General features: G+C 38.6%; 2 protein-coding genes across 6 annotated transcripts; one reads left to right on the forward strand and one right to left on the reverse strand.

Annotated features, from left to right (window-relative positions):
* Positions 1 to 9616: 9616 nt before the first annotated feature.
* Positions 9617 to 26733, reverse strand: EIF2S3 (eukaryotic translation initiation factor 2 subunit gamma). The gene is made up of 12 exons (XM_072615256.1): positions 26417 to 26733; positions 25837 to 25900; positions 23366 to 23493; positions 23147 to 23268; positions 21707 to 21801; positions 20392 to 20550; positions 19004 to 19138; positions 16398 to 16492; positions 15868 to 16012; positions 14485 to 14654; positions 13776 to 13948; positions 9617 to 10143 (listed from the first exon to the last, which is right to left on the reverse strand). The coding sequence occupies exons 1-12, from the start codon at positions 26483 to 26485 to the stop codon at positions 10080 to 10082; spliced, it is 1419 nt and encodes a 472-aa protein (XP_072471357.1). The 5' UTR covers positions 26486 to 26733; the 3' UTR covers positions 9617 to 10079.
* A 14870-nt stretch (positions 26734 to 41603) lies between these two features.
* On the forward strand, positions 41604 to 103335 carry KLHL15 (kelch like family member 15). 5 transcript variants are annotated; one of them, XM_072615254.1, is made up of 3 exons: positions 41604 to 41690; positions 65572 to 66283; positions 97438 to 103335. In XM_072615254.1, exons 2-3 carry the CDS (start codon positions 65579 to 65581, stop codon positions 98545 to 98547), a joined length of 1815 nt encoding a protein of 604 aa, XP_072471355.1. In that variant the 5' UTR covers positions 41604 to 41690; positions 65572 to 65578; the 3' UTR covers positions 98548 to 103335. The 5 variants fall into 5 exon arrangements, with proteins under 5 accessions (XP_072471355.1, XP_072471356.1, XP_072471353.1 ...); XM_072615255.1 differs by lacking the exon at positions 41604 to 41690 and adding an exon at positions 42072 to 42159; XM_072615252.1 differs by lacking the exon at positions 41604 to 41690 and adding an exon at positions 42275 to 42379.
* The last annotated feature ends 1575 nt before the right edge of the window (positions 103336 to 104910 follow it).

Raw genomic sequence — 104910 nt, forward strand, 5'->3', positions numbered from 1 at the left:
GAAAACAAATAAATTAATAAAAAACAACCACAAAAATAAGAAAAATAAAGTGAAAAAAGTAAGATTCAATTTGTATTCAATTCACCAGTTATCTTTCTGGGGGTGGATGATATTTTTTCATTATGGATCTTTCGGAACTGTTTTGAATCATTGCCTTTATCTGAATAGCTAAGCTTTATTTTAGTATGAGTATAAGCCTGGAGTATGAACCTAGAGTCTTTGATGAGCTCTCAGCAATGGATCACATATGCAAAAACGAAAGGTAAAACACTACTCTTAAGTCTTTTATCTTCCAAAAATACAGAACCAAATGAGTTAGGAAATGACAAAAAAGGTCAAAGTTAACGTTTTTGTTCTGTATCTCTAAAGAGTAGGAGTGCAAAGTGATGGTGTAAAGAATTGCTTAAGCAGTAGTAATGAGGCAGGAAAGTATGGATTGTATTCAGTAGATGATGAATTGTTTGGTTTGGCTGAAGTACAGCGCAAATGGAAGGAAATATTGTGAAACAGGGTGGAAATGTAGGCTGCAGTCTTACTGAATGGCTGGCTAAAGGATCTGGCCTCTATTCAATGGGTCATGAAGAGTTTATTAACTTTGAATGTTGACTGTTGAATGAATAAGTGAATAGGCTGTGGGCTAGTAAGATTAATTTGTCTGTAGTGTACAGATTGCGTTGGACAGTAAAAAAAGATCAGAGGCAGATGCTTTTAAGATGCTTTTGCTAAAATTCAGATGAGAATTTATGAACTTCTGAACAAGGTTGATGACAATGGGATGGAAAGCAGAGCACGGATATTTCTGAGGTGGAATCAGTATGATGTGGTAACTGATCAGATATAGATCAGGAAGAGAGAAGAAGCAGGAAACTAAGAAATCTTGTATTCAGAGAAGGAAGATACTTTAGTGGTCATTTAGTCCAAGACCCTCACTTTACAGAACAGAAAACTGATCCCTTGAACGATCCCTAGAAAGGTGAAGTGATTTGTTCAACATCGTACAGGTAGTACCAGAGGCAAGATCTGAACCTATGACTTCTGATTTCAAATACAATGTTCCTCCTCTCCCTCCCCTCTCTTCTCTCTTCTCCTCTCCATCCTTGCTTGGGGTGCTCTACCCAGGGGAAGGTATACTTCCAAGGCCAAAAGCTGCCTTTTTTCCTTTGGGTTTAATGGCTACATTTCCTGCCCAAAGACCAAGCCTTAAATCCATTTACTCTGGAGCTCATAGATTGAACAGGTCCCTGCCCACCTAGCACAGAGTGAATGTAAATACTCAATGATAACTGTTTTTCTTTTCCCCAGGAACCCTGAGGGTCTTCCCCTACCAGTTTGATTTCTTTTTTTTTTTTTTTATTAAAGAGGCCATCCCCTGAGTAACTACTAAAAGAAGCCTATTCATTGAATGGGTGCATCTCACTCAAGTGAGAATCTAATAAGACCTTAGCCTAAAATGGCCAGGGTGTCCTATTGCACCCTGGGCCATCTCCAATCCTCCTGATGAATATCTGGCCACTGGGCCCAGATGGCTCTGGACAAGAGAGTGAGGCTGGTGACCTTGCACAGCCCTCCCTCATTCAAATCAGTCAACTGCAAGACATGTCATCCTGATGTCATGGTGCTCTTTGAGAAAGAAGGACAAACACAACAAAAAAAAAACAGCGTTCTTTCCACTAACCCAGGCTCAGTTAAAGACAATGCTAAAGTTTCAAGGTGGTGACAAGAAGAATAGTGGGGCCTGATGAGGTAGAAAGTAGTACTCAAGCAGATGGAGCAGGCAGGATGCAAGATGTGACCAGGCAGAAAAGTGATCAAAAAGGCTATGCATTGAAGCCCCCCACATGGACTTAGCTGTGTGCTTTCACCAAGCATCCTCAATCACCTGACATTGCTGAACAACTCTTTCCTTCCCTTTTCCTATTCCCTTTGCTTATCTGTATGGAATACTAGACATCCAGAAGCAGTCCTCTCCTTGCCTCTTTCCTGTTCTCCTTGTTCATGGTATGACAAAAGGCAGCTCTGGATTGCCTGATATTCCAGGCATTCCAGAGCTGTGCTTGCCCCTCCTACCCTATCCTGTCAAACTATATAGACCAGACACCCCAATAATGGCTCCAGCTCCTTTAGGGCAGCAGGGCCCCCCACCTATGCTCTGTCTCTTCCACACAGAAACAGGGCCCATTTGGGAGCATCACCCGAACAAATGTCTTTCTTTAATTTGGAGAACTGTCTGAGTGAATTTCTTTCAAGATACTAGAATCTGCATGTTTATCATTTCTGGTGGCATGCAAACATTCTTGGGGTACACCCTGAACTCCATCAGTGCCATTCAGAAAAATAAGGAAGGTAGGGCAAAGAGTTGATTTTGATGGAAAAACTCTTTTCCCCATTTTACAGGTGAAGAAACTGAGATTCAGAGAAGTGAGGGAACTTGCTAAAGGCCACACAGCTATTAAGTGGCAGTCAAGACTCAAACCCACGCCTTCAGTCTCCAGGCGTTTCTCATGAAAGGTTTTCATTTTTTTCTCCCCACTTCATCCTCTCTATCCCAAAGAGCTGGCTCCTGCCCATGTTTCTCTGGGTTGACCTCCACTGATCGCAGTACATCTTGAATATGTTGAGTTGAAAGTACAGGTAGATTATACGACTGGAGATACTCTCAGCAGACAGTTGAAAATTCCTACTGGAGCTTGAGTGGAACTAGACACAGATTTTGGAATGCCCACATAGAGTTCATAGCTGGAGCTGTGGTTGTATGGGACATCACTATGGGAGATAGTACAAAAAGAAGAGGGCCAGAGATAGAACCTTGGAAAATACCAATATTTATGGAGAAAGAAAAAGAAGAGAAGACATTGAAGGATAAAGAGAGGTAGGTGGAAAAGAGGAGAGAGCTGTATGACAACAATAATTCATATTTATTTACTTTAGTGCTTTTAAGATTTACAAAGTAATACAGCATCAAGGTCAGCAATGCCACATTCTACAGAGAATCTGAGAGGGATAAGAATGGGGCATGGGAAATGTTGTTAAATTTGATGCCTGGAGTCAAAAAGATCTGAGTTCAAATCAAACCTCAATCACTTAACCTCTGTTTGCTTTAATCCACTGGAGATAGAAATGGAGAACACTCCAGTATTTTTCCCAAGAAAAACCTACGGACAGTAATGGCATATATTGTCCATGGGGTCATGAAGAGTTGGACATGACTGAACAACTGAAAATCAACAACAAAGTGCGCCAATGAGGTGGTGCAGTGGATATGAATGCTGGTCCTGGAGTCAGGTAAACTCATCTTCCTGGGCTCAGACATTTCATGTCACTCAGGGTGACCCTGGGCACAAGGGTCACACAACCCTATTTGTCTCAGTTTCCTCACCCATAAAATGAAGTAGAGATATGGCAAACCACTCCAGCATCTTTGCAAAGAAAATGGAGTCACAAAGAGTTGAACACAACTGAAACAACCAAACAACAAAGATATCAATAGAATTAGAGAAAATACCAGGTGGATCCACCATGAGGGACTTCTGGAAGGACATATGAGATCTCGCTCTGCATCAACAGAGGTCATGCTCAATTCACTTAGATCATTAATTCATTAGAATACATAACTAGTATTTATGAGCTCATATCATCAGGATTGTGCCAAGATGAATTAAATCCTGTCGTATCAAAAAAAAAATGAGCAGAGTTCATTGCTAAGATGCTGTCTGTGATCTTTAAAAGTCTACAGAGAACAAGAAGAGTCCTGTACAACTGAAGAAGGGCAAATGTTCTCCTGACTTTCAAAAAGGGAAAGAGAATGGAGTCTGCAAGCTATAGGTCAATTAGGTGGACTTCAATGTCAAATGGCAAAATTGTAGGATGTGGTATTACAGGTTAGCTAATAAACATCTAGAAAAGAAAGCAATCACAAAGAACTAGCAAAGTTTCTTCAAAAAGAAGCCATGTCATGCTTCAAATTGGTCTGATCATTCTGTAAAGCAATTTAGAATTATGCCAAAAAGTTAAGAGGTCTATACTCTGATCCAGAGATCCCACTACTGGGCATATATCTTAAGATCAGAACCAGAAAGGCCCCATATACACCAACATACTCACAGTAGCACTTTTTTGTGATACCAAAATACCTGGAAATAAAGGTGTTTCTCAACTGATAGAAACAAATTATGGAAAATGAATGAAATGATATTGCCTCAAGTAAAATTCAACAAAGGCAGACTGAGACAAGTTTTCTCCAAGCAAGATAGCATTTTATTAACAGGGCACTACCTGACAACAGAGTGAGTCTAATAACTACCTCAGTTAGCCAAAAGACCAAGAATTGATGATGCAATTCCTTTTTTTAAGCATTTAGGGTTAGGGTTAGGGTTCATCTGAAAAAGATCTGGACTGCAAGATCAACATGACCCAACAGTGTAATATGACGGTCGAAAAAGGCTGCATTGAGAAGGGCAGTGTTCAGCAAAGGGTCATAGTCTCATCGTGCTCTCCCTTGCTTCCAACTTCATTCAACTAAAACTGCCCTCTCCAAAGTTACTACTGATCTCTTGGTTGCCAAATCTAATGGTCTTTTCTCAATTCTCATTTTTCTTGACCTCTCGGTAACTTTTGACACGTTCACTTCTGCCTAGATTTTCTCCCCTCTGTGGTTTGTGATACTGATCTCTCTTGGTTCTTTCATCTAAACAGATTCTTCTTTGTTGGCCCTCATTCATGCCACAACCTCTAACTGTGGGTATCTCCAATACTCTGTACTGGATCCATTATTCTTTTTGCTCCATATTATCAACTGAAGATCTCATGAGATCTCAGAGTTTAATTACTATCTCTATGCAAATAATCTCCAGATCTACATACCAAGCCTTAGTTTCTCTCATGATGTCACAAATCTCCAGGTACCTCTTTGACATCTCAAACTGGATTTCCCATAGGAACCTCAAATTCGGCATATTTAAAACAGAACTCATTGTTTTTTCTCCAAAACCTTCCCTTTCCCAGCTTCTTTATTACTTTCTAGGGCACCACCATTCTCAGTTACTGAGCTGAATGGGAGTTTCAGCATCAAGCCCTTGCCCTACACATCTAATTTGTGGCTAGCTCCTGTTGTTTTTACCTTCTTCTCACATCTCTCTCCACTCAAACAGCCACAATCTTAGTTTAGGCTTAACTTGGAGTTACACTCATTTTGTTTGCCTTCAGAGGGCAGAGCGGGGTAGAAGGGATCGAGTAAGAAGTCAGATTTAGGTCAGATGAAAGGACAACCTTCTTAAAAATTAGATCTACGTAAGAGTAGATGTTTGGGGGGGATGTATAGGTTGCAGTAGCTAGCTTCTGAGATAACTTCCACTCTTGCAATGAAGTAATTCAGAGGGTGTCAGGGCCAACACAACATTACCAGTTGTGGTGCATCTTGAACTTTTGTACCTAAAAAAACTGTATCTTCCTTCACTCTGTGGAACATCAGTGAATCAATATTGCATGCTATAGAATACATACAAATATTCTCATTTATCCTAACTGGCTCACAGATTTAGAGCTAGAAGGGACCTAATATTTTCTCCAATCCTTTTATTTCAGAGATGAGAAAACGGAGACCCAGTGAAACAAAGTAACACACCTAAATCATACAGGTGGGATTTCAACTCATTTTTTTTTTTAATTTAGTCCTTCTCTCATATGAAATTAGAGTTGATATACACAATCCCAAATGGGAGAAAAAAAATCAAAAAACTTCCTAAGGCATTTGATTCTTCGTAAAGGAACACAAGGCCATTCTTCTAGCACCTGCCAAATAATTAGCATGCACCCACTAAACAGCTATTGTTCTTTGCCTTTTAAGTACTAAAAACTAGTCAAGAACATGTTTTCCATCTGGCTGGATTATCCCCTAGTGCCCAGCAAACATCACAGATGAGACCTTGCAGTCTCTCTCGTTAGCTAATTTTGGACAGATCAGAGAACCATCCAGTTATCATCTTCTCATCTCCCTCAACTGATTAAAGATTCCAAATTAGAGGGAGCAGACTATATAGCTTGCTCCCAACCAATGACCATGCTGGAATCCCTGAAAAGGAGGAAGTTGTTCTAATGTGTCAGAAATGGAACTTCTCTTATAAAAGATGGACAAAACTTAGGAGCTTCCTTGGATCTGCCACACCAGATTTGGAGGTCCACAATATCCTATTCCTGGATTCAGTGAATCATATTCTTCAACAATAAATCTCCTTTGGACACACAGGTCTAGTGTGTGGTTTTATTTTTAACATTAAAAATTTTTTTTGAGTTCTGAATTCCCCCTCAGTGAAAAGCAAGAAATGTGATGTCAATTATACATGTGAAATCATTCAAAACACATTTACAAATTAGTCATTTAGTAAAATAAAAATGCAAGTAAATAGAGTGAAAAATTAAGCTTCAATCTGCACTCAGATTCCATTAGTTCTCTTTCTAGAGCCGGATAACATTTGTCATAATTCCTTTGGAATTGTCTTCGATCATTACATTGATCAGAAAAGCTATGATATTCACAGTTGACCATCACACAATATTGCTCTTATTTGTACAACATTCTCCTGGTTCAGCTCATTTCACTTTGCATCACTTCACTTAAGTCTACCCAGTTTTTGCCAAAACCATCCTGCTCATCATTTCTTATGACACAATAGTATTTCATCATGTGTCTGTTTCCTTTTCCCTTTTCTAATGTGTCGATACTTGAGTTGCCACATACTTACTGGCAAGGCATTTACTGACAATGAAGGAACTAAAATGGATAGAAATCAGTCTCACGTTTTTTAAACGTGAGGAGTCCTTATTCCAACCACTGCTGTAAGTGGTTCTGTTTTAGAAGATTATATGAAAGGTCAAGCATATTGTATTATTCTGTTATTTAGAGTTCGTTAACCCACTTTTTATATACATTCCATAGAATTTAAATTACTGATTTAAAACGACTGCTAATTGTCAAATCCAAGTCTTTTTTTATCCATTTTGCTTTAATACTTGCTAAAGATCACAGATGTAAAGGTGCTTCTTTTTAATTCAGAATTTTGTACTTTCCCTTTAACATTCGCAACTTACACTGTCACATCCCCCCAAAATTACCTTACTGAGAATGAAAAACAAAAACCTGAACCAATCCCTTTTTTGCTTTGTCTAGGAAGGCCTGCATACCACATTCTGTAGCATCACATTCATGTGGCACTTAACAATGAAATGCTTTGGGGCCTATTTTTTTTTTTTGAACCAGGCAATTATTTACCTTTTGCAGTTTAATTTTTTTACACTTATGAGTGACTGATCACATGTTGGGACTCTCAAGTATTTATTAAAAAAAAGGGATAATTTAGAGGCAGCATGCAGTAGGGAAACGCAGGATTTAGAAGTCAAACTAAAAACCTGAGTTTGAGTTCCATCTCTTCTACTTGCTAACTGGTATGACCTTGGGTGAAGTCATTTTTTCTCAGCCTCAATTTTCTCCTTTATTAAGTGGGGATTATTCTTAGTAGAATTTCCTTAATAAAAGGATTTATTCAGTGAAGTTTGGATTCAGTCAATGGGTCGCACTTGAAGACCTAGAGGGCCACTTGTGGCCTCAAGGTGGCAGGTCATGATTCTTACACTACGCTTCTCAGGGTCATAGTGGTGAGCAGCAAATGAAAAAAAAAATACATGTGAAAACTTTGTAGCTATAAAGCACCATACAATCAATAGCTGCTATCACAGCCTAGACAACTCAATAATAACCTAAGCAGCAGGAGAGCAGGGGGCCTGCAGGCAAATTTTCTAAAGCAGTTAAGCAAAAAGCCTGAACAGGACAATGGATTGCATTTATACAGTGCTTTTTGTTTATAAGGCACATTCTTCCCAACAATCCATCAAGCAGACAGAATTATTTCCATTTTGCAGATGAGGAAATTGTGGCTTGGAAAGGTTAATGAGTTTCAGCAAGGGTCATATAATTATTAAGTAGCAAAAATGGAATTCAAACCCACATCTGGCCTGAATCTTAGTGCAGCACTTTCCCCAGTACACAACGCCGGTGAAATGCAAAACGGATATTTTTATGAGGTCCGATAAAACTATTCTTCATGCCAGACAGCAAAAATATTTTCAGCCGAACACAGGGTATCCCAAAGGTCTTCATGCAGCTTTAAGCCACTACAGCTTGGCAGCTGCATGGATTTGGGGACACCCTGTATAAGAGTGCTTTACCTGCCCCTGGTAAAGTGATGACATCACAGACATCACACAAGCAAATCCTTCAAGGATTAAGGGTTCCTGATGTTGAATGGACCCCTATTTACAAGGTTCTGCTAATTCAACAATGGATATTAAAAAAAAGTATTAGTAGATGCTTCATAAAATATTGCAGCATTCAGAATAATGCAAAAAAGATGGAATAAATCTTTAATACTTTTAAATCTAGTGATCCCACTGCTAGGTTTATACCCAAGTTGCTTAATGATTGGGGTGAACGGCAGTTGGGGGAAAAAGAAGTCATCTGTGCAGCTCAGGGGTCTGGGGAGAGAAAAGGGGAGGTACGCTGGATCTGACTTCAAAACACCTCCTACCAATATGCTGGATTTGGAATAATTCAGGTTTGAATCCCACTCTGTTACTTTGGTGAATTTGGACAAGGGACTTGACTGTGCAGCTTGTTTCCTTATCTAATTTCTAAGTGAGAGAAAAGTTCCTTTTCTATCTCCCCTAATTGACCTTTCCAATTTCTACCAGTTAGTTACTTGCTCCTACTTCTGTCCCAGAGATCCAAGGGGAGCCAATTTTATTTTTCTTCCACATAATAATCTTTCTAAAGGAGAAATTCTTTATCATTCCTCACTTCTGAAGTCCTGTTTTCCTGCCATACTTTTGGTGAGGTGACTGAGAGAATTAAGTGGTTACATAATATGAGGCTAGTTAAGGGTTGAGTTAAGTGGCATTTGTAACTAGATAACCTGTGTCTCTCCTCCTCCATAAGATGTCAACATTTTGGGGGGAAACATAGAGAACTTCTCATGGTGTAACTCCTTCCACTGATTTATCTTTTAAGAGAGAACTGGGGAACTGAGAGGGTAGTGACTTATGTTACAGGTGGGAATTATACCTAGCTCTTCCTGTCTCCAAAGCCAATTGACTATTCATTACTCCACAGGGATTCTCAAACATATTGAGTTAACTTCATACAGACTGTAGAAAAGAGCCAGAGAAAATTATTATAAGGGTTATACTGAAAAAGAAAACTGATTAGGAATACTGGAATTTTTGCTACAAAGAGCTAATATTTTACTTATATCACAGTTCCTTTCCAAGGGAAGACTCTGCTAGATACTCTCATGGTAATTAGGAGAGTAGAGGAAAAAATCTTTACCTGCTGACCAATACAGTGACCCACTGGGGGTAAATGGGAAAAGCCCTAGAAAGCACTGTATTCTAGTTCATATATAGAATACACTTAAAATACATTCTGGACTAGAATAGATGTTTCCATTAATTATAATGGAGATTCTATTTATTTAAAAATGGGAATTTGCTTTAAAGTCAATTTATCTCTAAAATATCTATTCCATATATGTGTCAACAAAAACAACAAAAATCATGGGGCAAAAAAGAATATGGTCTTCAAAAAGAGTTTTATTTCTTTAAGTATTTTACTGTTGAAACAATTTTTGAGGCCTGGGGCTATTCAAAGGAACAATGAAAAAATAAGAAAAATTTTATTTCAAACAGGTTTTGTTAAATGTACTACAGTGAAGATGTCTTGACTGTTGTAAACATATCTTAATTTCAAACCTGCACTGATGTATAAATTAGACATGTGGTATGAGAATGATTAATTTCTGCTAAAATGTGGAACAAATCCACCATTATGCCAATTTTTACATTTATTGCAGACACTGACTAGTATTTTAATACCAGAGGTTAAATTTTCATCACAAGAAATGAGAAAACTATCCAGCGTTCCCGAAATGTAACAAGCTGTGAAATTAATTCCCCATTATTGCTCTGAAAATATACCCCTAGATTTCAGTGGAATCTCTTTCCTCAGCCAAAGGCAGGCATTCAGTGAGAGTTCTTCAGTCGTCATCTACAGTTGGCTTGATTGTCACTCCTCTCCTTATCTGACCCCAGCCAATTAAACTGCAAAACGAAAATACAGCATTAAATAACTGATGATGAATCCATTTCTACAACACAATCAACATAAACAGGAGGCCACCTCAGTATCCATGCACATCATAACTCATTTCTATAAATGAACAGCCTCTGCAAACAGCATTTGGGCCCAAAGATAATTTGGCAGGACAAAAATAATTTCCTCAAGAACATTAACTCTATGTCCACAATGAGTTACTAAGTAAAGTGGGGCTAGGTTGTAATAACAACAACTGAATTTTTATATAGCCCTTTAAAATTTGCAAAGTGCTTGAAATATCAATGAAGCATTTGCTATGGACCAGGCACTATATTAAGCACTGCGATTATCAAAGAGAAAAACAAAAGAAGCAAAAACACAAAATCCCCAAGTTTATAGCCCCAAGAAGTTTGCATCTTAATGAGGTGGGCGGTTGTTATCTGTATAAATCAGTACGCGTAGGACACAAAGGAGACAGAAGACAGTCTTAGAAAAAGGAAGGCTCTACTACTGTGGGTGCTGGAAAAAGGCCTCCTGCAGAAGGTGTCACATATTAGATAATGCACAGATGAAAAACACAGATCATGGTCTCCTCTTTAATCTCTGGCTAGTCTTGAGTGTTGCCAAGTGAAAAGCCCTGGTCTTGGAATCAAAAGACCTTCAAGTTAAGCCTCAACTTTCACAACTACAAAATAGGGATAGTAATTCTTACATTATCTACCACGTAGGGTTGCTACGATGAAAGCATTTACACCATATAAATGTGAACTGTTACTGATGTCAAGAGAGGATAGGAGATAGTGAGAAAAATGTACTGTAGTTTTAAATTTTATTTTGTTATTATGAACTTGATAAGACTACAAAGAGGATCATTATGTGGAATCACAAAATTATTAGAGACATTTAAAAAACATTTAACTTCAACACGCTGGTTTCAAAGCTATCCTGTCTGTAGTTCCCTTTAAATTTCCTTCCGTTCTCTTCTGCGCATTACTCTTTAAAATGCTGCACTGATTCTCTTTTCTCTCTTGGGACGGGTGGGGGAGAGGAAGGGAGAATCACTATCACTAAACCGCTTCTTGATTGAAAAAAAAGCCATCCCTTGTAACAAATAAATAAAAGCAAGCCAACAAACTCCACACATTAGCCATGTCATACAGTGTTATGAAATCTGTCTGGTGAGAAAACACCCACATTTTTCCCAGGCTCAAATTTTACTTTATTATAAAAAAAAAAGGAATTATATACTCTCATAAACTAGGTATAATCAAAGAAAAGGATAAAATTATAGTGATTTCAGGCCACACCCCAAAAGGATTATTTTCCTCCAATTTAAAAAAAAAAAAATTCTGGCTCATTTTTGAAGTTAAATTCGACTCCACATTTGAGTTTCTACTATACCCTAAGGGATACATAGAGAGATATTTTAATATAAAATATGGCCCTTGCTTTGGAGAAAATATTTACAACAGAGTCCAAATGAAAGCTGGAAGATGAAGACAAACTGATGGGGACTAGAGTGAGGGAAATCAAAATGTAAATAAACTAGGCCTTAGAAAACTTTAACAATTCCTTTCATAAAGATGATTCCCCATTCGGTATCTCTAGCCCCACCTGACCTTTCTTCCCAAAGTACAGACTGGGGAGCTAGGTGGCATAATGGATAAACAGCACTGGGCCTAGAGTCAGGAAAACTCATCTTCCTGACTTTAAATTTGGCCTTATTAAATAACCTAATAACTTTGTGACCCTGGGCAAGTCTCTTTAACTCTTAGTTCCCCATCTGTCAAATGAGCTAGAGAAGAAAATGGCCAACCACTCCAGTGTCTTTGCCAAGAGAACTCCAAATTGAAGCACAAAGAGCTGGCCACCACTGAAAAACTAAACACAAACAGATTGGGGACCTTGAACTACCTACAGAATACCGTGTTTCTTCAAGTTTCGATGTCCAAAACCTAGCTTATCTTTTCCCCTAAAATCTACTTTTCCTGATTTTTATTACTTCTCTAAGTATAGAGTTACAAAGCTTCCCACATTTAAAAACTGAGCATTTGACTTGTTCCTGTTGTTCTCAGGTTAGCAAGTTTTATTAATTCTGCCTGAAATATTGCTAGCATTCACGTCTGCCTTTCCATTTCTGCTGCCACCACTGGGCACATTTATTACCACCTACACTAAACAATGAGAGGTTTCCCTGCCTCTAAACCCTTCTTAACACTGCTCCCAGATTGATCTTTCTTATGCATTGACCTGGTTAGCCTTCCCAGGCTCTAAACCTTCAGTTTCTTATTGCATAAGGCAAATTCAAACTCTTCTTTGGCATTCTAAGCCACCTGTGACCCAGTGCTGCCCCATCTTTCTAGTGCTACTTCACACTACCCCGCTCCATGTGCTCTACACCCTGGTCAGACTAGAGTCCCTGCCCCTTCGATGGAAAACAAGGGGGTCAGACTAAATACTCTTTTTTTAGAGGTCTCTTCAGGCTCTAAATCTGTATCACTTTATGTATGTCCTGGACCTTTTTGCCTTTTGTGTTTTCACTCAGGCTGTTCCTATTCTCCAGTCAATCATTTCCATTTGCTGAATTTCAGCTCATTCTTTAAAACTAGTAAAATATCACCTCCTTCTGGAAATTTTCTTTGTTCCTAACTAAATTTATCTCAGACCTCTATGTGTTCCTACACAACTTGCCTCAGTTAATTTCATCTTTAAAACAAGTGGGCTGGCCTTGAAATACTCTTCTGACTCTAAATCTAAAATCTTATAATCTTCTCTTTTCATATATTATTTGTTTATATACAATATCTTCCCAATAGATTACAAAGTATCATGAGGGTAAGGGCTGTGTTAGCTAAGCCTTGTATCTCACTCGGAACCTAAAAGTGCTATACACGGAAAAGACGCATACTACTGAACTGAATTAGGCTTTAAGAGGATGGTCCCTCCATATAAGATAGCATGACAAAATGAGTCACGAGTCACAATTCAGGGGAACGCAGAAGACCAGCAACGATGACCTAGGCCACAATAAGAACAATGCTTGGAAATTGACTACATAAAGGAAATGGAAATAAAGATGACTCTTCTGGGTAAAGGGGAGGGCAAAAGAAAATAGGGGTAAGGACACCCCACATGCCCCTCAGGGCCATTGAGACATCTTTTCTCCTTTTTTTAATGGGGAGAAAAGAATAAAAGGAAGGCCAGAAAAGTATGGAGCTCTGGAAGTTACAGGCTCGTCTTACATGTTTAGAAAGAAAAGCAATCCTTTACAAAATAAGAGATGTGTAAGTTTCATGTACCATCCTTTTTTCTGACCTAGTATACAAATGCAAAGACCCATTCTATTCAGTGTTTGTTAAATTCAGAATAAAAATGAAACCAGAAATTAAAAAAACAAATAGATGACTTGAGGTCGTGAAGATGCATGGCCAAAAAATTATGGTGCTCCAGACAAAAAGTTAAGAAACTAGCTTGGGAAAGATCTGGCTTTGGGAATTTAATGTAATGATGCTATACCCAACAGATAGTATGATACAAAGGTTAAAGTCTGAGTAAGTTCAAATGTAGAGATGATAAAGAAAGAAAGAACAAGTTCCACCAAGAATTACCCCATGCACTTATCCTCACAGTGACTTACCGCCAATGTTTCTCAACTCTTCGACTAAGGGCAATCTTTTCTCCTATTTCTGTGCACACAGGATTAGTAAGAACAATCTTGCCTAAATCAGCCTTTACTGCACTGACCCTTCCTCCAGTAGACAAGGAGCCTATATTCACCATGAGCACTTCGTTCTTGGATAGTTTTTGCACCTGGAGTAAGGAAAGAATCAAAGATGGGCAGAGCACTAAGAAAATGCTTCTTGAAGTAGGCTATTATTTATTATTACAGACTAAATCCAGTTACAATGAATTTTGAGAAATCACTTAAATTGCTTTATTGTCCTGGAGCTTTCAAAGCAGTTGCTTGAAATAAATGGTAATCGCAGCTTGGAAAGTTTTGGCACATACTCAGTCTTACGACCTAATTTCTTCTGGCACCACAAGGAAGAATACACTTAATAAAACATCATTAAACAATTTGTTTTATAATGGCCTCTAGTTTTATAATTTACTAAAGGAATGCCAAAATATATAACAAAAAATTGATGATTTAAAAGGACAGTACTCCCTAAAACTGCCTACAGATTTAAGTTTTCCACAAATTCATTTTTCTGTACTGATAGAGGCAAACAGAACGGTACACTTACATTCAAGTGTAGGGGGTACAGGAAGACACTTGTAAGTTGTATAGGTTAGTTTTACCTCTAAAAATATAACCATAAGCCTCAAATCTTTGCAATATTTACCTTTGCTGCTTTCTTGTCTCCTTCAGTACGTACACCTAAAAGTCGTCTAAGCAGGAAATAGGAAATCTCCAACTCTGTGAAGATTTCAGGCAGTGCTCCAACTGCACCAAGAACCTGTCCCACCATTCTGTCAGCTCGGCACAAAGTTGGATCAATTTTTGTTCCAACACCTAAGGTAAAAAGGATAATTTTTAATGCTTATATCTTATGTCTTAAAATAACTGCAAAATATTATAGATTGTAACAATCTGCAAAAATCATTGCATCACAATCTGCATTACTATAAAAGTTTTCTTCAAAAAGGTTGTGTTTTTAGATAGGAAATTGGCACATATACCAATTCTACAGATAAAAAAAGTTAAAATAACCTGCAAAAATTTTATAAATTAAATCAAAGGAAGAGTTGGGAACAAGATCCAAATTTGACTAGAGTTTTAAACAGGAAAAAAATTGCAACACTAACCTAAATTACTTGGAAATTCACATCTTTCTGATAAGCATTAATTAGCAGAGTGTAACTTCAGTTGCAATGCCCTATACCTTCAGGAGATACCTCATTATTGTCCATTAAAAAAAGGCAACCAAAAGATACTTTGTAATGTGCCCTTGTAAATATCAGACACAATGTAGCTGGAGAAAAATAGTCTTGTATGCATTATCTGCGTTTATAAGGAAAATGGAGTTCAAATCCACAGCTAAAAATCCCACATTAACCAAAAGAGACCCTTTCTCCCTCACTAAATTAAAGAACTACCATGAAAAACAACAATTAAAAAACAAAGTAATTCCAAACAATGTTTGGAATTATTAAATTTGGTAGGTTCAATCGATGGGTCCTATTTCCCCTGGAAAGACAGATGAGTTGGACTTACTGACTTCTAAGGACTTATCCAGGTCTAAATCTAGGCTCAGCACTATTTTTGCATTCTTCCACCAGTATCAGCGGCACCACAGCAGTCAAAAAATAAACCAGGAATGGTAATATCAATCCCTGAACACTCAGATGATGTCATATCTTCTCTTGTAATCCTCACATCTGCCACACTAGTCCAAATACAAGATGACATGAACCAGGTGACACATTTAGGCACTTGGCATATATAAGCTATATATGCAGATTTTTAAAAAGGAAAAAATGAATGTAGTTAAAGGCCATACCACACTGCTAAATCTACTGTTGCAAATACAAAATTTACTACCCTAAAAAAAAAAACAATCAAGTGAATCAATGTTTTGATAGCCCCTGAAGAGTCCAAAAGTACTAATATAATTTGAAAAATCAAGATTTTACAATTTACAGTTTCCTTCTTCCATAAAAGATATTCTATTTCTGCTTTGTTTTACAAGGAATCTAATAATTTTCAAACACAATAAAATCCTTACCAATAAGGCCTCCAGGAGCAGCATACTGAAGATCATTATGTTCTGCAAAAAGTGAGACGATTTTGGAAAAGATTGGCTTACACTTGAGTTTGCCTTCACTATCTTTAGAGACAATGCCAGGTCGGACCTCCAACTCCTGACCCACCTAGAAATGAGGAAGAATACGTGAGAAGCATATAACAACATGGAGATCTTCACTATTTTGAAGAGTTTGCGACAACTCAGGATTTTTAAAAAACTGATGAGTTGGAAATAAAAACTTTCAAAATCACAACCAATCAAAGTATTAAAAGCACCAAACACTGAATCAGACGTTGTGGGATCATTAGAGCATAAATAATAGAGTCCCTATCCAAAATGAGCTTACAATTTAGACAAGGAAGATAAAGCAATTGGTATGTAAAGAGCATATAAGAAACAGCTTATGGTATTAAGACACCAAGTTCATTTTTCAAATTTATAGCTTTTGGCAGATGAAGGGAAGAGTGGGACAGTTTTAATGAATTGAGGTGTTTTTTTTTAAAGATTACCTTTAACACTCCTTTGAGAATACTACCACCAGCCACACCACCTTTAAGGTCATCAACTTCACAACCAGGCTTGTTGACATCAAAAGACCGAATAACTAAAAAGGGACAGAAAGTTCCACAAAGTCAGATTAACTTTTCCAAAATTATGGAGACCTGATGTGTAATGTTATTACACATCATTAAATATGTTTCATAGTTGTTAAATAATAGAATCCAAGAAAAAGAGATGTTACACATTTCTGATTATGTATTGGCACTAAAAAATTTAAAATCATGGGGAAAGTGATATGAAAGTCTTTCTTAATGCTTCGTTTAGAAGTTCTAAAACATTACTCCTGGGCTAGACACACCTCCAATTCCGAACAGATATTTTTCAGAACACGGTCATATAGTAATACTTGACAACAAATCCTAAGCGTGATCTCCTTTTTTATACCACTCCACCCTGCTTTGAGGAATGCAACTCTAGCAGTCTTTAAACTGGATTTTCTAACTCCTTTATTAAAAGTTCATATTGCCTTGCACATATTAATTTATCTCCACAATACCTACTCAGAACAGCTATATTTCTAGGCTTATCTATGAGAAGCTATCACCACTGAAATCCTATTTGGATGTTTGATCAGAGAGTGATGACTATGGGTTTCCAAAATTAGCAAGGGATAATTAGTCTTACTCAAATGGAAATACTTCAAAAGTATGGTCCTGAAGATGGAGACTATATTTCTGGATTTCTGGTTAATCTGAGGATTAGCCTCAATAAATGCAGCCTTACTTCATTTCTAAAACATGTAGAGAATTGAGTCAAACTTACAAGGATACAAGTCATTCCCCAATTGATAAATGGTCAAAGAATATGAATAGGCAGTTTTCAGAGGAAGAAATCAAAGCTATCTATAGTCATATGAAAAAATGCTCTAAATCACTACTGATTAGAGAGATGCAAATCAAAACAACTCTGAGGTACCACATCACACCTATCAGATTGGCTAATATGACAAAAGAGTTAGATGCTAAATGTTGGAGAAAGTGTAGGAGAGTTGGAACACTAATTCATTGTTGGTGGAGCTGTGAGCTGATCCAACCATTCTGGAGAGCAATTTGGAACTATGCCCAAAGGGCTGCAAAATGTGCATACCCTTTGACCCAGCAATAGCACTTGCAGGTCCGTATCTCAAAGAGATCATAAAAAAGGGAAAGGTACCTGTATGTACAAAAATATAGTGAATTTTTTGTGGTGCTCAAGAATTGGAAACTGAGGGGATGTCCATCAATTGGGGAATGACTGAACAAGTTATGGTATATGAATGCAATGGAATACTACTGTGCCACAAGAAATGATGAGCAGGCAGATTTCAGAAAGACTTGTATGAACTGATGCTGAGCAAAATGAACAGAACCAAGAGAACACTGTGCACAGTAACAGTCACGCTGTATGATGACTAACTTTCACAGACTTGGCTCTTCTCAGCAATACAAGGATCTAAGACAATTCCAAGACTCATGACGGAAATGCTGCCACATCCAGAGAAAGAACTATGTTGGGGGTGTAAGCTCAGTTCCATGTGGACAGTCTCGGGCAGATAAAGGTGAGAGCTTCTAAACCTTAGAGTTCTCATGAGGCCCCCCAGGAACAGCAGGGAATTGAGGAGTGAGATCTCATGTATTTCCGCCTCTTCCCGTGAGAACGTGATGGGAGAGAGCATCCCCGCCCTCGAGACTGGCCCGGATCTGGGCACACCTATTGTTATCTAACAGGCACGGTATTCAGGTGCAAACTATGCGGCAGGAGAGCTTAAGTAGGGTCAGGAAAGCCTGAAGGCGCTCTTAGCGCGGGAGGGGCCCTTACAGGACAGAAGGGGCCTCTTCCTCCTTTTCCTCTCTTCGCTCTTCCCTCTCCCCTCTCTCCCCACTTCCACTTCTGCTTTCATTCCCTCACTGTAAGATCTTTGCCTCCTTGGGAGATTTCTCTCTCCCTCCTAAGGAAGAGCTCCCCCTGCACATGTAACCGAGACCCTGAATAAAGCCTAACCCTTGTTCGACTCCGGAAAGTCTCTTCTCTCATACGTTTATCTGGTTTGGCCAGCCGAAGACCTACGATAGGTAAGGTAAGACTCGGGTAGCCCTCAGGCCTCTAGGCCTGGCAGAACTAGAGTCTGAATGAGATGGAAGTAGAATATCTTGTGGTTGTTTTCTTTCCTCTCTTGTGGTTCCTCCCATTGGTGCTAATTCTTCTTTACCACATGTCTGAAGTGAAAATATGTTCAATATGAATGTGTATGTAGAGCCTATATAAAACTGCGCACTGTCGTAGGAAAGGAGGAGGGAAAAGAGGGAGGAAAACAAAATTTAAAACTCAAAAGCTTATGTAAGTGAATGTTGAAAACCAAAAATAAACTAAATAAATAAATCTGGTCTCATTCAAGAATGAGTTCAACTAATCAATTTGAGGGGACCATAGCAACCAGCATATACAGAAGACTGCAATTTTATCAGTGGAGGATATTCACACAGACAACAGCATAGATCCCTGGAATTGAAGCATGTGAGATAAATGTAGAAAAGAGGTACCAAATGAAACGCACAGTATCAACTCATCAACTTACCGATAAGCCTGGGTTCTGAAGTAAAGTCGCGTGGGGGTACTGGGATTTTCTTTACTATGTATTCACAAACAACTTCAATATTATATTTCAGCTGAGCAGAAATCGGAATAATAGGAGCTCCCTCTGCAACTGTACCTGTTGAACCCAAAATTGAGAGCTTCAAAATTTAGTTTGAAGGAAACCACACTATTAGACACTTGTTTCACATGACATCTAAGAGCACTAAAGAGATAATTCAGCAGGCTTACGCAAATTTTGGCTGAGGGTGAGGATAATTTTGCTTAGAAAAGTTAGAAATTTCTTCCATGGAAAATTACAAAAATATTTAATATTTCTCAAAGTGGATAAAACACCTACTAGGGAAGCTATGCCATGGCTGGTTAAGGTTCTAATCCATGTAATTAATTCTGCAATGAATGTTAAAACAAAATTATAGACTCTTTACTAATCAAAAGACCGCCTCCACGTATGTGTTGAACCTGTAATATATGTATGTCAAACAGGTCTTTCAGGTACTATGCATGGATGAAAAAAGTAATTTTATAGGAATGACACATTTGATTTCTTATGACCCAACTGGGCTTATAGCAAGTAATTCATTGCAGTTTTCTATGAAGCTAAACAAATTAGGGAAAACTAAAATGCTTAAAATCAGCTGTATTAAAAGTTTTTCTCCATCTATAAACTAAGAATTAGATAAAGATTAGAATGACAGGACCATAGATTTAAATACAGAAAGAAATTTTAGAAAACCACTTTTACAGATGAGCAAACTTAAGCGTAGGGCAGCTAGGTGGCACCGTGTATAGAGCTTGGAGTCAGGACGACTCATCTTCCTGAGTTCAAATCTGGGCTCAAGTACTTACTAGCTGGTTAACTATGTTTGCCTCAGTATTGCCTCATCTATAAAATGAGCTGCAGAAGGAAACAGCAAACCACTCTAGTACTTTTGCCACAAATACCCCAAACAGGGTCATAAAGAGTTGGATATGACTGAAAAACAACTGCAAACAAACTCAGACCTCGTGATCTTAGGTGACTTGCAGAGAGTCACACAGGTCTAAGATTCAAACCCATGTCTTCACACTCCAATTTTGTTTTTTCCACTGCACCACACACTCTGCCACATTAGTCCGACCCTCGTTCCATGAGTACCGGATACTTAGTACTTTCACACAGCAAATTCAAAAAATACACTTGGTGTCACAGCTTAAGTCAGATGACAAAAGGGTTAGATACAAATATAAGAGTTGGAACTTACAACTTTATTCAGGTTTAGCTATCTTTATAAAAAAACTAATATTCTGTAGGAAATATATACATATTAATATGGGACCCTTAAGTATATAGTACTAGATACTGACTTAGTACTTATTATAGCTACTTACCTTGTACAAATGCAAGAATCTGTTCGTATTGTTCCTTGGCCTGACTTTCTTTTACCAAATCAATCTTATTCTGTAGAATCAGAATGTGTTTCAATTTCATGATTTCTATGGCAGCTAAGTGCTCAGAAGTCTGAGGCTGAGGACAAGACTCATTACCAGCTACATAAAGAAGGAAAATAAAAAAATTGGCAATAATTCACAGGTTGGTAAGCATTTAGACTACACAAACTCAAAGCCCAATTTAAAAATTATTAAATCCATGGCCATTTCTCATTTTGCTGGCAATGAGGTAAAACAAAACAAAAATCACTTTACTCAAAACATTCCAAGTACTTCTCAATAGAAATTATTCTAGATAAAGTATCTGAGTACTCCTCTAATCTTTCCTTTTTTACATATAAATGATAAGCCCCTTCCCCTCATTCATTTAACATTTTGTGCTGAACTACGTCAAAAGGGAAAAATCATGTGAGAAATCACTCAGTTGCTTAAGTAGAGAGTCTTGATTTTTACTTTTGAGTAAAAATTCTCTAAACTCTAGAACTGTTATTACGAGGCAAGGGTGACATTTCTAATCTGTCTTATTTATCTCCTCTTTACTACTCCAATCTTTCTGGGTTGTGATGATCAGTAGCCTTGAACTATTCACAATTTTTGCTCAGTTTCCTTTATGACCAAAAGTCACAGAATTTTTCTGTGGACAGGTAATAGTGCACACAATACTCCAACACTGGCTTCTTTGGCATGACCACAGCAAACTTGAATTTTTAGCACTATATACAGATAATTTGCAATGAAGCAAAGATAGCCAGAGTTTATATTAGAAATTCCAAATAACTTATATGAGATGTTTCAAAGTAACTTTTTCTAGAAGTACTTCTGCAAACTTAAAGTCAACTCAGATATTTAAGCTAAATTCTTTTCTTGACAAGTTATGCTTTCTGTCCTATTATTTTAAGGACACAACTCAGATACTCCCTCTCTGCCCCAGTTATTGGTATTCTATTTTATGCTCCTGCCTTTATTCTGTACATACTTATTTGCAACTATACTGTTACCTGCAGTGGAATATAATATCCTTCAGGACAAGGTCAATTTTGTTTGTTATTTGTATTCCCAGCATCTAGTGCAGTGTCCTGTACATATCAGAAACCAATAAGAACTGTTACTGTGCCAAGAGATGTACAGTTAAACGACATCATTGCTCTCCTTGATCTCAAACCTCAGCAAGAGCTTAGAGAAATATCCCTAATAGTCGATGTTTATCTTGATATTCTATAATGGACATCACATATTTAATTTTTATGCTGTTTACCTATTAACAGTAGAGCTGCATCCATGACCGCTGCACCGTTCAGCATGGTAGCCATCAAAATATCGTGGCCGGGACAATCCACAAAAGAGACATGTCTAGTAATTGGGGGAAAAGTGAATATCAAACACAACCAGTTTAGACTTAGAACATGCAACATGTAATAAGTCACAATTTTTCCAAGGTTAAATCACTTATGAAATAACTTAAAACAGATTTTGAAGGACTCCAAAACACAAACAGAACAAAAGCAGAGAATGCTTTCTACAAAGCATGGGATAAGTATTATTCTGTTAAGCTATGTATTTCTATTAAAAAACAAACTTTTTAACAGAATTACCAAAGACTCTCGACAGCATTTCAAGCACTGAGAAATTTGTCTTTGTCGTATATAGTCAATATACTTGAATAACAATAATCAATTACCACTCATAATTTTTAGTTTTGCAAAACACTTCCTTCACAACAATCTTGGTGAAGAAGGCACTGCAAGTATTATCCTGATCTTACAAATGAGGAAACCAAAGGTTAAGAAGATTAAACAATCTGCCCGAAGTCTCACAACCAGTAACCAGTAGAGTGAAGGCTGGCACTCAGGTTATTACTCCAAGACCAGAGCTCTTCCTTCCCAATGTGCCACTTTAAGCCCTAAGATATAACATACTGAAAACTAAACAGTGTAACAAAACCCGTTTCCTGATCCGTACAACGATGGGCTAACACAGATGATCTGTTCTCTAATCCTCTCTTCCAACTCTGATCTTGTCTGTCCCTTAATTTTACTGTCTATGTTTCTGCAAGTACAATTCTCTATAAACAATTACAAACAAACACAAAATCCCACAAAACCTCCTCAGGCTGACTCTCACAAGTGGCTGCTCACAAGACCAAATCTCTAAAGAACCACTTTTATGCTACTAAACGGTGAACAACCATCCAGAAAGCTTTTCATGCCTAATCTAAACAAGGCAAAACATTGTAAAATAGGTTATTGCCTCTTTCTGAGACACTCAAAAATTAAGCTGGCTCAAGCCTACTTTTCAGCTCCACCTGTACTTCTTATATAAAAACTGAAAAATATCAAGTCTTTCAGAATAGAGGCAAGAAAAGGTTGGTGAAAAGAGGGTATTAAAAACCCCTTTTACTTTTTTTGATGCCAACTTTTATTAACAGTAACTTTACGATTTATGGGGGATAGAATAGGAAATCAGTAAGACAATAAGCCAACACTTTAAAAATTACCACTAACACACATGTATTAGATAACTACTCTAATCTGCTAGTGTCCAGAGCAAGTTTTACAAGTTCTGTGTTCCCAATATTTTCAGGAACAGTATATGATCTCATGTGGCTGTTATATATCACTATCTAACATTTCAGCTTTTCAAAATTACATAAAAGACAACAAAGCATGAAATGTAAAGAGAAAAACAGACTGATCACCTGACTAATTTGAAGTTTCCTTTGGTTCCTGGAATGTCTGTAGGAAATTCATCAGGTGTGCTGCTTCCACAAGATCTGTAACATTCTGGCCGAGAACAACTTGGGTCATCAAGTTTGTAAATCTAAAATTTCAATGAAAAAGGTCTCAAAAGTTAGACATTTACACATCTTGAAAATTTAAGGTAAATTTTTTTCTTTTCCCAATATTAATCAACTAACTTTGGCATTAGCATAACCCAACTTGATGGTAATATTTCTTTCCAGCTCATTTTTGAATCGGACAGTGTGAACTCCAGAAATAGCTTTTACTACTGTTGACTTTCCATGTGCTACATGGCCAATTGTACCTACAATCAAAAACAAAAGATCAAATATGAATCCGTTAAACAAAACTGTTTTATTAGAGATTAGTCAAGTCTGAAGTGTTACTCTTTGTCCTACTGCACTACAGTCAAAATTTTACTCCAAACGTTTTGTTTTAGAATAATAAACACAATACATGAGTAAATTGTGGTCCCAATGAAATGACTACTGAAAATTATCTGCCTCCCCCCAATTAAAGAACAATACGTGAAAGACACACTTTTCAAGAGATTTGCCACAGAAACGACTAAGTACGTTTAAAATTATGCTGTCCTGGGGGGGAGGGGACAAAAGGGGAGAAAATTTGGAACCCAAAATTTTGTTAAAATGAATGTTAAATAAATAAATAAATGAATGAATGAATGAAAGAAAGAAAGAAGGCCCATAACACACCTGAATGCCACTGAATGAGATTAAAAAATATAATTGGGAAATACTTAACCAAATCAATGCGATAAAACAATATGTAATACAATTAAAATACAATAAAATGTAGACATTGCATTTAAAAAAAAAATTATGCTGTCCTTAAGCACATCTGGAACACTTTTTACACCTCCTTGTAAATCAGCATTCACAGTACTTGTAGAGTTTAGAAAAGTTATTTAATGTCTCTCAATCTTAATTTTCCTTATCTGTAAAATGAGGGTATTGGACTAGATGATCTCTAAGATTTACTTCAGCACTAAAACTGTCCCTTCAAACAATATTAGTGAATACTACTCAATAATAAACAACACTAAGTACATACAACATGCTTTTAAAAAATAACACCAAAAATGTGAATATATGTAAAAAGCCCCAACAGAAATGAAAGCCTGTAAAATAAATTGTACTCTACAAGGTGACTCTGTACTTATAGTTATGATGCCATTTCAAAAGAATTACTAGCTGAGCATGTTAGTTATTACTTTCTTAAAGAACTTACATTGAAGACGTACTACCATGTAACTTTTCCTATTCAACCTAATTCAACATTGTCACAGACAATTTTACAAGTAAGAAAACTGCGCTCCAGACAGAAGTGAACTACTCCAAGTCACAAAGTTAGTCAATCACAGATCCCTGATGAGAACCTAGGTTGCTCAACTCCAAGTTAAGTGTTCTTCACATCACGTCATCTTTTGTGTTACTTCGGAACAGAAAAAGTTGTTAAGAGGGAAGGGAAGAAGAAAGGTGGTTCTTCTGCAGACTAAAAATATAATGCTCAGTTGAAGACAGACTGCAGACCAAGAAAGTCATCGTCAAAGAATCCTTTTTCAGTCTCACAATGAGTTATCAAAAGCTTGAACTTCATCTCTGATAATATGTTAATAAATATATCTGAATTAACCTTTTACTAAATTTACTTGGATAAAAAAGCTAGTGCAGTTTAAAAGCACTGTTTTTCTCTAATGCTCAAGTTCATTTAACCCATGTGGAAAAGTTTGTTAAGTACAATCCTTAGGACAACAGAGACGATTCTAAGGAACTACTAGTTAGCACGCCTGTCTTGGTATAAACCCTTTATTCTCTCCATTTCTTTTTAAATAAAAGGATGCCATCTATAATACTGCCTCTCAAGGGGTGGTCACGCAGATGAAACGAGACACATGAAGCACCTCCTCTCTATATACTGCTATCAGAAGCCTCCAGTGTTCACGCAGTAAATACACTATTTAGCACTGAACAGTAAGGTAGCTGTCTAATGTAGGAGGTTTCGCAGCTCAGGCTTACCTTCCTTCACTCTTCCACCTTCATGAACTCCCTTCCTGCCCTTCACAAACAACACTGTCTCCCGCTGCTGCCTGGCACGGGCTCTCCTGCCTCTGCCTCTTATCTCTGGTTTCCTTCCAAACTGAACTCCAAGGGCTTTTCTGACTGTCCCACCTCCTACTGCATTCCCCACAAAACCGTCCTTTCTTTGTCCTTTCTTTGTCCTTATGCGTGGGCACGCTGCCTCCGGGGCAGGAACCATCTCGGTCTCTGGTGCCAGCCCAGCGCCTTGCGCCTACAAGACGCTGAATAGAGGCTCGCTGGCCGGCTGGCTAGCACCCACGGCCACGCTGCGACCACGCACTGAGACGACTGTCGCAGCTTCTCTCTCCCAGCACCGCACACGGCAGAGCGCGGCTCCCCGGTCCAGGAACGCCTTCCAGTACTCACGAGCGGTCCGGGCCTCCACGGAGGAGCTTGGCCAGGACGCGGTGCCCAGACCGACCGCCGCAGCGCGGCACGCACAACACAGACTAGACACGGCAAAGCTGTTAAAGGTCTCTGCGCCCGCACGAGGCGCCGGACCGGCCGGGAAGGGCACACACCCGGCGGTGGGGGACGAGCCCTCTTACCTATGTTGATGGTGGCCTGTCTGCTGATCACCTCGTGGGAGAGCGGGGTCAGCTTGGTGACGTCCTGCGGGGAAGCGCGTTAGGGTTCGGTCACTGCACAGGCCAGCCGCCGCTGCCCCCTCCTCCTCCCGGGCCCCCTCAGCTTCGGACGCGCACCCCTCCGGATTATCTCCGAGGGGTCTCGTTTACGGAGCTGTTTGCGCCCCCCAGATCGAAGGCCCTGTCCCTCTGTCTGTCTGTCCGCCCCGGGCTCGGCCAGGCCTGGCCCCCGTCACGCCCCCTCCCTCCCCAAGGCTCCGGACACAACCTGCCGGCTACAAGGCTCCCAAGGGCTCCCCCGCCCCCGCCCGGCCAGCGGCTCCGGAGCCGCCTCGGCAGCCGCCCCCGCCCGGGGTCCCCCTCCCCGACTCCCCGCCCGCTTGGCGCAAGCGCAGGCCGGACACCCGGCTCCCGGGTTGCCCCTGCCCGAGCCGGCGCCGGCCTGCCCCGCGGCCCCGCCCGCCTCCACACGCACACACCCTCGCTGGGTCTCCCCCAGAGCCAGAACCGTGCGGGCGCTCGGCCGAGAAAGCGGACTCACCAAGGTGGTCAGATCCTGGCGAGACAGATGGGGCTGCCCCAGAGTCACTCCCGGCTCGTCGCCCGCCATCTTGCTCCAAAAGGAAGTTAGTTGCCCCCGGAGCCGCCTGATTCCGCTTAAGCCCCTTTATAGGGAGAGCTGGAAAGCCCTCAAGACCGGACGAAGAGAAAGCCATCGCCGTTCACGGCTTCTCCGGCTTCTATTTCGGCACTCGTGGGCTGCTTACTAAGGAGAGAACGGTGAATAGCAAACTCTGGCTGCCCGAGGACCCCTGGGATATTTGAGCAGGCAAGTCCTTGGGCAGCCCTAGCGAAAGCCCCAGAGAGGCGGAAGGTGATGCAACTGGCGCGCGTGTCTGCCAGGGAGAAAGCAACTTCCGCTTCCGGCGTAAAGTGCCGGATCCGGTTCCGGAGGAGGGGAATTGTAGTAGAGGAGGCACCGCCCGCCCCGCGCGCCGCGCGTGGGCCGCTCTGCTCACTTCCTGAAGCTCTCTCCTTTCCGCCCTTTTGTCAGCGGGGTCGGTCCGAGGCGCAGCCTCCCGGCCCCCTCCCATCCCCTCCGTGCCCCGGTGCTGGCCAGGGCTGGGCCGCGGCCCTGCCCGCCTCGCCCCTCGGCTTCCTCGGCCGCGAAGCTGTGCGAGCCGGAGGACGAAGCTAAAGAAAACGCCCCCCCCGCCCCCCAGGAGAAAAAGAGAGGCCAGATCCTCTTAAGGAAAGCTAAGGAAACGGCTGCACCGAAAATGTCTGTCTGTCCTTGCAGTCCCTTTGGTCGATGTCTTGGAGGCCCGTTGGCAGCCGGAATAGCGGGCTCCGTCTGGGGAGTAAATGAAATAAGGCCGGGAGATGGGGGGGGGGGGGAGGTGTTCTACCGAGCATTTCATGAGGGGAGGCCCAGTGGCTGGAGGGCCTTTCCTTTGTGAACCCCAAGTCCAATAGGTGGTGTTATCCTCGTTGTGTACCCCGGGTTACCCACCTTTCCCTTCGAACCGAAGAAGTACTGAGAGAAGCACACCTGCGGACACGGGTCTGCCCCCCCGCAGCTTAGGGTCCGTTCAAGGAAGCATACAGGACAGTAACCAAACAGAACCGAGTCCACTTGGCGGACTGAAGGAGGACTCCTTGAAGAAGCTGGGTTGTGAAAAGTAAGTAGGGTTCCCTTAGGCATAGAGGGGTTGAAAAGTTCCTGCAGGTCCCTGGGCCGAAGGGAAGTCGTCATGCTGCGAAGCTGTCAGTCCGCGATTACGGGGCAAGGCGAGTGGGCCCTTTGGCTGAATGGAAGGAAGGAGGAGACCTTTCCTTAAATCATGTGCCGCGCCTCAGTCTTGATTCTCCTGGTTCACCGAAGATGTTAACAATTACTGTGAAAAAGCAGATACCAAAAACTCCCTTGTCTGATCAAAAGTTGTGATAGAAGAAGACCCCTGAAGACTGTCGCTTTGGACGTTAAGTGGAGTACTCCAGAATCATCAGAATCACTTTTCTGTCTCTCAGGCCTGTGACCCATCCCTTCCTCCTTGATAGTCTATTCTTTCCTTGGCTTTCTTAACACTGTCCTGTCCTCTTTCTCCTACCTGTCTAACCGTTTCTCAATCTCCTTCATGTCCTGCTGGCGAGGCCTGATTCCTCTCTAGGACTTTGTTCTGGCTCTCTTTTCTCTACAATGCTTTTTTAGTGACGTCATTAACCCCAGTAGGATAATTTGTAAACCCTGTGCAACTCAAATCTATATATCTAGCCCTCATTTCTCAGCTAACAGAGCTAGAGTGGCATAACCAACTGCCTATTGGGCCTCTCTGAATATCTCATAGGCATGTTGAACAGATAACGTCCAAAACCTGATCATCTTTTGCCCTAAATTTACCCTACCTCCTAATTTTATTTCTGGTAAAGCCTCTACCATTCTTCCAGTCACCCAAATTCAGAGCCTTTAGAATCATAATTTACCTTTTTTCTTTCTCCTTCAAACCACATCAATCCAATCAATTGCCAAATCTTCCTGGAGTCTTGCATTTGTTCCCTTTTCTCCATTTACCTTGTTTAGGCGTATATCACCTCTCATCCACACTATACATGAATGAAAGCATTTAGTAAACACTTCCTATGGGCAGCTAGGTGGCTCAGTGGATAGAGTGCAAGGCCTGAAGTTAGGAAGACTTATCTTCCTGACTTTAAATCTGGCCTCTGATACTTACTAGCTGTGTGACCCTGGACAAGTCACTTAACCCTGTTTGGCCCCATTTTCTTATCGTAAAATGAGCTGCAGAAGGAAATGGCAGACTACTCCAGGGTCTTTGCCAAGAAAATCCCAAATGGGGTCACGGAGTCAGACTAGACTGAAAATGACTGAAGAACAACAAAATTCAGCAAACTCCCGTGGCTTCCTATCACTTCCAGGATCAAATGTAAAATCCTTTGTTTGGCATTCAAAGCCTTTACTTTCCTAGACTTTTTCCACCATGTACTTTGTGATCCAGTAGCACCAGCTTCCTTGCTCAAACAAGACACCTCCTCTCCTGATTCATGCATTTTCACTGGCCGTCCAAATGCTTGCAATATTCTTTTTCATCTGTCACCTGGTCTCCCTGGCTCTCTTTATGTTCTGATTACCTTCTATCACTCTGTATCTCTTCTTATCTTTCTTAATACTGGTGCCTTCTGTCCACTGATTATCTTCAATTTCGTTTACATTTTTTGCACCTAGTTGTTTGCATGTTGTCTTCCCCATTAGACTGAATTCTTTGAAAGCAGAGAACATTTTTTTTCCCATTTGTTTTGGTTGGGTTTGTTTTTTGCCTTTTTTTTTTTTTTTTTTGGTATCCCCAGAGCTTAGCAAAGTACCTGACACATAGGAAGCAATTAATAAATGCTTGTTGACTGACTCATAACAAGGTCCTATCAGGATATGAGACTGACTCAATGTCAGCAAAGAGCCCTCCTCCCCCACCCAAGTAATAATGCTAGGTAGAGGTTCTTCTGAGGGGTCAGAACAGTCCTGAAATATAAAGAACCATAAAAGCTGAAGAACTCTAGAAAGGGCCTGAGAACATAGAAGGGAAGGGGAGTTCCCCCTGACTGGAGACAACCAGTAAGCTGAGTTATATCTAGATGAGAGAGAGGTATCATGAAGAGTAGGTAGTGATCAATTATTAATCAACAAACATTACTAAGTGCTTACTATGCGCCAGGCATTGCTGGTTCCGGAGTTATAAAGACAAAAATTGAAGTCAACCCCAATCCCAAAGGACATACATCCTTATTGGATATGGAAACAATGTGGGAGTAAGCACTTGTCTTTTAGAGAGGTCCTCTGCTAGAACCAGACCAGCAACATTGAAATTGTCACCCTTGGAGTCAGTAGTTTGAGATCACATGTATTTAAGGGTCACAGTAAGTAAACTGGATTTTTCTGCAGTCTCCTCTCTATGCCATGTGTGCTGTTACGAAGCTGCTTCAAGTAGATTGTAGCTAGATTGCTTGGAAGTATAGAGTTGGAGAGTCTAATACAGAGTTTTTCCAGGATTCTGATTAAGGTCTCTGAGCTAATAAACAGAGAAACAGTGTCTAAAAGTAACCTAGACCTTTCATGTTACTAGGTATCCTCTCAAAACAGTTACACAACTGTTAACAAAGAGGATTCATTTGAATGACACTTTCTTTTCAAAAAAATCATTACCACAAACTGAAATAACAGAAATTATAGAGATGTGGTCTGGAATATTCAAGCAATAAACCCATTTAAAATGTATTCGCATATTTTATTTTTATATCGCCATAGTTCCTTCTTCCCCTGTTTCAGTCATCCCTTATTTATAGCAAAGGGATAAAAAGAAAGAAAAAAAGTTCAGCAAGGCTAATCAAGCTTATTTAGTGCTCCATCCTCACCACCCCCTGCAAAGAGATGTAGCCACCTGCATTATCATAACTTTTCTTGTAAATCAAGTAGGATTATTGTAATTATTCAATTTTCAGCTTTGATTTCCTGTTATTCCTTTCATTTGCATTGTCGTAGTCCCTGGGAACCTTGTTTTCCTGGTTCTGCTTATTTTGCTTTGCAGCCATTCCTAGAAGTCTTCCCCTGCCTTCATGTAATAATCATTGTTTCTTATAGTGCAGTAATGTTCCATTTGTCCCTTTATCACAAGTTGTTTAACCATTTCCTAATTGATGATTATTGATTTTGTTTCCACTTCTTTGCTGTAAACAAAAATGCTGCTATAAATATTGTGGTACCTATTGGACTTTCTACGTTGATCTCCTTGGAAGTGTAGGTCTTACAAGTCCAATCTTTGGTGTAAAAAGTCAGTCAACAAGTACATTAATTATTTCCACTGCATTTCCAAAAGGTGGATCCTTTTCTCTTTTCTGCCCTTCTAGATAAAATTAGCAGCATTCTCTGACTCTTTTGCCACTCCTGCCCTATTGTCCTGCCTCTAAGAAAAGTCACTTGTCTGTAGATTGTACTAGCAGTGTCCCCTGAGCTGAAACCCAGCTCATCACCAAGTACCTTTCATACTTTATGGAGATACTGCAAATACCTTCTCAGAAGGCTGCTACTTTTAACTCGCTTTATGCTCAAGAAGACATTTCTTTTTTTTTTAATTATTGTTTTAAGAAGATTTACTGATTAATTATTACTGTATTTCACTTCATTTACAACCTTGCTACTGTTTCTAGATTCAGCTCTGGCTCCGTTCTTTATCCCAGTTCCAAAAATTAAAACACAGTGCTGAAGTCTGCATTGCTTCATCTAGACAATCTGGGCAGTTTTTAGGTTTCTTCATGTCTTTAAATAAACATGGAGCCCTTTGGAGCTGCCATTCCCCCTTTACTACCACTTCTATTTTCACATATTTTACACATAAAATTTTTGTTATTGTTGTCCTTTATTTTTTCCAGAAATACCTGTTGAGGTGTTGGATTTTTTTTTTAAGTTCTAGTTTGTTGGTTTTTAAGAGATTGTGCCTTTATAGAACTGTAAGTAACATACTATGGTTCTAATATTTCACTGTTACTTTTCAGTGGTTCTTTGGAAACATAAAGAACAATTATCTCATGTTATAATTTTTTAGGGAATTTGCATCTAGATACATGTAAAATTAAAAGCAATAAATTTACCTTACTTCAGTATGTTCTCTTTTACATCTTTGTACTATAGGTTTGAAGTTTCCTTTATGTACCTTGTCCAAAGGAAAAATAAATATCTAGTTCTTTTTTGGCATTCTTAAAATTAGGGGGTTTAAAATAAGGGGTTTATTTTTTTAATTAGTCTAGCTAGAAGTTATCTAAGAAAAGCAAAACCTGTACTGGACAAAACTAGAAATATTGATTACTTTTATTTCCATATATATGTTGGTGGCATGGCAAATTATTTTTTTGAGCAGTTACATTTTTTTTACTTTTCCATTATCTCTTTATTCCAATTCAAAGGGACTTCAAAGGCTTCCTAGAGCCTTTGATTTTCATAATGTAACAAGAATTGATGGGGTGCTTGGGTGCATGTAATTGGGCCCCAATTCTAAAATCACATTTCTCTTTAAAAATCACATTTCTCCCTAGCCTCAAAATACTGTCTCAGGCAGTTTCTCCCCAGCCCAAGGACACAGCCAGCCCCAGCAGCAATCGTTATCTCCCTTCCTGCTCTGTTAGTCAGCTGCACCTACAGAACTCATTAGTCTGAACCAGCTGTTGACTGAACTGGCTGTGTACTGGGTCTTAACAATATTACTACTCACTGACCAATCACATGTATTCTAGACTTAGAGATACCTATACTTCCTTACATTAATCTAGTCTAACAAGACATTGACAAGAGAAGCCTGGTTTGTCCTGGTCAGCCCTGATGGTTGATTGATTTAGTGACTTTTCAGGCCTAAAACCACACCTCCAGGTAGCTCCCCCTTGGGCTATTTCCCCGATGAATTTTGGGTAAAATACCTGTGCAGTAGACACCAAAAGTGCATGTTCCTTTAAGAACTGACCACTCCTTAACCACTCCCTAATCCCACCCCAAAACACCTAGTTAGCATATTTGGCGCAAGTAATACTATAGAATATCCTATATAAACTTTCCCTGTACCCCTTTAAGGTTGCAGGTTCCCTAAGAACTCTTGCCTGCTGAAAAGAGTAATAAATCTTTACCTTGACTTCATTAGTGCTTGAGTTCATGAATTCTTCTCCAGACGACCTGCCCCTGGTACCCTGGTCTTTGTGGGGGGTCTCACAACCCCCCCTTTCCAGCCCTTATCAGAATGATATATAATAATATTAAGACTTCAGTTTTAAAAGTGAGAGTTAGCTCAGTACCTACATTCATTGTTTAAGGGTTATACATGAATGACTACATTTATTCTTTAACACCAGGGGATATTTGAAGACCTCTTATACTTTAGTGAGGAAAAAAAAGGGAAAGCTATTTGACATGAGCTCTCTTTTCTCTCTTTCTCATCACTCCTTACCATTATCTGATCTTCTCTTCTAGTCTCTGATGAAGTGACCCTACCTCTCAACAAGGTCAACACATTTGTATGTATTCTTGATCCTACATCCCCTTCCATCTTCTTTAGCTGATTGTCTCTATGATCATCAGCACCCTCTCTAATCTTGAGTCTCTCCCTCAAATGAGCCTCTTTGCCCCATTCTTATAGAAAGCTCTTACTTTATCCCTCCACCCCCTCAAGTCTCTCCTCCCTTTTTCAAACAGACTTCTAGGAAGCATTGCCTATGTTTCCTGCTTCCCTTTTCTTTCTTCTCATCAAATTCCCTGTCAGTTACAATCTGGCCCCTGACCTTATCTAAAACTGCTCCCTTCATAGTTAGCTAGTGGTTTCTTAACTGCCAAATCAGTGGCCTTTTCTCAAGCCTAATCCTTCAGCTCTGTTTGATACTGTTGATCACCCTTTCCTCTTGATACTCCCCCCATCCTTTTTTTTAGAGACACTTTAATGTTGGTTCTCCTCTTCCCTACTCCTTTACAGTTTCATTTGCTGGTTTATCATCCATATCATGTCTCCATTTGGGACACACTGAGGGCTCTAACTTAGACTTCTTTTTCTCTCTTTATGCTATCTCACTTGGTTACCTCATCAGTTCTCATGGAATTGATTCATCTCTGTGCCAATAACTTTTTGTTCTATATATTCACCTCTACTCTTTCTTCTCAGCTGTAATCTGGTATCACTAACTGCCTAGTAGACATTCGTTTTCAAAGGTAGTTCAGTCAATGATGTTTTGTAGGCATCTTGAACTCAGCATGTCTAAGACAGAACTCATTCTCATTTGCCCCAAACCAATTCCTCTTCTAAACTTAGCCATTTCTGTCAAGGGTCCTGCCAATCTTCTAGTCACCTAGATTAATTAGCAACTTTGATGTTATCCTTGACTCTTTACTTGACTCATCCCACAAAGTTATCAGATCTACCTTCATGACAGTTCTCGTTTAAGTCCCCTTCTCTACTCACACAGCCATCACCCCAGTTTAGGCCTTTGTCATATCTCATGTGTACTACTACAAGACCCTTCTAATTGGTTTCCCTATTTCAAGTCTCTCCCTTCTTCAATATACCCTCCACATAGTTGTGGTTATAGTACTAAAGCATAGCTCTAATCATGTCACTCCCTCCTCAGTAAAGTCCAGTGGCTCTCTGTCACTTCTAAGGTCAGTATAAATTCCTCTTTTTGTCATTTAAAGCTCTTATAATCTGGCCTAAGCCTCCCTTTCCAGCCTTATTACACATCACTTTCTTTTGTATTCTTTTTAGTCCAGCTAAAATGACCTCACTATTCCCCAAATACAACCCTGCATCTTCTATACCTGCGCTTTTCCTCTTGTTGATCCCCATGCCTGGAATGTACTACTTCTTCCCCTCTATTTCTTGGAAGTCCCCAAGACGGGGCTCGAGTGACACCTTATATATGAAGACTTTCTTGATCTTTCTCCCTAAATACTAATGCCTTATGACCCCTCCAAATTATTGTCTATTTTGTATATACCTGCATGTGTACATGTTGTCTTCCTGAATAGAATGTAAACTCTTTGAGGCCAGAGACTGTGTCACTTGAGTCTTTGTATCCCCAACATCTAGCCCAGTGCCTGGCACATAATGAATATTGTATAAATTCTTGTGGATTAATATTTTATGTCTTTTTTATCATATATATACATTTAGTGTTTTGAGGATTGCTTAGGAGACTCCTAATCAAATGAATTTTATTTGTTTATTAAAATTACAGGATATAAGGGGCAGGTAATAAAGACAATGAGGTATAAGGGTATGAAATTTTAAGTATTTCATTTGTATATGAAGGATTAGGAAATGCATTTGAGGATTGGCTGGAAGCTTTTTCTATGTCCATTCAATGATGTGGGAGAATAGAAGAGGCTAAAAGTTTACAATGGGGAAACCAGGAGCTTTAGAAACAATGGGGATAAGAACTAGCTAAGGAGGAATAATTTAGCTCTTGAGGACTTGATTGTGCCTCTTGCAGAATATAATAATAGGAAAGAAGGTATTCTTAGGAATGGTGTCTTACTGTGGAAGCTGATAATGTTTAATATAAAATTTTGGAATAATCTCTTTGTTCTCTCTGAAGCAAACTCAGAGAATGCCTCTTCCTATGTCAGCAAAAGCCAGCCAAAGCTGACTCTGCATTCCTTGGAGACCTTTAACCTATGACATATCTTGAATAATGGGTCTTTCCTTTGTATCTTATTATCTATAGACACATACTATGTTATGACATATCTTGAATAATGGTAAAGAAAATATAGACATCTCAGGTCATAATTTCTATTGAACATTGTTTGCCCTTTCCTGCATCAGTTATCTGTTTAGGACAGGAAGCCTGCCACTTGCTAGTGGTGGGATTTCCTTACCACCTGGGACATATGTTTACCCAGCTTGGAATCTCAAGACTTGACTGACATTGCTTTGTTAATTGTCCTGTCTTTATGATTTGTTCAACTAGGAGAGTTCCTTTCTCATGGCAAAATGTATATAAGCCAGAAGATTTCTGCACTGGGTAGCCAGAACATTTCTGGCTCCATAATGCATTATGTAACTGTTTTCTTTATGGGGAATTGATCAATTAATTAATTAAATCATAAAATGTATGCATTTAGCCATGTTGCCTTTTCTTTCAAAGTTTTAAGGTCAACAAAGCATATAGTTATAGGCAACATGTTTGTACAGAGTCTAGGAGAGGAATCCAAAGATTCCTGAATTCTGAATTCCAACCCTTTTTTCAAGAGGAGAGAGAACCTTGTGCTTGGGCTAGGGTGTTGCTGTCTGAAAGATAAGGGCCTTAATGTGGATGTCCCAAACCACTAGAGATTTGCTGCTGGTCCTAGAGCAGCACCTAGATCTTTCTGAAGGGCCCAAGCCAAGGATTACAGTTGATCCAGAAGCTGGAAGCAGCTGAAACAGCAGTGTACCTTCATTCTACCCCAGCCACCCATAAGGACCAATCATCAACAAACATTTATTAAGTGTCTACCATGTTCCAGGCACTGTTCTGGGTGCCAGAGATACAAGTACAAAGAATGAAACATTCCCTACTTGCAGATTATCATACCCTGATCTCATCAATCACCAAGAATTTTACCTCCATAATCCATAATTCTGAAGTTCTTATCTATGACCATAAGCTCCTTCCAGCTCTCTCTCCTGATGTTTCAATCCTACTAAACTTAGTTTGTTGTTGGCTCCCAATGTAGGCATTGTCATCTGCCACTACTATTCTCTTGACCTTTGTCTTGCCATTGGACTCTGAAGACTATGAAGGAGAGAGTGAGATTGGTGACTTTGCACAGCTCTGCCTCACTGAAATCCAATTCACATGCAAACCAAGACATTAACTTCCTGCTGACTTTAGTCCCCTTTGAGAATGAAGGATTAACAATAGTTTTTTCCAATAGAACATAAGCACCTTCAAGGCAGGGGAAATTTTACTCTTGTTTTTGAATACCCAGTGCCTGATACATAGTTGTTGAGTTGTTTCAGTTGTATCTGTCTCTTTGTGACTCCATTTGGGGTTTTCTTGGCAAAGATACTTAACAAGTTTGCCATTTCCTTCTGCAACTCATTTTACAGATGTGGAACTGAGGCAAACAGGGTTAAGTGACTTGCTCAGTGTCCCACAGCTACTAAGTGTCAGAGGCCAGATTTGAACTCAGGAAGATGAGTCTTCCTGGTTCCAGGTTCCAAGCCCAATGCTCTATCCATTATGCCACCTAGTTGCCCTTATATAAGTATATAGTAGGTGTTTAATAAATGTTTGTTGATTGATTCATCTAAGTTCGAATTATTGAGGTTTTCTTGAGAGGCAGGATGGTATTTCGAAAGAACATTATCTAGGTTCACATCATAGCACTAGCACTTACTAGTTGTGTGACCCTGAGTAAGTCATTTTACCTCTTCAGTTGTCTTACTTGCAAAATGGGGTTGGTTAATAATATTTTCAGTTTTTACTTACAGGGTTGTGAGGAAAACCAAGTTGTAAATGTTAAAGCTCTATAGAAAGGGGAACCCATTATTACTGCTGTTCGTTGATAGCAGCAGGGTTAGCAGAATAAAGAATGTCAGTTACTTTATAAATGTTAGCTATCATTATCATGATATTAAATAATATCATTTGAAAATAAACCCATTGTATTTTTAAGTTTTTAACTCTAACCACCAGGGGGGGTTCTTGTTCCTCATTTTTTACTGGGTGAGGCGAATGACATCATGATGTTGGGGTCAAGGTACATCTCTTCCCAGTGGTGTTGTTCATCCTTCATTCTAGTTCTGGAAGAGGACCGATGACATCGTGAGGGTGGTATCTTGACTTCCATGGGAATTGGATTTAAGTGAGGCAGAGTTGCACAAATATGTGTCAACCTTGCTCTCTCTTCCAGAGTGATTGAAACTCAGTTGCGAGACAGAAATCAAGATGACCAGGAATGGCTCAGGATGCAGTGGATGACCTTGCTGTCTTTGATGCCTGGCCAAACTCTAAAAACTCCATAGCACCTACTTCTGCCAATTTCATGTCCCACTGGAACAAATTGTTCTCATCTGCCTATTCTGATGGAAGTTTTCACATACTTACAGCAGACATCCCCCTCTGTTACCCTTAACTTGGTTTAGCCTATCTGCCAAGACAATTTTACCAGGGTCTGACCACCAAGCATGTTTCTTGCAGCTACAAGTAAGAAGTCGGTAACAGGGGGATACCAAAGGTATATGAGCAGCCCTGGAAAAGGCTCAGCAAGTCCTCACACCAGAAGTACTAGTTCTCTCTGAATGCCCTATACACGCCTACCAGGGAATATCATCTCCAAATGCCTGACCTTATTTGTTGGTAAGTTAAATGCTAACAGTCCCATGCTCACTTCAACAGTTGAGTACTCCCAGCAATGCCAGAGGGTGGTGTGGGGGTAATGCCAAGTTCTCTGCAGTTCTCAGAGCATTAGTTACTTCTGTATCTTAGCTCAGGAATGTGTTGGAACTAGCTCAAACAGGCTAGGGCAAACTGATGATTAAATTTTCATTGTGGGCATTATGCCTTGGAAATAGGCAAATGTTACATCTCAGGACTTTAATTATTGTTTTGTTGATTGTCTAGAGTCTCTAGACTTAAGAAAATGATGGAGAAAATGTTAATAATGCAGATTAAACTTTAAAATGCATCACATGTACATTTCCTCCCAGAGATCCAGTTGTTGAACATTTTTGGGCATAATCCTGCCCTATACCTTTTTTTGATTATAGACATGTACAGGTAGTACAGATTTTTTAGATTCATCCATTTAGACTCTTATGACTCATGGTGCTCCTTCCCCTCAGAAAACTCTAGGCTGATCCTTTCAGTGATATTTTTATGGACTTCTAACACACACACAGAGCATAATAGAGTCAGTCACGCAAGGAAGTATATGTTCTTTTCGTATATGGAAAAAAAGAAATACTAAATACATGAAGAACAACCACTGTGAAGGCTGAAGGCTCATAGCTCATCTCAAGTCTAGCTAACCCAAAGCAGTGCTGTTTGTAGGTATGTCCTCAAATTCAGGAATTCAAGGAATGCAGTTCAGATCCTTAAATTTAGACTGTACTCAAAGAAAACTCAGGCATTTAAGAGACTTAGTTTAGAGACTTAGATTTAGACCTCCTTAATTCTACTGTAGGAGTATGTGTTGGGGTGTGTGTCATATTTGGATCATCCACTCAAGAAGTCCCCACAGCTAAGCACTGAAGGACTCAGCTGAATCCTCCCATTCTCACTCACTATGATGCTGGCTAGAGCAGGACTCTAAATGGTTTTTGCTGTACTGACACTAGCAGCTTCCAGGGAAAGGCTTGGCACAGCAAATGGTTGACCAACATTACATAGTTTATTTCTAAGCAATCTGGTAAGAAGACAAACAAAATGCCTTTCCCTCAGCTCCATCTTCTAAAGTCCCCTCTCTGTTCTTGCTTCTCAAATTTGCACATAGTGTGGTGGTTGTCCTTTGTTCTCAGAGAGGACCACATGATAAAATGAAGTTTCATTATGTACGACCGTGGCTGATCAGACCAATTCAAGCTCGGAATGCTCTGCCACAGATTGGGCACAGAAAGTCTGTGTGAACATTTGGGGTGGTTATTCCAAATTTGTGCATCCTACATTTCCTTTGTGCTGTTTCAATTCTGCTTTGCTCATAGAGCACAGCACCTTTTTCTGATGTGGGCATGCCATGCTGAGTGGTCCTGTCTCCCATGTCGCACAATCAAATCCAAAGTTCGAGACCTTGAGAGAGTCTTTATATCACTTCTTCTGACCACTATGTGATCACCTTCAAGACAATCTATTCCCTTTACCTTTATAGAGATGGACAATGGAGGCATCTTTGAACTCCTGGGGGGATAACTTCCTCTTGCCATATAACTTGGAATATTTCAGTCAGCTTTTGTGTGAGCAATGGTCATGTGCTTTGCCAAATAAAAGGAGCCTAATGGCCCTCCAAACCTCTTCTTCAGTTGGAAGTATAGGTAAGGAGGGATTGACTTCAACCTGAGGTAAACAGTCAGTGACCTCAGCATTAATTGATGATGATCTGGTGAGAATACTACAGAAGTGTTCAGCCCTTGTCTCTAGGATCATGTCCTTTTCACTAATCAATGTGGCTCCATCAGCACTGAGTAGTTGTGATGCACCATAGGTTTTTGGTCTGATATTTTTTGCTGATAGTAACAATCCAAAGAGATTTTATGATTTTATGATTCCCTGAAAGCTATTTATGAAAGCACACACAGTCTGTGACCTAAATCACTTCCATCTCATATCTATTTCTCTATTGTCTCAGACGCCCAGAGAAAGCTTTGTGGGCATACACACTTTCAAGGGGTCAGAGCTCCTCAGTTAAAACACCTAACGTAGTTGTGCAGTTGTTTTACAGGAGGTAGAGTATCTTTTTTGAGCAACAGCAAGGTTGCTGGTATCACTGGATCACCGTGGAGAGTAAGATGTAAAAAGCCTGGGAAAGTAAAGGCTTTGAATGCCAAAGAAAGGATTTTATATTTGATCCTGGAAGTGATAGGGAGCCATGGGAATTTACTGAATTTTGTTATGCATGTTTCAGTCTTCTTTGGTTATGTCTGACTGTGACCCCATTTGGCATTTTCTTGGTAAAGATCCTGGATTGCCTTGCCATTTCCTTCTGCAACTCATTTTACAGAGGAGGAAATGGAGGCAAACAGCGTTAAGTGACTTGCCCAGGGTCACATAGCTAGTTTGAGGCCATTATTTGAACTCAAATCTTCCTGACTCCAGGCTGTGTTCTGTTCACACGCCTAATACAGAAGTGTTAACCAGAAAAGTCCCAGTAACAAATGAAAGCACTGAGCAGAGGTATTTCCTTATTTCTAAAATGAAGGTGTTAGACTACATACTGTGACCTTAAAATTTAGATTCTATGTGCTTCACAGGTAGTTCCTTCCTCATACTTTTAAAAGTCTCTGGGTTTTTTCAGTGTGATATGGCTATCCCTTCCTTATTTATTTTCATGTGGTCTGTTTCTGCAAAATGTATACGTATGTTCTTTTGGTCTGCTGAAAATTGTTGTTTGCTATCTTCCTAGAGAAAAGTCTTATGAGGGTCTTTCAAAATTTTTCATATGATTTCATTTTACCTGGATGTTTGTTTATACTCTAAACTTATCTGAGAAGTGAAAAACCAAAAACTATAATGGCATTTATCCTCTCTATTTGATAATAATAAATCTCTTAATTTAATGTGCTTTTGGAGTAGGAATGCTGACCTCCCAAGTATTTTCTCCCTGTCCTTTCCTTCACTTTTTCTAGAAGAAAACTAATATTAGTAGATTTATAAAACAGTTTATAAATGGTACTTTTATATTTCAGGAAAAAAAACGGAGGCCAAGAAAAATCGACGTTTTTTAACAGCTCTAATTAGAATCTGGGTGTTGGTATGTAAATAAATATTGAATGTGACTTGCCTACTCAAGATAATCTGAAATTTTCTTCTATTTTCTTTCGGCGCAGATAGAAATAGAGCAGTGTTTTTAGATTGCTCAATGGTGCCCGTGTGCCATTTTCTATAAATTACCCCCCACTGGGAGAGGTACAGCGCTGAGCAGGTAACTGCGGTGCTCGAAGCCGAGTGGAAATGTGACGCAACACTTCAGCGCAAGTTGCCTGATAAAAATGACGTCATTTAGTGCAGGGGGAATCACTCTCAGAACACAACTGCGCCCATCCTCCCACCGCCTTCCCCACACCCTCCCGTCCGGTGATGCCCGTTGCTGTAGCCTCTTCGGTACCCGGGGGGGCTGCCCAGGGTGGAAGGACAAACATCTCTGCCCCCTGGCACAGGAGCCAAGGGTCCTGCGCATACGCGCAGAGCGTGGTAGCATCCCAAAGAAACAAACGCTTGCCAGTTTTAAAGCCATCGCGGAAGCCCTTAAGGACGCTGCCCGGGCTGGGACGCCCCCGGTGCCCCCCGGAGAGGGGTGCCCCCCGGAGAGGGGTGCGCCCCGGGGCTCGGGTGGCGGTCATTCCTTTACGACAGGCCCATTTGCCATAAGGGGCAATCGCAGGCGGGGACTCGATGACGGGATGAGAGCGTGGGCCGGCGCCACCCCAGGCCCTTCCGCTCAGGGTCCGGTGACTCCCGAGCCTGGTCAGCTTCGGGCTTCGGGCCGCAGGTGGCGGCGGCGGCGGCGGCGGAAGTGACGCACGCGCGGTGCCCGGCGTTAGAAAGAAAGATGGCGGCGCTGGCGCTGGACCAGGGGGAAGGTAAACACCGGTCAAGGCTGCTGTTGTTGCTCCGGGGAAACTAGTCTTTCTTCCTTCCGACCTCTTCCGCAGCCTCGCGGCCTTTCCAGGAACGAAGGAGGGCCGGGGGCTGGGGGATGCCTCCCCCGCTTCCTCCCGCTGTTCCCCACCCCCTTCCCTTCCTCCCTCCGCCCGCCGCGGGTTTCTCCCTGGGAGTGTGTGTCTCCGCCGCGGAGCCTGAAAGGCCCGGCTGAGGGGCGGGCGGGCGGGCGGTCCGGGGGAGGAGGCCCCGCGGCGGCGCCGGGGCCGGGGCCAGGGCCGGCCCGCGGGCACGGGGAGGAGCGGCCTCGGCCTCCCGGCGTGGCTAAGCTCCGGAGCCGGGGGAAGCCGGAGCCGAGGGAGGCCGGGCCCGGGGGAGGCCGGGCCCGGAGCCGAGGGAGGCCGGGCCGGGCGCCCGCCTCCCTCCCCCCCAGCGGAGCCGCTCCTGCAGGTATCGCCGTTATTGTCGTTACTGGGCCTCGGAAGCGACGCTGGGGTCCCCGGGGCGAGGACGGGGTGGGGGGGACCCCGGGAGGCTGAGTGGCTCGTTTCTCCCCAGGGCAGGGACGGCGGGGGCCGCAGCCACCCCAGCAGCCGGCGCGCAGGCTCCCCCCACGCTGGCCTCCTCGAGGTGCCCCGGCCCCGGCCTGGAGGGAGGAGCCCCTCTAGAGGTGAGCAGCGGCGGCGGCGGCGGCGGCGGAGGAGGGGGAGGAGGAGGAGGAGGAGGGCGCAGTCTTCATGGCCTCTTCTGCCGAGTACCGGGACGCCCGCGAATCCCCATGGCCGAGGTGCTTTTCCTGATGCAGACGCCAGTCCACTCGTAACTGGACCGAGCCCCCCGAGGTGCGTATCCGGCCCCCGCCCAGGCTTTGGGAGAGCTCATTTCGGTAAGACTGCTAATGGAAGCAGGGTCTTGGCCGAACTGAATTCCCAGCTTCTCCTGCCTTCCGATCCCGAAAGTGCCCTTAGCCTTGTGTGCATTAAAATGGTCCGGACATTCGTGGGGTTTGTGCTTCCCGTGATGGAGCACTGGCTTTTAAACCAAAGGCCCCCAGCTCTTCTTAGGAGTCATGCAAAAGCGCCACATGTATGGAAATGAGGGTTAGTAGGAAGTTTTTTAAATGGATTTAAATTCTAAGAGATGTGTCATTTTCCCCTTTTTATTTTGATATTTTAATATCTAAGAGAGCAAAGTCGTGTCATACAGATATGTCCTAACTTTGGGCTCCATTTTTACCTCCTGATCACTGTCTACCGTCTTTCCAGACATTTTACATTCCCCCTTTCCTCTCTGTTACAGCCAAACTGACTTTCTTGGTATTCTCTGAATTTAACTTTTCATCTCTCACCTCTGTGCCTTTCCGCAGGCTGTCTCCAATGACTGAAATGCATTCTTTCCTAACCTTCAGCTTTTTAGAATGCCTAGCTTCCTTGAAGACTCAGCTCACATGCCTTCTCCGATAAAGATGCCTTTACTGATTTACCCCTTCATCATTCCCCTGTGCTTTATATGTGGTGATACAAAATGAAGAAGCCACTTTGTTAAGATACTTTTTAAACATTAAATTAATTTCATTTTTTAAGTCAAATTTTCTCTCATTTCGCATTGGAAATTTAAAAAAAAGCAAAGCAAAATGGAACCTTTGTGACAAATATACATAGTCAAGAAAAATAAACATCCTTCCTTTGGCCCTGTCCAAAATTTATGTGACCCATTTGGCATCATGAGACTTGAGGAGGTAAAGAGCTTTGGTCCTCCGGAATTGTGGTTGGTGCCTTCCTTGGTCAGAGTTCTTAAGTCTTTCCAAGTGGTTTGGCTTTATTTATGGGGTTGTTGTCATTGTATAACTGTCTTCCTGGTTCTGCTCGCTTCACTGCATCAGTTCATACAAGTCTTCTCCTCATTTCTTATGGCACAGTAGCATTCCATCACATCCATATTCCACAGTTAGTTCACCATTAACCGATTGCTGGTAGTCCTTGGTTTTCACTTCTTTGCCCCTACAGAAAGAGCTATTACAAAACCTTTTTATACATTTTTGCCCTCTTCTTTCATTGATCTCTTTGGGGTACAGGTTTAGTAATGATATTGTTGGGTCAACGAGTACATACAATTTAGTCACTTTTTGTGCATTGTTCCATAGTGCTTTTCTGAATGGCTGGACCGTTTCCCAGATCCACCCATTAATGTGTTTCTATTTTCCCTGCAACCCCTCCAATATTTGTGATTTTTCTTTTTTTGTCAATTTTGCCAATTTGATAGGTATAAGATGGAACCTCAGAGTTGCTCTAATTTACGTTTCTCTATTGGCAATTTGCAGTATTTTTTACATTGCTATTGATGGCTTGGATTTCTTTCTTTGAAGGACCTATTTGTATGTTTTGACTCTATGTTGGGTGGGGAATGACTCATTTATAAATTTGAATCGGTTCCTTATGTATCTTGATAATGACTTTTTTCAGAGAAAGTGCCTGCAAAAAGAATTCTCCTAGTTAACTTTTTCTTCTCATCTTCTCTGCATTGGTCTTGTTCTGCAGAAACTTTTAAGTTTTATGTAATCAAACTTTTCTACATGGTATTTTATAATATAAACTACTATAATGTTAAGTTGTTTTGATGATGTGAACTTTAATCTTTATAACATTACTTTTACAGTACTTCCACATTTATAAGTAAATTGTAAATTTCAGAAAATAACTTTGTTAAGTAAAATAATGTCCACAAAGTGTCTCATTTTATCTAGTTTAAGCACGTAGTTGTTGAATCATTTTTCAATTTTCTCACTCTTTGTGACCCCATTTGGGGTTTTCTTGGCAGAGATACTGGAATTGTTTGTCCTTTCCTTCTCCAGATCATTTAACAGATGAGGAAACTCAGATAAGCAGGATCACGTGACTTGCCCAGGGACATATAGCCAGTGAGAGTCTGAAGCCAGATTTGAAATCAGGTCCTGACTCTAGGCCCAGAACTCTAGTTACAACACCTAATAGAGGTAGTTGCCCTTATGCAGACTAATGATCTCTATAAAGGGCATAATTACACAACCTACACAATTACACATAATTCAAGATGCTCTTGAGTTATATATTATAGGTAGAGTATCTAAATATCCCTAATGTAGAGATACAAATTAATAGTAGCTCACATTTTTTATAGTGCCTTACAATTTACAGCACATGCAGGCGAAATTGATAGTCCCATGCCTAATTAGTTTTTGAACTGAACCTTAACTAGTCCTACTCTAAGTAAGTACATAAATGAAGAAAAACCCAACTCAACAAAATGTATGGGTAATTTGTTGGTGGTCAGTGTCAATTTGGAAGGCATGTAAAAATTAGTAAGTTTTTGTGGGTCAAGTTTATTGAGCTTAATTACAAGATGTTTATTACTATGTTTAAATCCCACCAACATAATACTCATTTTATACTTAACCAAAATAGTATAAATAATTTGGAGTGACCAAAAGACAAATTAATTGATAAATTGTATTAAAATGATGTGTTGGATGGGTGCATTGTCATTTTTTTAAGATAAAAGACAAATTGTTTTCTTATTATTTAAATCTTTTGTTAAATTCATAACTTTTCTATTGTCTTAGTGCCATTTGGTCTAAAAGCATGCTGTGGTGTTTTTAAGAGGCAGTAAAAATATGTTAAAATCATTATAAGTTTGTAGTCTTAAAATAACAGAACACAGGGCCTACCACTTGAATGTAGTAGCCTTAAAAGATATAAGCTGTATTAGTTTAACACCATTGTCTGAATTTAAAATTCCCACAAAAGTGTTCAGAGATAATTTTAGTGTTAGAGATCTTCTCTACCTTTCTTTTTGTTCCCTGAAGCCAAAACCTGAGAATTATTATCAGAACTACTAATTATTACAGGGTTTCATAACATTAAAAGACAGTGTTCTGTAGTAGAAAGAACATTATATTCGGTCAGATGACCTATGTTCATGTGTTAAATAGAAACTTTTAGTATATTACAGCTTTTTGGGGGGCCTCAGTTTGCTTATCTGTATGTAGATAATCCAGTTGGCTACTGTAAACATTTTATGTTCATAAAATGCTATTTAAATGTGGGCTGTTGCCCACTCAGTTAGCAGAAGTGATCTTTGCCCCTTCTTAAAATTTTGTTTGCTGCAGAATGCTTGCTCTTTGTTATTAGTGCTTGAAAATCTTGCATTTCTTAAATGGAGAGAAATGAAAGTCAAAGGTGTTACGGATTCCAGAATTAAGAATAATTGAGGTCCTGTGACATTTTAGTCATCAGCCTGTGTAGTTGGGGGGGGGGGGGTGGTTTACTGCTTGCTGCTGTTTCAAAATCTTAAGAGAATTGATAATTATGTTTCAGTAATGAAATTGTTGACTTGCTTTTTTGGTTTCATTAGGAAATACAGTTTCAGGTTAAAAGAACAAGAAAAGTTGAAAGCAGTCAAAAGAAAACTTATATTTGTTCTTTAATTTCTTGGGGTTTAATTGCTCTGTAATTTGCATTGGAACAAAGAAGCATACACTTTACCTTTAACTTTATCTGATTAGCTCCAGCCAAGGACTTCTAAGTCTGCTTTAAGTCTGTTTTAAGTTGGTAATAGATTTTCTTTAAAAAAAAAATTAATTTTTAACATTCATTTAAAAAATATTTTTGAGTTCTAAATTCTCTCCCTCCCTCCAGTCCATTCCTTCATTCATTGAGGAGGCAGGCAACATGATTCAGTAATAGATTTCCAAAGTACACCTGCCAGATCTTTATCTCAGAGATGATGCATTTTAATTATTATACCTTTTATGAAAAATAAGATCTTAACTATGTAATGTTTCTGTTTTTGTTGGTATGTAATCTGTAAGATTTTGGTATTTATTTCCTAATAGCCGTTCTTGCTCGTATTCTCACTGGATCTGTTCTCTGTAGATTATAATGCTAGTGTTGTTGGGGTTTTTAATGACATCACTGTTGGAGCTCTTCTGAATCTGATAATGGGCAATCCCATGTTAGATATGAGACTTCTGGTGCAAAACAGCATTCTAAAAACATTTACCAAAAAAAAAATTTAGTAACCATCAAAAAATACTCAAATATCCAAACAAAAATTTTAATAAACATCATTCAGGAAATCATAAACCAACATTATTTATAATTTTTATTTAGAAAATTTGAAAATACATATACACACATTTACATATATGCATAGGCAAACATACATATGTATACATACTTTAAGAAAATCATCCTAATGTTACTTCCATAACTTTGCATTAGTTTTTCTTGGATATTCTGGTTGCTATTATTATTTAGGTAGCTTTAATCATTATGTATATTTTAGGAGAAAAATCCTAAAACATGAAATCCTTCTCAACTGCTGTAGTGGTTTTCCATTTTGATACTGGCTTCTAGGTTTGTTTTAATGGCAAAAATTATTTGAATGTTCAACAGCAAAAAATTAAATTAAACTCTAGATTCTAATATGTGGAAAGAAAATTGGACTTGGAGGCAGAAAGCCTGGGTGTGCATCCTGTTTCTGTCCTTTTATCTGTGGTAGGAAACAATTTAAATTTCTCTAAGCTTCAGTTTCCTTCTCTGTACAGTGGGAATAGTAATGCTTGTATTACCTATCTCACAATGTTACTGTAAGAAAAATCCTTTTTTATCTCTAACATAAGTAATCTCCACTAGATTCATTATCTCACCCATGTGGCTATTTTCCCCAACTGTATAAATTCTAACTCATTAGAACCTACTTATCCTAGTGGCAGCAGTGTCCTACCGTGGAAAGAGTCTAGGCCCTGGCGTCAGAAGAGCTGGGATCAAATGTTGCCTCAGGAGATGATGACCATAATCTTAGACTTTAGCCAGGTCACCTCCCTCCTGGGTCTCAGTTTCCTCATCTGTAGAAATGGAGGGGATTGAATGAACTAGGAGACTTCTGAAATTCATCCCCCGCCCCCCAGATCCTAATATAGTCATTTTTTTCTGGGAAAATGAAAATTTTTGTGGCATTTTCTGAGAAAACAACAGTTACACTTGAACAGTGTAGGGTTTTATACGGATTTAAAAGTGATTATAGGAAGAATATATATGCATGCTTTTATAACTACTGCATGTAGGGGGTTTTTCTGGTTAGTTTTAAAATTTCCTACATTGTTATAATGGTGGGGTTTGGGGCCTTGGTATCAGAATATCAGCTTCATAACATATCATAACATTTGAATTCTCTAATTGTCCTCATCCGTTTTCCCTCATCAGACTTCTTACCTTGTTGGTCCCTTGTGAGTTCTTACTGTTAGGAATCTCTGGGATATAAATAGCAATGATACTTTTCAAGGGTAGTAAAAGAGAATAAGGTTTTATTGTTTTGTCATACATTCCCTAAGAATGTAGTTGTTCTCTTTCCTTTTTATTAAATAATTATTCATGGTTAGCGAAAGTAGGAGACTTTCCCTTAGTCAGTGACATGCTTATTAAAGCAGGAGATAATAATAGTTTCTTCTCAGCTTAAGGTTAAAGGAATTCACCTTACATTTTGTAATTTAGCTGCATTTTTTTTTACTCTTGAGGAACCATACAATTGGGAATTCCAAAGACAAAGTGTAGTATTTTTCCACAGAAAATTACATGTGTAGATTATAAATCACATAGTTTCTCTTCACCATTTAAGTTTTTCAAAACAGAACATTTAAAATACCCATCCAGTTACTGAAGTCACTTTCTAATTACATTCTTGAGATTGTTTTTTTCTTTTCCTTTTTTTCCCACTCCTCTCATTAGCTTTTTCTCGAAGTGACTAAAGTTTATAATTCCCTGACAACTATGTAGAAATTTCATTTGTTAAATTAAAATTTTTAATAGCAACAATTTGATAAACAGTTCTCTCTCCTTTAGTATATTTTTTGAGCTTGGTTATTTTTCCTGTCCTTGAGGATTTTATTCATTATTTTTTTCCCTCTCCTTCCCTGTGTGTTCGTACACACAGTTATTATTAATAATAATATATTATTGTTATTATAGTTATTCCTTTTACTGTTTCTTTCTGCTGAGTTTTTGTTTGCTTTTCTGGTTTATAGAATCATAGGATTTCAGAATGGGAATGGCTTGTAGAGGGCCTAGTATTAGTGCGTCTTGTTATAGATGAGGAAACTGTGGCCTACTATGTTACATGGTTTTCCCAAGACTGTACTAACTTTGCTAGTTAGTAGCAAAGGCAGGACTAGACCTGGGTCTTTTGATTCCCGCGTCAGGGTTTTTCCCCACTGTATCATGCTTTTAGTAAGCACAGTCCTTGACTTACTTAATAACTATTTTTCATTGATTCATCACTGTTACAGCCTGAAATCTTCATTTTTGAAAAATGACATTCAGAGTAACAGCCTCCAATCTAAATCATTTGGTTGGTTGTTTCAACACAGTAAACATTTTCTTCTAGAAACTGTTATTAGTAGTGGTTAGTGTCTCAGGTTAACCCAGTAAAACTCATTTAACCCACGATGTAGCTGAAATAGATTTGCTTGTAAAGTTAACTGCTTCACTGGTAAACTGGGAAGAAAACTTTCTTTGACGTCAGAGGACCTGTATTTAATTCTGTAATATGACATTGTGACCTTGGGCAAGGCACTTAAACTCCCTAGAATTCCGTTTCCTCATCTGTAAAATGAAGTAATAGGACTAGATATCCTCGGAGGTCCTTTTCAACCCTAGATTTACCAGTCAATCAACAAGCATTTATTGAGTACCTACTATGTACCAGGCACTATGCTAGGCACTGGGACTACAGTTTTTAATAAATAGTAAGCACCCCAACATACACAGGGGGGGCCTGCTATCACAGGCTCTTTGATCTGCTTTTCTAAAAGGAAAGGCAACTTTTGAGGGGTCAGCCCTCACTTTAATCAAGCACATGTATCATTCACTTAGTTCAGGGGGAAAAGTCAGCACCCTGAACTTCAGAGAAAATACAGAGAAACCTAAATCAGCAGACAGTGCTTCCAGACTGTACCTGTAAGCAATACAGATATCACAGTTTAGTAGACAAATACAACTGCCTGACCATAGTTACCAGGGAGGGAAGCACCAACATCTGGGTTTTCAAAGCCAGGGGCTGTGCTGCAGCTTCCCGGAGTCTCATCTGGCACACAAACCTTCCAAAAACCAAAGTAAACCTGCACCTTGGAGTCTTCATACACTTTTTAGAGCCAGAGGGCATCACAGTCCTGGAGAATCAGTGCCTCGTTAACAAAAGGTGTGGCCCTTTCTGTGAATCTTCCCAGGTCCATCCAGGGGTGGGAAAGATCTTCCTCAATCACATTATTTAATCAGAGGCACTTTTAGTAAAACAAAAACAGCAAAAGATCCTACTTTGCTTGCCCGTACAGGGTGGAGGTTTCTGTTTCTCATATCACCATAGTCATCCCTCTCCTTCCCCTTCCCTCTCCTGGAGAGCCATCTCATATGACAAATAGTATTGGGGGTTTTTTTAGAGGGGAAAAAAGGTCAGCACAAAGGTCCTATCACAAAAAGTGTTTGCTAAAATTATTTTGGAGTATATGGGACTTTTTTCTTACCAGTGGCTTTCTTGAGGTGTAAATCCAGTAATGATATCTCTGTTTCAAAGGATATAGACATTTTAGTATCTTTATTTGCATAATTCCAAGTTGCTTTCCAAAATGGTTATACCATTTTTGCGGCTCCAGCAACAGTGTATCCATGCATCTGTCTTCCCACAAACCTTCCAGCCTTGAGCGTTGCCATTTTGTTGTCACTCTTCCAGTTTACAGTGTGTGAGGTGAAACATCAAGGTTGTTTTGATTTACATTTCTCTTGTTACTGGTTATTTGGAGGTGAGGATACAGTTACAAAGAATGAAATAGTCCCTTCTATGTTCAAGGAGCTTTGATTCTTTGAGATTAGATCTAGTTACATATGTTGATTTATGTAACTATACAGATACAATTCCTTTGGCTTTAGGATCTTCTGATAATGGGCTACCGGCAGGCCCAGATAGATGACTGACACTCATGCTAGGTTATAAATTCCTTGACAGCAGGAATTGGCCCACTCATCTTGATATCCTTAGAAATGTGTGGGGATACCTCAGTACAGTTGTTATTTATCTGTCATTCTCAAAGAGGACCATGATGGCATGGCTTGCCGGTGAATTGGATTTGAGTGAGGGAGAGCTGTACAAAGTTACCAGTCTTACCATCTGGGTCCAGAGGCAAGATATAGATAGGTCAGCTGGAGCTGGCTGCCACTTTTGTATATTTTTCAGTTGTGTTCAACTCTGACTCCATTTGGGGTTTTCTTGGCAAAGATACTAGAGTAGTTTGCCATTTTCTTCTCCAGCGCATTTTACAGATGAGGAAACCTGAGTCAAACTGGGTTAAGTGACTTGCCCAGGGTCACTCAGCTACTAAGTGTCTGAGACCAGATTTGAAGTCAGGAAGATGTCCTGACTCCAGCCTGCACTCTGTCCACTGTGTCATCTAGCTGCCCTCACGTAAGTATTATCAACCTCAAACCAATCTTTGGTGTTACAAAGAACATGAGTGAGATGAGGAAGCAATTTACCAATGTGTTTGTATTGTGACTAAGTCTCCCACCCCCAAATAATTTGTTGGTTTTTTTTAATGTCGCTTGTGTTATTTTAGCAGCCCCCTCACGGCTGGAAGGTAGGGCAGTAGAGCAGGTTTTTCTATATCCAAGGTGGTTGAGATAAATTAAATTTGTCTTCTAGACTGGAATATGATATGGGAATGAGAGCCACACCACAGAGTTTCCTTAGTAATCTAAAATGCTTTCTTCTTTGGGATGAAGAAATAAGGGAATCATAGAGGAGGTAAGGGAACATATAAAGGTCAGGAGTGCCGGTATTTTTGCCAACCCCATAATTTTGTCTAGGGCCAGCCTTGTGTACCAACAACTTCGTGCACCAAAAAACTTTATCAAGTTGTTTCAGATGCCAAGTCACCAAAGCGTTGAGCCTATTGGCAAAATCATCTGACAATAGGGCTACAAATTGGACTTAAAATTATAATGAAAAACATATAAAAATAAATAATCTCTATCTTTGAGAATTAATCTTAGGTTCAATTAATTTCAAATCCACAAAATTTTTAAAATAGGTTTATTTTTAATTGTGGAATAAAACAAGCATTCAGTAAAAAAGATGATTGTAGATGAAACTGCCAACCTTCTATGCATAAATTACTGTTCCTTTCAGATATATAGCAGTTATCACATACATTTCTTTTTTCTTCTCTTCCCTCCATCCCTAGAGATGGCAAGATGGCTATCATTGGACACACACACTCACATATATTTTACGTATCTATGTAAAATTATTCTATACATTCTTCTATTTATCAGTTCTTTCTCTGGATGCAGATAGCATCTTTCTTCATATGTCCTTTATATGTCCTTCAAATGGGTATTGATAATAGACAAAAAACTTACTTGCTGAAAGTTGTTCTTAAAACAGCATTGCTGTTATTGTGAACAATGTTCTCTTGGTCCTGCTCCTTTTGCTCATCATTATTTCATGCAAATCTTTCCATGTTTTTCCTAAAATCATTGAGCTTATCTTTTCTTATAACATAATATCATATATTATGATCACAATCATATATCACAATTTGTTCAGCCCTTCCCCAATTGATGGGCCTCCCTGTAATTTCCAGTTCTTTGCCACCACAAAGAGAGCTGCTGTAAATATTTTAGAACATATAGGTTCTTTTCCTTTTTCCTTAATCATCTTTGGAAACCAACCAAGTAGTGGTATTACTGGGTAAAAGGTATAGGTAATTTAATAACTCTTTGGGCATAATTCCAAATTGCTCTCCAAAATAGTTGGATCACTTTACAGTTCCATCAGCACTGAGAGTCTCAGTTTTTCCACGTACTCTCCAACATTGGTCACTTTCCTCTCCTATCATTTTAGCCAATCTGGTAGGTATAAAGTGATATCTCAAGGTTTTTTTTTTTAATCTACGTTTTTCTAATCAGTAACAATTTAGAGCATTTTTTTATGTAACTTAAAATGATTTTGATTTCTTCATTGGAAAATTGTTCATATCATTTGACCATTTATCATTTGGGGAATGACTTCTTATAGATTTGACAAAGTTCTTTATGTATTTTTAATCTGAGACTTTTATCTGATAAACTGTCTATAAAATTTTTCCCCCCAGTTTTCTGCTTCCTTTCCACAAACTTTTTAAAAGCATTTACTCTGTTCAAGGAAGTACGCTGAGGATAGGGTTGCTTTGCAAAGATGAAATAAAGCATAAATCTTGTCAAATCTAATAATATGATTAAGATTTGTATACAAACAACTATGATGCAAAGCAGAGTGTGATAGATGCAAAGGAGAGAGAAAGTGTTGTGAAAAATTAGAGGGTTGTGTGAGGTCTCTCACCTGAGGAGAACAGGGAGAGCTTCATGAAAGAAATGGCACCTGAGGTTAGACCTTGAAGGAAGGAATTTAGAGATGGAAAGGTAATGCTATTCCAGGTAGAAATCTGGAGCAGCTCCCCCCTAGGCATCAGAGGGGAAGCAACGAGGATAGAAGAATTTAGGATGAGAATGATGGGAGAGTGAGGACAGTAAGAAACCCCATATAGGAAAGTGAGTAGTACATTAGAACAGAGTATTGGAGTCAAATTATAGAGTGCTTTGAATGGCAACATGAGGAATTCATATTTTATTTGGTAGACAGTGAGAAGGCACTTAGCATTTCTTAGGAATAGAATGAGGTGACAGAGTATTACACTGTGAAATTTAAATTGGTAATAATGTAATGGAAGGATTGGGTGGAGCAGAGACAGTAAGGAAGATCATTTAGGTTAATACGTAATGAGAAGTCACAGAGTTTGAGAGTTGAAAGAAACCTCCATCTTGTCCAACTTGCTGTATATGAAGAAATCCCCACTGTAACATATGTGATGAGTGGTTGTCCAGCTTTTTCTTGAAGACCCTACAACACCTTGAGGCAAGCCATTCCACTGTGGTACAGCTTTACTTGTCAAGGAGTTTTTCTTGACATCAAACCTAATTTGTCCCCCTGCAACTTTTAAAATTAAGATAGTAAAATTATGTTAGCAAATACCTCTGGTAAGAGTCTGATATCGAAGATATATAGGAATATATGTATGTGTACACACACACACACACTGTACACACACACACACACACACACACACACACACACACACACACACACACACACACACACACACACACACACACACACACCAAAAGCCATTCCCCAATACATAAGTGGTCAAAAAATATGAACAATTTTTAAAAGATGAATTACAAACTTTTAACAGCTATATGAAAGAATGCCTCAAGTCACTAATAAGAATATTGAAAATCAAAACAACTTTGAGATTTTTCCTTACAACCAGCAAATTGTGTAAGGTGACAAAAGATAGGAATAGTGTTGGAGGGGTTGTGAAAAGGCCACCATATTGATACAACATTGATGGAGCTGTGAATTGCTCTAATAATTCTTTTGAAGCAATTTGGAATTTTGCTAAGAGAATGACTAAAATATCTATACCTTCTAATACAGAGACCCCCTTTGTTAGAATATGCCCCAAGGAAGTTAGTGAGAGAGGAAAAAAGGTTTCTGTATATTCCAGAACATTTATAGGAGCACTTTTTTGTTTTAGCAAAGATCTAGAAACAAAGTAGATACCCCTTGAGAGGCAGCATGTGATAGATCATGGGTTGCTATTACTTGTCCTTTCTCAAAGACACATGACACCAGGAACATGATGCTGTGAATTGGATTTGAGTGAGGGAGAGCTGTACAAGGTCACTAGCCTCACTTTCTCCGCCAGAGACGTCTGGATCCAGTGGCCAGATGCTCATCAAGACAACTGGCGGGGGCTCTGGGTGCTGTGGGGGACCTTGGTCCTTTTAGGCTAAGGCCTTTTCAGATTCCCACTTTGAATGAGGTACTGCCCATTCAGTGAATAGACCTCTTTAAGAAGTGAGTCAAGGGATGGCCCCTTTTATCTAATAAAAAAAAAATCAGTCGGCAAGGGGAAGACCCTCAGGATTTCTGGCCTGTACAGAAACAAGTACTGTTTATATTCACTCTGAATGAATCTGGGCCCAGGCAATGACCGCTCAGTGGTGCTTGGGCTGGAATCTGTTGTTGGTCAGTCAGTGAAAGTCAGGGTGAATTGGGTTTAAGGCATGGTTTTTAAGAAAGAAATCTGACCAGTAAACCCCAAGATAGCTACTAGGTTTCAATCATCAAAATTTATCTTCCTTTAGGCAGAACACCAGCAGGTAAGGGTGTGATACTCCCATGTGGACAGAGGGAGAAGAAGGAGGGAAAGGAGAGGAGAGGAAGGAGCTGAGTTGCCCAAGTGGAGCTGGCTAGGTGGGTCCCCAGTGGGGCAGCTGGTACTACTTACAGGTTTTTGTTTGTCCTTTCTCAAAGAGGATCATGACATCAGGAAAATTATGCCATGATTTGGAAATGAATTGGATTTGTATACACATACACATGTATACATATATATATATATAAGGCTATCAGAGATGTTTGTTAGAAGTGGGATATGAACCCACACTTCCAGGGGAGACTGCGACCTTAATGTAGTACCTTAGACCGCTTGGCCAGGTGGTGCAATGGATAGAGCACCAGTGCAGGAGTCAGGAGGACCTGAGTTCAAATCTCACCTCAGACACTTGACACTCACTAGCTGTGTGACCTTGGGCAAGTCACTTAACCCCAGTTGCCTCCTCCTGGGTCATCTCCAGTCATCCTGATGAATATCTGGTCACTGGATTCAGATGGTTCTGGAGGAGAAGTGAGGCTGGTGACTTGCACAGCCCTCCCTCACTCAAAACAAAGTCAAATGCAAGTCATGTCATTATTTTTCTGATGGCGTGGTCTTCTTCGGCAATGAAGGATGAACACACACACACACACACACACACACACACACACACACACTTACTTATTGGAGATGGTCCCTGCAGGTGCTAGATCATAGGATTTAGACTCAGGAAGACCTAGGTGAAAATCCCACATGAGATCTGGGTTCCTCTCTGTCCCTTACTTTCCTCATCCATAAAATTGAAGGGTTTGGACTCAGTGGCTGTAAGATCCCTTCTGGCTTCATACCTACAGTTCTGTCATTGGAAAATGGCTAAATTGTGAAATATGAGTAATATAATATATATATACTATCTCCATTGTTAGAATTTTAGCTGTTTGAAGACCAAGACTGCTTCACTTTTCGTTTTGTATCCCAGCCCCTTAGCACAGTACTTGGCACATAGCAAAAGATTAATAAAGTCTTATGGAATGATATGAAGAATAGTAATTATGAAACATACAGAGAAGAATAAGAAGATTTGCTTACGTGAACTGTCACAAAGTGAAGTGAGCAGACTCAGGAAAACCATATATACGATGACTGCAGTGAAAGTGGAAAGACCAACAACAAACTATTTAAACTGAATGTATTTAAACTGAATACTGTACACGAATAGATGAGAAAACATTTATTTACAAGTGCTTAGCGCTAGTTGTGGTTGCATGATCTTCATTCTCTAATAGGACCTGACCTCAGGGAGGTGACGCCATTACATTCAAGTGAGTTGGATTTAAGTGAGGGAGGGCTGTAAAAAGGCACCAGCCTTCCTTTCTCCCCCTGAGCCATCTGGGTCCTGTGGCAAAATAAAGATAAGGATGACTGAAGATGGCCCTGGATGCAGTGGGAGACCTTGCCTTTTTAAGCTAAAGCCTTTAACAAGTCTCAGTGTGACAGAGCAATTCAAATCAGTGATTAAGGTTTGGTAAGAAATGAGTCAGAGAGAGTAGCCTCTTTACCTGGGAGGAAAAGATCCGGTTGATTTCTGGCCAAACGGGAAGCCATTTCTATTTCTGTTCACTCTGAGCCAATCAGGGCCCAAAGTGACCAAATGGTGCATGACCTTGAACCTATTGTTGGCTAGTCAACAAGAGCCAGAGTGATTTGGGTTTAAGGCTGGGTCCTTAAGGAAGAAAAAAGTTTCAGAAAAAAGGAGCTAGCCCTTCATCTCTTCTTGAGGGAGTTAGCACATGTAAGAACATTCTTTGGCAGGGCGGAAAGACCTAAAGGTGCTGTGGAAGGGCAAATGGCAAGACCCAGGAGTCCTAAGGATGCTTTGGGGTGTTATAGTTTGATAATCTACATTCTGACACATTCATGTACCAAGACTTGTTTAACCATTCCCTGATCAATCTTTGCTACTTGCAAAAATTTAACCTTTATATTACAAATAAGATTATTAAGAAAAAATTGTAATTGGCATCCTTAGTGAAATGAATCATGAGACTGTGTTCCACAAATGAAATTAATAGTGATAAAGCTTAATCCCCAAAGAAGATTCTAAGAACGCACCTCTCTTCCTTCTTTGAAGAGGAAAGAAACTATAGCTGTGGAACACTTTAGAGAATTATGGTGTTGCTTGATGGGTTGGTGTTGCTTGATGGGTTAGTTTTGCTCAGACCTTTTTTCCTCTTAATTTTTTGTTATGAGAGGACTTGCTTTTTTGGGTGGGGGATGGAGTAGAGATATACTGGGAAATGTAGGTTACACAGAAACAAAAGATCTCAGTAAAAATGTATGTAGTTCATGAACAGTAGCAGAGGAAATGGCTGTGGGAAAGAGGAAACAGAATCCAGAGCTGTTGTTAGGTGTAGCATTCATGTGATTTGGCAACTGGATATGGGAGCTAATAGAGGAATCAGTGGTGACTGGGTAAGTGACAGTTTCATTAACAGAAACATACTCTGATGTTTCAGTAGAGCATAGAAAGTGGAACGTAGGATTGTCCCCAGGTTCTTAGAAGGCCAGAGTGTGTGCTGTATCAGAGTAGCAAAACCCTATCTATCAGAAATGGCTTCAAAATAAAACCAGCAGTAGACTGTGTGTCTGTATCCCAAGGGCCAGTTTACCTAAATTCTCTAGTCTTATTATTGCAAAAATCAGTTACTAAATGATTTTTTTTTTCTGTTGGCCTCAGTAGTTCAAAGGACCTGAGTCCAAATACTGGCTCTTCTTAATTTTATTTCTTTGAGCTTCAGTTTTCCCATTTGTAATATAAAGAGGATAAACTAGATAAGCTCTAACGTCCTTTTCAATCCTAAATCTTTTATTCTCTGATAACCTCTACCAAGGCTTGGAGGCCTTATGACCTCTGTCAGTAGAGGGAGAATCCACATTGATCTGTGTTTAGAATATTAAGATTTGGAAAAGCTAGATACAGTTTTGGACGCACTAGGTTTGAGGTGCTACTGGCACACCCTTGTGGAGATATTGGATTAGTGTTCTAAGGAGAAGTTAAGTGAATGTGAAGATTTTTGAGTCATCTGCACAGAGATAATTGCTGAGGGAGGAGAAGTGATTACTAAAAGGGAGAAAGTTGAATGGGAAGAGATCAAAGCCTCAGAAAACATTAGTGTTTTGTGAAAGGGAGACTAATGAGATAGTAGGAAAAACTAGTAGCGTGTAGGAGAGATGAGACTACCATGTCAGACAACCATTTCTTAAGAGCTAAGGGAGAAAAACTGAAGGAGCATTAGTCAGCAGTATCTTACGCTGGAGAAATCGAGGGATGATGAATACTTAACAAGGCAAGTGACAAGTTTGTTACTGGTGGAGAAAGCAGCTTCCATGGAATGTGAAGGTGGAAGTCACTTGGACCGGAGTAAAGAATGAGTGAGTGTGCAAGCAGCAAGTGTGGATTATTTATCTGTAGGAGGAGCAGTGGCTTGAAGAGAATAAATGGGGTCAAGGGAAAGTTTTATTTTTAGAATGAGAAGAAGGATCTGAGCTTAAATCGATGAGGAAGAGAGCCGAGAGAGAGATCGAGGATGTAGAAAAGGGAAGAGGAATAATGGACTGAAGATTTCAGAGAAGATGGAAGCAGATTGGATCCAGGTTGGTCTTGGCAACGGGGGTCACTTCATTCTTTACAAGTGAAGGAAACTGGAGAGAGAGGTGTGAAAGAGGGTAATTGAGGAATGGGATAACCTTTTTCTATTTTATGATGTCCATGGTATGTCCATGATATTGACTAATAAATGTTAGCATATGAGCACTTAAAGAATCTGTAATTTTGTTGGTATTTCATCAAATGCTCATTAGATCACAGCTTCTCAACACATACAAGAATTTTTTGAGTTCCTGTGGTTAAAAAGGTTCATTAACTAGTAGATAGTCTTCTGTAGGCCCAGACTTGGAAACTTTTCACCTTCAGGCCTGAAGATAAAACTGTACCACCTGTTACACCTTTCAGAGCTTACGCTGCACTAGCGTAGCTATATTTTTAAGTAGGATTTTTATTGATAGTTTTTGTTTTATATCACCAGAATTTCTCCTTATGTCCTCCCTTAGAGGAAGAGGAAAAAATTAGTAAAACTGATTAATACAGGACAAAAGTCTAAAAATATATGCTTCATACCTGTGGCTCTTTCCCCTTAGCAAAGGAGCTAGGTGGGGTTGTCTTCTCGTGTCTCTTTGAGGCCAGGCTTGTTGTTCATAATGTTACTGCACTTACTTTGGATTTTGTCTGATTCTTTCTGTTTACATTGTTGTAATCATTATACCTATTGCTTGTAAAATAAGCTTGACTGCTTATTTTACTCTGCGTCAGATCATGTAAGTCTTTACATACTTCTGTATTTATTGTATTTGTCATTTCTTATCCACAGTAAAATGTCCCGTTACTTTCATCTTCACAGTCTTTTTTAGCCATTTTCCAATTAGTGAGCATCTGCTTTATCTCTAGTTCTTGCTACCACAGAAAAAATGTGATAAAATATTTTAATGTACAGAGGGACCCTCTTTTGGTCAATGACCTGTTTGGGGTATATGTAGTACAGTGGTAGAATCTCTAGGTGAAAGGATATGGACATTTTAGTTACTTTATTTGCATAATTCTAAATTGCTTTCCAAAAGAGTTAAACTGACTCACAGTGAATTCTCCGCCAACAGTACACTAGCAAGCTCTGTTCCCTTAACTCCTCCAACACTATTTCTACGTTTTGTCATTTTTATCCATTTGTAGAGTGTGAGGTGAAACCTCAGGATTGTTTTGATTTGTAATATTCTCATTAGTGCTTTGGAGCATTCCTTCATATGGTTACTAATAGTTTGCAGTTATTTTAAGAAGTTTGTTTATATCTTTTGACCACTTACCTTGGCATAGCTTTCAAGAACCTAAGACCACCACATCATGATATGCATCAGAATAGGCCTTTAGTGAAGAGATGTACATCAGTAATTCATAATGAAAACTGTACTTGGGTCAACAATTCTTTTATCTACCTAACAATTGTCTTGTCCCAGAGCTGTTCTTTTCAGGAGTTGTTAACAATTCAAAACAAATAAAATTATTAGATTGAGAATAGCAGATCTGTAGATTTATGTCTTGTTAGGTCAACATGTCCAGGATATGATTTAAGTAGAGTTTTGAACATTTCCTACTCTTCAACAGGGGTAGTGCTAGGCCAAACTAGCATCCTAGTGCGGTTCCATGCTACCAGTGGCACACATTTGCAAAATAGCTTACTGAGTTTTGGCATGTTGTTTGTGGCTAGGCAAAACAATCTTTTGAGCTTGTGATCTTCCATTAGCACTTTATAATAGTAGCCAACTGATTGCCTTTGGGGTATGTGGTGTAGTCATCATTGTATGGATTTGGAAATCTGTATCGTGAAGCTCCAGGACAGCTAGGTGGCACCATGGACATAGTGCCAGACCTGACGTCAGAAAGACTCATCTTCATGAATTTGAATCTGGCTTCAGGCACTTAGTATCCGTGTGACCCTGGGCAAGTAACTTAACCCTGTTTGCCTCAGTTCCTGTAATGGCAAGCAAAGGAGGATCTTTTGCTGTTTTTGTTTTAATATAATCAAGTGCCTCTGATTAAATCTTGCCTTTGATTCAATTAATTAAGATTTTTTAACTAGAAACCTTATAAAGAAGATCTTCCCCACCCCATTAATGAGCCTGCCCCTTAAGGGGACTTTGATTGTGGAAGATTTGTAGGAAGGCCCATACATTTTTTATGAGACTCTGGTTCTCAAGGGCTGTGATGCCCTCTGGCTCTAAAATGTGCATGAAGGCTCTGAGGTGAGGTTTTACTTTGGGGCTTAGTTTTTAGAAGAAGGTTTGTGTATCAAATGAGACTCTGGGAAGACACGAAGCAGTCCCCTGACTTTGAAAATGCAGATGTTAGTGCTTCCCTCTCTGGTAGTTATGGATGTATGGTCAGCCTGTTATCTGTTGATTTGTGTTGATGTATTGCTTACTGTCAGGCAGTTGGAAGGCCTGTCTGTTGATTTGGATTTCTCTGAAGTTCAGGGTGCTGGCTTTTTCCCCTGAACTAAGTGAATGACACATGTGCTTGATTAAGGCGACTATTGACCCCTCAAAAGTTGCTTTCCTTTTAGAAAAGTAGATCTAAGAACCTGTGATAGCAGGCCTTCCTGTGTATGTTGGGGTCCTTGCTTTTACAGTTCTTCATCTGTGAAATGAGCTGGAGAAGGAAGTGGCAAATTACACCACTATCTTTACCAAGAAAACCCCAAATGGGGTCACAAAGAGTTGATAATGATTGAAATAACTGAACAATTGTGCAGAAATGCTCATGTACATATATGAGGCTGAATTCCTTTTACTGTTTGAAAAACACTAACTGCCATAAACTCAGATATAGGTCATTGCAGAGAAAATGTACTTGAACCCTATGAGATTATTCACCAAATAATTCAAGCCTACTATGTACATAATACTGTAATACAAATGAAGTATGAGTCAAAAAAGCTCCCTTTTTTCTAAGACCTGATCTTGTCGATTCAACTATTTTGCATTTTCATTTTGAAAGAGTGAGTATTGGACACATGCTGTAATTTAGGAAATTAAAATTTCACAGTATACTTGTAGATCAGGTAAGCTTCACTACTTATTGGTCCATTAGACATTCCAAAATGACTTAAGAATAAAAATTATTTGAATTTGCAGTGATGTGAAAAGGTATCTTAATTTATGCCATGGGTCTCTATATACATTTCTAGACAGTGCACTGTTTTGCTGCAGTGCGTTCCTGGAGCCTGAGTTGCAAAATAGAATGAATAAAAGCAGTTCAGCGTTTTTCTCTCCTGCTGTTTTGTGAGGAAAACATTGAGGGCTTTTTAACCTCATGCGTAGGTAAGGCAGACTTTCGTACAGTAAGTTGTTTGGAACATGTCCCATGTACGGCAGAAACTGCCAGAGAGGAGAGGAGAGAGACAGCTCCGTTTTAAGTCATGGTGAATTCACAATGTAGTGAAAAAGTGGAAGCTGCCTTAAAAGTACATTTAAAACTGTGATTTCTCTTTTTGTTAACTTTTGACTTAAGCTCTGTGAAGTAGCACTTCCGCTTACCCATGCGGAGATGTCAGTGATCATTCCTATTTGTGATAAGGGTCAGTTTCAGTAGAATTTGCAAGTGCAAGTTTCTTATAAAAACTCACAAACGATGTGTGGACTGCTTACATTTCTACGTACATACATGTGTGGTGTACCCCTTGTGATGAACTTACGTCGTCATGTGCTCTGATAACCTAGTGTATTTGTGCATTTAACCTTTGTATTTCTGAAATTCTTATTTCATGCATTTTGCTTTTTAAAGTTTTTCCAATAACCCAGATTAAGCTGCTAGACTAGTTTAAGTTTGATTATGCCATTAAGCCTGTTTTGACAAGTATAATATGTGAAATAGACTTTAGATCTCTTTTTCTAAAGTACTGGTCAGTCTTATTATTTGATCCTAATGTCTCATGACGTTGAAAGTACGTTATTTTTGATTGCTAAATAATTAGGAGAGACTTTTAAAAAATTTTATTATTCCATAGCAAGAAAGAAATGCTCTCTTGGACAATGTGAAATTTTAAAATAGTATTCCATAATAAATTCACAAATTTTGAAGCTGTCTCAGAATTAAGATTGTGTGTACAAGCATGTTATATATCTGTGTATGCATGTGAATATATGCATGCATGATGTCTCAAAAGTAAGGATTTTAGGATACCTGCATATGCCTGTGTGTAAACATCTATATACTTATACTGCATGCGCAGTATTGTGCATTTGTAAGCGTGTATCTGTATACATATGCATATTTAGATACCTCCCCCCACATTTATGCAGCGCAGCAAAATAAAGGGAAAGTGTGAATACACATATATGTTAACAATTTGGATTTCCTTGGGGGTTTTTGTTTTTTTTCTAATATTTTAGTGTTATATAATTTCTAGCGTTATTTTGTTTCCAGTTCTAAGAAGAATGAATTCTAGAATTGCAGAGCTGGGAGGAGCCTCAGAGGCCATCCAGTACAAGCTGTATTTGTCCAAGAATCGCTTCTACAACTTTTCTAACAACTATTGATCCAATATTGACTTAAAGAGCTACGGTGAAGTTGAACCCAGTAAACTCTCGGTTACTCAGTGTCATTTTGGGGCAGCTCTAATCATAGGAAGATTTTCCTTCCATTGAGCATCTCTGCTACTTTGGGATCATAGGTTTAGAGTGGTGAAAGACTTTAGAGGCTATCTAGTCCACTAACTATGTTTTGTAGATGAGGAAACTGACCCAAAGAGGTTCAGTGACTTGACCAGGGAAACACTGGTAGTGTCAGAAGCTGAACTTGAACTCAGACCCATGGACTCTAGAGCCACTATTTTTTACACTCTACCACAGTTTTTTCTTCTTCCCATTACTCCTAACTGGAGCCAAGTGGAGTAAGTCTCAGTCTAGTTCCATGTGGTAGGTTCTCGAAGACCATGATCATCCGTCCCACTAAGGGTTCTCTTCTCCAGGCTCAGAATCTGTCTGGTCCTTTCACTATTATGCTTGCCTCTTCTTTTGAATGTGCTCTCCAGAACTGAACACCCCAGTGGTATTGGGCTGATTAGGACTAAATGTGGCAGAACTATGATCACTTTTATTCTGGACCCTTTAAAAAATGTTTTTAAAACTAGACCTGTGATTTCATTAGTTAGGGAGTTTGAAAGAAGGAACTTCCTTTTCTGTTCTCATCAATTTGTAGGATTCTTGGAGGATTACTTTGAGCACTCAAAGGTTAAGTGACTTGCAATGTGAGTATGGCAGAGGGGATACTTGAACTCAGGTCTTTCTGAGGCCAACTCTTTATAATGCCATCTTGCCTTTCTTAATGCAGTTGGGTAACATGAACTTTTTTGGCTATCATGTTATACTGTTTACTTCTATTGAGTAGCTTGCCGTCCATTAAATACCTAACACTTTTTTTTTTTATACAAGAATTGTCTAAACATGAAATTAACATTTTAACCTATGTATAGAACTTAACTCTGTTGATTTTATATTACTTGATTTCAGTCCTTTCAGATCTAGTATTAGTTGTCCTTCCCAGAGTTAGCAGTCTGCAAATTTGACAAGAATGCTATCTGTGGTTTCATCCAAATTGCTCATTAGAACTTTAGGACATCAGAGGGCCCAGGAAAGGGCAGCAGTCCACTAGACACCTACTTCTAAGATGATGATTCATCAGTGAACAGGTTTTGAGACTGGTCACTAAATTGATTCTCAGTTTATTTAATTGTACTATCACCTACTCTGTATCTTTCCAAATTGTTCATTAGGATTTCATTAGTTTTTAATACTTTGTTTTGAAAAATATTCAGAAGTTAAAAACTGAGAGCTAGTATTGTCGTGTTCATTCAGCACATATTTAGCAGGGCATTGAGGAGGGAGCCTGAGAAATGACCAAATGTGGGGAGATATCCAGTTCTAATGAAGCTTGCCGTCTAGTATTTATTTCAGTTTGACAGACATTTATTTTTTCAAGAATATTCTAGACATCAGGCAAGACAGAGACAGCAAGTTTCTGTCTTTGAGGTCCTTAACATTCTGCTGGATAGGACACAAACACATAGTGAAGGGTTAGACAGTCATCATAATATTTATTATTACATGACAGGGGGCAAAAAATTCTACGTGAGGTCTTATAAGGGAAAAGTCTTTATTGATATAGAATCATGAAAAACTTCAGGGAAAGGGTGGCATTGAATTGGACTTGAAGAGATCAAGTAGCAGTCAAAAATAGGAGTTGGAGAGAGCATTCTGGGCATGTTTTGGGTATAGAGAATCGTTCTGTTGGACTGTAACAGTGAATAAATGAATAATATGATATGAGGTAGAATGAGTCTCAGATTTTGGTGGGCCTTAAATGGCAGGTAAAGGAGTTTGAGTTTTACTCAGGAAATAGGGAGTAACTGAAATTTTTTGAGCAGAAGAGTGACCTGAGCACATCCTTGTATGAAGAAGTTTATTTTGGTGGTGAATATGAAGGATGGATTAGAAAAGTAGAAAAGTTGAGGCAGGATGTTAGGAGGTTGTAAGCCATAGTCCAGGGGGATGATGCCTATGAAATCTGTATCTCACCAATCTAAAGAATAAATATTTTTAATGCCTAATGTTTGGAAGTCCTTACAAATCATTGACCCTGAATGATATGAAATCAGTAGAGTATATACACCTGAGTATCAGGTAGACCTCCTTTTAACATTACAGTTTTTAAACCTGTTTCCTGTTGTTAACAATTTATATATTGTTTGCTATTGATGCATTATTATTTTTTCATAGGGCTTCAAGGCTGGGAAAACTAAAACAGCGTAACTTGCGAGCAGTGTTCTATGTTACTGTAAGAGCTTGCATATCGGGAGTAAGATGGCAGAATTCAGATCATTGCTTACGTATGTTTAATCTAGAAGAGTTTAGATATCTTCGAAATATGAGAATGATTAATATTGTTTGTTCTGATTACTTTTTTTCAGGTGATTCATGGCAGGGGACGTGGAAGGGTTTAGTTCCTCCATCCATGACACCAGTGTCTCTGCTGGGTTCAGAGCACTGTATGAGGAGGGATTGCTTCTCGATGTCACACTTGTCATTGAAGATCACCAATTCCAGGCCCATAAAGCACTCCTTGCCACCCAGAGTGACTACTTCAGGATAATGTTCACAGCTGACATGAGGGAGCGAGATCAGGACAAAATTCATTTGAAAGGTCTGACTGCTACAGGCTTCAGCCATGTCCTACAATTCATGTACTATGGAACAATAGAACTGAGTATGAATACTGTTCATGAAATCCTGCAGGCTGCCATGTATGTTCAACTTATAGAAGTGGTGAAGTTCTGCTGCTCTTTTCTCTTAGCCAAAATCTGCTTAGAAAATTGTGCAGAAATTATGAGACTCTTAGATGATTTTGGTGTAAACATCGAGGGAGTCAGGGAGAAGTTGGACTCCTTTCTGCTAGAGAACTTTGTGCCACTAATGTCAAGACCTGACTTCCTGTCCTATCTGAGCTTTGAAAAGCTTATGTCTTATTTGGATAATGATCGCCTGAGCAGGTTCCCAGAGATAGAACTGTACGAGGCTGTTCAGTCTTGGCTGCGGCATGATAGAAGACGCTGGAGACATACCGATACCATCATTCAGAACATCAGGTTTTGTTTGATGACCCCATCCAGTGTTTTTGAGAAGGTTGGTGCATTTGAAAGCAATAGACAGGATTCCTCATTTAGCTAGGGCAGCATGCCTTCCATAGGTGAGAGAACTATTCCTGTCAGAAAGAGGAGAAACTAATTTGGCTAATAATGTATGAAGGAGATTAATTTTTGAGGTATCTAGTTTTTTGAAGATTTTTTGGGTGAAAGATAAGCCAGGTAGGTTTTATAGCATCTTATTAAGATCTAGGTGGTTTTTTTTTTCAAAACTTAATTTTAAATAGGCTTAATCTAAGTAAGATATAAGGTGTTTTCATATAGAATGCTGTGTATTTTCTTCAGCTTTTCTTTTCACAAAGTGACTGACTTTGAAGTGAGCAAAAACTATGTTTAATTTTTTATTGTGACACATGGGAACAGTGAACTTGTTCAGTTATGTAGAAATTAAAAGCAGATAAACATTTTAGAGTTTTATGTCATAAAGCACAATATTCCACTGATCATTAAGGCAAAATGTTAATCATATACATACATGATTAATTGTAAGATGATTATTGCTACAGCTAAAAACTAATAAGTCTTAGTAGTAATTATTTGTTCGTTTTACCTAGTCATATTGCTTTGTTTGCAGTGTGAACACTGATCAAATTTGACTATTTAATCTTTCCTTGTAAATAGAGTAGAGGTTCCTAGTCTCTGTTTTGATCAAAATGCCCTTTTGCACTTTCAGTCATTTCTGTTAACTTAAAAAAATAGTTTCTCTTCCTAGATTTTTTTTTTAACTTTTATGTCCTGTGCCTCACCTGTGATTATTTTTTGCCCACAGGATAGAAAGTAATTTTTGAAAGTGCTTCACTTAATTGGCTTCTAGTCACATTGTTATCTCTAGGGCTCAGTTTATCTCATCTGTGCTTTCTTTTCTAGATTTCTACACTTAGACCCTAAATTAAACCTTTCCCCAGCATTGATTCTCAGACATGAAGCTTCTGAAAAGAGATTTCTTTGTATTACTTGCAAAATTAGGAAAATCATGACTGTTAAACACCTCATGGTATCTAATATTTTTCAGGGAGAGTGAGGTAGTGGGGAGAATGCTGAAGTGTCATTAACTAATACAGTCACTCAAAAGAGTTTCGATTTAAGGGGCTCTAATACTTATTTGAAATTTGTAAATATAGGAAAAGCATCTAAAACTAAAGACTGAACTGCAATTCTTAAATATAATTGCTGATAATCTCAAATGGCCAATCCTTTCCAAAGGCATTTGTCCTTTGCTTTGATTTACTTTTGATATCTTTTAATCTCCTTCTGTGTCTTGACCAAAGTTGTAAGTGTATGGGCTGGAGATGCTTTTGTTGTCCATATTAAATGCTAGTTCTTTGTCCACCACTAAAACGTATAAGAAAAAATCGCAGCTTCAGATGTAATAGAAAACATTAATAGAGCCAGTCTGGTCATTCCTATCACAAAAACAGTCTTTGCATTTTGACGTTTTATTGAAAGTCACTGCTAAAGAAGTATATTGCTAAGCATGGACTTCACCTTGAACAAATTTCTTAAGAGTGGCATTGAGACATATTGAAAAATTTGTTTAGCGAAGTTGTAGGAAAATTTGCTTAGATGTATTTTTCTGGATACGAGTGAACTAAGATTCCATAATCTGGAATTGCAGACATTACAATTTTTTTCCTGGAGATCATCGCTAGAAACAAAACTTCTAAATAAAATAAACATTTTCATTGAAAGGCTAAAAGAGTTTTGCCCTTAGGCTCTTCTTGGATAACTGATTTTTTAGCTTCTTAAAGATAGGGACCATGTCTTCTTACTTCAACCCTGAAGTAATAAACACACCTGAATGCCCATTGTCTCCAAGGCCTGACTAAAACTGATGCAGGCAGACATTCAGGTTCAAATACTGGCTCTCTCATTTGTGTTCTGCATGACCTTGGTCATGTGATTTCCACGTCCTTAAAATGAGGGTATTAGACTAGATGATTTCCAGGGTCCTTTTTTGCTTTGAAATCCTAACCTATGTTCCATTGCTAATAGACCTTTCCTTGTAATTTGCAGTCTGTGTTATACTACAAATGAGAACAAGGATAGTGTTGATTTGTTTGGGGGTTTTGTATTCTTCCAAGATTTTGAAAAATGCAGCAGTGATGTAAATTACTTCTGAGCATTTAATTTTGTTACTGTCATGAGAGGACCAAGGAATTTTATCATATAGGGTAGATAATGTAAATTTTTAATAATTTCTGCTAGAGACTCTTGTGCCACCTATTTTAGAGAAAAGAAATTTGGAATAACAATTTTTCTGTCTCTGGTGAAACCGTTAAACATTTTTGATTAAGTACATGAATAAGTTTCGTAACTAATCAGCATTTGTCTTTGTCATTCAGAATGGTCTCTCCCTTCTGATCTTGAATCCTACCATTCAGCTTTGAATGAGAATAAAACTGGAGTAAAGAGTAAAAGGGTAAAAAAATATGCCCAGGCCAGTATATTGAGACTCAAGAAACTCAAAAAAAAAAAAGCTTTTTTTTGCCTGGAAACATTCAAACCATATGCGTATACACAGAGACACATTTTCTCTTATACATTCCTGAGGACTCTGACGGATAAAATGAGAGGAATTGTTTGCATAATTACCAGAGCTTCTGCAGAAGTTAGCAGTTTCCAGAGCAACATCTCCTCTTCAAGATCTTTTTTCTTTTCCAAGAAGATGAAAAAAGATGTGAAATAATTTAACTTAATCTTAAAGTTTATGGCAGTGTTGGTCAGTAGTAAAGGGACCTGTCTTCAGCCAATTTGAGTCATCACTAACACTGGTAAATGGAATCCTACCACTTATGTGTGGATTTAAAAAGAGCCCCTCACTCTGCAGTTTTATTCTCTCGCCATCAGTCTCTGTGAGTCCTTTGTAGTTCAGCTAAAAACAGACATTCCGGTTTTTTATATTGGGCCCTTTGGAAAAAGAAAAGGGCCCTGAGGAGGTGTTCCTAAGCCAGAAACACTGAAAGTGGCATCAGTGACTTTAGTATAGGGGACTGTGCAAATTAGTAAAAATTTTGACGTTTTTCAGGAACCTAAGAAATTTGATGGGACTGAAGAGAGGTGGAAAATTTTAATATGTGAAAATGTAACTGAGGTTTCACTGTAAAATAGAAGAAAATTGAAAATAAAGTAAACTTTTAAGTATTCTGGCCCTTTGACATAACTTTTTTTAAAGTGCTCTGATTTGAGTTATCCGTAATGCATACCTAATTTGGAAGCATTTAATTATGCAAATGATTTTGGATGTGTTTTGCAAGTGCAAGTGAACAACTTCTGTAACTGTCACCACAGATGAGGCCTGACGTTTGTCAATTTAAATTTGGTGATGTGATTCTTTAAATACTCTAACCTTTGCTCTCTATTTAATCTTATGGGTTATTTAAACAGTTATTTTATTTAAGTTAACAACTTAGGAGGTAAATGTGTGTCCATTATGCTTGTTATTTTTGTATGGAATATATCTTTTTAGTAAAATTGTGAAATCCATTCATTAAAGTGACACAGCAGGTCTTCTGTGCAGTGAAATCTTCCTGATTTTCACACCTAACATAACTACATCATAAACATGAGTAAGGGTAAGACACACCACCTGACCTCTTAGGGATTGTTAGTATCTGCTCAAAATAATTATTTGAAATCTTGTGTTTTACAAGATAAAAGGAAATTTCAATTTTAAATTATTTATGAAATTTTTTAAAGATTCTCTTAAGGTAAGAAAAAAGCATTCCAAAACAGCTTTTATATTTAAATCTTTTTTCATTAATTTGCTAAAATTAGATTGTTTAAAAATTGTGAGTGAGTTTTCATTTGAATCAGTAAGTTATGTAGTTATGTCCTAGTGTGAGTAAACCTAACGTGTGAAAGTTTGAATTTGCAAATGTATTACAGGATTCCTTTAAATGTCATGCTCATGAACTGCATTTAAAATATAATACAATTTGCACGTCTTAAAGGAATATCTTTAATACATACAACACCTGTTTCTCTAAGCTTATAAAATAAAGCGAAGCAGAATTTTAAGTTTCTGTACATGGATTTTGTGTGTAACGATTTTTTTGTAGAATTTTAAATTGTTTTTCGATTTAGGATTTTTATAGGCATAGTCATGTTGCCTACAGTTTATAAAATGTTATTGTTTCCTTGTTATAACGAAATATTTTTGTAATTTGAAAATCCTTTCGGTAGCCTTCTAGGACATTTAACTTCATTAATGCTGAAAATCATCTGAATTAGAGTAAACACAGAGTTACTTTAGCAAAGCTTATGAATTTTTAAAAAGTGACTTCAGCAGGAGTTATGATTTTAAGGGAGAAGCTACTTTTTTAGATATTAGAAAATGTATGGAAGTCATCTTGAAGCTTAAGTATTTAACGATGAGAAAGATTTACCAACAGAGGAAACAGCAAGGAAGTAAAACACAATTTCCCAAACGTTTTCTTCTTTGGAATACTCACTTTGTAGCATTAATATAAACTGTTCTGATGGTTGGAATTTAAGTTTCGTTAAACTTAATTTTTTAATGTGGTAAAAACTTCTGGTTGGGTGCCTTTGTTGACTGTGGGATCGTCTACTGATCTGTTGACTTAAGTAGAAGAAACCTAGAGGGGAAATAACAATTTTCCCCAATAACAATAATTCCTGTTAAGTTAGTGCCTTGAAATTTTCAAAGTATTCTTCACAGTATATAAGGTAGGTAGTGCAAATACTATTTTCAGATAAGGAAACAAACTCAAAAAGGTTAAATGATTTGCCCATGATCACAGCAAACCATACAGATAAAAATCCCTAAGAAATTTCATGTATTGCAAAAAATAGAGTTTGATTTCAATTGTATTAAGCTGGAGATGTTTCTCTAGTACTAAGGTACTTGGAAAATACTTGTTAAAGTAATTAGATTTAAAGAGACTGTGTAAGAAATGCAAGTTTGAAGTTAACCTCTGGTGATTCTAAAACAAACCTAGACTGGAAGCTAAATCAGATTTTTCGCCCTTTAAGAAAACTTTACTTCCTGTAGATTCAAAGCACAGAAAATAGAAAGCTTCAGGAGTTCTTGGGAGATGACATGTAATTGGGTTAAGTGTAATAGGTGCACTTCTCATCCCCAGCATAAGAAAGATGGCTCTGTACTTTGTGTAAGACCACCTTTCTTTCCCTCTTCTCATTCTCTTTTCTCTTTCTCTCCCTCCTTTCTCCTTTCCTGCTTGGGCTTATGTAAAGTCTTTGATAGTTACATCAAGTATTTTTTCTCTTCTCTGGAGCTTTCAAACAGACATTGAACATACATCTTCTGTTCTGCTAGACTCTGTAGACTTTACAGACTAAGGTGCTGGTTGCTAGTTAACTAGGCTGTTACTGGTTTAAGGTCTTCTTAGAGGGTTCACTAAGTAGGTGGTATGAACCTGTTCATAAATTCAATCTTATCTGCTCTCTCCACTTGCCTTCCTTCCATTTAGGTCTTCAAAGCAGCTGTGTTCTGAAGAGTTAGGAGAATGAGACACCTGAAAACAAAGGCAGGGGAAAATTGGTAATTAACTATGAAGCCAGGGGAGAGGAAAAAATTATCCAATAAAGGGATTGCTACTCTGACCTGTAAAAGGGAAATAAAGCTTTTTTCAGTGAAAACGGAAAAGAAAGTAAAACAGAAAGATAAAGGAAAAGTAGCCAAAGGGAAGAGAATGAGACCCAGAAATGGAAAAAAAAAATGTAAGAAAATACAAAGTTAGGTGAAAATTGAATTATGGGTTTCTTTGGTTTTTATAATTTTTTAGTTGTGAAGAAAATTCCATAAATATTGCAGATAATAACCATTGCTCAAGAACATCCTGGAGTCATTTTTTAAGAGATGCACTTTTTTTTTTTTTGCTATTTTGTCTGTGCTCTAACATTTGTGTGTCAATAAAAGTTAATTTGCAGTCAATCCCATTTTTAAAAAGCTTTTCAGAGTCAAGTAATTAATTTATTTCCACTTGGAATACAGCAGTAGAAACAGGGTTTTAAAAAGTGCTCCTTCAGAACTTCGTTTCACCCATTTAAGTGGTAAATGACAAAACAACTTGATCTTGGAGTTCCTGTTTTTCAATAACAATTTTCGTGTGTCCCTACTTTTAGTGTACTCTTGTTTCTAGTGGGACTTCTCTTACCTGTTGGATTAAAATTAGATATTTTTGGTATTTGTCTTTGCATTATTTCTCCAATTTCTGTAATAGGCAAATGGAAGAGAAGATTCACAAAGTTCCTGAAGAGTTTATGGGGAGAGGTTGTGCCTTACAAAGACGCAAAGGGGAAACCTACTCACTGTCTAAAGTCAGACCCACCTGGAGCTTGGAAGTATAAATACCACTCACTCTTTGTTATTTCAGTTCGATCAAAGTAGCTTATGGATTAATTTTTTGCTTAGCGTGGATTTATATTTAGTTTTAAATGATTAAGTGGATCACTTGTCCTTGCAGTACTCTTTTTACTCCTTTTTTTCCCTATGAAAATATTTGTGACAGCAAAAATTTTAAAGCCCTGTTTCTACTTTTTATAGTTTGATCTAACAATTAAATGTTATAACCTTCATTTTTGTGTTTTTGATATGAGACAAGGTTCTAGGCTTGAAGTAAGAAAGACCTGGATTCAGATCCCGCCTTTGACTTTATCATGTGATCCTGAGCAAGTTATTTAACTTGAATGTCCTTCAAGCAGTCCCCTAAGACTCTTCTGCCAGTTCCTACCCCCAGGGATTCCCAGGGATGCAAGCACAGGTCTTTGGCACGTTGAGTTCTTTTGATAGATGCAGGCGTGGCTTCCACCCAGGCAGCGCTCCCTGCACAGGAACTTTACTGTTTGCTCGCCTGCAGAAGCATTGGGAGGTTATTTGTCCTGATTGAGGTTTCATTTAGTTCTAAGTGTTTTTATCTGTAAACTCTACTAGTTTTTAAAAAATAATGAGAATTAGCATTATATTCAGGACAGGAAGGAGTGCTTGTCTTTATTCTTTTTAGCCTTGAAAACAGGAAAAACAAAAAGAATGGATGAAGTTTATAAAATTTTAATTTGATTTATAAAAATGAATGGAAAAACACCCTACTTTACTGTCATGGAAGAGTGTGTTGTAGCCCATGTTTATGTGTGTAGCAGTAATAATACTAATAGAAGCCAGGAGGCGCTGTGCTAAGCACGTTACAAATGTCATCTCATTTGATGCTCACAACAGCCCTGGAAGGTAGGGGCTGTTACTGTGCCATTTAACAGATGAGGAAACTGAGGCAAACAAGAATCAAGTAACTTGCCCAGGATCAAATGGCTAGGAGTTGTCTGTGGCTGGACTGCATTCAGTTCTTCCTGATTCTAGCCCCGTGTTCTGTCTACGGTACCATCTGTATATTTGTACCTACACACACACACATTTTCTATGCATGTGTATGTACATATGTGTACACACAAACATGAATAAGAAATCATGGGCCTGAAAATTAACACGCTGAAAGTGGTTATCTAAAACATTTATTGACAGCTTAACTTAGCACACTGTGGTGTATCATATCTCTGCCTATCTAAGAGAACCTTATAATAACTTATTAAAAAACTGTCGCTGTACTTTGGGTAAAGAAACCTGGGAGGTGAAGCTTTGAATACAAAAATGAATGACACTGTCACTACCCATATGAAGTGCGCAAAAAACCATATATACACTACATTGTGATGTGGTTACATTGGTACTTCAACAGAAGTCTAAAATACAGTGTGAGAGTTAATAAAAGCAAAGCAGTTACTTGTACCAGGAAGATTCCAGAAAGTTTTGTAGGAAAAGTAGCACTTGGGCTTGACCTCCAGGAGTGAGCAAGATTCTGGACAAGAGGAGCAGGGATTGCAAAGTCTCTTCAGGGTAGGAAACTTGAAAGCATGTTTAGGGCCTGGAGTGGTGAGGGAAGGTGGGGGCTAAGGGCCAGGAAGTCCAGGGCTTCAAACATCCTCCGTGCTGAAGAGTCTGGACAGGGCTCGGTGATGGCGACTGAAGGTTTTGGGAGAGCAGACCCTTAAAATTATGGAATACCTTGAAGAGTTTTTGTTTGTGTGGGTCATATTTATTAATATCTACTGTATTGTAAATTAAACCTCATGAAAAAAATTTAATATATTGACTCATTCTAAAACACAGTAAATCCATTACATGGGAACACAGATAAGTTTTTTAATGACAAACCTGCCAAACAAAAAAAAATGGAGTGAAGAGTAGTGCTGTTTGTACAATTCTTGCAAATCTCTTGAATGTCTGGCTGTGCGCTGTGATCGGCTTCCTTCTGTTTCTGTGTGTTGTTCCAGCTTAAATATGACCTTGGACAGATGCGTGATAGGAACAGGGAGGAATGATAATGTCAGATCAGTGGAGATGGTTTTGACTGTGAGGGCTCCCTGACCCCCGGGGGCTAAGGCCACACTTTGAGAACGGCTGCTCCGCACTGAGCTGTGACAGTATAGAGACATTTAGGAAGGAAGATGGAAATGAGGGGAAAGTAAGAGGTCTTTGTGTGGAGGCCAAGACGAGGAGGTGGAAACAGGATGATGATGAAAATCAGAAGGAAGGATGAGATCCCACAGGTGTTGTGAAGGCACAAGTGATGGGTCTTGGAAATTAATTTAGTTGAGCTTCTTAAGATTGTCGTAAGTTTTGGGAGATATTATTAGTTTTACCATAAATATTATTTAGTTATTAATATTAATAGTTAATAATTATCAATATTAATCAGTTTTCCTATTAGTAGTATTTTCTGTTAAAAATAAAAGCTTATAATTTACAGTGTTTTTATACTTTGAAGCCTACAGTAACCTTGTGAACTAGGAAGGGCATGTCTGCCTATTCTCATTTACATAAAGAGGAAACAGGCTCAGAGCATTTTAGTGGTTAGAGCCAGAACTGTGTTACTGTCTTCTGACTTAATTTACATATCTTTTATTTAAAGGAAAATACACTTGCCATTCTTTTGTACAGCTGAGCAGTCAAGCCTTTATTATGTGCTAGGCACAGTGCTGAGCTTTGAGGTTACAAAGAAAGATTAAAAAAATCCCTCAGGATTCCCTCAAGAATATTTGTTGGAATGAGGGAGACAACCTGTAAATTATTGTGCATAAAAATATAGAGAGTAGATAGAAGATAATTTAGAGGGGAAGGTATTAGTGGCTGCAGCGACCAGGAAGTTTCTCCTACAGAAGGTAGGACATGAGCAGATTCTGAGGGAAATGTGAGGCCAGAGAGCATTTCAGTCCTGAGGTAGAACAGTAGAAATTCACTGTCAGAACATGGAGTGTCTTGTTCAGGGAACATCAAAGAAACTGGTGTCAATGGACTGTAGAGTACATGGAGGCCAAAGAGAGGATAAGTCTGGAGAAGTAGGAAGGAGCCAGATTGTGACGGAAAGCTAAACAAAAAGTTTTATATTTTATCCTAAAGGAAAAAGAGGCAGCTGGGTGACATAATGGATACAGTACTGGACTTGGAGGTAAGACCTCAGTTTGAATCCTGCTGTCCTGCTTTCAGATACTTAACTAGCTTTCTGACCCAAGGCAAGTAGCATATCCTCTACCATCCTCAGTTTTGATATCTGTAAAATGAGGATCACATAAGAAAATATGTGTAAAGGGCTTTGTAAACCTTAAAATATTATATAGTTGCCATCATTATTATTGTATTGATAGCAAAGTTACTGGAGCTTATTGAGTAGAGGGAAGGACATGGTCAGACTTTTGCTTTAGGAAAATCAGCTTGGCATGTGAATGGAGGGGTGGCTCAGAGTCAGAAGAAACTTGAGAAAGGGGAAACAACCAGAAGTTATTGCAGTAATCCAAGAGGAATGTGATGAGGACTTGCACCAGAGATGCCCCTCGATGAGTAGAGAGAAGGGCAAGTATACAGACAGGATTTGGCAACAAATCATGTGTATCGGATAGGTTTGAGTCAAGTGCCTGTTTAGTTCTGACACTGAGGTTGCAGACCTCCATGACTAGGAGGAGGGGGGTACCCTGAATTGTGACTGGGAAGGAGGGAAGGTTTTGGGGAAAAAATGATGGATTATTTTGGACATGTTATTGTTTGAGATGTCTACAGGAAATTTAATATGTTTTATACTAATAATACATTCTACTTTAGAGTTTGATCCTTAGAACGATAATTTCATGAAGAAGATAGGATCTGCATCCTCTTTTTATAGATGTGGAGGCTGAAAATCGTTGTAGTTAAGTGACTTACCCACAGTCACATAGTGTGTAGCAAAGCACTTTAAAACTCAGTTTTTCTCAGACCTATATTCCTTACATAGCTTTGATTTGAATTTAGGAGAGGTTTTTGGTTTCTGCTTCTAAAGAGAAACTGTAAACTGTGGGAACCCAGGTTAGAATTATTACATTCAATAAAATTGTTAACCAAAATAGCACTGATTGTATATTTAAAATTTAAGGTGGTTCTCAAGGTGGGAGAAATTGCTGTGGTCTTCCATAGGCAGGAAAGTGACAGCATTTTAAAAGCTAATTGTTAGGATGAAGGCTTTATGACTTTTCAGATTATGTACTGGGGCTCTTTTCTACTTCCAAGCTTCTATTTGCATTTTGTATTTTAAAGAGAAGGGAGAAGGGCAAAGACTAAGCTAATAATGTAATGGGAAGTTAACTACAGTTATGATTAAGGAAGAAAGGTCAGGGAGGTAGATAACTGGGATCAACTAGAGCTTGTACAATGTTGACAGCAAGTGGCCATTTATCTGTCAGAAGCCTTGTTCTTTCTAGCTTAATCTCCTAACCCTCCATCTCCTACATGAACCCCCTGTTCTGGTCCTATTCTAGTCTCATCGCAGTCATCTAACTCTTTGTTGTTGTTGTTTTTTTTAACATTTTTGTCTTTGCTCATGTGCTATGTCATACCTAGGGTTCTATTTCTTAGAATAATCTATTTCTCCTCTTAATTCTCCTCTGCCCCTTGTAAATGCTAGGCCATTTTCTGTCTCCTCACTGAAATCTTTCCTAATGACCCTAAGCTACAATGATCTCTCACTTCTCTGAACTCCAGTCGTATTTCATTTCTGTACCACTCTTTTGACAGTTGTTATTTATATTCATTCAGAAATCTTTTGAGCACTAAATTTGAAGTAAAAGGACCTGGCAACTCTTGACTTTCTTAGCACCAGTTTGACTTGGTGCAAGACAATTAGTTAATCTTTTTGTATCTCAATTTCCTCATTTGCAAAATGAAAGGATTGGACTAGATGGTCTCTAATGACCCTTCTAGTTCTAAATCAGGAATCTTAGATACTTTTCTTAAGATCAAACCTATCTGCTCCTAGCCATTTAATTTAAAGAAGTGTTGCTACAGAACTTTTTACATTAACAGTGATTTGGATTACCTTCATACATTAACCAAGGAGCAGTTATTAAACAGATAAAATGTTAGACTCTTTACCATATCTCTTAACACTTAAGTTGCAATTTTTCCTCTTCTCAATACAAAAGACCAGGACAAAAACTTCCGTGTATCCTAGAAAATAGAATTCATTCATTTTCTGCAGAAATTTAGTGAGTGGAACTCCGCAAGCAATGATAATTGAGAGTCTCGGGCATTTTATATATAAAGAAGGTATGTTTAGGTCTGGAGTTGTCTTTTCCAAAATATTTTTCTTGCCTACTTAAAAAATTTGAAGTGTAGAGCCAGAATAATGATGTACACGTTATTTTTGACATATATAATGAATCTTTAAATTGTGAACACATCAAGAAGGTTCAGTTGCCAGAAGTCTTTGTTGACTGGCATTGAGGAATTGTAGATCAGTTTTAAATGTGTACTCTTTTCATAACTAGATGAGCATAAGAATTGTAATGAGTAGTAAATTGAGATGATTTAGTGGTTTTCACATCATATGTTTATTCTGACATGCACTGTCTTGTTATAGATTTGTACTTCCTAGCAGACAAATACTATTCATGATAATCTGATAGTCATATGGTGCTTTAAGGTTTACAAAGTACTTTGCATAATTTCATTTGCTACAACTTAGTGAGGTTCCTGTTTTATAGGTGAGGAAACATATCCAGGCAGGGGAAATAACTTGTCTGAGGCTACACTTAAAGTTAGTAGGTAAGTGTGGAGCCCAAAGGCCTGTTTCAGTCAAACTATCCTAAGTGGGCCTACTTTAAATTTTGAATAGCACCTCGTGAAATACGTTGTACACAATAACTGTTCAAATATTTAACGTGAAGATTAGGATTTCTGCTGTTGTCCAGGGTGTGGACTCACATAATATAGGAAAATCAGCCTTTCCTTTTGTCTTTTTAAATTTTTTAGATGAAAATTAAACTCTGTGGGTATATGTACAACATATCCAGTTTTTCCGGGCAATCTCATAATATTCTTTAATATATCTGTGTTACCATCTCTAAAGTTGCTTTTTATTTTTATGTATTATGCTATCTATTTTCTTTCATTCTAATCAGAATTGAATTTTGAACTAAACTGAATTAAACTAAACATGCCATGTGTTATGTGCTTTACTGGTTATTGTGACCATTTTCATAGATTTATTTTTTTTTAAAGATATTATTTGGAGAGACTTGTCACTAGTCTTTGAAAATTTGTCACCTGTTTTAGATCATTAGGATACCATTCAAAGAACTGAATAGCATTCACTAGATTTAAATCCTGTTGGAACTGGAAGAATATGGAGATGTTACCTTTTTCCCATAACCAGTTCCTCAGGACAAAGGCTGTAGTCACATAAATATAATGATTTTCAAAAGTATTTTCAAATTCACAACATGACTATACACGAAATAGGATTTGACTATTAATTTCTGTAAAGGTGAAATTTTATTCAGCAAATGCTTACAGAGCACCTACTAAATAAAAAGTAATACGCTAAATCTTATAAAAGATACAGAAAGGCAGACTTCAATCCTTAAAGTACTTACAATTTAGTAGGACAAATAAAGCATGTGCACAACTATAACAGCATAAAATGACATTTGAGTGCCACAGTGTTCTATGTGAGTTCAGAGGAAGTACTAATATTTCATAGAGAAGATGACATTTTAGCTGGGTCTGAAAGGATGGATTGGATTTCGGTAGTTTGGGAATGGGTAACAGAGTAGAAATATTTTTAAGTAGAAAGTATGAAGAGAAAGCATCAAGTGGAATAGACTGTCTTGCAGGATTGTGGAGTTTCCTTCACTTAGAGGGCTTTGAGCAGAAGCTTAGATAGTTACTCATTAGGTATGTTTTAGTGGTAATTCTTTTTGGTTGTAGTTTGGACTTGGGTGGCTCTTGAGGATCCTTCCAATTTTAAAACTTCTCTAATTCTGTTAATAAAAAATAGAATGTACAGGGCTTAGTAAATGATTGGACATGAATGAAGAAATCATTCAGCAATGGCCTTTCCGAAGGTTTGAACACGATTGACTAGGAGAATGCTGGTTATGTTGTTAGGAAGAAGAGGCCCAAGAAAAGGGGTATTACATTTGTTGATGAAGAAGTTTGTAGTAGGTGACTTTTTTTTTTTTTGAGACAGGGTCACACATGAGACTGGATTTGAACTCAGGTTGTCTTGACTCCAGAGCAGGTTGCTCTCTCCACTGTGCCACCTAGCTGCCCAACAGCTGATTTGCAAGAAAGTTGTTTGCCTAATGTGTTTTGTAATTTCTTGGTTTCTCATGAAGTCATTAGCTTCCATCTGCTCTATTCTAATTTTTAAAGAACTGTTTTCTTCAGTGAGCTTTTGAACCTCCTTTTCCATTTGGCTAATTCTGTTCTTTAAAGCATTCTTCTCCTCATTGGCTTTTTGAGTGTCATTTGTCATTTGAGTTAATCTGTTTTTAAAGGTCTTATTTCCTTCAGTATTTTTTGTGTCTCTTTTAGCAAGCTCTTGACTCACTTTTCATGATTTTCTTGCATTGCTCTCATTTCTCTTCCCAATTTTTCTTCCACTTCTCTTACTAGACTTTCAAAATCCTTTTTGAGCTCTTCCATGACCTGAGACCACTGCATATTTATTTTGGAGGTTTTGGATACAGAAGCCTTGATTTTTAGGTCTTCCTCTGATGGTAAGCATTGTTATTCCTTATCCGAAAGGATGGAAGAAAATACCTGTTCACCAAGAAAGTAACCTTCTATTGTCTTATTCTTTTTCCCTTTTTTGGGTATTTTCCCAGCCAGTTACTTGACTGTGGAGTTCTTTGTCAAGAGAAGATATACTCTGGCAACCTGTAAGTTCTCAGTTCCTCCATGGTGGCATAGTCAAGGAAGAGGAGTTTATTCCTCTCCTGGTCTGTGCTTTGGTCTGTGTGCAGGATTCCCTCTCCAGAGCCTCTGCCAGCTCCACCAGCAGGCAGTCCTCCTCACCCTAGGCTGCTCAATTCCCCCAGGGTCTTTAGGCCAGGGCTCCAACAATGGAAGCTGCTGCTGCTTGGGTCCAGGGCTAGACCACTGTATTCCCTTCTCACCCAAATGAAAGAGCTTTCTTACTGACTTTTAAAGCTGTCTTTGGTGTTTGTGAGTTGAGGAATCTGGGACCTGCAGCTGCTGCCGGTGGCACCTTGGAGCCTGCTCCAGTCCTGTCCTTGCCTCAGTGTGGCCCAAGCTATGCTGCACTGCGCTCCGCACCTGGTGCGATACACCTTTCCTGTTGGCCTTCCAGGCTGCCTTGGGTTGGAAATCTCTTTCACTCTGTCGTTTTGTGGCTTCTGCTGCTCTAAAATTTTCTGTTTGACTAGTTTGATGGGGATAGAAGCCACATTGTGCACTGTTGAAAGAGTTAGGAGATGCTAAATGTCGTAAACACTAAGTAATATTCCCCAAAATGAAATTTATTATAGTCTATCAGGAAACAGCTGGTTACTGGTAGGGGAGTCATTTCTGAATCAACTCTCTTTGATTCCAACATCATTGATTTAAGAGAGCAGAGGTCAGTGTCGTATTAGAAGAAAAATGAGAAGATGTAGGGGGTAACTCTAGCTTGCCTTAAGTAACCAAACTGTTAACACTGAAAAATGGGAAATTGATCAGGAGCACCCATGTGGATTATCACTACTTCCTTTAAAAGTTGAACCAAAGTGAAGAGACCATGAGAGCCAGCCTTTAAGTCGTCATTTCTTCTTATTCATATCAGTCAGTCTGACCCTTCATTGCTCCTATTTGGGGTTTTCTTGGCAAAAATACTGGGAGTAGTTTGCTGTTTACTTCTAGCTAAATTTATAGATGAGGCAAACAGAGTAAAGTGACTTGCCCAGGACTGCACAGTGTGTGAGGCTAGATTTGAACTCAGAAAGATGAACCTTTTGACTCCATACCTGGCACTCTGTCCACTGTGCCACCTCGCTTCCTTTAAACCACCTTAACTGACAAAATTTGCCCTCCTTGTCAAGCAGAGATAGGGTAGCCAAGGGCAGTACCATCTCAGTGGAGTAAGAGAGTACAAGACTGTGAGTCATAAACTAGTCAGAAATAGAAAAAAACCAAACCAAGTTTATAGAAAGTTTAGCCTGAGACTCCATTGGAGCTATAATATCTTAAAATGTAAGGATGAAACAAGGATAACAGAACAAAATTAGGAAATACATGGCATTTCTATAAAGTCTTTTCTTCCTCAGTGACGGTGGAGCTGCCACACTTGGATTTTAACCTTGCAGTTTCCAGTCTGCAGCATTAGGAAGTACAAATAAGAAAACACATAGGCGTAGTTGTCAGATGAGACCAATCACACATTGAGAGTTGTGCTGGAAATAAAACAATTTTGAGGATGTTGAGGAATCATTTCATAAGATAACTGAAAAGTAAGAGAATACCAAGGTCTTAGAATAAATCATGTACTTTATTACTAAGGATGGGCAACCTAGAGAATCCATGTTCCTGCTTTCCTCATTTTGCAAAACTTTTGAGAATAATCTATATCCATATGGAGGGTGTCCTTGATGAACGTTTGAACAGGGAATAGTCAGACGTTTGATAATTATCTTCTTTGGTAGACCACTATCAAAGACAAAAAGTGTGGAAAAAAATTACACTGCATTTTCTTTGACTATAAAAATACATTTAATTTAGAAAAGCAAAATGCTTTAAATTTTCTTCTAGCGGCATTTTCCATGCGTATGTAAAAATCATAAGATTTCCTTACATGTAATAGAAAAGAGAATTTTGTTCAGCTTTCTGATTATTAATATTAAGGTACAAAATGAGGAGGCTTAGAGGAAATTGTAAAGACCTCAAGCAGAACTAGGTGAACAACTTATACAACGATAACATTACAGAGGAAGATAACTTTTAAAAAACTGCAATCATGAATCACAAGTCCAGAGAACTAAAGAGGAATCATTCCACTTAGGTCCTGCCAGACGGATGATGGTCTTATTAAATCCAGAATGAAACATGTATGTTTGTTGTGAAGGTTTTTTTATTCTAATTGTTTCATGGCAGTGGGAGGCAGAGGTAATAAAAGCTTGTAAAAATAAATAGAAGTTTTTAAAATAAAGTACAAACACTTTGCCAAAGGGCTTTGCTCCTCTTAAGTGGAGGAATGTGATCCCCTGCAGATGGAAGTGCCAAACATAGGAAGGAGATTAAAATGTAATTGGGAAATATTTGACAAAATAAATAAAAATACAGTAGAACCTAGATAATGTTGATAAATGATTTTCTAAGTAATATACAGCCATGAGCATCTTTATGAGCTGTTTAGCTTCTGTTTTCATTTGAGTTTGATGCTCCTGTCTGTAGGCAGGCATCCTAGGCATGTCTCATTGTGGTATGGTGATAATTTGAGTTCTTGAAGGATTTGCCTACAGGCACATTCTTGTTTGCTCTGTGCTGGGTTCCACCAGATAGGACATAGGATGATAAGCTTTTAGGCCACATCAACTCTTAAAGCCCATCTACTGGGATTATAGAGAGATTGTGATCTCCACTTGTTAGAGGAAGTATCTAAACTGGTAAAATGACACTCAAAAGAAAAATGCAAAGGGGAACTTTGGCTCCAAAACAAAGGAGAAAGATATGATGGTAGCTATTGAGGACAACAGGGTCAAGTGAAAAAAAATTCAAGACAGGAACAGTTAGAATGTTGGGCAGTATTTTATATAGTTGAAGTTGGAAAGCATTAATTTCTAATGAGCCAGGTAAACATAGTTATGTGAACTTTCTCCAGAACAGCCTTTTAACTTGAGACCAGAAAAAGTGAGGTTGGATGCAAGGATGCAGTTGGAGGGGAAGGCTAACCAGGGCTGAAAAGGAATATGGAGAAAGATTAAGGGAACCAAGGAGTCTGTGTTGAGAACAGAATGTAAACTTGTTGATAACAGTGTCAGGCTTCTGGGAGTTGGGAGACTAGAAGACAACTGAGTGACTAGTGAATTGGGACTCTTAGTGACGCTGATACTGGATAAAGAGAAAAGATGGTGTTTTTGGAGAGAAGGGACACTAAATTGAGATGTGACCTAAAATATATGCTGATAATTTTCCTTTTTTGTTTTATGCCTTGTGGGAATATAGTCAGTCATGTAATACATTTTAGTCCAGGTAGACTTTTCAGACTTTCTCTTTTAGGCTCTTCTCTTTCTAAGACCACAGAGGTCTTTTTTGCTAGCCCTTGATTTGACTCCAGCACGTCACACGCTGCTCTATCCCCTTGCTTATCTTCCCTCTCTTTCATATATTCTTCCATATAATATAGTTGTACAAAAACACATTGATTCCCTTACAGGCAAGGTGTTGCCAGGCTGTACCTGCAGTACCCTGTGTTTTCACACTTACCTCTACCAGAATTCCCCTTCACCTCTGTCTCTTTTTGTACATTTTGTACATGTTTGAAATGTGCTGCTCTCTGTCGTTACTCTAGTGCTGTTGCTTTCCCTGCCTGCTGCATTTATTCACCTTTGCATTTCTGTTCTGTGGATTGTTTAAGAAACAAATAATCTCTTCAATTCTGGTTCTTTCTGAAAATGTTTCAAACATGTCTTCATCATTGAATGCCTGTCTTTTTCATGTATGTTTAAGCTCAGATTTGTGGGGTAGTTATCCTGGGCTGCCTCCTGGGCTCCATTGCCCTTCAAAGCACATTACTCCTTCCCCTCCTGTATTTTCTGGTGAGTACAGAATAGTCTTGCATCATTGAATTTTCTTTTGTATTTGAAAGTATTTCTCCTGATTGCTTACAGAACTTGTTTCGAAATTGAATTGTTAAATTTAACCACTGTGTGTCTTGGAGTTTTGCAGCCGTGGGTTCTTGTTTTCTGGAGGTGATTTGCAAATTCTTTCAGTTGGAATTTTACTTTCTGTGTGGGGGCCATCTCCAGGCATCCTGATCTTGCCACAGGACACAGTTGGCTGTGGAGAAGAAAGTTGAGGTTGGTGACTTTGTGCAGCCCTGCCTCACTTAAGTCCAACTTAATAGCAAGTCATCTGATCATCTTGGAGAATGAAGACCAAACAAGGACAAGAAACTGTTTCCTCTATTCCGAAGTTCTCGTTCCTTTTCTGCTGTTTGCTCCCATGACAGTATTAAGGATTTTGAGCCGTCCCCTTCTTCTGGGAGACCTGGGATTCTGAGGCTGTGTCTGTGCATTCCGTCGTCTTGATTAGTATGTTTTGCTTATGTAGGAAGCATATTTTCTTGTAAGGTTTTTTCCTTTTGCTTCTTTTCTAGATTGCTCTTCAGCTCTGTGGCGTCGCATCCCAGTCTGTTCTTCTCTCTGGTGTCTCTGGTGAGGCTTGTCAGTAGAGAGTCCAGTTTTTCTGTTCTGGCTGTTACTTTTGCTGCGATTGCTGCTCATAATTCTCGTTGTCCTTCTTGACTTTTCAGGACCAAGGTGTTGTGCTTCCATATGCTCCTCAGACTGTATGGGGTCCTCTTTCTCATCAAGTGTTGAGCCATTTTCCTCTTTTTTATAGTATTTACTAATAGATGCGTGAACTCATTTACTAGACCTGGAGCCCGTATTTCCTTCAGTTATTACTCTTTCCTACCTATTTGTCTGTTTCTTTCAAGGTTTTTGAGCTTTCTTTTTCTTGAAATCTTTGGTAATTTCAGTATTTTTTCCTTTTTTGTTTTCCCCTAGTACTCACTTTCTGACTTTCTCCTTTCTGGTTGTGGTTTTCCTGAGGATGAATTGCAGAGCAACTCTGCCTCCTCCCACTCTGGGCTGTTCATAGTTCACCAAGTTTTGGTTCCAAGGAACTTTAGGTTATTTAGTACTGGCCTTAGCTAAATGCTGCGCTCTTTTCTGTCAGCTTTATTGTAGTGCTGCAGAGTTTCTCACCATCTCCCAACCTCTCCTCCACAGTTTCCTGTCTCAGTGTTTTACTCCCTCTGTTTCTTTGTTCTTTGGCATGACATCAGCAGTTCAGGACTTTGCAGCACTAGTACTACAGGGTTTTTTGTCTTGATACTGCCTCTACTGGCACTAAATCACTAGCAGCTCAGAACTTTGCTACAGGCCCTAGCAGACATTTATACCTTAGGGGTTATAGCTGCCTCACTGTCACATAGCTGGGAAAGATTTCTGCAGTTTTTAACTGTGGTCCCTATGGCATTAAAAAGAGATGGGAGGACTAGGGTGTGAGGTGAGGTAGGGCTGGGTGAGTTGAGGGGCTTTACCATAAGCCTGTGTTGTACCTATTTCGAAGTAAGTACACAATTCAAAGTTAGCCTTGTATAAAATAACCAAAAGTCAATCATTGTTAAGTTGGCTGGCAATTTCTATTTTACTTTATTGTTCCTATTTGACCTTCCCAGGTGAGCGAATGTGGAATTTTGACACGGTGATTTCAAAAGCTTTATGGTCACAGATGAGTAGGAGATAATTTCTTTACCCTGTAGAAAGGAAGAGTGTTTCAGACGGTGGAGAATCATGAGTGAAGAGAGAGGAAGGCAGTGATTACTAAGCTGTTTTTGACTGGCTCCGTTCTTCCTTTTATCTGGTTATACGTGGGGTAGTCAAAGGATAACTTGTCAGCTCTTGGCAGTTCTTTTAAGTGACTGCCTCTGAAAATAATAGTCAATAATGATAACTCATTTATATAGTGCTTTCAGCATGTGATCCTCACAATAGCCGTCCTGTGAGGTAGATTGTATGAGAAACATTATTTCCTTTTTAGTGAGAAACCTAAGAGTCAGAGATTATGACCTGCAAATGGACCTACACTTAATAAATACTAGTCAGTGCTTGAACCCAGATCTCCCGACTTCAAATGCAGTGCTCTCCATGGCTAAGATATTGAACTTTTCATTCTTTTTTTCACCTGCCTGTCTAATCAGATTCACTCTCTAACTCCTGATCCACAACAAGGTTCAGTGGGAGCAAATTTATCTCTCCATATTGGATTCCTTTTTAATTATTAATTCATATTTACCTTTTATATTTTGAACATCAGAGTTCCACACAGCTCTTGTCTCTTCATCAGGAATGCTTGAAAGAGCTGTTTTATTAAAGGTCCTTTTTTCCCTCTGAAGGATTATTATCAGTTTTGGTGGGCAGCTGGGTGGTGCAGTGGTGCAGCACTCAGTGGTGTGTAGAGTGCTGGATCTGTAGTCTGGCCTCAGACACTTTCTAAGTCACTTAGCCCAGCTTGCCTCAGTTCTTCATCTGTAAAATGAGGTAAAGAAGGAAGTGACAAACCACTCCAGTATCTCTGCCAGGAAAGTCCCAGATAGGATCATGGAGAGTTGGACATGGCCAAAGTGACTGACCAACAACAGTGGCATGGAGTTGGTGCCTAATAAATATGGATTGATTGACTCTTTGATCTGGAGGTTGTGATTTTAGCAATGATTCATTCTATTTCTACTTTGGTTCTTCTCTAGACAATAAAAAGATTTCTTGAAATATTTCCTGTTTTGGTGATGGCATTCACATGGTCCAGTGATTCTTAAATTTTTTCTCAGTCTGCTTTTCAGGTCAGTTGTTTTTGCTGTGAGATGACTTACATATTCTGTTTTTTCATTCTTTTCACTTTGTTTTAGTATTTCTTGTTGTTTCATGGAAACATTGGCATCTCTTTGGTTCATTATAATTTTCAGGAAGCTTATTTATTGCTTTGGCAAGGTTTTGTACATCTTGTGTCAAGCTGTTACTTCTCTTTCCATTTCTTTCTAAACTGGTTTTTATTTCTTTTCTAATTTTTTCCTCTAGCCATTTAATTTCATTGACAAAAAAAAAAAAAAATTAAACTTTTTAAAAAAACTTTTGCTTTATCTCTTCCAGGAATTACAAAGTATTTTTTCTTTGAGGCTTTGTATATTAAGTGTTTTGCAGTCATTCTCTTCTTCTGGGCTTGTGTCTTGAGCTTCCCTCTCACCATTAATAGCTTTCTGTGATGTGTTTGCTCATTTTATGATTGTGTTTGCTCATTCTTCCAGCCTACTTCTTGAAGTGAACTTTATGTTAGGGCTGTGCTCTCTGTACTTGTGGAAGGAGGATCTGATGGAACCAGTAGAGTTGTGTATTCTTCCAGGATCTCATGGACAATTCAGCCTGGGAGCCTTCAAACTTTCAGTGATCCCAAAGTTGTCTGAACTTAGTTACTATTGGCCTTTTAGGAAGGTGGTTTGGAGTGGCAGAACTGCAGTTCCACTTCAGCTTGAAATTCTTGCCCTTATTCCTCTGTGTGCTTCACACTGGGCTAAAAGTTGGAATTGTGCCCCTGCTCTGCTCATGGGATCTGAGCCATACAGCTGCTGCTTGCTTTTGAACCAGCTTTTTGGTTGGTACACAGTCCAAGGGAGGTACTGGGGTGTGGGAAGCAAGTTAGAGGGAAGTAGAGTTTCCCTCCTCGGTCTGACCAGGCTCTGTGGCCCTGAACTCGGAGTCGTTTGACAGTGCTCTCTCTGGCCATCTGTTCCTCTTGAGGTGCCCTTCTGTGAGTCTGTGAGTGTGCCCGTATGAGTCTAGAATCTCCTTTTGCCCTGGTGCTTAGCCTTACCCTGTGCTAGAAGGTTCTAAACAATGGTATTCCTGACCAGACTCCATCCCCAGTATCTCCTTATGCCACCCTGGGCTTGAAAAATGACTTAGTATGACTTTTTCTCAGATTTTTCTGTTGGGATTCAGACTGGCACATGTTTAGTTCTGTTTGGAGGAGTTTTTAGGAGGAGAGCTTGCTGAGGTGCTTTCTGCTACTCTGCCATCTTTACTTTCTCTTTTTAAAAAAAATTAAAAACATTTTTAAAATTCATTTGGAACTTAAATACAAAAAGACTAAAAAAAGCACATTTCCATGTATACAGCATTTAAAGAGGATTCCAAACAAAGCCGTGAGTTTCCTTTTCGTACTGTCTCCTTTCTTTGAAAAACAGTATAGTAAAATTGGTTCTCTGTTGTGTACTTTTATTTTCTCCCTCCTTCCCCACCTTACCCTAGACAAGGCTACCATTAGACACAAATTTATATATGTGTGTATATATGTGTTATGTATGTGTGTGTATACATGTATGTGTACACATATACAGACACATGTAAAACCATACTCTACATATTGCTATTTATCAGTTCTTTCTTTGGATGTAGATAACATCTTCCTTTGTAGGTACTTTGTAGTTGCTTTGAACATTTATAATACTCAAAGTGACTTAGTAATTCCAAGTTGCTCTTAGAACAGTATTGCTGTTACTTTGTATTACTTTGTACCATGTTCTCTAGGTACTAATTTCACTCTTCATTATTTTGTGTTTTTCTAAGATCAACTAGCCCATCCGTTATTAAAGCACAGTAACATTCTATCGTAATCATATATCACAATTTGTTTAGTCATTCCCCAATTGATAGGCATCCCCTCAATGTCCAGTTCTTTGTCACCACAAAGAGAGCTGCTAGAAATATTTTAGAACCTAAAAGTTCTTTCCCTTTTTCCCTAATCACCATGGGAAAAAGACCCAGTGGTAGTTTGTGGGTTGTTGTCCCTCATTCTCAGAGGACCAAAGTGACATCACGATGTTGGAGTTGAGGTACAGTGTCTGACTGTGGCTGATCAGACCAGTATGAGCTCAGAAGGTTCTACTATGGGTCAGTCACAAATAGCCCATATGAAACATAGTTTTATGACTGAGTATAATTCCAGAATGGTTGGATCAGTTCACAGTTCCACCAAGAGTGAATTAACATCCCAATTCTTCCACACCCCCTCCAGCATTTGTCACTTTCCCATTCTATCATTTTAGCCAATGTGATATCTCAGAGTTGTTTTAGAGTGCATTTCTCTAATCAATAGTGATTTAGAGCATTTTTTCATGACTTTATATATGGTTTTGATTTTTTTCATCAAAAAACTGCCTCTTCATATCCTTTGACTTTATTGGGGAATAACTCATATTCTTATAAATTAGACAAAGTTCTAAATATAAGACCTTTATCTGAGAAACTGTGTATAAAAATTTTCTCCCAATTTTCTGTTTCCCTTCTCATCTTGGCTATATTGATTTTATCTGTTTGTACAAAAACATTTTAATTTAATGTCATTGACATTATCCATTTTACACCTCACAGTATTCTCTGTCTCTTGCATATTTATTGTTCTTCTGTCCAGAAGTCTGATAAGTAATATGTTCCAGCTTCTAATTTTCTTATGCTATCTCCATTTATATCTAGGTCATGTATCCGTGTAGACCTTATCTTGATAAATGGCATATTAGTCTATGCCCAATTTCTGCCAGACTGCTTTATAATTTCCCAGAAATTCTTACCAGATGTTGAATTCTTAACTCAAAGCTTAAATTTTTACATTTATCAGACACAAGGTTACTGTAATCATTTGCTGCTGTGTATTGCATGTCTACTCTGTTCCACTGCTGCACTTTTCTGCTTCACAGCTGGTACGAGACAGTTTTTATAATGACTGCCCTACAGTTTAAGATCCGGTGCTGCTAACCCTCCTGTCTTTACAGTCTTTTCTGTTAATTCTTTTGATGTTGCTGACTTTTTGGTTTTCTGAATGAATTTTATTATATTCTTCTAGCTCTATAAAATGATTTTTTGGTAAATTGGTTGGGGTGGCATTGGATAAACAGATTAGGCAAAATTATAATCTTATTATATTGACTCTGCCTAGCTATGAACAGTTGATATTTTGCCAGTTATTTAAACCTGCCTTCATATAAAAAGTGTTTTATAACATAAGTTAGTTATTAAGTATATAGCATTTGCTGTATGATTGGGTTTGTTTTGGTAGAAATCCTGGTAGGCATCTTATGCTGTCTACAGTCGCTTTAAATGAGGTGTCTCTTCCTGCAGGGTTTTGGTAGTGACGTACAGAAATGCTGGTCATTTATGTGGGTTTATTTTATGTCCTGCTACTTTGCTAAACATTATTATTTTTTTCCACTAACTTTTTAGTTGATTCTTTAGAATTTCTTGAGTGCATCACATCATCTGCAAAGAGTTTTCTTCCCTCATTCGCCTCTGACTCTTGATTCCCTTTCCTTCTCTTGGTGCTGTTGCCGGCGTTTTTAATACAACATTGAGTAATATGGGTGTGTTCGGCCTCCTTGTCTCACTTCTGGCCTTCCTGGGAAGGCTTCAGGCCTAGCCCTGATGCAAATGATGCTTGCTGATGGCCTTGGGGACCTGCTTCTTATCATTTTAAGGAGAAATTTCTTTATTCTTGTGCTTTCAAGTATTTTTAATAAGAATGAGTGTTGTATTTTATCAAAAGCCTGTTCTCTATCTGTTGACATCATCACATGATTTTTGTTACTTCTGTTATTGATGTAGTCAACTGTATAATAGTTTTCCTTCTGTTAGACTAGAAATCCCTGATGTAAATCCCACTTGGTTTCAGTGTGCTGGGGCTTTTTTCTTAGGAACCCTATTTTTGGCCTATTCAATTTCTTTTTCTGAAATAAGTTTATTTAGATACTCTTATTTCCTCTTCTGTTAATCTAGGCAGTTTATATTTTTGTTACATATCCTACCATTTCACTAAAATTGTTAAATTTATTGGCATATAATTGGGTAGAATAACGCCTTATAATTGCTTTGATTTCATTTTCATTTGTGGTATGTTTACCTCTTTCATTTTTAATATTAGTAATTGGATTTTCCTCTTTTTAAAAATCATATTAACTGGTGGTTTATCTGTTTATTTTTCATAAAACCCACTCCTAGTTTTATTTATTAATTTGATGGGTTTTTTACGCATAATTTTATTAATCTTACCTTTACTTTTAAAGGTTTCTAATTTGGTGTTTAATTGGGGATTTTTATTTTATTCTGAAGTTTTTTTTAATTACATACCTATTTCGTTGGTCTGTTCTTACTTTTTTTTTATTAATATCAACATTTAGAGATACAGATTTTCCTCTGATTACTGCTTTTGCTGGATCCCATAAGTTTTGGTATTTGTCTTATTACTGTCATTTTTTAAAAATAAAATTGTTTCTATGATTTGTTCTTTAATCCACTCATTTTTTAAAAAATTAGGTTCTTTAGTCTCCAGTTAGTGTTTAATCTATTTCCATGGTACCATAATGAAGATAATTTTTATTGCATTGTGATCTGAATATGATGGCTTAATATTTCTACTTTTCTGCATTTCACTATAAGATTTTTATGCCTAATAGATGACCAATTATTGTAAAAGTGCCATGTACCACTGAGGTCTGTTCCTTAGGTCTGTTCCTTTCTATGCCCATTCAGTTCTCTCCAGATAGCTATCATATCTAGCTTATTTCAGATTCTATTTACCTCCTTAATGTCTTTCTTATTTATTTTTTGGTTAGAGTAATCTAATTCTGAGAGGGGAAAGTTAAGGTCCCCCACTATTGTAGTATTACTGTTGATTTCTACACTTAACTTTTCCTTTAAAAATTTAGATGCTAGAACCAGGAGAACATTATACACAGTAATAGTCGAGGGCTGTTTCTAATAAACTTAGCCTTTCACAGCAATGCAAGGACCTAAGATATTTCCAAAGGACTCTTGCTGCAAAATGTCATCCACATACAGAGAAAGACCTATAGAAGACTGGAACACAGAATGAAGCAGACTATTTTCTCTTTTGTTATGTTTTGTTTTGGTTTCTCTCATACATTTATTTTAATTCATTTTAATTCTTCTGTGCAACATGCTTAATGTGAAAATGTATTTAATAAGAAGGTATGTATAGGACCCATATAAGATTGCATAACAACTTGGGGAGGAAAGAGGAGAAAATTTAAAACATATGGAAGTGATTGTTGAAAACTGAAAATAAGTTAATAAAAAACATTTAGATGCTGTATGTAGCATTTGGTGTATATGACTTCAGTATTGATATTGCTTCATTTTCTGTGGTGCCTTTTATCAGAAAGTAGGTGGTTTCCTTGTTTGTTTCTTTTAATTAAATCTATATTAGCTTTAACTTTGTCTGAGATCATGATTGCTACCCTTGCTTTTTTTTTTTTTTTTACTTCAGCGGAAGCATAATAGATTCTACTCCTGCTGTTTGTTTCCATTTTATGGAGAGTTCATCCCATTCACATTCAAAATTATAATGACTAGTTATGTATTTCTCTGCATCCTCTTTTTCCTCTGTATTATCCTTCTCACCCTCTTTTTACCCTATCCCTCCTGACAGTCTAATTTGCTTCTAACCACTTACCTGCCTTATCCTCTCCCCTTACCCTCCTGTTCGTTAGTTTACCCACCCCGTAAGAATCCTTCCTTTATCCTCTCCCTTACCCTCTTATTTCTTGATATACATACCTTATCCTGTCCCTTTGCTCTCCTACTTCTTTATACATTTAGAAGACTTTTATACCCTTCTGGATGTATATGTTATTCTCTCTTTCATCCAGTTCCAATGAACATAAGATTCCAGCACTCCCAGCCCTCCATCCCTACCTGCTTCCCCTGTAACAGTTCTTCCATTCACGTCTTGTTTGCATGAGATTATCACTCCATTTTACCTTTCCCAACCTAGTTTTATGTTTCAGAATCATCCCATCACACTCAACTCAACCCCAAGCCTTCTAGGTGTGCTTTTTCAAACTACCCAAGTAATGAGAATATTCTTAAGAGGACTGATAACATTTTTCCCATACAAGAAATAAACAGTATGACCTTATTGAATGCCTTATAATCAGTCTTTAATATTTACCTTTTGTTTCTCCTGGATCTTATATGTCATTTTCCATTGAGTTCTGGTCTTTTTGTCACAAATACCTAAAAATCTTTAATGAAATGTCTTTTTTTCCCCCCTTATTCAGAATTATACTCAGCTTTGCTGGGTAAGTTATTTTTGGTTGCAGATCCAACTCCTTTACTCCTCAAAATATAATGTTCCAGGCCCTTAGGTCTTTTAACATAGAAGTTGCTAAATCTTGTGTTGTCCTTACCGTAGCTCCAAAGGATTGAAATTGTTTTGTTTTTCTTTTTAAATTCTTACTTGTAGTAACCTGGGAGCTTTTCCTGTGAATTTTCATCTTGGGCTCTCCTTCAGGTGGTGATCAGTAGATGTCTCTCCCCCCCCCCCCATTTCTGTTTTACCCTCTCATTGTAATGACTTTAGGGTAATTTTTATTAATGATTTCTTTTAATATTTTATCTAGTTTCCTTTTGATCATAACTTTCAGGTAGTCCAAGAATTCTTAGATCATCTCCTCAATCTGTTTTCCAAATCAGTTGCATCTAATGTCATTCATTTCCCTTTGCCCAGTTCTAGTTTTTAAGGAGTTATTTTCTTCCTTAAGTTTTTGGATTTCTTTACCCAATTGGTTGACTTTCTTTTAATAATTCTCTTAATTTTCTTGAATTGCTCTTTTTTTTCCCTAATTTTTCTGCAACCTCTCTGATTTTTAAAGTCCTTTTTCAGTTCTTCCCAGGACTCTTTTTGGGCTTGTGACCATTTGACATTTTTCTTTGAAGTCGGAGTAGCTTTTTTCAACTTCATTATCTTCCGAGCATGAGCCCAGATCTTTTATGTTCCCATAGCAGCTCTTTAAGGCTGGGTTCTTTCTCTGTGCTTATTCATCATTATCATTGTGGTCAAGTTCTAGTCCAAAGTTGGTGGGGGGGGAATGCCGCAGCCTTCCAGTGCTTCTCTAAGGACTGTCTGGGGGCCCCTCCTTGAACGCTCCTCTCTGCCCCTGAGCCCTGGCTGGAGGCTCCAGCCAGGCTGTCCCTCCCATGGCTGCAAACTTGAGCTCACTCCTCCACCCTTCTGCAAGTGCTCACAGTCAGCGCAGTCTCCACTCTTCTGCTGCCGCACTCAGTGCATGAGGTTGCCCCTTCTCATTCACAGTCACAGCCCAGGTCGGAGTGTGGTCAGCACAAGTGGGCCTGGCATCAGAAACAGAAGAGGGCCCGTCTTCTTCCTCTGCTCTGCTCTCCTGCCACCACACTGTCCTTGAGGTGAAAGCTCCAGATGCTGAGGCCTGACCCAGCTGCCCCCAGAGCTCTTTGTTTGTGGATTCTGAGGAGTCTCCTGGAGGTGTTAGCACTTCACATAAACCAACTCTGCCCCTGGAGATGGGCCTTTCCTTGGTTTCTCCCAAGTTGTCTTAGGACAGCTGCTTTACCCTGACTTTTAATTATCTTTGCTGCACGAGGTTCACTTTCAGGTGATGTTGTATCTTGTTTGTAGGAGAAATTTGGAGAGTCCAGTATTTCCTGTCTTCTTCCACCATCTTCCCCCTTTCTTCTGTTAGGATCGTCAAAACCATAAAATTCAGTCCCAGACCTTCCGTCTTACTTGATGTCTAAGATTTCTGATGATGTCACGGTTCTTAGGGGAGGCTTGTCTCGTCCCCTGCACTCTATCAGAATGCGTATGCTTCTTCCATAGAAAGCCTTCCTCCAGCTTGTCATTTGCTTTTTCTCTTTACTCCCTTTTCTCTTTACCTCCTGTGTTTATATTTCAAAATTTCTATTCATCCCTAGTCTTTTAACCTGGAATGCTTGGAAGTCCTTCATTTCCCCTTGAAGGGTGATATTTAGTTTTGTTGGGTAAGTTATTGTTGAATGTTGGTCTGCATCTTTTGCCTTATAGAATATGATATTTTTTGTTTCCCTTTGTAGTGTTAAATTTTGTGATCCTAGCTGTGATTTCTTGGTGGTTGTTTAGTCTTTTCAGTCATGTCTAGTTCTTTGCTGCTCCCATTTGGGATTTTCTTGGCAAAGATACTGGAGTAGTTTGCTGTGTCCTTCTCCAGCTCATTTTACAGATGAGAAAACTGAAGCAAACAGGGTTAAGTGACTTGCCCAGGGCCACACAGCTGGTCTGAGGCCAGATTGGAACTCTGATCTTCCCTGACTCCAGCCCCAGAGCTCTATCTCATGTATAGCTGCCCCCAGATTCCTTGGTTCTTTAACTCTTTCTTTCTGGCTGCTTGCTGTATTTCTTCTTGGATCTTTGAATTTTTATTTTGGCGTTATTGGGCTTTTTCATTTTGGAGTTTCAAGAGGAGATTGGATTTTTTTTTCTCTTTTCACATTGTGCTCTGATTCTAATATGTCTGAGTAGTTTTCTTTCATGATTTCTTGAAATATGACATCCAGGCTCTTTTCGGTGGTGGTTTTTAGGCAGACTCGTGCCATTGGTCCTGTTTTTGGTGTGTTTTCTGGGTCGTTTGTTTAATAAGGCTCCTTCCTTTTTCCCTCAGTTTTTGATAGTCTTTCCACTTCATTTTACTATTATTTTTTATGCCGCGGAGGTGTCGGCTTCCGTTTGGCCTACTTACATTTTCAGGGTTTCGTTGTTCATTTTCTTTCAAGTCTCTCTTCTATAGTTGTCATTTCTTTAGCATTCTTTGCTCTATTCTCTTATTTTATTTCATTTTTAATACTATTTAAAACTCATTTTTGTAAACTCTTGCATCATTTCGCCTCTGAATTCCGATTTGTTATTGGACAAGCTGATTTTTCTGTGAGGTTTTAGTTGTAGAAGTTTTACGAGTTATTCTCTTCTGCATCCTTGACATTATGTAATAATTACTTTATCTTCCCATAGTTTATTCATTTTTCCAACAGTCTTCTCTAAGCAGGCCAGTGTTGCTGGCCTCGCTTGTCATGAAATTCTTGGGACTTAGTTTGTACTCTTAGTCTGCCTGGGGGATCCTCATGATACCACCCTGGATTGAGAACTGAGTACAAGAGCTGCTCCAAGGTCTAGGTGCTGAGTCCTGCTCCTAGCCCTCTCAAGAGCCCCAACCGGTAACCTGGGCCCAAAGCTGAATCTGTGGTCACCTCTAGGTACTGTGAACATTTCATCCAGCCTGGCCTATCCCTAAGTGCAGCAGAAGCAGTGATGTCAGAACGAATAAAGGGCTAGCTTTAGATTCAGGAAGACTTGGATTCAGATCCTGCCTGACATCTACTTAGCTGTACTACCATGGGCAAGTCACTTAACCATTCAGTGCCCCAGGCAACTTGTTAAGTTTTTAAGTTACAGATAGGTTACCAATTGCCATCCACGCAAGGACTTTCTATATAGATGAAGTAGCAGGTCCCCTACCCCATCTCTAAAAAAAATAATAATAAAACTAGAGAAAAGGAAATTTGAGCCTTGTTTTGTTACCTGAAAAATATTCCCTTGAATCTAATTTAAAATTTTTTAAATTAACATTATTTACTAAGTTTCTAAGATGTGTATTTTACATTGTTAATGAGTCAACTAGGTGAGGTACTGGAGAGAGTGCTGAACATCAAGTAAGAAAGATCCAAGTTTAAATCTTGCCCCAGACACTTACTAGCTATGTGACTGGGCAAGTCCCTTAACCTCTCCCGGCTTTAGTTTCCTCATTTACAGAATGGGGTAATACCACCTATTTCACAGAGTTATTGTGAGGATCGAATGAGGTAATACATGTAAATCACTTTGTGAACCGAGAAACACAATGCAAACGTTAGCTGTTGTTATTATCATCAGAGCCAGACAGGATGTGTCTCATAGCATTTCTTGGGAGGTGAGAAGCCACGCTCTTTTTGCTGTTGTTATGATAACCATGTGTGGCAACATGGAGTTTGCGTTATATTTCCCTGAAATATCAGTGCTTACATGTTTTATAAGCAATTAAAATACCTAGCTTTAGGTGCTTTTGAAAAATAACATGAAAAATAAACCCCAGGGGAATCTAGAAATTATTTTAGTGACCTTTGATCATTTTGATTACCATCAGTGCTTTTTCTTTTGGTTAAAATTAATTTTTAATGTGTCCTTAGGTTAAGACATCAGAATTTTATAGATACTCTCGGCAGCTACGACATGAAGTTGACCAAGCATTGAATTACTTTCATAGTGTTCACCAGCAGCCTTTGATGGAAATGAAATCCAGCCGCATCCGTTCTGCCAAACCCCAGACTGCAGTATTCAGAGGAATGATAGGACATAGCATGGTAAATAGTAAAATTCTTCTTTTACACAAACCACGGGTCTGGTGGGAGCTGGAGGGTCCCCAAGTACCTCTACGACCAGACTGCCTTGCCATCGTGAATAACTTTGTGTTCTTGTTAGGCGGGGAAGAACTGGGGCCAGATGGTGAATTCCATGCTTCCTCTAAAGTGTTCAGGTATGACCCAAGACAAAATACTTGGTTGAGAATGGCAGATATGTCTGTGCCACGTTCAGAATTTGCAGTTGGTGTCATTGGTAGGTACATCTATGCTGTGGCTGGAAGAACAAGAGATGAGACATTTTATTCAACGGAACGTTATGACATCACTGAAGACAAATGGGAATTTGTGGATCCTTATCCAGTCAATAAGTATGGACATGAGGGGACAGTGCTTAGTAACAAGTTGTTCATCACCGGTGGAATTACCTCATCTTCTACATCCAAACAAGTGTGCGTGTTTGATCCTAGTAAAGAAGGGACGGTGGAACACCGAACAAGAAGAACGCAAGTAGTCACTAATTGTTGGGAGAATAAGTGCAAAATGAATTATGCGAGATGCTTTCACAAAATGATTTCTTACAATGGCAAACTTTACGTGTTTGGTGGTGTTTGTGTGATCTTAAGGGCTTCTTTTGAGTCCCAAGGATGCCCTTCTACAGAAGTTTATGATCCAGACACTGATCAGTGGACCATCTTGGCGTCCATGCCAATTGGTAGAAGTGGTCATGGCGTGGCTGTGTTGGACGAACAGATAATGGTTCTTGGAGGCCTTTGCTATAATGGTCACTACAGTGATTCTATTCTGACATTTGACCCGGAAGAAAATAAATGGAAAGAAGATGAGTATCCACGGATGCCCTGCAAGCTCGATGGGTTACAAGTGTGTAGCCTGCACTTTCCTGAGTACGTCTTAGAGCATGTCAGACGCTGCAGCTGAGAGTGCACCTCCCCTCAGAGACAGAAAGCACGGCGTAGTATTTAGGTCTCTCGAGTACTTGTTGGTGTTGTAGTCGTTACTGAAGCATAAAGACAAACAGGGAATGCACCTCCCCAGTTTTACTAGCAATGCCATCGCTACGGTATTGGAAGATTTTCTTTTCTCCTTGCATTTCCCCCCCTTTCAGTGGCCTCGTGAGCTCATGCAATGAATTCGTTTTAGAGATAGCCGCTAGACTTACAGCCTCTGGAAGACTTGTCTGCAGAGTTGATTTGATACCTTAAAAAACGTGCTAAAGTAGGATTTGCTGGTCTTACAGAAGAAGACCTGCTTTCAAGTGTCATTGAAAGTGATTCCAGTCATTTCTTCTATCTAAAGTCTTTCGGATTGCTCATTATGTCAATGTTTCACTTTTGGTTTTGTCATTACAAACAGCTTAAAACTTAACTTTTTGCATGGCTTTTGTATAGTAGTCTGCTGAAAATGCAAAAATATAAATTTTCTACTAAATTAACAACTTTTTATACTCAAAACACTATTTCTATGCTGCCTTCTATTGTCTGCATTGTGTTTGTAAGTGGAGAAAATATATGCACATGTGAATACATAATAAAATCTATATACAGTGCATCTTTTGTGTGGTTAGGATCTTACATTTTTAATTAGTGCGCAGATTGTTGGTCATACTTGTTGAGTTTAGATGTAGTAACATCTTTTCATGTATTAGTATTTTAAAAACATTAAAGTAACTGGAGGCCTCATTTGGTATCAAAGTACCCTATCTTTGATACATGCTGATTGATTCAGTAACATTTGAACTCTTTATATTCATGCTACATATATAAACTCATGAAGATGAAGATTTTATATTTATTTAAAAAGTAAACGTTAAGGTAAACCACATCAATGTTTGTCTTTCACTTTTGAATATGTTTCTCTTTTCAGTACATTTGAATGTCATTTTACTTGTAGTGAGAACTGGATATGTGTAAGCCCTAATTCTGCAGTGTGCAAGCACTTTTTACCACTCTAGAGGTGGTTATACTCTACTGTATGTAATTGAGATTCAGTAGTGGTATTACTTATAGTTTGTATTTGAATCTAATAACAATTTTCAGGTATCATACAAGGGTGTTGGATTATGAAAATGAGAAACGTAAATTTTAAAACAGGCCATATTTACCATTTCTTTACTGAAGGAATAAAATGTCAGCAGCTATTATCTTTACCCTCATGCCCTTTTCTTCCTTTAGAAGATTTTTGGTGATATCACATACATAATTAAAACACCTTACGAAATAAGTTTTCCATTTCCTCTCCTTTTCTTCCCTCTATCCTCTACCCCACTTCTACCAAAGTGGGGCTATGGACTTCTGTTATTAAGCATAAACTAGTAACCCTTAGAGATTTAGAACTTAATTCTCATTTCAGATATTATGAACAAACTGTTATCAGATTAATTATTATTTCCTCAAACTTCTCTTATGAAATTTACCAGCTTATTTTTCTTTCCCAAACTATCTAGTGGCGTTGGTGATCAAGCCCTCATCTTCTGTCTTTTGTACTAAAGTACCATAGATCATGAAGAGTAATAACCCCCAAAGTTAAAAAATGATCAAGAACAGTTTTTAAAAATACATTTGTTAAGAAGGGTGCTTTAGGACTAAATGTACCTTTTAATTATTTAAACTCAAGTAGAATTGTTTAGTTGAGTGTAACCTGGGAAATGTGTTTCCTGTAGCATGCCATGGCCAAACGGATGTCATTTTCCTTCTCCTCTAACTGGCCTTCAATAGGCTGTGCCTGCACTGGCAAGTGTGAGATGTTAGGACATTTGTGCAATGTTACAGGGCTGTTATGGAAACTTTCTAGTTTTATACAAGTTTTGATTGCTGCCATCACTGAAAGTCATGTGGCAAGGCGAAAGAACTTCCAAAGAAGAAACTTCGTGGTCACTTCTTCCCCCACCCCCCAACCCAATGGAGATTATATTGTGAAGTAAAATCTGGTTTAAAAATACCAAAATTGTTCATTTTTTGTGAGTAACAAGTAGTAAGGTAAATGAATAGGTATATAAAAGTCGCAAACTAACCTTTAATTTGAGAAAAGTCATTATTCATCTGCTAGCAGAACAGATCTGCTAACATAAAGACAAAACATTTCATTAAAGTAACCTTTTATAATTCAGACAACAGCAAAGTCTGTGATGGAGCAAGAGATTTATCTGCAACTGTTCATCTGAGAGCAAAGCTTGCAAAGAAGTTTTAGTTTTTGGATATGATCGTTTATTTCCTTTTCAGTTTCTAGGAAATAAATTGATCATTGCTTTTCCAGAGTTAGGGACACAAGAGCCTTCTTCATCTTTTCAAAAAATAGACAAATTCCTGACATCTTAATATTTACTGAAGCTTTACCTTTCTTTTCTTTTAATAATACTTTATGAGGAGACTGTTGGTAAGGTGTTGTTCCCCCCACTCCCCAAAACTGCTAGAAGTTTTTCTTCCTAGCTAAATGCAAACTGAGCACAGTTTCTTCTTTCTGTGCTCTCGGTAGCTTTTCTTTGTCTTTGTCTTCACAGGCACTCCATCTTATTGTAGATGAACACCTTTTATTCTGGTTCCTTCATGCAGGGCTTTTCTAACTGTGTCTTTTTGTGTTGATTTGCTGTTTTCCTGCTTGGCCGTGACTTAATAGCCATTGTTAGGGAGAGATCTGCGACAAGAGTCAAGTTCATATGCTTGATATTTTATATGAAAGGTAATAAGGCCAAGATGAAAGTGTATGTAACAAACATCTGTGAAATCCTAACTTGAGCAGTGGAGTTCAGTCTCCTGAAAGAAAGTCCTTTCTAAACTGATGTTACTGGTAATCAGTTTTGAGCATTGAGAATAATTGATGTTTGCTTGAGTTCTGAATGTATAATGTCCAAGAGAGAACTTTAGCTATGTATATTTATATTTCTAATGGAAATTATTTGAAATCCATAACTAATTTACATTCCCTTATAAAATTGTGATTTAACTGTAGAGATTTATTTTTGTTAAGCTAGAGGAATGGTTTTCATAAGGATTCTTTTTCAAGTTTATGTTTTCCCCCCAGAACCATTTGTGCATTTTTATCAATATATGTTATGCCTATCCTCAAAACAGTGTTTTTTAAAAGTTCAGATAAGGGATTGGAAACTATACAGTGTCACTGTCGTGACCTTTCCACATACTTCATGTAAGTAAACTTTTAAAAATTTGACAAACAATCATTTTTATTTGCCCTTCTTTATCAACTTTTTTTCCTTTCACTTCTTCAGTCTTCCTTTTCATGGTAATATAAGTTCTGATGTTAATTTGCTTTAAAAAAAAAAAAAACTTGTAGTACCACCTTTTCATAAAATACAAGACTTTCCCACTGAATCTTTTGTTTTTAAAGATGTGAGTTGGAGAAATACTACCAGTTTTTAAAAACAGTTTAATGAATAGAATATTTTTTCCTGAAGCAATTTACTATTCCTTTGTCGTGCTCTGCACTTTGCTAGAGTTAAGGTAATAAATTGTGAAATATTGACTGAGGCCTTCTCTAATCCTCTTTAAACTCTTACCGTCCGAATCAGCCTCATTCTAGAAAGCATGCTGCCCTGATGTTAAAAGACACACTTATCTAGTGTGTGAAGTCACAAAGTAAGAAACAGATGGAAAGGTTTGTCTTAAGTGAAATTAAACTTTAGAATGTTTTGTGATGAATTATTTGAGATAAGTACTCTCCTAGAAAGGTTAAATATTCAGTGGCTCTTCATTTATATATATACGTATATATATATATACGTATATATATATGTAGTGTTAGGTCATAACATTTCAGTTTGATAAGCTATCAGAAATTTTTGGAGAATCTATCATTTGAAAGTCTCAACTCAAAGTAGGCCAAAATGTAAATTAGACGTCATTGAGAAATATTTGGGAGTTAGCAATGAAAATGTATTGTTAATGGCAGCTTTCTTAGGTCACTTAGCCTAACCATATGTTTTAAATCTTGTTTGCACATATAATCATTTTTAGGGATCATGAGCTTGATTGTATCCTGAGATTAAACTTGGTTTGAAGGAGGGGACCCCAAAAATGAAAGAACTTCCCCTTAAACAAGAAAGTACTGAAATTTAGTCAACAGCCAATAGAATTAAATGTTAAGTAAGAGTAGAGTGAAGTAATAGATAAACTCACGGAAGTCCATTATCCTAACAGTACTTTAATATAACTTAAATACTAATAATATAGGCTATAATAATATTGACAAAATTCCATTTTTTACTTTTTAGTTTTGTTTCCTATTGATACTCCTGACTTATTTTATATATCTTTGGAAATAATTATCATAGGTTGAAGAATGCTGTTAATCTCATGTTACCAGTACGCCAGTAAGGGACGGGTATTTGCTTTCTAAAAGAATGTTTCCAATAAGGTAATTGGAGAAGTTATTTTCTACCTAGCCTGTATGCACCATGGCTCTTGGGCATACATTGTCTATAGAAATATTTTGAGCTTTTATGTACGTTTTGGGCTAGTAGTCTTAACAGCAACCCCAGGGTTGTTATAAAATTCTTAGAGTAATTTAAGGTTTGCCTTTTATAACTGTTTTGAAAAGCCTTTACATTTTTGTCAGGTAATTTTCCCAAACTGTGGATACAATCTGTTCAGACATAATGTATATGTTATCCATTCTGTTTTTAAATTGAAAAAAAAATGTAAAAAGTGTGTATAAAGAAATTGTAAATAAAATATTTTTAATCTTTAAAATTTACTCTTTGTGCCTTTTATTTGCTATACTTATATGTATGTATATGTATATATATTCTTGCTTTCCAGTTCCCCATGTGAAATCACTAATTTCTTAATATCACAAACTGGTTTTTCTTCAGCACAGTGGAAAATAAGATTTCTGAACACTTCTTCAATGTCAGAGTCACACACGGAGTCTGTGTGGAAAATTATCTAACATGATTTTCAATAATTGTAATCAAGAAGTTTCACCAAACAGCTTCTGAAGGTTTGAAATACCAGCCGTCACTTCTTATGGACCTTCATTTTGTGGATGAATTTTTGTTTGTGGTAACTAAAAAACTGTGCCCAAATTGGATAACTTTTTTTGACACATAATTCTTAAAGGCATTCCTGGAATTTTGGGTGTAGGCAGAAACAGATCTGTTTCCACATGAGTGCCTCTGGCACTTTCCCCTGAAACTCCATCTTGAAACTGATTAATTAATCTACCATCTAGAAGTTTCACTTAATTACCAATGTAGCAAAATATTACCTTGCTGACCACTAGCCATAATATTACCTTGCTTTGAGATTACCAATCCAATATTTGGGTGGGTAGATTTTTTTGTTTTGTTTTTAAATTACCCATATCATTGTATATATTTTTTGTGACTTGTCAAGTAACTTTTAACTTTCTAAGCCTCATTTTCTTAGTAAAATGTGAGTTTTTATAAGATGGCTTACAACTCAACATTCCGTGGAACTTCCAATTTAGCTGAAGAGACAGGATAAATTTCCTTAGCTGAATGTGACTGCTGTCTTTTTCTAAGAAGTGCCTGTCTTCTAAGAAAAAAAATTTTAACCATAACTAGTTGACATTTAAAAAATAATCTCACTTGATCCTCCTACAGCCCTGTGAGAGAAGTAGGACAAGTGCTGTTATCCCTATTTTGCATTGAGAATACTGAAGCTCAAACAGGTTGTGACTTGCCCAAAGTCACAGCAGTAGTGTCAGAGTCAAGGTTTGATCCCAGGTCTCTCCTAATTACTAACATTCTTTCCCCTACACCAAACTGGATTTTTATACCCATGTAATTTATAACATAAATACCCGTCTCTGAATTTGAATCAGGTACCCTATGACTAAAGTACCAAAGATTATTGAGTATTATTCAAAGAAGTAGTTGTATTGGTACTTCTGAGGTAACTTTTTTTCTTGAAAATACTGTGCCCCATAATCTTTATGAAAGGTGATAGGAAATAGATTAATCACATAGCCATCTAGAGAGAAAAAGGACTCTGTTGCCTAAGAAAACACCTGAGAAAGGTATTAATTTATAAGCTTTTCTTAACATCTTCCCTGGAGCCTGCCACACCACTCCTAAATATATATATCCAGCCCAGCCTCTCTCTTGCCTTTTGGACATCATGAACTGGGTGCCTTTTGTAGGCATTTAAAACTCAACATGCCACCAACTCATTATTGCTGCACCCCAAAATCTTACTAAATTTTCCTGTTCCTGTCAAGGGCGTCATCAGTCATCTGGGCTTTAACTTTGGTTTCATCCATGACTTTCCACTCTTCCTTACCATATTTAGGAGCAGCAAGGTGGCA

This window comes from Notamacropus eugenii, chromosome 5 (genome assembly GCF_028372415.1).
Source record: "Notamacropus eugenii isolate mMacEug1 chromosome 5, mMacEug1.pri_v2, whole genome shotgun sequence".
NCBI classification, from domain to species: Eukaryota; Metazoa; Chordata; class Mammalia; order Diprotodontia; family Macropodidae; genus Notamacropus; species Notamacropus eugenii.

Coding starts and splice junctions, on each gene's coding strand:
- EIF2S3 (XM_072615256.1), bottom strand. CDS start 26,485: ATGGCGGGCGACGAGCCGGGAGTGACTCTGGGGCAGCCCCATCTGTCT. Junction 19,139..20,391: donor GATTCTTGCATTTGTACAAG/GTAAGTAGCTAT, acceptor TGGGTTCAACAG/GTACAGTTGCAGAGGGAGCT. Junction 14,655..15,867: donor TGCTCCTGGAGGCCTTATTG/GTAAGGATTTTA, acceptor TTTTTACCTTAG/GTGTTGGAACAAAAATTGAT.
- KLHL15 (XM_072615254.1), top strand. CDS start 65,579: ATGGCAGGGGACGTGGAAGGGTTTAGTTCCTCCATCCATGACACCAGT. Junction 66,284..97,437: donor CATCCAGTGTTTTTGAGAAG/GTTGGTGCATTT, acceptor ATGTGTCCTTAG/GTTAAGACATCAGAATTTTA.